Source organism: Balearica regulorum, chromosome 18 (genome assembly GCF_011004875.1).
Source record: "Balearica regulorum gibbericeps isolate bBalReg1 chromosome 18, bBalReg1.pri, whole genome shotgun sequence".
Taxonomy (NCBI): Eukaryota; Metazoa; Chordata; class Aves; order Gruiformes; family Gruidae; genus Balearica; species Balearica regulorum.
The window spans coordinates 8,182,382-8,318,779 of record NC_046201.1 but is presented as its reverse complement, the minus strand read 5'-3'; the positions used below and the strand labels follow the sequence as shown (position 1 = coordinate 8,318,779).

Here is a 136,398-nt window from a genome sequence, read left to right as displayed (position 1 = left end):
ATCCCCCATGGGGCATTTGGGGACCTTGGGGGGGGTTTACTTTTTCCAGGGGAGAGCCCGAGGGCTGCAGACGTGCTGGCGGGGAGTACAGTGGCAGCCTTGAGCCAGCTCCCACTCCCTCATGGGCTCTTGGGGCTGCAGGAAAACCCTTTTGCTGGCGTTATTAGTCATCAAGTGCCTTAAAATAGAAAGCGCGTGTGATCCCAGCCCCAAGGAGCTGTCAGGCCTCGGCAGACGCTGCTTAACATCGCCTGCACGGCCTCTGCGGCAGCTTCCTGCACTGCCCACGCGCTGCGGTGGACGGGGAAAGCACCCGTCCCCCCTCACTGGGCACAGGCACCACAGGGATCTGGAGTGAGGGGCTGAGCATCGAGGGAAGGAGCTGCTCCAGCTGGGGAGTGCAATGCCCTTCTGCTCCCGAGGGACCCGTCCTCGTGATGGGCAATGGCTGGCGCTAACAATAGCACGTCAGGAAACACCACGTTTGGCCGGTGCTTCCTTTGCAGCCACACAGCACCCCGTGCTCCCGAGCCGGTTTGCTTTGCTCCTAACGAGAAATGTCCAGGAGACTCAGCGCTGCGTTTCTGAGTGCTCTGGGTCTGCCTTTTGGTTTCTGCACCCGTCCCAGGCGGAATTTTCCCAGCCTTGGGATACACACGAAGTGCACATGGCTTAGCTGCACTCGCTGCAATCACTGCCCGATGGTTTTGGTTTCAGATTCCTCTTTTGTTTGGTTTACGCTGGGACTGGGGTGGGGACCGTGGAGCTGGGCATGGCCCTTTGCAGCCCGGCTGCTCCTTGCGTTTTCCAACCGAGTGAGAAGGATGTTTGCAGGTTGGATGTTGCTGGGGGTGGCGGGGGGAATGGGAAAACAACTTGCAATCCCCTTGTGCTCTTCAGCCAAAGCCTGGTAGCAAGGTCACGGTCAGAGTGGGGGCTGCGGGTTGAACTTAGGGAGAGGCAGGGTCCCCCATGTCTCCCTGCCGCAGGGAGTGGGGGGGTCAGAGCTCAGTGTTTGTCCCTCGCGTCCGCAGGCCCAACAAGCCAAATTCCTTAGCGATGCGGAGAACGAGCTGGAAGAGCTGGCGGTCACCATCGCGCAGGCCAAGAAGATGGTGGAGCTCATTAAGGTGACTGCGATGGCTTCGCTCCATTAGCACAGCTCTGCTGGGCTGGGGAATGGAGGCGAAGGGGCCGTGAGCTTTTGGGGCGTGGGGGGGGGGGCAGAGGTGGTGCTCACAGGGGAGCAAGCGCTCCGTAAAATGCTGGTGACCCTGGCAAGGATCCCCGAGGGTGCTTGTTTCTTATCTCTGCTAACCCTCCTGGCATCTCTGGTTGCTTTCATTTCCAACCTGGAAGGAAGAACGGGGCAAGGACGGTGGCAGGGCATCCGCTGGCTCTTGCACCTTCTCTCCCCAGGCTCACGGGGGTTTTGGTCCCCTCTGGTCCTTGTGCAAACATGTCACTTCACCATCTGGGGACACAAGACGTGGTGGAGCAGTAAGCAGCCGTGCCCAGCCAGGTCCCTTGACATCTAGGTTGTAAAGTGCTCCATGCTCTTGGGAGAAGGGGCTTACGGGGTGTCAGGGGGATCCCGCAGAGCTAGAGCTGGGCGCTGGGCAGGGGACAGGGGTGCCCTCCTGCACCCTCGCCCGTGGGAGGTGACCCTGACCCCTCTCTCCCTGTGCTCAGGGTGCTGCCACAAAGGAGAGGGAAAGAGTCGAGAAGCTCTTTGCAGAAGCCTCTGAGGTCCTGGCGACCTTCCAGAAGGAGGTAGCTGGTTTTATCGAGGACGGGGAGCGCTCCATGCTGGGGGAGGCCGAGGCTGATCTCCGCTGGAAGGAGGAGAGGCGAGCCAAGCTGGCCCAGTGCAAGCAAAACCTGGAGAACGTCCCCAGCACCGACACCATCTACTTCCTCCAGGTGCCTGGGTGGGATGGGGCGAGGAGAAGGAGCCTAGAACGTTGTCTTTTGGGGTTTTCTCCTGTTTCACGTGGAGCTGGGTGCCAGGAGCCCTGGGATGTGAGAGCTGCCGAGTCTCACTCCTGTTGGCACAGTCCTCTCCCCTCCCCGATCCTGGGGGACCAGGCGGCCAAGACTTTCTCCTCTGTCACCCCCACGTCCATCCTGGTCGTGACCTGGGAGAAGCTGATGCGCTGCCCAGGCTGGGTACCCAGGTGTGGGGGGCAGAGAGTGAGAGGTTGGGGTCTCCCACTGCCCCATCCAGCATCCCCCCCCCTGCCCTGGCAGCCCTGGGAGGAGATGCCGCTCGTCAGGTGGGCATGCTCTGGGTCCAGATTTGAAAGGGAGTGAAGAGAAGGTGCCAGGAACACGCGGCCGGGAAAGCGCTTCTCCTCCCTTATGCAAGGCTGTCCTTGGGCCAAGTCCTGCGAGCTGCCAGTTCCCAAATCCTCCGGGGAAGGGTGGGGTTGCGGAACGAGAGACAACTTCGGCTTGTTTGAAACCTCCTGAAACTCTGTCTTTTTGGCTCAGGAGTTTCAGGCCTTAAAAGTAGCCATGGAAGAAAATCTCTCCCCTGCTCCGAGTTTCCAGAATGAGCTGAACTTCACCAAATGCACCCAAGCTGTGGGCGCCGTGAAGGATGTGCTGTCTGCTGCCTGCAAAAACCAGCGGGACCACTTGCAGGGAAAAGGAATTGATGGGCTGAGTTACCAGGAGATGGAGGAAGGTTTGTGTTCACCCAGCCCCTCTGCCCGGAGGTCACCCCATCACCTTCCGTCCTCCCCGCGTAGGTGGGAGACGCCTGCAGGCTCGATGGCCCCTGCGAGCGCTGGCCCCTCTCCCTCCAGCCCTGGAAGCTGCCCGGCACGATTGCGCTGCACGTTGCACAATCCCTGTCTGGGCTTATGCCTCATCCTTGAGGTTTGATGAATTTTTCCACGGAGACTGGAGAGGCAACAAACAGCCTGGGAGCTAGGCAGGGCCCTGCGGGAGGGGGCAAGTGGCCAAAGTGGCCTCCCATGAAAGGGGACTCTTTCTTCCCAGGATAGACGATCCTCTTCATGGGGCAGGCTGTGGTCTCCCAAACCTGCCAGGGTTCAAAAGTCACTGCGGCAGCTTTCTCCCGCGCTTTCTCATTTAAGGCTGAGCTCTGTCCTCTCATTTTCTCGCATGCCTCTGGGAATTGCAGCCGGCTCCTTGCCACCCCCCCGGCCATCTCCCTGGGGTGGCAAAGTTGGCATCTGTCCTTTCCCGTGTCCGAGACGGCAGGGATGTGCAGGGGGAGCTGGGGATGCCAGCTGGGGCTCGGGGGCCGCAGCAGCTGGGTCCCATCGGGGTGTCGGGCGCGGGGGCTATGCTCCAGTAACACCCTTGTTTGTGGCACCAGTTTCTTCGTTGATGGCAAACCCTTCTGTCCCTGTCTCTGCAGCGTTGGCTGAGTCCCGATTTCCAGACAAGTCAAACAATCCCGCCTGCCTGGAAAGCCGTGATTACTTCCTGAAATGTAAGCGAGGGACTTTTGCTTTGACAGTTGTTGCTAAGGTCCATCTTCCCTTTCCTCTCTCCCGCCCGGCCGGCTCCTTCCCGCATGCCTGGCCGGCGCTGGTCCCGAGCCGACGGCTGGCAGGAGCACGTCTGCCACCGGAGGAAATATTGCTCAGCTAACAAGGAAGCTTCCTTGCTTTCCTGACAACGGTCATAATCTGTTTAAGTGATATTTTTTTTCCCTTGTCTGTGGTTCTGCCAGACCAGCTGCCAGGGGGGTTGCAGGCATCCTGCGTAATTTCTGCTGCCTTCCAGCCCTTGACGAATTGGATCCTCCATTAAATTAGATCAGAGTTTGTGCATCTGCCTTGTTTGCTGCAGAGCAGTGGACTGATGAGGGTCAGCTTCGGCGGCAGCAAGCAGAGGGACAATTCAGTGGCTGAGCAGAGACAGCGGGGCAGAAGAGGCTGAGGCTGGAGAGTGCGGGGCTGGGTTTGGGCTCCAAGAACCCACTATGGGCTTCAGACATGCCATGGCTTCAGAACTGCAAGGCAATCGGCAGCGATGCCTGTCCAGGGCTGTTCCCTCCAGCCATCCCCTCTGTCTGGGATCCAGCAGCGGTTCTCACGTGGCCCCGCTCGCCGGGGGCTGGCTCTGCTCCCGTGGGAGCCGTGGGGCGCGAGAGCTGACTGCAAGGAGCAGTTGGTTTGTAGCCCGTATTCATCCTGCTTATGGGAGCATCCCCTCTTTCTGCCCCTTATCCTCGTCGGCTGAAACTGGCCGTGGGATTTAAAAGCAAGGGGACAGATGACGGTAGAAGTCAGAAAGGATCGTGCTAATGGCCAGGGGATCAGAGCGGGGAGGGCCGGGAGGATTGCCTCCTGTTTCCCTCCTCATCCTCATGTCTCCTTCTTGCCCCACACAGTTGCCTTCATCATTGACCTGGACAGTGACACAGCTGACAAGTTCATCCAGCTGTTTGGCACCAAAGGGGCCAAGCGGGTGCTGTGCCCCATCTCCTACCCGGAAAGCCCGACCCGGTTCATCAACTGCGAGCAGGTGCTGGGTGTGAACCTCATGAACCGGGGCAACTACTACTGGGAAGTGGAGCTCATCGACGGCTGGGTCAGCATCGGCGTCATCGCTGAGGACTTCGACCCCCGGGAGTCCTACAACCGTGGGCGCCTGGGACGGAATGAGAAGTCCTGCTGCCTGCAGTGGAACGGACAGAATTACGTGGCCTGGTTTGGTGGCTTTGAGTCTGTCATCCAGCAGCCGTTTTTCCAAACAATTGGGGTCTTCCTGGAGTATTCGGAGAAGGCCCTGACCTTCTATGGAGTCAAGGACTCCAAGATGACCTGCCTGCAGCAGCTCAAGGTCTCCCATTTTGCCAAGGGTCAGTTTGACCCGTTCCAGAACAAGATCAACCACCAATTTGCCTCTCTTTTCTTGTGCAAGCTGAAACCAGCCTTCTTCTTGGAGAGCGTTGATGCCCACCTGCAGATCGGGCCACTGAAGAAAGATTGCGTTTCGGTGCTAAAGCGTAGGTAACTGCCCAGAGAGCGGGAGCCCGGGAGGACCCAGAAGAGTCTCTCCTGCAGCGTATTGCCGGCATCACGGCCTCTCTTTGGTAGCGTTGTATTTCTCTGTGGCAGTCCTCCCTCCTCGCTCTGTGCTGTTGGTGACCCAGGGGTGGATGAAATCGTCTGGCGGGCAGAGCCGTGGTGGGAGCCAGGAGGGAGCTGGATCCGAGTGCCGGCTCTGCCGCTCGGCTGCTGAGCGAACTTGGGCGAGTCTCTGTGCTGCTCCCTGCCCCTCAGTTTCCCTTTCTGGACGTCAGGGACCACGATAGAGCCTTTCTTGGTAAAGTGCATTGCTCAGGAGAAGTGTCATGTAGATCTTGGCCAGCTGCCGGGCTGCCCGGTCCCTCTCCTTAATATCTACTCGCACTGCCCTGGCAACTTGCACCAATGCTCTGCTTTGTGCCTTATCTCCATCTCTGTGTCGCTGCTGCTTTTTTGAGCCTTGGCTCATCGACACCTTCCGCACGCTCCTTACGAAGTGCCTTTGAAGTAACAAGCCCAGCATGGACCGGGTGAACCCCCAAAGCAGATGCGGTCGCTTCCCTGGTGCCCGTATCACTGTCGTGCCTTGGCGTGGGTGAGCAGGGGGCTCCGCGGTGGGTGGGATGCAGAGGAGCCCGGCTGGGTGCAGGGGCGATGCTGGGTGACACAGTACCTGTCCCTGCGGGACTGATCACCCGTCAGTGCTGCAAACTTGAAACGAAGAGCTTTGCCCTCCCTCGCACTGCGGCCAGTCGGTATTTTGAACGCTGGTCCGTGGCCAGGCTCATTTGGGAAAAGCCACAGTCCTCTGTGTGTTGGAGGCCCCTGCCCCACCGCAGCCAAAAATCCCAGCGGGGAAAGGAGAGAAACCTTCTGCCAAGCAACAGCAGCACCGTTCCTGCCTTGAGATGGCAAAGCGAGCAGCACAAGACAGTTCTGAGGATGTGCTTTTAGTAAACACGGTCCTCAGGAACTGCTTACCAAAACTTTACAGCCAATGTTTTTAATGACCCTACTATTTTAGGGATTTTAATACTCCCAACTCCTAAAGTTCCCTGGGTGCACTTATGCTCTAAATGAGCTTAAAGAGTTTTTAAGTGACAAAAGAGGTGCTGTGCATATGTCCCAGGGGCAAATGGTGTGTTTTAGGGACAGCTGTGAGCGCATGATAAAAGGTGCAGCATCAGTCAGTTACTAAATGACCTTTTAGACTATGGCATTAAGTAACAATTAACAAAAAATACTCTCAAGCAAGTGTCCCCACTGGGAAAGGTGGAAACTTGAGGCTGAGAGCCAAAAATGCCAGTTCACTTGTCCTAAGGGAGCTTTTCCAGAAGAAAAATACAGAAATGCTGCCTGTAAGGGTGGCACAGTGCAGCCCTTGTCTCCGCGCAGCGTGCCTTTCCACAAGTTTATTTTTTCTGGGATTAGTTTGCTACCTACCTCCCAAAGCTTGCTTTATATATATCTAGAGATATGTAATATATACCTAGAGAGAAAATATATTCAGTCAGGTTCTTTGCTGGCGTCAGTGAGTCAGTGATGACGCATCAACGGTCAACAGGGATGGAAAATGGCCCATTTAGCTAAATATATGAAATATATATATATATATATTCCCCAAAGGATAAGCTGGAAATCATAGTGGTATATTCAAAGGAAGCCAAGGGAAAAAAGTGAACGTGAATAAAAAGGCAGCCACAAAGCCAAGAGGTTTAAAGTTAAAGCCACGTTTACATAAACACCGAGGTTTAAAGAGCTTTTTTACTGGAACTCGTTTGCCGGCGCTGCCAATTCCTGCTGGCGCGGGAAGCGGTGCCGGTCCCCAGCAAGCGACGGCCACTGTGGGCTCTCCTTGGAGGGGCTGAAGGGTCCGAATGCAGCCGCCCCTTCCCCAGGGCAGGGCTGGTGACTCGGTCTGGGAGGGGGACCGCTGGGATGTGCCTGCAAATCCCTCCTCTTCCTCCTCCTCCGCATGCGATGACTCCTAAAATAGTGCAGGCGGTGGGAAAAGGGGAGGTAGGGCTTCCAGCGTGAGATCTTCGGGTGAAAGCTTGACCTCTCCTGGCCAGCAGGAATGCTGCCCGGACTTCTGTCTGGAGGGAATTCACTCCCCTTGGCCTGAGCTCCTACCTCAAAGGCGCTTTGTTTCACTCACGCCAGTCGCTCTCCTGCAAAACTCAGCCTTTGCACGCGATGTCAGCGGTGACATAGCGCAGACGTCGCTGCTGTTTTGATAACACCAGCAAGGACTTGGTATCAGGAATGCCTTAGCAGATAAGAAAGGTAGAGACATGCAACAGCTCGTGCACGGTCATGTCCCGAGAGGAAGAGGAAGGTAACCTTGATCTCTGCTGCATGCCTGCAGGACGAGATCTCACATGCGAGCTCCTGTCTCGGCTCTGTCTGGGCCCTAAATCTCATTTATTCAGGCAAAACTCCCACAGTTTGCAGTGAGGAGTTTTGCCAGAGTAAATACAGCAGATCTGGGCCTTTGCCCCATTTCGTTTAGCCGTAGGCGGATTGATTGCTCCGTGGGGAAACCCGTGCTCAAGCCACGCGTCCCTCCCTTCTCCGTGTTGCCCGATGCACGGATTCAAGTCCCTGAACTCCTACAGGGTTTGGGATGGTTCGGAAGGATCCGTGCGCCTTTCCCTTTCCATCCTGTAACCACACGGGAGCAGCTCAGGAGGACGCATCTGGTGTTCGGGCTTTGCTTCTGCTTGTGCCGCTGTTTTTCTTTAATTCTCCTCTGCCCCGAGAGCTGGGGTGCTGATACGCAGCTTTACGCAGGGTTTAAGGGCTCCTGTAGATGCGATGCGGTTGGGAAGCACTACCCAACCCTCTCCTTCCTCCTGCTTGCTTTACTCCTGGTTGGAAGCTCTATAAATCCTCACGGTTTAGGGTGTAAAGCAAATTCTGACCCATTTAAGATGGGAGCAATCCCCCTTGCTGGGATGTTGGACCAGAGTTTGCTCCGTGTTGCCAATAATTTGGGGTGTAAACTGGAATGATAAGGAAATGTGCACTATGCCAGCTCTGAATTCGCTGATTTTGCTGCGAACGAAGGGCTAAATGCGGCGTGTGGCGAGTTTAGATGGGTAGATAGCGCTTGGCAATTTAAACAGCCTTTCCGTGTTCCCTTGAGTTATTTCTGCTGTCACAGAGTGTTCCTCCTTTTAATTAGGATTTTTTAAATATAGTTACTGTAGAGTATTTTACAATGTGTGAAAAAACTGTAACAGAATAATATAATTATGTTAGAGACTATGATTTGCCATTAAATATTACACAGACATCGCTCTGGGTTGTCTTTCCTTTAAATACCAAACCGTTAGAGCTGTCCCATTATCTCGTGTTTATTTTTCTGTGTCCTGTACATCTGGCATAAAATAACACAGATTTTATTTTCCAAGGGTGTCTAAGGGAATTGTGCCAAATACACATTTTTATTGCTTGACTACAAAAGGAGCGGAAGAATCCTAAAATGCAATAACAATATTGTCAGTCCTGGGCAATTCAAAACAATGAATTGCCTCAGTTCTCTCTTCTACCTTGGTCCTCAGCTTAGAAATAACAAAGATGAACAGATTAGGCATGTTTTCCTTATTTTTTTCAGCTTTTAGAGTATAAATTTCCAAGGTTTTCTATGTGACAAGGAGGTCTAGAACTTCCCACACATGCTGGCATTCGCACTGGCACATTTTTTTAAACGAAGGCTGAGTTTCTTAATACCAAATATCGGCTGGAGCTAAGAGAAAAACATTATTGGGTGAGTTTTAGACCATGAGAGGTGGCAATGCTTTAGCTTCTGTGGAAGCCGAGTTGGTGTCTGCTACTGACTTTAATAGGAGAGGAATTGGGACTGTTTGTTACAAGCATTTCTTAAAAGGGAAACTTACAGCTTATTGAAAAAAAGTGGATATGAAAAGCACAAACTTGTTCTTTTCTTGCCAAGAACCGTACAGATTATGTCACTGCATTTATTTAAATCTGGTTTCCATTATCCAGTGTTTCTGCTTTTCTCCCCACATCCCATCTGGTTCTCAGGCACTCAGACAGGGCTGGGCTACAAACCCTGCAGGACAAAGCTCAAGGCCATATAAAAAAATATAATTTAGGGAAAAAAAAAAAAGATAATTGAGGGTAATATATGTTTTTTATATATATTCGTATATTATTGATATACAGTTGTCTGTTATTGATACGACGAATCTTTCAAAACACATGATTAGTTTTGCAGGGCTTCTATTTTTAATGAAACTATGCAGTCGTTAATTTTTTAAGAATTCCTCCTGCTTGCATACCTGGAGGCAGGAGATTAGACCTTTGCTGTAGCTCTGCCAACGCTGCAGATTTTACTGCCCCCAGATTCCCTCCCTCTCTCCCGACAGACAGACAGACAGACACGGTCCTGACTTGTTTACAGGGAGACCTGTTACTCCTTCCAGTTTAACACTCTCCAATATAAAGGGGTAATTTTAGGATGTGACTGATTCCAGCATGGGAAGCAACCACTACCGTGATCAAAAATCCATTTGCAAGTGTGCGAAACACAAAATGTAAAATAAAAAATTCTTGGAAATGGAGCGAGCATCTTTGCTGTTTAAGGAGCCAAACCTCATTTTATGTGCTGCACCATCACATACCTGGGATGATTTTTATTCTGCTCTACCAAACAGCTGAATTCTACCCATTCCACCTACTGAAAGTCCAATTTTGTCTCCATTTCACTTAATTCTGGGCTCTTCCCTGGGACATCCCACCAAAAAGCGTTAAAAATCACTTTGTGGTTGCATGGGATATGCAAACAGCTCCTTCGTGCATGCAAAACTGGACAGACTCCTAGGGAAAATGTTTTACCCCCTAGTGAGCCAGCCAGGAAATGTCTTCAGGATAAAAAATGAAGTGCAAACTGCAGCAAAATACACCATTTTAAAACAAAACTGTGATTTGAACGCCGATGGGGTGTTCTGCGAACTCCCACCCATGAAGCACCACTATGCCGGAGTGCCCCCGCAAGCAGAAAAGCCAGAAAAACTCCTGCCAAGATCAGGCAGGCTCTAAATAACTTCAATAATTTTATTATATATGGTCAGCAGGACACGCAATCGGATGATTAATGGGTTTATAAACACGCTAGAGAGCTCTCCCAAAAAGGAGACTGGCTCTTCGGACTTCCCCTACTCTTACGTATTAGAAAACTGATGAAGCTTAATAAAAACTGAGCTGGCTTGAGCTCAGTAAATTAATATTTATTATAAATCGCGGTGGGAGCAGGGGTTGGAAGCTGAGGGTCTCCTCAGGAGTGGCCAGGCCAGGGATAGCAGCTCCCAACAGCGGGTGGGCCCGCTGCCCTTTGGGCTTTGGAGGAGGGGGGGTGGCGATGGAGGTGGTTAGCGAGGGTTGGGGACTCAGTTTGGGGCAGAGCGGGGTTGAACCACCCCTCAGACGTGGTAGTCCCCGGGCCGTCCGCCGTCCGCCATGACACCCAAAGGGTGTCATGGCGGACGGCGGACGGCCCGGGGACTACAATTCCCTGCATGCACCGCGCGGGCAGTCCCGTCATGCCTCGCTCCCCGCCGGGACGCCAAGCGGCTGTCTCCCGCGCAGGCGCAGAGCGGGCTGGAGGCTGTGAGGAGGAGGAGGCGGTGTCGGCCATGGCGCTGAACAGGAACCATTCGGAGGGCGGCGGCGTCATCGTTAACAACAGCGAGAAGTAAGGTGCCATCCTCTTCTCCCCTCCTCCGGCCGCAGTCGCTGGGGGATAACGGGGAGCTGCGTTCCTCTCGTTCTTTACCGCTTAGGGGGAGAGGTTGTGTGGGGAGGGGAGTGGGTTACGTGGTGCTGAGGGGTTAAGGCGGGATGGATTAACCCTCTCGGTGCTGGCGTGGCTGGGCTCGTCCTCTCTTCTTCTCCCTACGGGGGTAAGGGCTGTTCGTATCCCCCTGCCCCTGGATCTCTCCCGGGGGGAGCTCTGTTGGGCCTCAGCCGCGGCCTCCCCCCTCACACAGCATCCCTCTGCAGCCTGCCTGCCCCTCTGCCTGCTGCTGGCTCTTACTGCTGTCCCCAGGCCCTTCCCCCGAGTGCTCGGTGAGGGCTGGCAGAGCTCAGCCACCAGCCAGGTGATTCTGGCCTGGACCCAAGCCTCATCCTTCTCTCGCCACCCGGTGCTGCTGGAGAGCTGGGATGCTGCCCTTGCAGTGTGTCTCTGTTCGAGCCCTGCCCGCTTGGGAAGCGCTAGGCCGCCTGCCCAGTTTGGTTTGCTGGTTTCTTTGCGCACCCGCCCCCTCCGTGTGTTCGGGAAGCAACAACAATGTTGGAAAAAGGTGCTGGGATATAACCATGGAAACGGAAAGCCTCCACAGAGCTGCCTCTGTCTGCATGGCAATGGGCTGTCCTCACCCTCTGTGTCTGCCAGCGTGCTTTGATTCTGACGTGGCAGTCACCTGCTTCTGGGACAAAGGAGTAGTTCATTCTTAAGGGCTGCTTTCCATGAGGCCAGTTAAACATTGCTATAGGAATTCTGCACCTGACTTCCATTTGGGATGTGACCCTTCTTAGAAGAATTTAGTGAGGTCAACTCTGAGGCTTAAATTTGTGTTCAGTGAAACAAACAACTGTGGCAGCTTGATGTGTTAACTGTTCCCAGTTGTCAGCCTGCCTTAGACCAGGGGTTGCCCCTCACGCTGCAGCCCAGGCTGCTTGTGGTGGTTGATTCAGCTGATGCACTGTACCCTCAACAGAGCTACTGGCCCCTCTGCCATTCCGGAGCTTTTGCTGGAGGAACAGGTGCTTGTTGGCAGAAGGGAAAGGCGAATGACTGAGGATGGTAACACGTAAGCTGACAAAGATAAAAGGCTTCTCCAGCTTTAGGGATTAGAGTCCCTAATGTGGCTGCTGTTATGTTAATACAAGATACCTGCTGTATACATGCAAGGGTATTGCACTGGTTTTAATCAGGTCAGTTTCTAATTGAGAATTAAGGATTCAGTGCATACAACATGGGTTAATGAAGTCTAGTGGCAAGAAGAGGAAGTTCCTTTTGATCACATTTTTGTGAGAGATGTTTAAGCTGCGGTTAGACCTTCAACAGCTGTGTTGCATAAGGCAGCCTGAGCAGTTCCTGCTTCAACAGTCCTTCCTCTGTTGTGTTACTTGTGGTGAACCAAATTAGGGAACTGATCCAGCAGAAATGCAACACAACATTAAAAAAATATATAAGTAGTCTCGAGATCTTGATCAGTTCAATTGACTAGATTTGCCGTCTGGCTACGGAGACAGCAGTGGCTGTGCCAGCACACTGAGGAGGGAACACAAGGCTCAGAACCAGCAGCCAGTACTACTTAAGGTGCTATTGCCAACAAAAAAACCCCAAACAAACAAAAAAACCCTAAAAAAAACCCCCAAACCCAACCAGACTGATTTTGTCTGCCAAGCACTGGCATGAGGTTAAAGACAGTTGTGGTAAATCAGTAAATTTACTTGCATATTGCGCTTCTGCCTTGAGCTGTAACACTGTGACATCGTGTCTCTTCTCTCATCTTGTTTGCAGTGTTTTGATGACCTATGATCACATAGAAATTACCTTCAGTGATATCGAACCTATGCCAGATGCCTTCAAAGGGACCAAGAAAGGGAGTGTTTTCTTGACTCCCTACCGAGTAAGTAGTAAAAGACTTTATCTTGTGTAAGGAGATAAGGGCTCTTTGCATTTCAGTATTTAAATGTCCTCAATGCATGACAGTCAGGATAATCTACTACCCCTTGAAGTATGGCTCATCCTTTCCCTCCGGGGAGCTTTATAAATTCATTGCATATCCTATCTATTTGTCAAAAGATAATAAATCTGATTACTCCTTATACAGGCAGCTGTTTATTCCATCAGGCATCTTCAATATTGGAAATTAGCAATGGTCTGGAAATGCCGAATGCAGCAGCAGAGCTACTAAATCATAGCTATGTGGAGCAGTGAGTTCTCTGGAAGCTGGGAGGAGTATTATCTGAGCAAGGGTAGTCTTCCTGGAAGGCTTTATTGCCTTGAGACTTCAGTTTACCCTTGTGGCTGTTCTGTGTAGCTTTTGGCTTGCAGAACTGACGAGGAGCTTCAGATGTGGGAGGAAGTTTCAGTTCATCAAAAAGTCTCTTCAGATAGTAGGTCGGGGCTGTGTTTCCTGTTTGTTTTAAATACCCTTTGTAATGTTGTTTCCTTTTCAGGTTATCTTTGTATCGAAGGGAAAGGATGCTATGCAGTCTTTCGTGATGCCCTTTTATTTGTTGAAAGATTGTGAGATTAAGCAGCCTGTCTTTGGAGCAAATTATATCAAGGGTACAGTTAAAGCAGAAGCAGGAGGTATGTATAGTACAGATGTATGTTCTGTATCTTAGTTCAGCCACACAATTCTTAGCAAAGTAAGTATCCAGTGTAACAGAAACTGGATACTGACTAAATGGGGGTTTACAGTACTGCTAAAATATGTTTCTTTGAAACTAGCAGCTAAAAATATTCCCCTTATCTACTCCCTGTACAGTTACAATGAACAGATCTGTTCTGCAACCAATCTCATTCCTGCCCTCTCTGCAAAATACTAAGTTCAGTCAGCCAAGTGATCTCACCAAGTAAACATCAGAGCAGAGTCAGCAGGAGCGCGGATATTTGCTTTTGGTCGGTTGGGGTTACCTCTTAATTCTGCATCCAGGCCCTCCTATGCCAAAGACTTGTGATCCTTTCTGGATCTGTTTGGGTTCACCATCATCAATTTCTTGTGCAATTCAAGGAAAGGCATGCTATTGCTACAGTGTATCTTAGTGGTAAAAATGACACTTGGAAGAGAATGGACTGTCTTGAAATTCGGGAATCTTCAAGGGGCAGTTTCAATGTTCATTGAGAAGTTTGTGGTAGACATTTTCAAGAATAATTTTTTTAATCACTGTTTTATGCTTCCCCCTTTTACCAAAGGCATATAGTTCAGTAAACCCTTTCATTCCCAGCTTGATTTAATCAATTAGTTGTGGCACTGAAATCACAGTGCAGTGCTTAGGAGACAAAACAGTCTATAATCCTGAAGTCAGCGTTGTAGCTTCTGTATGGGAGCAAAGTGGGACTATCTGGTGTACAAGGAAGCTCGAGCAGTAACGACAAACTCTGTAAGCTGTGTGAAAGGCAAATGGCTTTAGCTAAATCTTCGTGAGTTTTCCCCAGAGGCTGTCTCCTTTAATGAGGATGTTGCTTTAACAGCCATGAGAGTCTGGTTTAGCTCAAAAGGCTCTTTAATCTACATGTCCCTGTTTCAGCACTGACACAGCTTCTGCTTTGATGCATTGTTGGGTATCTGGGCTGTGCATGTTTTTCTTTTTTAGTCTGTAATATGAGATGTCACTAATTTTTTTTATTATTATTATTATCTTGACTTGAAATATCTTCCATAGACTTGAATGGATTTATGTGGACCGTGTTTTTCGTTAAGCTCTTTGCTTCATTGGGTACTCAAACTCCCAAAGTAATTTATAGCTGACAGTTAGGTGTAGTTGCAAAGGATTTTTAGCAAACAGGATTAACAAAATCCCTGTCTTCTGTGCTAATCGTATACAAAGCTAGAGCAAATCCAGCACTGCTGATAGCTTGGTCTGTCAGCAGCTAGTGTGGTAACAGGCACAACTTGAGTAAGCTTTTGAATGTCTCCCTTATTGATGTTTCTTCTTCAGGTGTCTCTTGACCTGAAAATACTGCCCAATGTGAATTTTCCTGATAATAGGGCAATTCTGCCACATTATCTGCATGGTTTTTTTTCTTGGATATTTGGGATAAGCTCTTTAAAGAATTAAATGCAGAGCATCTGTAGATAAAGCATGGAAACTAAATGGCATCAAAATGGCTTCTCCTTGCTTCTGAATTCTGTCTTTCCTCCCTGCAGGTGGCTGGGAGGGATCCGCCACATTCAAGATGACCTTTTTGGCTGGGGGTGCTATCGAGTTTGGGCAGCGCATGCTGCAGGTGGCATCACAAGGTATGGTAGTCTGGCAGTGCCTGCCAGATAGTTCTGGTGTTTCAGGAGGCCATGCCTTCATCTCGCAGCATGGGCAGCTTTAGGTTGCAACAGGTTGGATTCAAATCCATGCGAGTTTCAGGCTGTATCTGGAACTTGCTTGCTTTAAAAAATACTTTTTTCACATCCAGTGAACAGCAGATTTATTGGGATGGAGCTTGCTTGTTTTTCAGATAAGGATTCTTTAAGTTTGTTGGGGGTCTTCACCTGCATTTGATGCAGGCTTGATGTTTTTGATGAGGTCAACTCTATCTTCACTTTTCCAGTCTCCAGAGGTGAAATACCCAATGGAGCTTATGGCTATTCCTATATGCCCAATGGATCCTATGCTTTCGCACCAGCTGCAGCTAATGGGGGCTATCCATACCCACCACCTCCTCCTGGTAAGTCTGGGAATTGAATTTGGGGATTGTTCTAGTTAGCCAGAGTAAAATAAGTCAAAAGGGGAAGAAACGCACATTTTACATAGTCTTTTAGATTGGATCTGATGCCTTGTGCAACTTTTGTTTCTGAGCTTAATTATATTTGCCTTTGGCTTGTTTTGGCTGTATGCTGTGACCCACCCGAAGGACTTAAGTCTTCTGCTGTGCTATTTCCTTTCCTGACAGAGTTTTATTCTGGCCCTCCTGTGGTGGATGGAGACATGGGTTACATGCAGCTTCCACCCCCGCCGTACCCGGGGCCCATGGAACCCCCCGTCAGCGGTCCAGACTTGCCCGCCACTCCTGCAGGTAAGAAACGTGTTCAGGTGCATTAGCTCACAATGAATTTGTTACCCATAAAACAGACACAGTTTCGTGTCTGCTATCTCTTGGGGAACTTAGAGCCAGCTTAGAAGCTCCACTTAGAAGTTAAAATTGTTTAGGAGAGGGATTAGGGAGCTCCCCTAATCTCCAGCCTTGTATATCCAGCTCAGTCTGGAGGCCAGCCTGATTGTCTCCAGGGTGGATACCATTAGTGGATATTTTGCAGCTGGATTTATTGTTGTGGCAGAAAAAATACAATTTGTGATTCTCCTATTGTGGTAACCTGGCTCTGTTAGATGAAGAAAAAGAAATTGATGGTGAAATATGTTTCTCTAGTCCATTTTAGTTAGCAATTGCAGCTTTGCTGATATTCGTTCCCCCTTCCCGTTTCACTGTAACCTGGTTGCTTTTGCTCTAACAACATGGAACTGAGGAATAGGTAAGGGAAAGGAGCTGGGGAAACATCAGTCTCATTTTCACTCATTTGGGATTTATTGAAATGATTTCAAACATGGTCTTAAAAGGACCGCATGTGGGGGGAAAAAATAGCTTTTGTGATTGGACACAACCATAGAGGTCTCACAGATAAGGATATTTCTCTGGGTAAGGATTTATCTTCTCTCTTTAGTTTGAATAAACAACCAATCATCTTTGAACTATCTTTTTGAAAGTGGCACTGATCCAGATGGTTGTACAAGATTTCTGTATTCTGCAGAAATAGAGGATCTGGATTATCTTAATAAATTACCATTTTTAAAGTATGAATCCCCTGAACTGCTATAAACTTGTGCTAGGTTTTGTTTTGTTTTGTGTTTTCACTCCCAGGAAGGATGATTTGTTGCCTGCCTTTTTAAAGGGTATTGTCTGTATTCAGGCAAAATAGAACAGCTGTTAGCATTTATTTGTTGGCTAACAGGCCAGTCCCAGGTGACGTTTCCAAACTAAATCTTGGTCTGTTTCACTTCAGAGTTGACAATCCTGTGGCAACTGGAAGAGATAATGTTCAATTGTTGTGTTTGTTGTAGCTATTTTGCAACTCAAGCATTTGTCAAATAGTGCTCTGTTAGTACCACTTGATGGCCAAGAATATGTGGAGGTTTTGTTTGATTGTAAAAGTTCTCTGCGTGTCACCAAATCTGTAACTTCTCTTTCTGTGACAGCTGAAGCGAAGGCTGCTGAAGCCGCTGCCAGTGCTTACTACAGCCCAGTCAACCCACATAACGTCTATATGCCCACGGTAAGTTCCTGTATCTTTCTGGTACTGCACTGTGAGCCCAAGTGTGTATTTAGCACTTCTTTTTCTCAGTGAGACAGCAAAGCTTGTCTGAATTGGTTTTGGTGGGGGTTTTTTGTGGTTTTTTTTTTTTTCTTAGCCATGAATTTATGTCCTTTTATTGTCTTTATTTCAGGACCAGCCACCCCCTCCTCCATACTTCCCACCAGAGGACAAGAAAAACCAATAAGCTAACACAGACCTTCTCCACAACTCATTGCTTTCTTACTTCCCATTTTGGCAGAATCTTGGGGCATGGTCCATGGCACTGAGGAGTAGAACCTCCTTCCAAGGCATGTAGCTTTCATGGGCTCTAGTGGTAGATTTGTGCAGAGCAAGGGGAGATTTCAGCAGCCTGGGTTACCTGGTAGAGCTCTGAGGGTTTGCTGTCCTGCTGCAGCATTCCCTTCTCCCTGTGCGCTGCATCGCTAGAACTGGAGGTTCTCTTCATCTGTAACTGTTTCCCTTAACGTCTGTTTCTTTTGATACTTTAATTACACCTATCTAGAGTAAACCACTGCTCCAAACTGATAATTAATGTGCTTATAACATGGAAACAAGGCTCTTGCGGGGATGGGGGCGTGTCTTGAATTTACCTGAGTGTGCATCTCTGGGTACAGGGATGTCTCTGGGTATTCCTCTCAACCCAGAGTATCACGCCCAACTTTTCCCTCTGCTACTGAGAAAGGGCTTCAAAGGGAACCTGTGGGATCTCAAAGGAAGTAGATATCTATTACACTTTTCAGATATCTGTTACACTTTCTTGGGTTTTTTTAGCTAAGACATTCCTGACAATCGCAGCAAATAATCTGGTAGCCCTCCAAATTTTCCTGCTGTGCACTGCGTATGATGAGAAGCTTCCCTTAAGAAAACATACTGCTCTTTACAGGGTTGGTTAGTAGTGTCTAGCTAGTTACAGATCATATGGGAACACTAACTTTCTGTTGTCTTTTTTCCAGTTAGATATGTGGGCTTGAGATCACAAAGTCCTGAATATTCTCTTTATAGTCTATAATGCACTTTTTTTAAAATTTGCTGTAACACAAGTTACAGTCTTGGCCAGTGAAGCATCTTACTGCTGTGATTTAACTGGTGAATTAATAGCTAACGGGGAGGAAAGAGTTGCTTTACTTATGCCCTGGAAGCACTTGAGAGAGTATGCAAAACGTTGGGATAAGCTGCTAGGGATAACTGAGCTGCTCATTTGAATGTAGTTTAATGCTGTTAGTGTTCCTGGATCAGCTGTGAATTTATTTCCCAGTAACTTGAACTGGGCTTCTTGGACTGAAGGTTCAAGTGTTTTCCTTCCATAGCCTTGATTCGTTGATCTCATTAGCAGCAACTCTAGTATGCAGAACCTCTACAGGACTGATCACTAACGTGGTTGTTAAAACTTTGCATTGTACAAAGCTTTGCAAAAATCAGACTTCACTGACTTCTGACATTGTCTGTGAGAGAGAAAAATCCTTCCCAGCAAGTGTGAAGAAAGACCGTGTGCTAGGAAACTGCTGAGACTTGCTGCATGCAGCCTGCTCGGAGAGAAAAAAGGTCCATCTCTTGTTTTCTTTTTGTTCGAGTCTAGCTGATTAATCAAATTGCTACTGTCTGTGCACTGACTTTTCTAGAATTGCTACTGCAGTGATATAAAGAAATGGTTATTTAAAAAATATATTTATTTTGAAAATGTTTGATTAATATATTAATGTGAAATGACTTTTGAATGCAGATTTGTTTTGCCAAGACTGTGAAGTAAAGAGAAATCAGCTCAAAACTTACGGTGTTTGTGTATTTGTGAGTGGGCATGCCTGCTGGTGACTTAGTAGCTTTGGATGGGGAGAGGGAGAATTAAACAGCAGCAAAATCACTTGGGTTTTGTTCTTGGCTAGCCATTGGTGACATTAGTCACTTGATTTCTCTTGTGAAATGAAAACAAGATGTTAAAATCTTTTAACAAACGCCCATTTCGCAATTCCTGTTGTAAACCGGTGAGGCGACTGCTTAACACTTTACCCAGATGTGTTGCCTAGATGGTTTTTTCAGACCAGTTATCCCTGTAAAAGTTGTAACCTATTGCTAGAAGTAGTCGAGGGATGCAGCATAGTTGTTGCCTCTAAAATCTGTCTCTAATTAGAAGCAATCCATAATTTTATCCTTTTTTTTTTTTTTTTTAAGTGTACTAAGATGTAGTAGTGGTAGTTCTGCTCCAGTAGGTCTGAACTCCCTGAGGTGGTGTGGTTTGCCCTGGTAGCTCTACTCTGGCAGCATGAACAGCTCCTCTGGGCTGAGGAGCACAGCTGCGCTCCAGCAGCAGTGTGAGAGCTGTCACTCCTTGAGTGTGAGCAGGATGAGGCTCACGGCTGCCCAGAGAGGTTGTGGAGTCTCCTTCTCTGGAGATATTCAAAACCCACCTGGTTGCGATCCTGTGCAACCTGCTGGAGGTGATCCTGCCTTAGCAGGGGGTTGGACGAGATGATCTCCAGAGGTTCCTTCCAACCCCCACCAGTCTGTGAATCTGTGAGAGGAGGTGTGCCATGCAGGATCTGGTCCTGTGGTTACCGAGATGAGGTGAGTCTCTCCGGTTTGTGCTGACGTGTCAAACAGAAGGTATTCAGCAGCTGCTCTGCAGGTAACATCCAAACCTTGCTCAGCTTCATTCCTCTTCCCAGCTGCCACTAGCTGCCTTAATTTTCTTGAACTCCCTGATCAGCTGGGGTGGACATCTTCCAGATTCTGCTCTCCTTTAACATCCCTTTAGACTCTCGCCCTCTGACATGGCTGTTTTACTGCTTTTTAGGGCTGGTTCAGCCACTTGGGTCTGTTTGCTGTAGCAAAACGTGGGTGGAGAAGGAAAGCATTAAGACATAAAATGTTATCAGCCCACTAAGAACCTAATAAATCCTGTTTTGTGAATTAAATTACTTCAAATGGAGGTTTCCAGAATCACATCAGTCCAACTGTAAGATGCTGCAGAAACCACTCTGTGCTCCAGGGCTCCTGCTCTATTTTAAAGTGGCTCCTTCCCAGTTACCCTCTACTCCCAGACAGAGAATCCTAGAAAATAGAGATTGCATGAAGTTTCCGAGTCTCTTGCCGTGCAGCTCTCACACAAACAATCAGCACAAACCCACAAGTTCTTTAAATCCTTCCGCAACCAATTGTGCTTGAGAGAATAAGTATTTAGATATCTGCTCTGATGAGAACTTGGCTCTGTGGTTCAAGCTGAATCTTTCTTCCGCTAGCGCGGACAAGTAATATCTGCAGAGAGACCATGAGGTTGGCTGCCTGGAAAAGGAAAATATGTTGAGAGCATGAGTCAGGCTGGAATAAATGAAATATTCCTCTCCTCACCATGGGTGTTAGTGAGCTAAATCAGTGACTTTTGAGCTGTGAGCTTTATTCAATGGTTTGTTGGTGAATGTCCCTGTTCCTCTAGGCTAGAGCTTGGCATGGTCTATGGGGAGGTGAGAAGGAGCAAGTAACACCAAAGAGATTCATCGTGGTGGCCTCAGTGAGTTTGGAGGATGCTGGTGAGAAGTGAAGCGTATTTTGGGAACGCTGAAGCTGTGGGGCCAAAAGGCTGGGCGAGTCACGCAGTCAGCAAGGCTCGTGCAGGTATTGGGTTGAGTGGAGCAGCACGATTCAGGAGGGTGCAGGTTTTGGCCAGATAGATGCTGGTGAGAATCCCTGAAAACCCGCGTTTGGCTTACATACTCAGCGCTCGCTGCCATCTCCCTGATGGGAACCGGGAGCTGTGCTCTGCGTTGGAAAGGGCTTAGGGAGGCTGGAAGGGTCAGCTGGTCCTGCTGCCCACGTGGAAGATTTTAAATATTAAAGCAGGGAAGTGCAATTGAAAGTCCACTTCTGCTCTGGAAGTGGGGTGGGAGTAGGGCAGGAGGAAATGTTGTGCATTAATATGTCTCCAGATCTGGTTCCTGCTTGAATGATTAATCAGCTCTGCAGCAGAAAGGCTGTCATGTGAAACCTACATTGGTACCATTAAATTCCAGTATTTGGATGGTATTATACTGATGAAGAAAAAGAGGGGGCGTAGGGAACGGTTAGTGTTGGATCCAGTTAATCTTTTGGCATAGACAGGGTTTCTACCACCATGTAGAGTTCTGCCTCCTTGATGTGGCTTTGGCTCTTCACTTGAGGAGTCGCTCACTTCACCTTGTGCCTGCTGCCCCGCTCTGAATACGGGCTACTTCCCTCCTTCACGGGACTGTGGTGTAACTAGGTATTTCTAAAGTGCTTTGAGATCTTATGCAAAAAACTGTTACTGCAGGTACTGCTTACAGATTTCCTACTATCAGCCCTGAAATCTTGCTGATATCCCTGGGGGCTGGTGAAGGTCGGGACACGCGCATGCTTGCCCAGGATTGCCTCCAGCCGAAGGAAGAGACAGAGCCCTCCTCCTCCTCCAACCATTCTGCCCAGATTTTACCTTGAACACTCCTGCTTCATGCAGCCTATTAAAAAAAAAAAAAAAAATTAAACCAAATCATTATTTTGCATTAATTCCTTTATAGCTGGAGGGGATGCGCTGAGGGACTGTGGCTCAGCCAGTCTGGCCAGCGCCCGCCTGCTCCGTGAGCGGTTGATGGTCAAATTGCATCTTTGCTGCGTGATGGACAAGGTGATTTATGAGCTACAGCTTGCAGTGCCGGCTCCCTTCGCAAGCACCGCTGGAGGTGGCAGGAGGCGTGGGGTGAAGTTCAGACCCAGCTGTTCCCGGAGCAGCCGGGAGCAGGGCCAGCCCTCACCAGTGAGCAGCTCGAGTTGGCCGATGCGGTCGCATCGCAGGCACCTCCAGCTGTAAACAGCTGCCAGGTTGGTATTAGAAGATGGGTTTTGCTAAGATAGGCTCTGATCAAGAGGTGGTTTCAGGTTGAAAGCTGTACAAATAAGCCCAAGTGACAAATGTGGGGTTTTTGTGGGTTGATATGAAATGCCAGGATGTGCAGGGCAGAGATCTTAATTTTAGGCAGGGGTTTTCTTTGCAGCAGTACCGGGTATTACTCACCCATCTGCTCTCCTGAGTCAGCTCAAAGAGTTGCCATCATGAGACTGAACTGGAAACCGATATTTCAGCACCCTCCTTGCTCAAGGGCCATCACTGTGCCGCTGAGAGAGGCCACAACGGGATGTGAACAGACCCACGTAACAGCGAGCAGGACCCGGGACTCGTACCTGCCGTCAGGGGCTGCTGGATCCCACGCCTCAGGGTGCCAACGGAGCGGGACCCGCCTCTGCCGCGTCCTCCCAGCCACCCGCCTGCCGTTTCCTGCACGTTTCCTACAGTCTCCAGGTACCGGAGCAAAAGGTATCAGCTTGGACTCCATTTGCAAGCTTGGTTCAGCAAATCCTGTCTTTCTAAACCTTGCCTTTCCTTTGCTCAAGTTCAGTCCCTCCTCCTCCTCTGTGTACTTTGCTCCGTAAGGGCTGGGCTCTGGCAGGGGCACGGTCGCTCTCCCCGCGGCACGGATCGGCTGCAGTAGCATTCAGTGTTTTGGCGTGTCTGTCTGGGATCGGGGGGCAGTGGGGTGGATTCAGCCCTGCAGCCTCCTCCCGTCGTCCAAGCGTGCGGCTCCACTGGGCTTGGTGGGCTCCTCAGGGGGCTTTGACACACGTGGGGAGAGGTGGTGGAGGAAAAGCCAGAGAGGGAGCGTTTCGGTGCTGAAGCTGGTCAATAATTCGATGCGTGTGCTCCAGGATAGGCACGAAGGTGCTTAATAAGCACCACGGGGCATGCCTGGTACCCGGCTGTCAGCCCCAAGTTCTTCCACCTTTCAGGTATCCACCCTGGCCCCTCCTTGGCTCAAGCACGTGCTGTAGGTCCTGCTGCTCTGAACTCAGTGCCCCAAACCAGCAGATGAAATGACCTTGACGTTTATGTCCCCCTTTCCTGCCCCTGCAGTGAGAGCAGCCGCTGCCCTGGCCCTGCGGTGAGGGGATGATAAATCCAGTGGCTGACACTGAATTCATCTCTCCGGGAGAGGGAAGTGGATGAAATACTTCTGTATACAGATAGCACATGGCAGCGATGCAGAAAATGTTTTGAAACTGTCACGGGGTGCCCCAAGCCAAACGGATGGTGTCCAGGTCAATACATGAAGTTTGTGACCTCCCAAAGGACAAAGCAGGCTGCTGTGCTCCCCCCCCACCTCGTGCTGCCGTGCAGGGAGCCAGACACAGCGTTTGAGCCGGGATGGTGGCTGGAAGTCCCCTTTGCTCTTCCCAGAGGGACAGGGTTTGCCTTGACATCCTTCTAAGATGTCCCAAATGGGGTGGGGGGGTGCTGTGTCCATCCCACTGCTTTTTGCTAGGTGCACTCGAAGCGCTCAGGAGACCCTGTGGAAGGAAAGATGTGGGGTTAGGGCAGAAATAACTAAAACAAGACAAGGAAGGGAACCAACTGACACCCCTCCCACGTATGAAATCGCTGGTCCCAGAGCACACAGCACCCGGAGGTCCCCGGGGGGATGCCCCGGCTGGGCAGCCCCGAGGAGGGGCAGCAGGAACGTCTGTTCTCATTTTGAAACCATCTTCCTCTCCTCCGCCTTGTACTTTTACTGAACGCCTTGCCAAACTCCAGCAGGCACAGCCTGGTTTTGCAGAGTCATTGGACCCCGTGTTTAAAAGGAGAAGTGAGGGAGGGACATGTTGAAATCAATTTTTTGCCTATTTGCCAGTTTCCAGCTGAGAGATTGAGATAAGGGAGAGGGCAGGCTGCAGCTCCGGGATTATCAAGCCAAGAGGTAGGGAGATAAACCGTTATTAATGCTCGCGGAGGGTCCCTTCGTACCAGGTTTTCCTTTAAAGGGAAGATGATACCCTTTAGAGAGGGTGATAATGCTTGTTCTTTGGAGATCTGTTTTCTCAGCAGCACCTATAACCCCGTGCACGAATGAACTGTGGGCTTTACTTATACCAGGGGCAGCCTGTAACCCTGCAGGAGTATAACCCTAAAGGAAAAGGGTTTTCCTTTAGGATGAGTTGGTTTTGAGAGGAACGGAAGGGTTCATTCTATGTTGCACATACATGCGGTACATGCCCCTGGCTAGTTATTTAGGGAGGCAGACTGATGGTGTGGGGAGGGAGGGCTGTTTTGGGGAGTGCTGACCCACTCTCTTTGGAAAACAAAGTCCTTTTTCAGCTCCTGACTTGAGGTGTCTGGGATGTTTTGCTATTTGTCTGCAGGTTTGGGGCATGGAGTTTACTGGGGTTGTCTCTACTAACCAGAAATCTGTGCTAATTCTGTAGGTGCTTTTAGGGCTTTTCTTACTGTTTCCTGGATGAGGAGTAATTCAAGGTGCAAATATGATGAGATATGTGAGCTCAGTGATTTTTGTCGCTGGTATTTTGTGGAGCAGGTGGCTGCTGGTAAAACCCAGGAGGGAAAAAAGGGTATTTGCTGCTTTTGAAACTTGATCACCAAATAACTCTCCCTTGGCACACACAGAGGCTCAAAACCACGCGAGCCCTGCACAGAGACCTTCCGTAAGGACCACGCTGACCTCTGATGGGGGACGTGTGCTGCCTGCCCTGCCGGGCTGCGTCTCAATGTTTCCAGCCGGCGTTGCAAACCAGCCCTGAGCAATGCAGTGACCACCTGGGGAACTGGTGGGGAAAGTTGGGTTTTAGCAGATACTTCCACATTGAAGCTGAACTTTTCCTCTCTAAAACCTGCAAAACCCCAGCACAGCCACCAGCCCTGGCTGGAGAATGATTGCCTGATGTTTAGCAATATTTATGATTGCAGCAGATTTTATTTTTTCAGCCTTACAAGGAGAAGGGAGGTGGATTTGGGGTTTAGCTAAACTCTTACCAGTTGTTTTCTCTGTGCTGGTTGAGGTAAGAGACATTTCTTGGACCCCTGTTATTTTTGGTTGGCAAAAAGCAGCGAAAGGTGTGAGCAGCTTGGGGATGCTGTATTTGCATCCTGCCTTTATCTCTGTGGTTGCTCTTTGCTAGACCAGATTTTGCTTTTGCAATCAAAGCTAAAAGCAAAGATGACAGCAATCATTTTCAAATGCCATTGTGCACTTTACTTCTCTACTTCCCACTGACAGCATTTTGTGGAGCGCGGTGCTGATGTCCCAGATCAATACACCGCATTTGTGTGTGTCAAGGGAGAGGGATGCAGAACAGAAAGCAGCTCCTTCACCATGTCCCCCTCCGTCAGCAAGGCAGGAGATGCTTTTAAACTGTTTGCCCAAGGTGAAGCAAATGTTAGGCTGGTTAAAGTCAAAGCTGAGGCTGGCAGGGCTGGGAAAGCACCTCGGAGCATCTCTGCCAGCAAAGGCGACTGGGACCCTCTCCGGGCACGGGGCGAGGAGGCGGCTCCACCGCCAAACTGGGGAGCGCAGAGGAAGTGATGCTCAAGTCCAGCTCCTCGGTGCTACTGTGCAGGTGCCTGGGCACAGTTACAAAAGAGCCCTCTGACATGGGAGAGAGCAGAAGTGTAACGAGCAGCTTTTTTCAGACCTCAGGGGATGAGGCTGAACGATTGCTGTGAGAGCAGGGATGGATTTCAGCTTTTTGGTGTCTTGCTGTATCTCTGGATTTTTATTCCGTAGATTAGCTTGGCATCCCCCTGCGCGGGGCCACTCACGCTGCGTGTGCTGTGCAGCCCCTCCCGGCCCCGCTCCCGTGCTGGCTGACCTGAGTAAAGAAAATCTGACCCCCACATCCATCCGCTGTCGCCACCAGCAGCCCTTTCTCCATCTCCTGGTCCTGCAACTTCAGGGAGCCCTTTTTGCCAATATAACCTGCTCTTACAGGGTTTTGGGGCAAAGGGAAGTTGTGTCTCTCCTAAAGCAGCTGAACCAGTGCAACCTGCCTTAATTAAGGGAGCAGATGATTGCAAGGGTGAAAGAGACGGGCTGCCTGCCTGTCTCCTGCCCTCTTGCAGGGAGGCTGGTGCCAGCATTCTCCAGCAGCCCTGGTTCAAGCCAGCATGCTGCGGGGTACGTCCGCGCTATTGGAGTCATCTCTTCGCAATGCCTCGTACAGTGGTGAAGGCAACAGACTTTCCAGTGCAGTTTCCATGGTCATGGTTTCCTCCTTGGATTAAGCAGAAATCCCTGACAGGCTGCACAGCACCACCGAACCCAACGTGGAGCCTCTGCGCCCTGCGTGGCATCTGAAGCATCTTGCTTACAGCTCCCAGGAGTGTCTGACGGCCAGAAATAGGAAGGCTGGAAAGCCAAAAATTCCCCTCGATGGAGACTGCAGCAGCATCAGCCGTGGTCATGGCCCTGCTTTGCAGAGGGTGCTCAGCAGCCGCAGCAGTGACATGCAAGTCTTGAGCACAGGCTGATGTCCTTCCCGGGTCCATCCGCTGAGCAGCAAATGCTTGAGCAGCTCAACAGCCCCTCCGAGCCCGAGGCTGCTTTTAGCTGCCTGCGTACCTTAGACATCCAGGAGCAAACCAGCTCTGCCCTTGGCCATCTCCTGCAGCAGTTCCTGACGCCCACCCGTGCCTTCCCCCCGTTAGCCATCAGCGCAGGCGTTTCGATAGGGATCTTCGAGGGGTGGGAGCTGCTGCCGGTCTGTGATAGGCAACCGCCTTGCGAGTTGCAATCAGATAAAGTGTTTACAAGAAGGAAAGCTGACAGTAAAGCACAAGTTTTTAACTCCATTTCCTGCTGCTTTTTTTTCTCAGTAACTAGCTCTGCCTGGACAGCCTGTATGGGAAAAAGCCCACCCTCCCTTTCCCAGTCCCATCCCCGGCACGTGCACTAACCGCATCAGTTCTCAGCCCAGCCTTGTCCAACACCCCCGGGTGCCACAGGGATTTCCCACCCTGCAGCTTTTGCGCGGCGTTTCAAATCCCCTCCACCCCCCAGAGCTGAAGATTACTTCTGCTTTCTGTGGGGTTCCCGTCTCCGCTCGTGTGGCGCAAGGGATCTCAAAGACACATCGGAGACCAAATCCTCCATGTTGTCCCCAACCATCCTCTCCACCAGCCTGTCTCCTCGCTGGGCTTTGCCTTCTCAGGACTATTTCTGTCTGCTTGCTCCCAATTCCTCACTCATAAATAATAGCAGGGACTCGATGGGACACCCTTTCTTTTGCCCCCATCCCATCTGTGCCACGCTGTCCCCATCGCCAAGGGGTTACCCGTGTGGGACAGGGCGGTGGGAAGCGGGGCTGGGCTGCCTGCGTCCCTGTGCTGCTCTCGAAGGAGGCCTGCGTGCGTTTCCGCTTGTTAAAATGGCCATGGCGAGATAAGGTCTGCGGTTTCCTCCGAGCATGCGAACCAGGGGTAGAGGCGGCAGCAGCAGGCAGAGCTGCGGTCGCTCCCCTGCCCCGCGCTGAGCCTCCCCCCAAGATGGATGCTGCTGGCGAGACCCCCGCGGGGACCCTCCCCGAGGAGGAGAGCCCCGAGGTAGGCGGCCGTGACCTCGATGGGCTGGGGACCGTGTTTGGGGCTGAGGAGTGTCTTTGGGGTGCGATGGCCCCAGGGAGGGGGTCGGGGTGGCTGTGCCCGGTGCTCCCCAGGGTGCTGAGCTGGGTGCCGAGGCTGTAAAAAGGGAACGAGAGAACCATGACCGAGTCCCCGTCCCAGCCGGGATGCCTTGCAAGGGCGAGGAGTGGGGGTGGGGATGCGGGGGGACCATACCCCTGCGAACGCGCACCCGAGGGCTGCGTGCGGGGTCGGCACGGCTGCAGCTCAGCACCAGCACAGAGGGTCCCTTCGTAGCTCGGCTGGAGCTTCCCAGCGCCTCCCAGCCCCTCGGGGCCCCAGCAGATCCCCCCAAAGCCCTGCTCTCGGCCAACCCAACCCAACCCACTTCCTCTGCAGTGACCGGACAGATGGCGTCCCTCTGGCCGTCCCCATGGACATGGCACCCAGAGCTCTGCACAGCGCTGCTGGGAGCATGTGGGCACAATTCCCCGTGCTGGACTCCTGGGATGATCTGTCCTGGTGGTGTGCCCCCCCCCCCAGGGACTTTTCTTCCCTCCTAAGTGTCACCATCCGCAGCCAGGCTGGCCTCCTGCACCGGTGACGCTGTCGCAGCTATCGGGGTGGGGGGAGATGCTGGCGGCTGTATCCAGACCTGGATTTAAGCACCGCTCCTGGATCTGAGCTGGACTCTTGGCGTGGGGATTAGCAGGAGTAAACACATCCTGGTGGCTCAGCTCAGCTTTAGCTTAACCAGTCCCGTGCGCATATGGGCGAGCACAAAGCAGATCCGGGAGCAGCCATCCGTGATGGCAGAAGGGAGCAACAGAGAGCAGCCCCCCCCCCCAAAATAACAGCGATTCTTCCTCCTGCTGCGGGACTAGAAGCAGAAGTTTGTGCTTTGCTGATAAGTAACAGCATCAGAGAAATAAAGTCTTTTTTTTCTCTCCCCTCTATGCATGCAACCGTCTAAGGGGCTGCCCAGTGCGGGGGGGGGGGCAGAAGGATTTGGGATGGGGCTGTGCACGCTGTGCTCTGGTGCAGGCAGGACGGTGCCGGGAGCAAGGGCAGGTGGAGGGTCCCCCGGGCAGGGGCAGGCAGGAGCAGGCAGGGCCCCCCCCCGGGTGCAGCAGGTCCCCCTTTACAGGGGCTGCTGAGCCATCGCAGCCCCCCGGCACCGACCAGCAGTTAAAAGAAGGGACGGTAGGTGGGAGGGAAGCAGCTTGAGGGTTAAACTCGCCGGGGGTGGAAGAGTTGAATTGAGTCCAGATGGCCGGGGGATTATGCCAGCCCTAGATTTGCCATAAACAAATGTTAATGTTCCAGCTCCAGGCTGTTGTTTTTTTTTCTATTAGGAGGATCCTAAGGTCATTTCAGGGCCTGGGCTGACCCACAGGTAGGGCTGGTCTGTCCGTCCGTCTGTCCCTGCCAGCCCTGTTTGAGTGGGCTGCTGGGGCCATGCTTGGCATACGGCCCTCGGCGCGGAAAGGGCCAAACTAATTTCAAAAATTTCTATTAATTTTTTGACGTTGCCCCATTGCTCTCCCAAGAGGCTCCAGCACTGGCAGCCATAATGGGTGGCACGGGGGCACCGGTCCCCCTTCCTCTGGCTGCGTCACCCGGCTCGTGGTGGTGGCGAAGTCGCTGTCACCCGGCCGGGCTCTGCGGCACGACCGAGTTGCTCAGCTGCAGTGGTGGCCAAATCCAGCCCGTGGTTATGGGAGCAGATGCAGGATGGGCTCAGGCTCTGCAGCGGGGAGAGAACAGGGGGTGGGGATGGGCTGAGAGCTGGGTGAGCCAGGGAAAAGGGTATTTTGGGCAGAAGTGGTTTGATTTCCTGGCTGGAGCCATGCGGAGCTGGGATGAGTGGGAGGTGACATTCGAGGCAAGGGGCTGTGTGGTCAGTGGGACACACACACACACACCCCCCACCCCCCCCCCCGAGTGCCACTGGAGCTGGGCTGTGCCTCGTCATGTGGCATTGTTTTAATTTAATTGCCTTTTGGAAAGCAAGTTATTGCTGGTCATCCTTCAGCTCAACACTGAGCAATGCACCGTCACAGCAGCACTCGTGTTGCTTTCTGGCAAGGCGACTCAAGCCATGAATCCCAATGGCTTTGACGTCTCCTTGCCCATAGCTGCCTCGGCCAGCCCGCTGCTCCTTGCTGCACTTTGGCCACCTGCCCTGTCTCTTGGTTTGCTCTCCAGCCTGGTCCTGCTGGACCTGACCGGGCCAGCGAGCAGCTCTGTGGGGCGAGAGGTGGGTGGCTGGCTTTTAAAGCTTCCTGTGGGTCACCCCAAATTGCTGTTGCCATCCCTGCCACCCCCCCATCCTTGATTAATGGGGCTCGGCAGTGAAGCCCCCATGCTGCCTCGGTGGTGGGTGATGGAGGAAATGGTCCCCCAGACGTGGGGGCATCTGCGGGGTGTCATGGCATCCTTTGGGGTGTCCCATCCCGATGGGCTGTGGGTGATGCCACCCCTGTCCAGCCCTGCCCAGTTGTGGTTTCCTCCTGAAACCACCCTCTACCACGAGACCTGATGGGAAACCTCTCTGCTTCTCTTCTTTCTCTAGATGGATCTGTCCCACCGGTTCTCCAAGCGAGAGGTACGAGCGTGACCCTGCCATGGTCTCCCGTGGTGGCACCAGAGGGGTCAGCAGTGCTGCTGGGGCTTGGGGACGTGGCTCAGCTCTCAAAGATGCTCCCCAGGGACAGCTGGTGGTGGCTGGGCAGGGCTGGATACCGGGAGGCGTGTGGCAGGGACAGGCGGGGAGCTTGGGGGGGCTGCCGGGGAGGGACACCCTGCTAATCCCGAGGGATGCACGGATCGAGCGCTCGCTGGCCTGACCCCATGTGAGGTGTTGGTGCTCTCCTCGCAGCTGGTCCTGCTCTATGAGGAGGTCCTCTACACCATCCGGCACCGCCTGGGCAAGCCCGAGCAGCACCACGTTGCGGACTCCCAGGAGCTATACGCCTACGTGCAAAAGGTGGGTCCCCACCTCCCCAACGGGGTCCCCAAAACCTGTCCCCTGACACGTCCACCTAGCTAAAGGAGATGGGGAGCACTCAGAGGGAGCTTTTAGCAAGCACCTTAAAAGACATCCAGCATCCAGCTGGAGGGCTGGGACAGCTTGCGGCTGGGAAATGTTAGCCGTAGGGAGAAATATTTATCTTAGGCGCGGGATGGTGGGAAGAAGGCTCTCCCTCGAGAGCTTTCAGCTGGTCCCCAGCCCTTCTGCTGGGCTCTTTGCTCCTCTCCTCTCCCCTCGAGCTGCAGCTGGCTCCCAGGGAGCGGAGGGAAATCCCTGGCTGCACTATCCCTTACCGGCCCCGGTATCTACCACAGGCTTTCGGCATGGATGCAGAGGAGCACAGCGTCATCATGCAGCAGGTCAAGGAACTGGAGGTACGCAGCGAGACGGTGTCTCTGCAGTATGCTATGGCCCAGGGAGGGGGGGGTCCCTGCATCTGGGTGGTGCCAGGGGGCTGCAGTGCCTCCCAGCCCCCGTGTTTGGGCTCTGGGGTACGGGGTGCCCTGGGCTGTGCTGGGGACGTTGCTCAGGAGCTGTTTGCTGGCCTGAGCGGCAGCTGACGATGCAATCCTTCTGGAGCCACATCCTTCCTTGTGGGGTTGGTGACCCCACATTAAGCATGGGGTTTTTTTTCTTTCTTCCAGAGCCCAATTTTTTGCCTGAAAGCAACCGTGAAAGAAGCCAAGGGGATTTTGGGTAAAGACGTCAGCGGTAAGTGGAGACGGGTGGGTGTCCCATCGGAAAAGGGACAGCTGCTGCTCCCGATGGGGACTTGCACGCCTCCACCCTCACAGGGTTCAGTGACCCGTACTGCCTCCTGGGCATTGAGGCCAAGAGCCAGGAACCAGCCCACCCCGACCACAGGAAGAGGATGAAGGCTGTGGTCAAAGACCTCATCCCTGAAGACCAGATCCATCGCACACAAGTCATAAACCAGACCCTCAGCCCGGTGTGGGACGAGACATTTATCCTGTAATCTGCCACCCCTTGTCTTTGCGCACTGGGGGGCTGGAGTGGTGCCCAGGGCTCTTGGGGGTGGATGTGGGGGTTGGTTCACCACTCGCCTCAACCAGGAGCTGGGGCTCTGCTGGGGTGATGCCCACTGGGGCTTGCTAGGCTTCTGGTCGGACCCATGCAGCAAGTCCAGGGAGGTGAAAAACAAAAGCATGGCAAAAATTCCTCCCTCGGGGCTCTCCCACCACCTCCCCAGGCTGTGCGGGGTGTTTGGGGGTCTCCCCCAGGGTGGGGCCGCCTGCCTGTAATCCCCAGGTGCCCTGCCTGCTTGCTGCTGGTCCCTCGGATGCTGCGCGAGTAACAGCATCCCACTGGTGCCTTGCAGGGAGTTTGAAGACACGGAGACAGCCAGCTTCCACCTGGACATGTGGTGAGCAGCAGCAACCCCAGCCCCTGGCCCTGAGTGGGGTCCTGCCTCCTGGGGGGGGGGGGGGGGGGGGGGGGGGGCGTGGTGTGTGTCCCTGGTGTGATTCTTCAACCTATACTCTTTAAAAAGCCCCAGAAACCAGCTGGGGACCCCTTTTCCCATCACTTTCTGCTGGAGCAGTGCACAGTGCAGGATGCAACCAGCATGAGCAGAGAGAGCCCAGGCTGGCTTTGCCCAGGCAGGGCCGATCCTGAGCCCTGATTTTATTTATGGAAAGAAGCCACACGTTTGCAGATTTTGGCTGGACAGCTGGTTTTGAGGGCGGCCTCAGTCCCGATACATTCCCCCTGCCCAGCACCTTCCCTTGTCCACCGTCATTGCAACTCCCGATCTGTTTTGCAATCACCTGAATTTCCTCCTTTCCCTCGCGGTGGGTTTCACCTCACAGGGACTCGGACGTGGTGGAGTCGGTGCGGCACAAGCTGGGGGAGCTGACGGACCTGCACGGTCTCAAACGGTTGGTGCTGGTGTGACCCTAAGGCTGCCAAAGAAAAAGGGTTTGGAAAATGCTTGTTTGCCTGCTGGATTATAAATATTGCTTTTGGAAGGAAGGAGAGAGGGAGGGAGGTCTGCATCGCCCTTCTTCGCCCCAGTGGCGGGGGGTCATGGCTGCAGGAAACCTTCCCCCCCCCTTCATTCATGCCTTTCAGGATTTTTAAAGACGCTCGCAAAGACAAAGGGCAGGACGATTTCCTGGGGAACGTGGTCCTTCGCCTGAAGGTGAGCACCGCGGTGCATCCTCTCCTTCAAGTGACTCCCCAGGCACCAGTTAACCCTCAGGGGGTCCGGGCAGGATCCCAGCCCTGTGGCAGCACCGAGCTCACCCAGGATCCCGGCTCAGAGCCACAAATTGATGCCAGGTTCCTCAGTTCGGTGGCAGGTGCCCCGGCCACTCCAACACATTCACTCCATGATTATACACCTTTTATTTTTAATCCAATACTAGAATTATCCAACGCAGCACCTTCCTGCCCCATCAGCGCTGTGGGACCTGGTTCCTGCGTGGGATCCTTTCCCCGGGAAGGCTGCCCAGGGCTTCACCCTTGTCTCTGTGTGTGCAGGACCTGCACTGCTGGGACGACCAGTGGTACCAGCTGGAGCCACGGACGGAGACGTACCCCAACCGGGGACAGTGTCACCTGCAGTTCCTGCTGACTCACAAGAAGGTAGGAGGGGATGGGGAAGGGGGTCCCTTTCCATTGCCTTGGCAGGATGGGGCAGGTGCCTGTGCCTTGGGACCTCTCTTGCGGTCACAGATCCTTGCCCCGGGATCAGAGGTGCCAGCACCAGGGCTTGCATGTGCTGGACACCAGCTCAACTGTCTCCTGAGCTCCATGCCAGCGTGGGGACCTTGCTCCTGGTGCACCTGCACCCCTTGGCTCAGCTTCAGACGGGGCTCTCTGGCCCCATGCTGTTTGGGCTCCTGTGTCCACGCTCTCTGACTGTGTCCCTGCGTGTTCAGACAAGTTATGGTTATTGCTTCTATGCATTGTCTCTTTTCAGAGGGCCACCACGAGCAGCCGGACACAGCCAAGCTACACTGTCCATCGCCACCTCCTGCAGCAGCTCGTGTCCTATGAGATCCTTCAGCACCAGGTACCGTGGGGGAGAAGCGGGGCTGGGGTGAGGGCTTCCTTTGGAGCCCAACATGCCCGACACATTGCTGCAGTGTGATGGGGAGGAGGGTCATGATGATGCCTGGCATCCTTATGGGGCACCCATTCCTCCTGTGGTCCTGTGAACACACCCCACCCTGGTTCCTGTCCCCTCCTCGCTCAGCCCAGCTCACTCCAGGACCCGTTACCCTCCTTTTGCATCCTCGCAGGCTGGCAGCATCTCCTGGGACGGGGAGCTGAGCAGGCATGCCAGCACGGTGCTGTACCTGCACGCTACGCAGAAGGATCTCTCTGACTTCCACCAGGTCATGGCGTGAGTACCCCGTGTCCGGGGAGCCACGATGTGACATCGGGGGGGGTCGAGGGCCCCCGACACCTTGCCTGGGGCCGTCTGACCGCAGCTGGTCTCTCCCATGAGCTCAGTGGGGCTGGTGTTGCCCCCTGCCCCAAGCAGCACCAGGAGACCTGGGTCCTGCCCATGCAATCCCAGCTGTAGCCATGGGTGGGGGAGTCCCACACTGGCTCCTGGGTGCCCCTCCAGCCCCCGGGGGCTCACCCCCAGCCTCTCCCTCCTCCCCAGGCAGTGGCTGGCGTACAGCAAGCTCTACCAGAGCCTTGAGTTCAACAGCAACTGCCTGCTCCACCAGATCACCAGCATCGAGTACCAGTGGGTGCAGGAGCGCCTGAGGCCGGAGCAGGTGAGGAGGCTCCGGCACCATGCGGCGGGCAGAGATCAGGGAAACACGCCCCGTGCACCCAACACTGAGCCTCTCCTCCCGGCTCCTGGGGCTGTTTCCCTCCCTGTGTTCCAGGAAGGGCAGGACCTTGTGGGGTACAGGGGTGCTGGGGCGACTGGAGGGCATTTCTGGGGAGAACCAGCCATGGGGACCAGGGCAACCCATGGGTCAGGGAGTCCCTTTGCCCTGAGGGTTTGTTCCCCCTCTCCGCAGAAAAGCCCTTACCCTTTGCACCGACATCTCCCTCCTCCATCGCTGCCATCAAGTCAATCACAACCCCCTACAAAACTTAAATATGACCCAATTCCTACTTTTCCCTGCCCATTTTCCCAGGGCATCCCAGCACCCTCCTGAGACTCTGAATTTTTCCTGCGTAGCAATGAGGTTTAAGCACAAAGCTCAGTCCAGCTTCTCCAGGGAGAAGTAACCCGAGGCATCAGGGGGTTTTCCCGTCCCTGAAGCAGGCTAGAAAGGAACAGGAGCCACCAGCTCCCTCCACCATGGTGCCATGGTCCTGTTGGCATCTCAATCTGCTGCTGAGGAGGACAGCGCATGTTTCCTTCCTTCCTTCTCCCCAGAAAGCAGAGCTGGCCGAGTCCTTCCAGTCCTTGCTGACTTACGGGATCTCCCTCATCCGGAGGTATCGCATCATTTTCCCCCTCTCTGTCCCGAGGTCCACGGAGAGGCTCCAGTCCCTGCTCCGGTGAGTCAAGTACTGGTGCCAGCTGTGCATGGGGTCGTATGGCTTGGCCACCATGATGGACAAGCCTGTAAGCTTGGGCAAAAAACTGTGTAAGCCCTTTCTGCCCCCTTCTAGGCTGCTGTGACACTTGTCTTGTCCTGTCCCTTGTCCTGGGCTCCCCGTAGGGGATGTTGTTGGGAGGGGAAGGTCTGTTTGGGTAGGATCTCTGGTGGGAGAGGTGGTTGTTTCTGATGGGCTGGAGCTGGGTTCCACTCAAGGTTCTTGCTTCGCAGGGTCCTCGTCCAGATGTGCAAAATGAAAGCTTTCCACGAGCTGTGCACGCTCAGCCCCAACCTTCCCCAGATGGTCTCCACGGCACTGAAGGTAGTGGGACCAGGGGTCTCACCCTCCACAGACCCAGGGAGGTGGGACCCCATGGCTCTCCCTCCCCATCCATCCCCTGCCCAATGCCCACACCTCAGCAAAGCCACATGGACCACCGTGGGGGGGAATACCTGCCCCTCTTCACCCTGATGGTCCTAGGCTGTGGTTCCCACCATGTGGAGCTGGGTCCTGACCACACCCAGGGGACAGGGACAGCGAAGGCGATGACAGATCTGGCTTTGCTCCTCCTGCTTCCCTGCCATCACACCAGGACTCTTCTCTTGCAGTCAGGCACGACGGAGTGGTTTCACATGAAGAAGCAGCACCTCAAGCCCATGGTGAAGGTCAGTTCTCATCTCGGCCTCTCTGACATTATAAGAAGCAATTTTCTGGGCTTGGAATGGGAGACCCAAGGAGGGGTGGGAAGACAAGACTAGGATGAGGCTTCTGCAGTTTTCTGATACAGTCAAGGCATTTGGCTTTCCAGCTTAAAAATAGCATGAGCCATGTTACCTCCAGCTGCCAAGGTGCATTGAAGCTTAAGGCCTTGGTGCAATGCTCAGGACAACAGGAGGATGTCCCCAGCCATGTAAGCCCAGGGCGACAGTGGATGTCTCCAACAACTTGGTGCTCCTAATGTGGATCTAATGATAGATTGCTACCCCACGAGAACAAATCATAGAAATTAATTAGGTCGGAACAGAGCCCAGGTCATCTCAAAATCACTAAGCATCCAAAACAAAGCTGTTCCTTCTTTTGCAGAGCATGGAGGAGAATGGCAAAGCCTTGTCCAGACTCCTCGTGGAGGTGATAGGAGATCTCCAGCAGGGCCAGAAAATCTGGAATAAATTCTTCATCAAGTAGGTTTCAGAGCTTGATCCGGCCCCCAAACCTTCCCTAGGGTCAAGAGCAACAGGGCACTTTGATGCCTCGTTCCTTGGCTCTTGGGCTCCACAGGTAGCATCTGTGGTCCCATTTCTGCCTCTTAGAGCTGTACTGTCCTCGCCCTTATGGCAAGGGCATGGCCTGGGAGGTTTTGCTGGGCTGGGGCTGGCAGGCTCCTGACTTCCCATTTCTCTCTTGCAGCACCTTGAAGTTGAATCTCTTCTCCATTGCCTACCTGGAGCTGGAGAGCCTGGTGAGCAAGCCTGGGCTGCTCTGCATTCATGGGACTAAGGTGTAAAGCCAGGCTGATGTTTTCGGCCACCATTCAGGTGGCAACTGGTTGTTGCAAGCCTGGAAAGGGAGCAAGCGAGGGAAACTCTCCATCTTTCCCTGCATGCCCATAAAGTGACTATCATCTGCTTACTTGACCCAATGAATCGCCTGTAATGCCACTCGAAAGGAAGCGGAGTTCCCTGAGCTGACCCTCACCCCGTGGCTCCAGAGAGCCCCTAGCAGACCAAGCCTTCCTGGCCGGACCCTGACTAACAGCTGTTCCCCCTTCCCTTGCTCTCTGCCAGGTCGCAGAGCATGTCCAGGAGCAGCTGCACGAGGTCGACAGCAGCATGTCCAAGCCCACAGCCGAGAGCCTTTTCCAGCTCTACATGAACCTGCAGGAACTCTATCAGATGAAGGATTTCCTCCCAAAGAGGTATCCAACCCAGAGAGGGGGAGATGCCGAAGTGAGGGAAAGAGCAGTTAATTGAGAGGAACTCCAAATCCTTCCCATTCACCTACATCACTGACTACACACGAGGCAGCCCAGGCTGTTGGTGTCTGGTGTCGATGTGAGCATTGATGTGAACCCAGAAGGGTTTCAGGCTTACCTCTGAGTGAGGTTGACGGAGATCTCAACTTCCAGGTTAAGGGAGGTTTCTCTGTAGCGTGGTGCTACATGCTGCGTCCACCTTGGGGCAGTTTCTTGCACATGATCTTGTACAGGGGTGATGGCCCCTTGCTGTTGCTGTGCAGTTGGAGAAGCTGGTGCCTTCATCCACAGGGATGGACCTCTGGCTCTGAGCAATTTCCACCAGTGGTTCAAGGAAGCTGTGCCCCAGTGGCTGCAGAAGGCCTACACCATCGCGCTGGAGAGGGCAGAAAGAGCTGTCCAGATGGACCAGGTAACCCGGGGAGGAGAACATCTCCCTCCATTCTCTGGGGGCACTCCAGCTCCCTCCATGCCTTGCTGCTGTGCCTGGCTCACAGCATTGAGACCACTACATAGGTGCCTCTTGCAGCCCAGGAGTGAGCTGGTTCCTCTCCCAAATGCATAAGAAAGGGTGTGGTCTCCTGGACCAGTTGATCCCATCCTGGCTACATCCCGGTGCCCCTTCCTTCACTGCTCTCTGGCAGCCCAAGCGAGCTGATGAGCCTGCACTTGGGCCATGCTCTGAGCATCCCCTTTGCTTCTGGCCTTTAGAGAGAGGGGAGGGAAGACAGCCATGGGGCCACAGGCTCCTCGCCCTGCTCTTCAGCGTGGTCCAACAACGTTAGGTTGGAGTACGATGGAGGGAGCTCAGGCTGCTCCATCCATCCTCATCTCCTCCACTCTCCAAAGTGACTGGGTGATGACATTGGGATATATGGAGCTGAGGATGGGCCAGAGAGCCCCAGAATAAAGGTGCAGCTCTCCTGTCTGGGATGGCTTCTTTCCTTACAACCTAAGTTGCCTTTGTTTTATCTGCCCTCTCAGCTGACACCCTTCGGGGAGCACAACAAGCACAGCACATCCACTGTTGACCTGTCCACCTGCTACGCCCAGATTGTGAAGACCTGGCAGCAGCTCAACTGGCCAGACCCTGAGGAAGCCTTCATGATCATGGTGAAGCTCGTGGAGGTTTGTACACCGGGCCCTACCAGCAGATGCCATGTTTCGGGTATCAGCAGCCGTAGTTTTCTCTCCTGCTTTTAGAGACAGGTGCCAATGAACGCCGTGGTGGGGTCCTCTGGCACGTTGGTGGTCCCTGTGCTGCCCAGCTCAGTCATGTTGGCTTCTTCTCTATCCTGCAGGACATGTGCAAAATTGCCCTGATGTACTGCCGGCTCATCAAGGAGAGGGCTGAGGCTCTGTCACTGAGCGAGCAGAATGAGGGTGAAGCGGCCAACAGGGTTGGTATTGGGGCAGGGTCCACCGCTTAGGGATAGGCAGGATTTGGCCATGGTTTTGGGGCAGAGAGGGAGATGAGCTGCTGAGCACCCAGCTGACATTCTGGATTTGGGTTTCAGGGGGATTAGTTGGCCCCCTGGATAGCCATCATCCTGGAAAATCAGGAGAGAAATGGTGTAAGCAGGGGGAGCAGGATGGGGATCAGCATGGGCATGGAGATGAGGATGGGGATGGAGACAGAGATGGGGATGGGGATGGAGCCAGCAGGGGATGTATTAGAGGGTGTGGGACACCCTGAAGCAGACCCACCTCCCTCAGCTCTGCATCGTGGTGAACAACATCAAGCAACTGCGGCTGCTGATCCTGAAGCTGCCGTCACAGCTGGACTGGGCCCAGCTGGAGCAGCGCACAGGGGCCGTCATCAACCAGCAGCAGATCCAGCACACGCTGCACAACCAGCTTGACAGTGCCGTCTCCTGCCTGGACCATGAGATCCGGGATGTGGTGCAAGCCCTGGCCACCAAGGTGACCACCTGCCACTGACCCCCCTTGCCTCTAGCCTGGCCCGAAGTGGGGAGGTTTCACCTAAGGGGGCCTGGAGCCCACAGTGCTCCTGGGATGGAGACAAGGTGGACCTGGGCATGAAGAAGCTGGTGCAGAGGGCAAATACCAATGCCTCCTGCATTTCTCCCTGACAGCTGGAAAAGGGCATCGCCAGACACATCCAGGAGCTCTCCTCTTCCAAAGACAACCAGGAGCCCGAGGATGTAAGTACCTGGCCTGGCCCCTCCTGGCCCATCTTTTTTGGGCAGCTGTGAATAACCCTTGCCTTCTTGGTGGAGGCCCTCATCGCCCTTCCCCACCTCTCCCTGCCCCACGCCTGGGACACACCAGCGATGGGGCCCAGACCTCCACATGCTTCGTTTGATGCCTGAGTCAGCAGCAGGACCAGCAGCCTGCCCACATCCTCACTGTGGAAGGGAGGTCCTCCAGACCCCCTCCTGCCCTGCTAGCTCTGTCCCCTCTGTGCCCTGCTGGATACAGCCCCCCGTGCCCTCCCCAACCTCCTTCTCCTCTTGCTGCAGTCCATCATCCCACTCATGAAGTTCCTAGAGTCAGAGCTGCAGTATCTCAACGAGCATCTGGTCCAGGAGAACTTCAAAAGGTGACCAGGACCCTGGGGATGTCCCACGGCAGAGGCCAGCAGCATCACCGTCCCTCAGCAGGCGTGTCTCCCCCAGCCCCATGGGCCTTGGGGACATCTTGCTTTGGGGCTGGCTGCTCAGCCCAGTGGGATGAGCCAGTTCCCTCTGGGGCATTGCAAAGACCTTTGGCCGAGGACCAATACCACCCCCCCCCCCCCCCCAACCCAGCCCCCCGCTCACAGCCTTCCTCCCTCACCCCTGCAGCCTCCTCACTCTTCTCTGGCATCACACCTTGGCCGTGCTGTCAGCAGCCACGGGGCAGCAGGTCCCCTCAGCCCAGCGCTACAAGAAGCTGCACTGTGCCCTGAAGGTACCGGTGGGGGGAGCTGGGGGGGTCCCTGGCAGGGATGGGTGTTTGGTTGCCGGCTGACAGCATCCTTCCCCCCAGAGCCTGGAGCTGTGCTTCTACGCCGAGGGCTGCGGGCTGCCCCTGGAGACCCTCCACACTGCAGCCTTCCTGGTACGGGGTGCTGGGACATGGGGGTCCCCAGGGTTTCCTTTGGGTGCTCTCCAGGGAAGGTGTCCCTGGGCTGCAGACCCATCCGTGTGCTTGACATCACCTCTCATCCTCCCTGCAGTCACTGGAGACCCGCCTGGCCCTCTGCTCTGCCACCAGCCGCAAACTCATCCAGAAATACTTCATCAACAGGATCCAGCAGCAGGTAGGAGTCAGGATGGTGCCCCCAGCCCCTTCCCACACCCCACCCTTGCACACGCGAGGCTGCCCGGCACAGCCTGCCTGTGGAAACGTGGGATTGCCCCACCACCCTCCCAGTCCTGGGGCTGTTGGGGCTGGTTTTGTCCCAGCAGCGGGCAGGAGGGAGTTAGTTGCATCCCAGATAATGCACATCACCCCCCTGGTACCCCAAAATCCCCGCTCAGCCACAACCAGACCCCAAGCATCCTCTCCGCGAGCATGCCAAAAGGCAGTACCCTTATTCTTGTACCCCACCGCTCAGCTGGACACCAGCTCAGAGAAGTACGGAGCCGTGACGATCAAAGCGCTGTACCGCCCTTCGGAGCAGAAACTCCGCGTGGAAGTGCTCAACGCTGTCAACCTTATCCCGCTGGACTCCAATGGTGGGTGTGGGTGGGCTGGGAACCCCCACTGCCCCGGGACCCCCTGTCCTCGGTCCCCGATATGCCCCTGGGTAGGAGAGTTGCTGGCAGTGCTTGGAGTAATGGCACTCTGTCTTTATTTGATTTTTCATCCAAGGACATGAATCTGGGGCAGAAGGGAGTTATTGCACTGGTCTGGGGTGGTGCAGTGGGATGTGGCAGGCAGGACCAGGCAGGACACCGTGCCCACATCCCGCTGCCTTCCCTTCGCAGCACAAGCCAGCAGCCAGGGCAGGCGGCCTTTTTCTGCACCGTGCAAATCAAACAGAAAGGGGAGAGACAGGGCCAGTCTCGTGTTGGCTGTCATTTGGGGAGGTCTCCAGGAGAGGTCACTGCTATTGCAGCCACCCGTGGCCGATCCACGTGTGGGCAGGATTGGGGATGTTCCTGCACCCTCCCAGAAGCGTGGGCTGGGCTGGGGGGTGGCGGTGAGGGTGAATTGACCCCCCCCCACCCCCCCGGCCACCCTGGCTGGGCTTGGCCGGCCGTGCCGGGGCAGAAGGGGCGGCAGGAGGAGGGGGCTGATATCTGCACCCCGCCAGGCTCAAGCGACCCCTTCGTCCAGCTCACCCTGGAGCCCCGTCATGAGTTCCCCGAGGTGGTGGCCCGGACCACTCAGTGCAAGAGGAACGAGCTGCACCCCCTCTTCGATGAAGCCTTTGACTTGTACGTAGGGGCTGACACCCACCGCCCCCCACAATTCAACTGAGCCCCTGCTCCGGGGCTGCTGCTCCAGGAACTGGGTCTTGCCCTGGGATTCACCCCCTGTGTCCCGCTGGGGGCTCAGCCGTGGGGTCCCACGGTGGGAGCTGGGATAGAGGCACCCCAAGCACCTGGGTCCCACAGGCTGGTGCCGGGCTGTGCCGGGGCCCTGTTTGGTCCCTGGAGGGAATGTTGAATTTCAGGACCGAGGGGGTGGGATGTGACAGTCCCCCACATCCCGTCCCCCTGCAGCTTGATCCCCCCAGAGAAGTGCCGGCAGGAGGGGGCCTGCCTGCTGCTGACTGTGTTCGACTACGACACGCTGGGGGCCAACGACCTGGAAGGCGAAGCCTTCTTCCCCCTCCGCCACCTGCCCGGCCTTGACACTGATGAGGACCAGGCGGATGCGGGACGGGTGCCCCAGACCCGCCTGCCCCTCACCCACCCCAAACCCAGGGGTACGTGATGCCGCAGCCGGGCTGAGCCCTGCCGAGCCCTCGCGGCATGGGGAGGGGGCTGTGGTGAGCATCTCCCACCATCACTCCCCTCCTCTCTGGCAGGAGATGAGATCCTCCAGCTGCTGGAGTCCAGGAAGGGAGACAAAGAGGCTCAGGCCTTCGTTAAGCTCCGCAAGCAACGAGCCAAGCAGTCCAAGGAGAAAGAGTGAGGGAGGCGGAGGAAGAGGGTCCTGAAATGAGGAGGTCCGGCCAGTGGGAACCAGGGAGTTTTGCCGGTGCCAGATCTGGAGCCAGCCAGAGGGGGTCCCTGTGCCTCCCCCACCTCCCAGCGCCCGTCTCACCCCCGCCTTTGGGTAGCAATGCTCTGGGAGGCTGGGGAGGCTGGGCACATGGTATTTCAGGGGATTTCTTTGCCTGTCTGGACTCGCAACACTACACGGGGAGATGTGAAAGTGTGTGGCTGTCCCTCCCCGTCCCCATTAGCTTGTCACTGCCGGTGCCGCATCGCCTGGCCGTGTCCCCAACCCTCCTGTCTGCAACAGTGCGTCAGGGCAATGCACATGCATCATCATTTACTTGGGGTGGGGACAACCCATGGCCAAACCTGCCTTTTTTATTTTCTCCTCCTCTTTTTTTCTTGTGGATAAGCCTCTTATTTTAAATTAAAACCAACAAAGCTGATGCGTGGGCTGAGTCTGTGCAGAGGGTGCTTTTGGGCAACGGCCCTGTGCTGGCAGCAGTGCAGCGGGGTGGGACAAGGCATTTGGGGTACGGTGGGGGCTGCCCCTCTCGACGGGGTTAAGCCGGGAAGGGGCAGCCGGCTGCAGGATTTCAGCAGGAGGAAATGGCACAAAAGTGATTTTTGTCCAAGTTTCCCACTGGGAAGAGGATGGGGAGGTGGGATGGCGCTGAGTTTTGCACCGCTGGCGAGGAGCTGTGCCGGCACCGGGAGGCAGCGGGGGTCCCTCGCCCAGGGACTGGCAGCACGGGCTCGGCAGTGGCTGCCACCAGCAGCTGCTTTTTCCGGCCCTCCCAGCCCTGGCCGGTCCCTGCAGGCAGCAGAGGCTTTTGCTTGGCCATGCTGAATGGGCTGAGGGTTTTTTTTTTTTCCTCTGCAGGGAATCGGGTAGCGCTGTTCTGCGTTAGAGGCCAGCGCAAAAGCGTCACCTTCACCGAGGGATAAATCAAAGGGGTGGGAAAGCTGCGGCTGCACTGCTGGTGCCCGTCAACCTGCCGATGGAGCCGGCGGAGCTGGGTTTTGGGCTGTGAAAGAGCCTGACGAGACACGTAAAGCCCAGGCCTGGCTCAGGACGGCAAAAGCCTTTTAGGATGGGCAACGCGTGGTGGTTGGGTGACGAACAAAGGGCCCCAGGCAGATCCGTGCGTCCTCGGGGCTGCGCAGTGCTGGGCGAGAGGGGATGGAGCAGGAGCCCGTGGGGCTTTGTGGTTTTGGTTTGGGGTTTTTGTGTGTCTGTGTCCCTGTCTGTGTGTGTGTGTATGGGGGGGGGGGGGGGGGGGGGGGTGTTCCCTTTTTTTTAAAATGTGTATAGCTCTGTGTGTGTTTTTGTGTTTTACCACAGAGCCTATTGACCTCGGGGTGCTCGCTGGAGCTGAGGGAGCCTGGGCAGCAATACAGAGCATCGCAGCCCCATGAGCCAAACCCCGCCATGCTTTGGGCTGCCGAGAGCCCGGACGCAGCGGGCAGGTCCCCGGCGTTGCCCCCAGCCTGTGCCAGGACCTGGGTCCCCCTGGCTACAACACACAGGGTGCATCGCATCTGGGGTGACCCAGGTGTAACAGCAACAAAAATGCCCAGCAGGGCAGGCAGTTGCTAACTATTCGCTGGGGTGGGTTTTTTTCTTTTGGAACGTATTACTAAATATAAATCTGGAGCTCCCTCTGCCCCCCTTGCCCTGGAAGGGGGTGGCTGTGCTTGAACTACAGCAGGTCCCTGGGAATTAAAAGCATTCTCAGTGAGCAGAGCATCCGCTGGGTCAATTCAGGTCAAGCTCTCATGGCGGGGGGAGAGCTCCTTTGGTATTTATATGACATGGCCAGGCTCAACGGAACCCACAGCAGGAGGGATTAAGGCTCTGCTTGCTCACAAGGAAGCCATTTGCTGGCTTAAATCACTCATTTCAGTCCCCTCTTGTAGCTCTGCAGAGAACTAAGATTCAGGAGAAGAGTCCCTGCGTGCTGAGGCGACACAATCCCAGGGCGTCATTTCAGCCCAGTCGCTGCTGCTGCTCCCGCAGAGAGACACTGCACGGCTGCGCTTTGCAGCGAATTTGGTATTGGCACCTGCTCGCACCCACCCTCACGTGTTATTGCAAGGCTTAGCTATGCGGGGCTGCAGGTCTGAATGTGGTTTAGCTTATTTTTAGCTGTATGTTTAAAAATTGCTGTGCTCTAACTTACTCTGGGCTGACCGTCACCCAGGCTGTCCTTGCTGCAACTGAGAGCGTGTCCCAGGAAGCAGGTGGCATGGGCTAACCATTGTTTTGAGGTTGTTTGCACTTTATTATCCAAGGTGTTTTAGCTTAATTTTTTTTTTTTTTTTTTTTTGCTCAGCTCCAGGCAGTTGCATGCGTCTTTTCCCACCCCAAAAGAAATCATACCCTTTACAGAGAAGGATGAATAAGTCTTAAATGATCAGAGCATAACTAACCCCAGGACCAGGAGGAGAATAGCCTAAGCATTAAAAAAAATATGGCTTGAAGCACACAAAACCAGCTCCCAGCAAATGCAAGACTGAGGAGGAAGAAATCCTCCTCCTCATCATCCTGGGGAAGAACCCCAACAGGCAGACTGCTGCATCACAAAGGGGGCAGGCACTTACGTCTACCGATTTTATTGCGTTACTAATAATCTGTACTATAAATTGGGTGATTTGGATTATTGTGATTGGACTAATGGTGCTTGATGCATCTTTGAAGCATCAATTAGACCAAATATAAAAGGTAATAATATGCAAGGCATGTTCTTTTGGGCACCAATGCATGAAACTATGTACTTAACAATTTTAATGTCCATATTCCTCGCAGCGGCACAGGCAGAGCTGGCCTCCGCCCAGCCTGGCTCTTGTGGGGGACACTTGGAGATAAATTCTTGTCCAGACCAAGAATCTGGGTGATAAAACGCTCTTTGCTCTATGGTCTTGCCATTTCCAAAGGAGTCCCAGCCCCACCTAACCCCACCGCATCGACTCTCCCCCTCTTCCATTGCACCTCGATCATAAAGGTGAAGGGGAACCCTCACCTGAAAAAGGGGCTTGATCCAGAACGGAGCTCAGGAAGAAATTATTCTTGGTCATGTGAAAGAGAGCAGGCAAAATTGGCCAGGGAGATGAATTCGATCTGTTATTTTGAGGGTTTCACCGCACAGACCTCTCCACCCCTCCCCAAGCCCCAGCGCAGGGGCTGCACATACACCCGGACACGCATGCGCGCACACACACGCACACACTGCTTTATTATATTTTTTTTTCTTAGCAAAAAAATAAAAATTTATTGTCCTCTAAAAAAAAATCCATCCTGCCCTTGGAAACTGTGACACAGATTGAGTTCTTTCCAGCCCCACATGCAAATTCACTCTGCCAAGAAAAGAGTCTAAACCAGGTTTCTGACAGCCAAAACACATATTTACAGAGTACGAGAGAACGACAGCTGAAATCACAGTTCTATACATGGAATCAACAACACGTTTTACACACCACCGATCACCATTCTGCCAACTTCTACACGGACTAGGGGCGCTTCTGCCCAGTGCCCTTCCTCCTGGGGAAAGTGGGGAAGAGACTGGTCAAGAATTGCCACCAGAAATACTGCAGTGTGTAGTAGTAGTATTATTATTATTTTTTAAAATGTATACTGTATTTATTTTGTTTTAACATTGGAAGCTACGGAGTGGGGAAGCCCCAGAAATCTCTCCGATGCAGTCACTAGTTTGCAGGAATACTTCACCTTTAAAATACTAGGTTTTACATCAGTAACATCTATTTTGCTGTTGGCCATCGCTCCAAGTATTATTATAATTCTGGAGGAAAACACTGGTAATATTCTTCCTTCTCAGGTGGGGGAAAAGGAAAAAGAGAGGAGGTTCGGAGGCTGGTGGAACAGCAATAAATTACTGAGTCCGTTCAGCGTTACGGGCTTCCTCACAGGGTAAGGACTTCTCTTCATTGTCTCAGCTGCACAAGCCTTGCAAGTGGCTCAGGTTCAGCTTCAGAGATGTACAGAAAGTATAAACCCTTCGGCAGGGGATCAGCTGCAGCGACTTCCCTCCAGGGGGGGGGGGGGAAATCTGCTTAAGGAAAATGTTGTGCTCCAGCTCAGACTTTCCCCCGGTCCCTCCCGTGCCACCGTCTCTTTGCCACAGCTGGCATGCGGCTACATCATCTAAGGCCAGAGATGATCTAAAAGTGGTCCTGTTAGCCCAAAGCGACACCAAAATTCTTCAGCTCCTGGCTATCGTCTACAGCTCTAGCCTTGCCTTTTGCTATCTATCTACCCAGGATAGTGTTGTCTTAAGCCATCTGCTTCTATATTGTTTTTTCCATAATAATGTAAAAGTTTATTGACCTTTAAGATACTGTGGTTTCACAACACAATCAGGACTCCCTTCCCCCAGCTCTTAATTCAGAAGTGTCCGACCTGCACAATTAGTCACTGAGGTCAACACTTCTTAAGCTCCCAAAAACTTTGGGAGGAAAACGTCATGATCCAATAAGGAGTCTGTGTGAAGAGGCAGGACCCAGACGTGTTCAGGGCTGCTCTGCAACAGCCAGCTGGGCTGCTCATCAAGAAGCCTTGCAGACCAAAACTTCGTTTTGAAGCGTGACTCGGCAAAAAAAAAAGCCCCCTTAGTTCTGACGCATTACTGCGTGTCCTGTAAAAGGGAGTTCCTGCTTCAGAAGGAAGCGTGACAGTACATTAGAGGGGCTGTACATATTAGCACCAGATTTATTTCAACAAGACTCTTTTTACACCATACAGAAGGTGACCACAGACTCTTAAGCCTTAAATGCAGTGCTGTGATTACGGTTCATCCTTCCTGCCTGGGGCAGGCAGTAACAACTGCTGGAGTGGGTCAGAAACGCTGCCCTTTCCTCCTGCTCTCACCTTCACTCAGTTATGAAATTGTCACATAAGTGGCCCTCCAAAATATTCACAAAATACGCAAAGATGAAGTTCTCTTTTCCATCTGATGCTTAAGAAAATAATTCACATTTCAGATAGTTCTTTCTTTTTTAAAAAAAAAAAAAAAAAAGCAGCAAACAAATTCATAGAAACCTAAATTTAGGAAGTATTTCCTAAAGAACCAGAGGAAAGCGAGAAACAGTCTATGTGCTTGTGCAAAGAGAGTGCTGAGATAGATTGGGGCAGGGGCAAGGGAAGAGGCTAGTGCTAATTCCTTCAGGCTGTTCTGCCGTGAGTGCAGTGTGGCAAGGGAAAGGTAAATTTTAAGGGCCACAAATGAGGGAAGTTTTCAATTCTTTGGTCCTTCAGTATAAGTTTTAAAACAGAGAAGCTGTTTTACTCAAAAGGGAAAAACGTGCTTTCTCTGGCCTGGAATTTTCCTTGTACCCCCCTGCCTAAGCAACGTGCCCCCACAGAAATGGGAGGCAAAAAATATCTCTTCCCCCCTAGACCCGCCAGCCCTGCATCACAGCGTGACTGGAAGTCCCACTGCGACAGACAGAGCTGCCACCAGCGGGCAAGTTTCACCTGAAGAGAAGGGACAAAGCGAAGAGCCCCTGTGGGAAGCAGATGCAGTCCTGCAGCCGGGTGCCGGACAGTTCGGGGGGGGAAAAATAAAGAGGGTTGGCCAAAGGCAACGTCACCCTGAACAGTCCCACAGGGAGGCAGGAGAACAGATACACCACCACGCTAATAAAAAGTGTTACAAACCAACAGCCAAAACAGGCTGATCAGCTCTGCTTCTTATAAATATTAAAGACCTGATTCAAGAGTTTATTTCCTATGATTTAAGTTAGTTAGAAAAACTTTTTAGTAAATTTTTATCTTAATTGGGCTTTTTCCTCCTCTCCCCGCTTCTTTTTATTTTTTTCTTTCCTAAAAAAAGAAATGTTCATGTATTTCAATAAAAGGTCTTTCCTTAAAATCAGACCAAGGCAGATGTGCTGCCCCATGGCACAGACATTCAAAGGCTATAACCAAACAACATAGCCACAATAATCACTCAACAGTGTCTCTCCATAAAAAAAAATTAAAAAAACTGATGCTAGTTACAATAAAATACACATGGAAAAAAAAGCATTTTTACCAAAAAACCCAAAAAACAAGTTAATGGGAAAAACATAAAAAAGAACTACACAGAGCTGCACTTAAGAGATCATCTGGGAATGCATATTAACCCCTTCCATGTAAAGGAAAGGTGGAATTATGGAAGCAAACCTAATTATGTCTTTGCATTAAATATGAAGCTTTCTGAGAGGCTCTGGTAAAAATTCAGTTTTCCTACAACAGTGGGCTGCTGGAGGTTCCAGTGCTTTTCCAGGTCAGGGAGAGGTAGCACAGGCAGCATCCCTGTGCAAAATAAAAATATTTAGTCAACTGAGTGGCCTTTTGGTTGAGATCCCAGCAGGTTACTGCAATCCACCTGATGTAAAAATCCAATGGACACACTGGTTAAGTCACAGGAAAGCTCAGCTACTGGTAAGGTCTAAGCTGGTGGCATTTCTTTGTCACGCTGGACTTTCTCTGTCACCACAGGCATACACGATCACAAAGCCTGAGGGCTTCTGGACCCAGCAGTCCATAACCCATCCTTCAGGTGCTGACACAGGAAACATCAACTCTGTTCAAGAAAAGCGTCCTGACTACCCGGCATAGTTTCATGCGTTTCAGCGGTGACTATGAAATGGGTCCCTGTGGCTGAAAGAAAATTAATCTGGTCTGAAACAGTAAAAAGTCTCTAGACAGAGAGAGACTCCAGTGCCCGGAGACAAGTAACCTGCGCATCCATATTCCTTCATAAAGGGCTTTATCCCACACAAGGGCAATACTTCTAAGGCTGCTCAGACCTGGAACGTGTTAGCTGAATCAGCAGTGAACACTAGTCACTGAATTTTGGGGCCTGGCTTGCTCTAGGTCCAATACTTCCCCCCTCCCCCCCTTTTTTCTTCTTTTCATACAAATATACAAAGAGTGTAAAAAAAATTTAAAAAGCGAACTTCGCTGATTAAATGACAAAGTTCCTGCACATTCAGAGATCGGCAACGTGAGGCCCACCAGGCAGGCCCCCAGCGGAGCTTCCATCAGGGAGGATGGCTTTAACCAAGCTGGGTCAGTGAAAGAGCAGGGAGACCGAAGACATGAACAAGTCATTTCAATCCACCTCGATCCTCCCTGTGATCTCAACTCTTCCTCTGGAAAGCACATGGAAGCCCCTCTTGCCCACTCTAAATCCTTCTGGAAATAGTCAAAAATTTGTTATCACCTAAATAGAAAAAAGGAGAAACACAGACTCTTTGCAAATGGCCCTTTGATCTGTATTAAAAACAGCTCTCAAAGTTCCTCAAGAGTTAGAATTAGTGGGGCACGGGTGAGGGGCAGTTTAGATACGGGATGTAAAATATTAAAAAGTGCTCTGCAACTAATTTTTGTTTTATGTGTGTATGTGCGTGTGTGTGCATATATACACATACACAAACATGCACATACACACACATATATACATATATATCCACATACATATATATATGTACACATACATATATATGTACGTATGTATAAAGTTAAAAAGTCCTATACGATATGATTAGAACAAGTGTCCTTGGAAGGTCACGACTGGAGAGAATGGGGCCTGTTGGGATGGCAGATGGGGCACTCGCCCTCCTCGGCGCACGTTTCACACAGCACTGCGTGTTGGCACGGTAACACCACCCGGTTCTCCTCCTGACACTTAAGGCATTTCACTGACTGCATCTGAAATACCGCCTGCAAGAGAGGGGGACAGGGCAAAACATAAGCATCCAAGTAACAAAGCAAAAGGGCTCCCGTCCTGTGCTACGCAGTTTGGGGAACAAGGAGGCGGCAGGGGAAGGACTTGCAGCTGTCCGCCCATTCATCTTCTGAAGCGAAAGCAAAGCAGCACAGCACGATGTCTTTTAGGACCTTTAGGATGAACAGAGCATCTTTGACTTAAACTCTGTACTTTAGGCACAAAGAAGAGGTAGGTATTTTCCTGTAAGCTGGCTAAAACTCACTTTGGCTACAATCCACATGGAATTGCTTTGATAGGCTGCTGATTTCTGGCTGTATTAAAGAAAAGGGGGAAAAAAGCTGCGATCTGTAGGAGCAGAGAGAGCAAGGCCCTGCCTGCAAATGCCTGGCACTCACCTTATCGACTTTCTCCAGGTTTGCCCGCAGCTGTTTCTGAAGGGTGTAAAGTGAAGAGAGAGAGAGGGTTTCCAGGTCAGAGAAGGAGCGCAGAAACTGAGGGTCCTGGCCTGTGTGGATCCTCTCCAGCTCCTCCTGCAGTTTCTTCACTTGCAGCTCCAAGGCTTCCCTCTGCTCCCGGGCCAGTTCACATTCCATGTTAGCTGTGTTGGCACGATCATTTGCTTCCTCTGCCTCCTTTTTCCAAGCATCACAAGCCTACAGGTTCCAACAAAGAGGGTAAAAGAAGCAGTCTGAAAACTCGGTCAGCCTCCAATAATAATAGAGAATCCCAGGCAAAAGTATCCCTTTTCATACACTCCTCACTGAGAGCGTGGTCTGTCCAATCTGCCCTGTTCCCAAATTCTGAATCATCCTTGGAGCTTCACTTCAAAGCACTGCTCTTTCCAGATACCCCAACTGGTTGGGCTGTGGTTCTACCTATTTGGCTCACACTGTTAAGAAGATGAACTTTGCATACTGGCAAATTGTCATGGATTTAAGTCAATCACCAGGTCTAAAAGACTGTCAGGCACCTCAGTGCATCTGTTATGACACCTGGTCTTGTGCGTCCAGCATCTGAACACATCAACCACAGTGATTCAGTCCCACTTTCCATGGCAGAAGAAAGAATAAGAATGCTTAAGAGAATCTGTCTGTAAATCCTACAGCTCTTCCCATCACCTCAACGTCTGGAAAGCTTCTCGTTAAAGGCTGACACCCTCCTACTCCTTTGCACTCCCTAGTCCTTATTCCCAGGAGTTGCTCAAGTACCTGTTTGGCTTGTTTCCAAGACTCTTCCCACTGCTTTATTGTGCCATTGGCTTCATCCAGTTCTTGTCGTAGCCGTGCCAGCTCCGCAGCACCTGGACCTGACAGAAATGCAGGTGAGGTACTGGGCGAAAAACTCCCCGAAGCAAAGTGTTCCCATATGCTGCTGTTCATCCCATTTAAACCTGTTTCACAGGGAAATAGAGAGGGTTATGTCACAGGTGCTGGCAATTTCCCCATTTCTTCCCTACCCCTGTGAAATCCAGGATTCAAAAAATGTGTACATAGGAAAAAAGATCATCATAGGAATTACTTTCATCCCCAGGACCCAGGAATCCATCATAGAGGGATTTTACAGGGGAAGTTTCACACCATTAGGCCTCATCTTTAATGACACAGGGAGGACCCAAGAAACTAAGTGGAGGCAACTTTTGAAGCAGGCTGTTTTTAGAAGAATCTATTTTAGAGCAGAGCTGATTACCAGCTTGAATCCCCCTTCTCACATGCGAACCTCTGAACTGCTTACTACCTTCCCACTACGCTGTGCGGCACAGCCATCAGCGTTGGTGAACAGATTGGTTCACACAGCCAACCCAGGTGGTGCCTCCTCTCACACTATACCCCAAGAAAACTTCTGTCTCCTCAGCTTGGTGCTTAGAAAGGCAGTCTTGCTTCCCAAACAGTGACATTAAAATACGCCAGCGTCATTACTGTTTGCATATGCAAGAAACAGCCCTAACTGGAAAACCCTGTTTACAAACAAGTGGAGATGATAGTATAATGAGCTTCATCCCCTGCAGAGTTCTAGCATAAAGCTAGTGATTGGCACCAGAGAAGACTTAACTAACCACTTCCCTCTTTTAGCTTGTTCAAATAATTTCTCTTTTCAGGAAGAAATTCAAGGCTTAGGAGACACAGCAGTAGAAAACCAGTTGTAAACAAACTTGGCTATTTTTTCACAGACTCCAAGGTTTGTACTCTTTTAATAACAAAAATATTTTTACTTAAAATAAGCATCCATACTTTGCGCTCCAGGGAGAGCTAGTAGGAAAAGCTCCTACCGAGACAGAGCTACCGAGTGATGTGGACTCTTACACACACAGGCACGCACCTGTTTGATGTTGTAGGAGTCATTTTCATTTAGTTGTGCTCACCGCTGGGTGAGGACATTCCTAAACCTAATTGCATTTCATAATTCTGATCTTACAGCAGCCAAACTGACTGTGTCTACAAGCAAGCCCTGGGGCCAACAGCCTCGCAGTGAGGGCTAACTCAACACCACTCACTTCCCATTTAGTGCCAGCCAAGACACAAACAGTTACAAAAAAAATACAGCTGAAAAATAGTGACTTGTCTTCACTAAGGGCTTAGGTGCATTAACAAGTAATTTAGCAGAGCAACAAGGGCTCTTCGCTGGCTCAGGCCACTTACCATCGGTCCATTTCAGCTGCTCTGAGGCACGCTCAGTTGAGAGCAAGAAGTTTTAATGGAACCTCAATTCACATTTTGTTTTTAAAGCTCCAGTTTTCTTGAAGGGGAATCTAGCACTAAGCAGGATGCTGGCAAGCCACAAATTCTGCCATAACGCTGACCAAGCTTATCTCCTCGGTTCTTTTTACTTTCTCCACCTGCTGTTCTCATGTCGCATTTGAAGTATCGAGCCCCTTTGGTCAGGAACGCCTTCTCGGCACCTTTTGCATCTAGCACAGTGGGAACTAGCCCAGAACTAGGTATTTTTAACTCAATTGCAATACAAATGAGTAATAACCACACACTACACACTTGCATTCAGCAAGGCACATGGAATAGATAGATTCCAGATGCTCAACAGCTAGGTTACTATTTGAGTATCTTACCAAAACCTCAGCAAAAACGCTTGTGTTGTATTACAGGAAAATATCTAACTTTTTTCTTAAAAATCAAGTATTTAAAATGCATTTGTGAATTTCCTGCATTTCTTTGGGTTTTTATTTGTATAACTATATAGTCAAGAGAAATGTAACTGCTTAACTTGTTTCTTCCAAAATTAAAAGCAGGCCTTACTTGCAAGTTTTCCTTTTCTTACTGAAACTGGGATGAACAGCCAGCCTCAACACCAATTAACAGCAGAGATGCCCTCTGATGTCTCTTTTCTTATTACAGTAATTGTAAAAGCTGTTTAAAGCCAACAAATAGCAATTGCAAGGCATGGAAGCATGGGTTTGGCCTATGCAAACAAGGGATGCAGTTACATAGATAAGTGCATGCAGAAATAGATTATAAAAACATGTAATCATTTTATTAGGTTAAGCTGAAGATTAAAGCATATCTCAAATTTGAAGAAGCATTTATGTCTAGTATCACTTGAAAGAACTAATATTTACTAACAGAAATCAGCAGAGCCAGTGTCACTGTAGCCTTGAGCCCATCAAACAGGTTTTACTTCTCAAGGTAATCCTGCGCCTTGATAATAAAATAGATTTGGCCCCTCAGTTCCCAGTTCTGCCTGAAGCTCCAAAGCAATTTCTCTTCCTTCACAGTCCCTCATACAGGAAACAGATCCTCAAGGGGAGGGGGGAAAGGAGCAAAGGGGACAAAGCTGGAACGCTGTAACTTTTTGCAAAGTTCACACTGCAAAAACTGCATGCAGATTGCCAAATAGGAGGAAAAAAAAAGTACAATGACTCAAGCCTGCTGTAGAGCTCCCTCCCAGAAACCAGTCTGACCTACAAGCAGTCTCAAGGGCAAACTGCAATCCTCATCTTAACTAAGTAAAGCTGAGGACCCAACTCTGAGTCTTATGTAAAGTGAAGTCTCAGCAAGAGCACTGGTGGCACGAAAAGGCAGAGCTCTTTTCCCTGAAAGGCATCATCAGTCACTTAACCTATCTGTCCATTTTTCTCAGCCTAGAAACATGTGAAGTAGAGGGAATTGCTCCCTTGTTCACAAGGTATTAGCTGATTTTTGGTAAAGCAGCTTCTAGTACTGTTGCTGTTCTCATGGGGAGAAGAGATACAAATGGCAGCAGTGAAATAATACATTAAAATTAAAGCTAACTTAAAAGAAAATACTTACATGGCACAGACAGGCATGTACATGGGACACACACACTGTGCATTTACCTAATGATCCATGAGAAGCTGATGTCCCCAGGAACGTGTTTTCTGATTGGCTTAAGTGTCCCTGGGGCTGATGGAGGAAATGCGATGAGAGGCTGACCGGTGGAGAAGGAGAGGCAGAGTGAAAGGAGGCAGAGCTTCCAAGGGACCCAGGGATATTTACAGGAGCAGAACTTTGCAGCAAACTCCCACCTGGACAAAGAACACACAGAGAGGATGGCTATGTATGACCATGAAGTATGGGCCAGAGCACAGCGCAGGAGTTCAGAGCAGAAGGCGTTAGCTTCCCTCTCTCCTTTCTAAGCCCCTCGGGATTCCCTTTGCTTCTCATCACGTTTCATTCCCCTCTCAGCCTTTAAGAGGAGCACTGAAGCTGCTGTCCCATGAACCACGTAGGTTAAGACCCTCCGGAGTTCAATGGACTGCTTTTTCATCAGCCAAAGCAACAAAAGGTTTTCTGAACAAAAGAGTTCAGTCCCTGTCAGTCTAAAGACGATGAATTTGGTATCTGGTGAAATAATTGGTAATGAAAAATTCACTTCTAAAACACATGCCTCTGCCTTTAATACTTCCAAACAACCTGTAGTGAGAAGATTAATCACGCTGGCTCAGGTCATGATCTTAACCGCTAAAAATCAGTGACTAGCTTGAGTCATTTTAGACATACTTGAGTGCCTGGATCTATCAGTAATAAAAACCCCCAAATAAACAAAAGCCATCCTCCAAAGACATCACACTTCCCTTACACAAGGGGTCATTCTGTCTGCCACACACAGTTTGAGTGAGATCTCAGCCCTGCTCCCCACTGTCCCCTGGCCTCCCTTCTTAGGAGATCACCAGGTAACACCCAGACCTGATGTGAACAGAGGGAAAAGCAGCGTGGAGGATCTCTAAGCCACTGCAGATGGGTAGCGGCAGAAGCAGGGCTATCAGCAGACAGGCACAGTAAAGTCTCTGACCAAGTTCTTATCTTTGGCAGGGAAGTGGAAGCGATATTCTTTAGGGTTCCTTCCACAGGTCCCTTCCTACCTCACCACAGCTCCAGGCAGTGTAGTCCCGTGGAAAACCTTCAGACCACCAAAGTCAGCTCTCATTCAAAACCTGTCTTACGCAGCAAGGGTAGCCAGAAACTACAACCACTTCAAAAAGCTATGAGACATTTCTTTTTTCCCCTGGACACTCATTAGAGACAGGTAGAAGAGGCCTCAGCCTACCTCCATGCATTAAAATGAGACAGACATTACAGGAATCAAGTCAGCAGACCATGATGACACTCTGTGACAGATGGATAGCATTACCAGGTCAGCGAGTTTCCTGTTACTGCTAGGGAGAGTTTTCTGCTTAAGATGCAAATCATTATACTTTGGCCTCTTTTTAATGGTATCAGATGCGTTCTAGAGTCTATTGCACACTTAAAAAAAAAAAAAAATCAAGCAAGTCCCATTCAGTCTCAAGAAACATCCCCAAGACACCTGGGCCCAATGGCAAGAACTCAGCTCTGCTAGTCAATAAGGGCAAGCTTTCACTTCAAAGATGCTCAGCAGTTGCCAGAGTTTGTTCTAATTGCTGTTTAACCAATGTTACTTTGGGACTGGTTTTAGAGCTTTGCTGGGCTGGCTCCACTGAGGTGACTGGGCAACACTGCTTGGCAGAAGATAAAGAAAGCTCTGTTGCTTTCATGTACCTATCATGATGCCACTCGTGTGGGGCACTGTGCTGCTGTCAAATGTCTTCTCCAGGGCAGCCACTCCGAATTCATTCAGGTCCAGGTCATCCAAGGCAGACTCTGCCAGACACAGAGGTACCAATTATGTTATAAAGGACCAACAACTTCAAGAGATAGGATGGCCCAAAGAGCCTACATGCAGAGGAGCCTTTGCTCTCTATTTGTCAGTCTGCGCAGCCCTACTCTCCGCCCTGTGCAACGCTCTTCTTAAACGGTTTGGCAGAAGTGTCATAGGCAGCTTTTCAGTTCAGGTTCTTTTGCCTGATCTGAATTCGTTTTGTCTCAAAGTATTCCCAAATGTTATATGAAAACAAAAATTTGATGAAATAACAGCAGTTCCCATAAGTCTTCCCCAAAATGCTCTTTCAAGTCTGTCCATAATATGCAATAACACTGGCTCATGACATATCTGGGTCTGGCTTGTGCTTTGTCCCTACTTTGCTGAAGAGCCACTCGAAAAAGAAATATCAGTAGAAGGGGACACTTGAAAAACATCTCTGAGGTTCAAAGATAGGGTAAAATAAAGAAAGCTTATGAATGCCTACAAATGTATCTATTTGAATATGCCTCCTCACTAATCATGATCAATATAATTCCATCCCACGCATGCCCACTCATTTCTATTATTATTTTTTACAAATTAGTGAGATCACCTCAGAAACGTTAGATTCAAAAAAAAACCCCAAACCAAACCAACCCAAAAAAACAGGTGACCAAAAAAACCTGTACCTATCTAAGAGGAGTGATTCCACTCTCTGGACTCTGCTGTTCTCCTTTTTCTAACAGCCTCTGTCCTACACTCTATGAAGGGCAAGTCCTTACAATCTACCTGGTAGCCCTCACTATAAAATTGTCATTAAGAATGTAAGGGGTTGTAACTGTGGAAAATGCCCCTGCGACTTCCTGCCTGCTCCAAGACCTCTTTGTCACTTTGACAAACCTAAAACTAAGGCCCTTTACACCATCTGACATTCTGAATAAGTGGCTCAGAGGCCTTCTGTTGGTCCCATGGCTGAATTTCATCCGTAATGACCTGCAGAAAACATCAGATGCGTCACAGTCACAGAAAAAGCTTACAGCCTCAGGAGTCTGCCAACACTGACAGAGACGAAAAACCTGGAGTTCACTGGAACACCCATGCTATTCCAATTCTCGTACCTGGTAATCCACGTCAGAGGAAGCCCTATTAGCATACGTAAAAAAGGCAAAGTTACCTATGACAGACTCAACGGTGTCACTGGTTGGGTAGAAAGGAAGGGCATTGGCATTCATGCCTGGTATGCTGCTGGTGCCGGCAGGGCTTGGTGGCGTTGCAGCCAGACTGGAGGTGATACTAGAGGAGATGCTGGATGTCAGTGGGCTCCCCACTGGGAGAATACCCAGTATGTCCTGAAACAAGAGTTTTAAAAGGGAAAGAGGTAGGAAATAAAACATCTTTATAGAAGAATCCCCTCAGAAACATGCAGGAATGAGCCAAAGATCAGCAGCAAACCTGTTCCTGCCTGCTTCCAACCTGACAGATGGCTCGTGCTATGACTGGGCTGGGGGTGGGGGAGAGATTAACAGCTTTTCTTTAATTTCAGCCGACTGCTCTCCTTCCCTCCCCCCCCCACCCTGCAGTATTACAAACATCCTTCAGGCTGCCCCAGAATTAACTCCTGTGACCCACAGGTTGCATGCAATCATAGGCATGGGTCACACAATCGCTCACTCAGACTTAGTTCAACACATGACTTAGAACCTGATATTAAATTCTCTTTGCTGAATCCTTGAACTTAGATGACTTCAGAGATCCATTCCAGCTCAATTTTCTGTAATTTGGAGGCCTTCTCCAGCATGGTCCAGGCCTATGAATCTTTCCTGTATTCATGCAGGTCTAGCCATTCACAAATAACCCCTCCAGCAAATCATCCCATCTTCATAAAGTAATCCCTCAAGCTGAGCATCCCTAAATAGTGTCTGGACTGTCATTTACTCCCTGCAGAGCTGTCCAGATCCACAGAGATTTCTCATGTCCTTGTCTGCGGTGGTGCGAGCACTGAGCTAGGTTCAGAGCCCTGCTAGCAGCACCGTACCTGTTTGGGCTGTAACAAAGGTTGCTCCTGGCTCCTGTGTTCCAATGAGTGGGACTTCATTTTTGCTTGCTGCAGTAAAGAAACAGAACAAAAGAGAAGCAGAGGGATTAGCAGCAAAATTAAAAATGGCTGACTGCTGGCTTTGGAGAGGCCATGGGAAACACAGACCCCTCCTCTCTTACAGCCTGCTCTGGGCACTGGAGAATTCAGAGAGCGGGAAAGCACAGCAAACTGAAAACACTCCAAGCAGTTTGCTTTCTATATACCAAGACATCATCCCTAGAGTTATACAAAGACTTGTCACAATTACATCTACCATCAATGCTGCTGTAAGTCCTCTGCTAGTACAAAGGACATCTTAAGAACCAAGACCAAAAATGAATTATTTTGCCTTGCTACAAACAACTCATCAGCCTTCATACCAGTATCTAAAAAAGCGACCAGAAATGGTGGGAGGCACACTATATTTTTAAATTCTGTAAATGATTTTCAGCTTTGGGAAAATAAAGTATGTAGATTATGTTTTCCCTCAAACTTTCCCAGCTGGGATTGCAAAGTAAAATAAAGTGATAACTGATCAATTTTAAAAGCAAGATCATCAAATCTGATTTTTTAAAAAATAAAAATCTTTCCCCCATCCATTAACATAGAAAGCTCAAAGCCATAAAACATAAGAGGTCAAGGTTGTCTGGAATTGCAAAACTGCATGAATGCCAACATATATTTAGAATTCCACTATCCAGCCTAAAAATTCAGCCTAAGGACCATCCAGCAGTATATCCTTAACAGATATCAACCCTCTTGCCTCACAACATCAGTCAATTCTGAGTTACGATAACCGAGTTGGGGAAGGAAGTGGCCTCTTGAGCTTGTCAGTGTGTAACGGGTCTGTTCTGGCCAGGCCTTGCTCTGCTCCACCCACGCTGCTACATGCGTAAGTCATGGTGAGATCAATCACACCCTCCGAGCACCAAAGGGGAGCAAAAAAAGTGCTGAGAGTCAGAGCTGCTTGTTTACTTGCCCTCCAACCCCCCCCCCCCCCCCCCCCCCCCAGTCTGAATCAGAGACACATTCTAGGCATAAAGCAACACTTGATCGTATTTATCGCAATGCAGGCAGTCACCATCTCTACAGGGGAGATTCAGGCCTGATGTACAACAGCAGTGCACAGAGGCACCACAACTGACCTGAAGGTGATACGCTTGACTTTTTGGCTTAAACAATCTTATAAAAAAGATAAATGATTGCTGGGAGAACGGATGACATAACCAGACAGGCGAAAGAGCAGCAGCCAGAATTCATCCCTTAATTAAATCATTTTCTCTGCTCAGCTGTATGCCTATAGGGAGGGCAAAGCCTGGCAAACAGGCAGTTGAGATACGGACGCAAAGATCCTTCTCTGGTGGGTACGGTTCTCTCATGCTTCCCTGAACAACACACAGCACGTTTACATACAGCAAAACTACCGCTGAACCGATCACAGGCTTGTTTTCCTTTGTGTGCAATAGATGCGTTACGTTAGCGCATCTGTGTGCGCCTGATAACACGCCTGCTAGATCATCCAGCGCATCCCTACCCTGTTTGACACTCATCTGAACACAAAACGTGCTATCAACAGACGTCAGCAGCTAAAGTGAAGGCGCGTGCGCAGCCGTGCCCCCCCACCAAGAGGCTTCCTGCCAACGTAGCTAGCTGGCTCTGGTGCAGTTAAGTCTTACTGGAAGGGGTTTTTTTCTTTAAGGAGGAGACAAAAAGTGAATGCGTTTCTAAGCTAGTCCCAATTCCCACTGCCTTGAATTCATGCAACACGAGTGAAAAAATAGAGCAAACTGATTGTCGCCAGTAAGCCAGTCTCCTTTAGCTCTGAATAACATTAAAGACATCAAGACAGAAATTCAAAGGGCAGGCTGAGATTCTCCAGCTTAGTTTGTTGCAGTCAGGAAAGAAAACAAGGGACATAAGTTACGAGTAAACTGAACGTTTTCTGATGAGCATGGAACAAACCTACTGTACTGTGTGTCAGGATGCAGGAACACCTCCTGGTCGCTGCACTCAAGTCCTTCCAGTGCAGCTAGCATTTTTCCAGCTTGCTAAATCTTTTGGGACTCAGGAAAAGTATTTTTAGCTTTAACTGCTGGCTCAGCCTTGCCACAAACTATGAGGAACCTATTAACACAGGAGATGTATTTTTCATTCTAATAAGATAGAAACTATTTGTACCAATTCCATGGAGGAAAAATGACAAGCCTATTGCAGAGCTGAGCCAGAGTGTCTCTTAAGTTTTCAGATATGAGTGAGCAAATTTAAATGCCTAATTATTGGTCTAATTTATGGGGTATGTGAGAATCTCAAGTGCCCACTGCAGCCAAAGGGAATTACAGAGGATTTAAAAAGTAAGTAATTATAGATTAAAAGAAAATTAAGCCAGGAGACTTACGAGACACCTAATTTTATCTGTAGAAGACTAGCATAAGGCAACTGTGATTACTTCTGTCTATATTTTAATAGCTATTTATTCCATTCATTTAACACAGGTTTTTGCTTAATTAAAGCCACATGAGTAAGAAGCTACCTGAACAGAGTAGCTTTGTAGCACAGCCTGGACTTCAGACATAAACGCTGCTCATCATCTGGCCCTCCTTTTAAAAGTCCTATTCATGCTCCATCCCCTTTCTCTTTGGCTTAGGCTTGCTGCCCATTTTCTCCAAAGCTGGGCCTCCCTGGCACCCTGCCTCTGCTGGCAGGAAACAGGGGTTCTCTCGGTCCTTGGGCTTTGGGTTCACTCCTCCTTTCCTCCTTTGGAGCAGAGGCAATAGAGAACGAGTGCATGTTTCTTCTTTTGTTTCTAAACAACTGCTACAAGCTGCTGTGCCTGCAAGAAGTGCCAGGATCACAGCATGGTCTGCTCTTTACCCCCTAAGACATGTTGCATCAATTTGCAATTTCCTAAGCCACATCCACGTTAAGCAAGACAATGAAAGCATTTATAAGACAGCATACATGCATATAGCTTAATCTGTATTTGTCACCAAATAATTTTAATTAGACTAAACAGTGTTCAAGACTGGTCCTACTGCAAAGTTTGGTCATATTTTCCCAAAGCTGTAAAAATAAATAAAACAAAACCCGCAGAGTCTGCTTCTAAATCCAACTACTTTATGCAAGATCTTGTCTGGACGAGCTATTTCCACCATTTTCTCACAGCAGTGCAATATTAACACAGCAGTATATGCTTATTAAGATGAGCTTCTTTAATATTACAGAGAAGAGTTTAAATGTAGCCAGGCTGAAAGTAGCATTTCTTGTCATCTCTGTTCTCAAGCAACACAGACCAGTTATTTTAGTCCTTTTTATATATATATTTTTAAAGAAACTTGTAGGAAATATTTTTGCAGGCATCTCTTCATAAAAGCTATTCCTTCCCCTAAATTGAGATGTTGTTCTATTACATTTACAAACCCAGTGAGGTATAAAAACTGAGACCCAAGCTCTGGGTTGGACTCAGCTGACTTGGAAGGGATAGCACAGAGAAACTATTAATCATAACATAATTGTAACATCAAAAAAGGAAATTCACAATAACAAGTTGACTGTGGAAAAGCTCATGTATGGCAGAAGAGATGGAAGAGACTGTTCTGGGCTTAGGGAGCAGTCTGAATAAGGCGTGACACCAAGAAGGAGAAGACTGAGGAAGCAGCAAGGCAAGACTAGGATATCAAAAGGGGTAAGAGGGAATGTCATGACAGATGTGGGTTGGGTGAGATTGCAGAGGGCTCTCCAAATGTGAATAAGGAATTCAAATCTAATACAGAAGCCACAGGAGAGATTCAAGGATCAGAATGATACAGCCAGAGAAGCAAGAGACAACCAGCATGACATTTTTAACACACCCGATAAACAAATGGTGAAAACAGAAGACAAACCAAGTCACGGAGTTCAAGGTAAGAGTTCGGAGTGAGAATAGAGAAGGAAGGATGAGTTTCCATGAGATAGTACAGCAAAAGAAACAGCAACTCTTGGCAAGGACCTAAATACGGAAAAAGAAAGAGCAAGAAGTGCTATGTGGGAAGCTACCCAGGGTCAACACAGGACAGAAGTTGTGAGGGATTACAAAAACAAGCAGCAGCTTGACTTCTACAAACTGCATGTGTGATGGCAGCTAGGCAGACAAGAACAGATGTAAGATGGAAGAGCCTGGAAGGGAGGCTGAAAGCAACAGCAGAGATCTGAGAACTGATAATGAGAACAGGGCTTTCTCATTTTTGTTCCTCGGGGAAAAAACAAACAAAAAACCCCACAAATAACCAAAAACATTCAAGCTAGACTGGGCAATTTTTCATTCTTCCTCATCCCCCCAACTCTTCTGGCCAACATTCCCTACTAACCTGGCATTTGAAACTCTTCAAATATTCGGCCCCCACCTGATCTTCTCGCTCAAACCCAGGTGCTTTCTTGTAGCTGCCGGCTGCTGTTACTGAGTCTGGAGGAAAACCAATGGTCTCCAAGCTGTGTGGCTTTCCAATGGCGCCAGGAGGAGACCCACATATGTTAGATGGGCTTCCGAGACTGCTGTTCCTACAAAGAATCTAATAGAAGGAACAAGTGTCAGGAAAGTACAGCCAGCAGCAACGACTCGGAGAGGAGAGGCATCCCACAGAAGAGCTCATTCACTTCACTGTTTGTGCATCGATTATACTGACAGTCAACACAAGCATACAAGCTTCCGGTAAACAGTAATTAAAAAACAGGAAAAAGTTCCAGTAGATACTGGATATATACAGTCCCACAATTATGGTTTTGTTGTCATTACTTTGTACTGGAGTGCAATCTTATAAAAAAACAGCCTACAGCTCTAGTGACATTTATTCTTTTTGAGGCCTCAGATGCAACTGATCTAGTTTCCAAACCTGACCAAAACTCGCTTTCCTTAGGCTACAGTGGATCCTGTCTGCACTGAGTAGTGGTGTGAAACAACCAAGCATATCTGAGCTACGTGTAATACTATTATCTTTTGCTTTCCAGTTGGAAATCTGAAAGTTTTAATGCAGGCACAAGCCAAGTATCAACAGCTGCATTAAAAAACACAAGGATTTCCGTTCTTTGGACTATAATCAGGGATCACAACCACATGCAACAAGGCTAGTTTTGCACTGTAGATGAAACCATGGACAGCAGCAAAGAAGATTAAGATGAGTTTTAGAGGAAGTGCCTACTTGGATCAATGCAGATATTCCATTTCTCTAGGACAAGAAATTATTTGCCTGCACTGGCAAGCATGGCTGTGCTTCAGACAACATTTAGACAGCTACTGCTACCACAGATTCAAATGTGGCACAGTCTGGGCTGGCATTAGAAAGAAGGAGCATCCTACAATATTTTGATTTTATTTTTATAGAGACATTCTGCTGTCCACGCTTCCCTACAGTTGCAAAGATACTACTCACTGTGGTGGAGGTGGGGCTAGTTGGCAGAGTTCCTGATTTATTCCACACCTACAGTACAAATACAAAACAGAACAGGCCACGTGAGGCTGGCTGCTAGAGGGACCTTTTTCTCTGATTAATTCATCATGTAAAATGATCACCAGCAAAGCCATATTTGTTTGCAAGCTACATGCAGATGCCCTGTGGAGTGATGAAGTCACAGAAAGACATGTGTTGCCATTTGGCATATATCCAAGGATTAGGAAAGACTGTTTAAAAGACTAAGAGCTTGAGATAACAAAGACCTAAACAGTCTATAAAGCGGAAGGTATCTTCAATTTCATTGCAGTTTTCAGAGAATTTAGATGATAAACTCACAAGATGAAGGGTTTTTCTTTTTTACTGCTTTCCACAGTGTTATTTAGCGAGAGAAAATATTATGTCCAGACTTTTCAAGATCTGTTTGGAATTCTAGCTGCAATCAAATTCAGGAGTACAATGAACTGTGAGGTTGGCTTTGGCATGAATAAAATCAAACTATCAGCTTCTCTTTTCAAGAAGGGAGAATAAGATAAAACAGAGGTCCCAAATGAGTTCACCTCATTCTGATCAGTTTCAAAGGAGTTAAACTCACGTCATTTTACCTTCTCAAAACCTCAACCAACCATTTGAAAAGGTTACACACCTTATCAACAGTAGTGCAAACACGAAAGACTTACACAAACAAAAAAAATCTCTCAGCAAAAATGAAGTGGTCTAACATTCCATGGGCCTCTTATATGCCTGCGTGCATCTGATCAGCATTTAAAAGATTTCCCTTCTTGTATGTACAACTAAAAGTACTACCAACAATCTGGGGCATTACTTAAATATATTACAGAGTTTAGCTATCTCCAGAAGTAGGAGAGGGAGAGAATCAAGGATATCCTATAATGCAACACACAATATGCACAGGTTAAGCCTCTGAGATTACATATGTAAACAAACTCGATTGTAGTTATGTACTTTAGACATTATTGGCTCACAGCCTTTAATTGGAGTACTTGGAAACTAAGCCCAATATGTACCTCCAGACAGGAAGGAGTTGGACTTCATGTGCGGATGTATTCCACTTTCCTGAAAGTACATCAACAAACTCTGCACAGAAAGGAAGGCTTAGAAATTTTATAGGTGAGAGGACAATACTAAAGTCACTGAATTGTATGTTCCAAACAAACAGATCCTTCTAAAAACTGTGGAGCCGAGATCTAAAAGAAAAATGCCATACCCTTTGGGCTTTTGGATACTTAAGATTTCTCTTCTTGGGAGAAAGTAGTACAGTGACTCAGAGAAACCGAGATTTATAAAATACGGACAAGGCTTCCCCGCAGTGCTACGTACATTGCTAAGGTCTGGGGCATGTGGACTGGAAGGGCTGACTGGAACAGAATCACCAGCTGCTGACGGCATATACATCACAGGGCCCGTCTGTGTCGGGCTAGACACAGCCGAGGATTGCTGTAAATCTTCACTGAGCGCAGGCTCTGAAAGAAATAAAAGCACAAGGAACATTATTCAAAGCTGTATAATTGCAATGGAGCACAAGACGTTTAGGAACAAGAATACCTAGATATTCTTGAGAGAAGAAATATTCCACAAGCACCTACTTAGAAGTATAAAGGCAAGGAGAAATCTTATCTGGCAAATGACTACTACTTATCTAATATTCCTTACATTATTACTGTCATCACTTGTATGCTGTGCTGCTCTTTAGTCCATTAACACTGCTCCAAAATTATCTTCTCTGTGTTAATTGTGTGTTATTCATTCAGCTGTCTTGAACTAAGCAGAGCTTCCTTCATTGCTAGGCACAAAGTTGATGCATGCATTATAATTAGCTGAGGGAGATAAGTTTCCATCAGCACTCAGTACAAACCCTTACAAAAAAAAAAAGTAATGTATGTAGAAAGGCACAAAAAGAAAGTGTTGTTGGCTTGGAAGGTAAACTAGAGATGCTGTAGACTTGTAGTATTTACATCTAACACAACTCAGCATCTTTACAAAAACTATGTAACTGACACTATGCCTGCATTGCAGTATCTTTAAAGTATTGGTTTCAACACATTTCTTGCCAATACTCTGCAAAACTCATGCTAAGAATAGATACAATAAATGGACTCCTGTTATTTTAATTGAAGTAGGCCCTCAGTGTTCACCTTGCTAAGAAGGGACTAAAAGATAATATTCCATAAGACAGCACAAGAAATAACCAGGTTGGAATGACCTAAGTGCCACAGAACATTACTCTGGCTTTAAAGTAGAGTAGTATCAAGTGCAGTAATCTTGTTAGGAATAAGGCATCTCCTAAACAAAAATACTATGCTGTACACAAGGGAGTTTGCTAAACACAGTTTCTCTATCAAGACTGGATTCTCTCTTCAATCTTGCTGGATCATACTGTGTAGTTACACTACTGTGTTTTGGGCCATTATAGCCCACAGCTCTAGCTATAATTACTGCTTGTCGACAAGGTTTCCTATAAAAGGAACTGTACAACCTGTAGGGAATTTACTCTCACCATTCCTTGTCAAAAGGCAGCAATTACTAATTCCATCATTTACAAAGGATAATCAAATAACAAAGAGATTTGCTCAAGGCCATGTAGTGAGTCAGTATCAGAACTAATCTATTGGCTTCTGAGTAACCTGCTCTAATTGCTGCAAATTCAACAGCAAGACTGGAGTGCAGAAACTTGAGTAGGAGCCATAGGACCAGGAGCTAACCATTTCTTTATGAATGTTAGTACCACCTGAATATAGAACTCCCTAGACCAAAACAGCATCACTAGTTTATGGAAGATGAAAATGAGGATTTAAATAATGCCCTATAAATCAGAGAGCTAGCAAGAAAGGAGGATTTGAGGAAAAGCAGGCAAAAAAGCTGCGTATTTTCCTTCTCCAACATGACTTAAAGATTAAAACTCTAAGTAAAACTTCTTAAATAGTAAATTAGAATTTAAAATGGATCAATACATTATCTTTAACTCGCAATTTTACCATCTTTTTTTTTTTTTTAAATACAACACTTTGCAACTTAGCTAGGTAAAATTCATCCACGTGCAGAAATGAAGCAGCTCTCTCTGTTCCAGTTCTCCTAAACTGACATACAGAGAACTGAGCGAGCGAGAGAGATACTTCAAGAGACAGTGTGGTGAGAGCTAAGGGCCGAGTCCTACAGACTACCTACTGCCTTCAGCTCTGCCAACACCTCCCACACCAGCACAGTTTTAGAGGAATTATCAAAGTTTATAGTTCGTTTTTGAAAATCTTTCACAGCAGCTCTAGTTTAGCGGCCCTATATTTTAAATTATTTTGGCCAGAAGCTCTTCATAGCTTTAATATCTATGAAATATAGAGAAGCAGTCCACGTACGTTCTACATGTGCAAAGGCACAGAAGGGTCCTCGGGGACAGCTGCCAGACTGCTGCATATCATTGCACTTGGTGGATCTGTAGATCTAAGGATGGGAAAAAAACAAAACCAAAACAAAACAAAAAACCCAGACATGAACAGGAAAAACAGTGACCAGCAGCCCAGGTACAAAAGTACTATGAAGAGACCTGACGGCAAGATAGAAACACAGATAAAAACACGAAGGCAAGCAGAGTTCAGGGCAACCATTTCAGTTCTTTGCTTCAAAGAAAGGAAAACCAACTACAGTTCCAGAAACACCAAAATATGCCCATCACAGCTAGAGCTCACCCAAAGATCAACCCATCACACATCAGCTCACCCAAAGGTCACCATTTGCCATTAAGTCCCTCAGTCTCACTGGGAGCTCCACGGATATTACAAACAGTAAAAGGTAGGAAGTAGTTGACAGCACAGAACGCTACAGCCACAGGTTTGCAAGGAAAATAACAAACCATTGACAGTGACCGTGGGAAATGGATTATTCCCATTCCCCCCAGTTTGACAGGCGGTGACAATGCTTACTTTGCCGATACAGGCCCAGCAGAGCTTTTCAACACCATAACATGAAGCAGACTAGGACAAGGTCTTAATTGCACTTTCTGTAAGGGTACTGGAATGCTCTGGGCATGCTCACAACTAAAAGCTTGGTGGTTTTTAGCACCAGTTCCGGGGTATCTATGGTTTAGTGCAACCGTCATCAACCAAGAATTTTTCCCTCAAGGAAACAGATGCTGTACGCTCACCTGCAAACCCACACCATGCTTTCAAAAGGACCCCCATACACGAGACTGCTCTTACACTTTCTTCCCCCTACTCTTCTTACCTCCTGGTCTACCTAACGAAAAGGCACCCCTTTCAAGCAGCTGAATTTCAGCTTACTTCCAACCTGCAGTTTTCTCTGTATCCCAGGACCACACCACAAGCAGCCCTCATACTCTCCCAGCTGGCACACCAGCATACTTCACAAGCCTAGAATGCTTTTGCTTTTCTAGCCAGCTACCAAACAGATCAAGCAGGTTACTGTACCTCTGGATGGAACTGCTGTTCTGTGCGAGTGTGGCAGTATTGACATGAGTCTCCATTTTCACACTTACTGGGATCTCCCCACTCGTCTCCATGTTTCACGCTGGGACATGGTGAAGATCTGTGTAAATAAGGTAGCAGGAGAATGCATCAGACCCACAAATGTGCTTTGAGCTTTGCTTCCTCAATCGGGAGGCAGGTTTGGCTGCCCACCCTCAGCTGTACAATCTGTTTGGCTGGCTGCTGCTTCCCCAGCCCCCACCCTGCTGCCATTGCATCTTCTTCCCCCTTTTCCAATTTCTCAATGAAAGAAACGTTGCTTAGCTCTCCATCTGAAACCAAATACAACCTGAACCAACATAACAATATTAGCAGCTGATGTGATTAGCATCAGAGATGCTGGGTCTGGTTTCTGTTTTGGAACTGTACATTCATAGAAAGCTAATAAGTTAATTGGCTAATCCTAAAACACATAATACCCTTACAGTGGTACGTTTCCAGGGTTAGAGGATAGCCATGTGGAAAAGAGGCTGAGTCAGGCCACTGGGGAAAAGGCAAGTCCATTTTCTTTCTCCCAGCCAGGAGCAGTTCTTTTTCCCGGTTCTGAATTTTTGGTTGTGACCTACTTCCCCTGCTCTTTATGCTCTTAACCATTCCCTCAAACAACAGCAGAGGGAAGCAGATAGCAGCAGCAGACGCCTGCATGAAAGGCAGCCACATCAGCTGGGGGTGGGGAAAGCAACATAGAAGTGAGTGAGGATCAGGAGGGGAGAAGCTTTCACCTCTTCCCTTCCCCAAGGGCCCAGGCAGGGGCAGAAAGCACACAGCTGCTGCCTGAAGACTGGCTTAGCATTTCTGTTTCTCCTGAAGGCGTTGGGATTAACTCTCCTTTGATTTATATTTATTTAAATTTTGTAATACAGGATTTCAGTGCTGATTCAAAAATTTCTGTGAATGCTGGGGGTGGGGAAGGGAAGTGAGAATATCCATGGCGTTTTCTCTCCTGGCTGTCTGGTCTGCTCTTATGTTTTTCAAAAAGGAACTAAGGAAAAGCCCCACTGAGACCACAACAAAAGCTCTGTTGTGTTGGAGGAAATGAGGGCCTATAACTTGGATGAAATGCGTTCGGGGAGACGCGGTACACTGAAAAATCCAGCAACAGCTGAGTGACGAGAACACCCTGGTGCCTCAAAAGCACGATCTTTAGCAGCTGGTTAGGAATGCATGTCCAGCTACAGTACTGGTCACACTGCGCCTCATGATCCCCATCACCAGGCACACACAACAAGCAGCGTGATGATTCTGAATCTTTTACCATGAAAACACTGCTGTGTGAGCTTGTTTCTAGATGGCGATTAAAACTTTCTTTTGTTTTCTTTTTCCTGCACTGTTTTCTAAAGCAGGAGTCTGTACAGTAAGAGGAAGCCAGACACAGGTTCTGTTTGCCATAAAACCAGAGTTGTAACGTGATTTAGCAACACTAATTTATTAGAGATACTAGTTCCTATATGCAGCAAAACTCCTTTAGTTTGTTATCCTGTCTCCAAGGCAGAAGTAACAGTCCGTCACATCTGTCAGTACAGGCCTTGGAGACGCACTAAAAAAAAAAAAAACTATCTAGTGGACAAAAACCTACAACCTTCATTACAGATTTCTACTACACCTCACCACTCAGCTGGGGAATAGAATATCCCAGACCACTGTACCTGTATTTGTGTTTTCTTGGGCTTCTTCTTCTGTCTTTGCTATTGTGGTAGTAGGGACAGGCATAACCCTGGCGACAGAGACGGGGAGGTTTCTTACATTGCTCTGTCTTGTAATTTCCCAACACATACGTTGTATCTGCAAAAGAAGCAACCAGTTAGTGGGAAATCACCACGATCTGCATTTACTATGCAGAAGTTTTTGACAGGAGCGTGTACTTCACAAACACCAGACTTTCCAAGCCCCCACAGACCCTAAGAGACACTCACCTTGCCACCTTGGCTCCTCACTGAGTATTTTCTCTATCATAGCATGGCTAGCAGCGACTGCAGACTGACCCTCTATGCCACCTTCTGATGTAGTCTGACCATTCTGCAAAGCCTCCATCGCCTGAAGCTCCCTTCATGGGCAGAGTTAAATGAACATACAGACTGAGCATTTGAAGAGTCATAAATGTGTATAAAAACTGACATACAGGAACATGGTAAAAAAAAAAAAAAAAAAAGCGGGTGCATTTCATTCATGCATTTTTTTGTCAGAATGTCTTTAGTTGAACAGCAACTGCAATACATGTTCTTCATTCCCTGGGAATTCCAGATGCATTATTTTGACACCCCCCCCCCCATCAGACTCCAAACCACAACACAACTAGTTTAAAGTGTGCTCTCTCCCTCCATTTTTAGTATCCTTCCTGGAGATTTTGTAGATTTGCCTTATTAGGAAGGGATTTATCACCATCACTAAGCATTTCACACTGAAGTAGTACTGTCCTTCCATCATCTAACTTTTTATCTGGGTCCACAAATTACACTTTTTATACACAGCCCCAGCCTCTACTAACCTGATGTCATACACCGGAGAGCGTAAGTCATGGGGCCCATGTGCGAACGCACAGTGGACTCCGTTCTTCGTGCAGTTTCCCTTGGAGTCTGTCTCATGAATGCAGATTCCAGTTTTGTAGTAGCGCAAGTGATACCTTCTCTCCGTGTCTCCAGTAGTTCTATGCAAGAAGGGACACCTGAAGTACAGGAGGGGAAGAACAGCCAAAGTTTAGTCACGCAGGTGAGGGACTCAATACCACCCGAAGACATACTGCCGATACAGGATGCTGCAGCTGACAAACACCTTTGCTAAGCCTGGCCCTTCTCTTAAGTGGGGCCTTCCAAAGCTACACAGAATCCCTAAACCTGTCACTACATAGTATATAATAGTTTCCCTCCCAAAAAGACAACTGGATTATTAAGCCAGCAGCATCTTACTAGTCTAGTCTAGTGACTGCAGGGATCTGGAAAAGAGCAAGGACACTGTCAAGGCGTTCTGATATACTAGCCATGATTGAAGGGACATCACATGGCACATACCATTTCCTCGGCAGCCCATCTAGACTTCGTGCTGTTACTGTTTCCTGCTGATGTACTCCTACAGGGCTGTGACACTATCTAGAGCCAGATGCATCCTTTATGCAGAGCACGGGACAAGAAAGGAGAATCACAATACTACCATTTTAACTTTTGTTTCCCCTCTTAGGCAGAAAAAGAACAATCTACACTGAGAAATGAGAAATAAAATAAGAACAACAATATGGAATAGGTAAAGTTTAGATGTTGCAGCACCAAGCTATAAATACAAAGACTTCTGAGATGGCAACAGTTTTCATTCACTGAGTTTGAACCAGGTATGAAACAGTGATCTAGAAGCCAAAGCCCCTAAATATCTTACTTCCAGTCCCTGCCAGTTCTCTTCTAACAAGGAAGAAACTATTGAAATTGAGGCCTCAGGCTAGGGGATTACTCTATTCTGCTGTAGTCACAAGATCTTTACTTAATCGGGTAAAAAAAAAAAAAAAAAAAATACTGTTTTCCTGATAAATAGCATTTTTCTGTGTGTGTTTATACTGGCACCATGAAAGGGAACTAGAATTCCATCTTTCTGTAGCATCTCTATATAAAACTCTCCCTATATTTGAACACAGTTTGGCTAGGCTATTTATTCTTCCATATCTGTCATGTGGCTAAAGTTATATTACTGAGTTAACCCTTTAATTGCTGGGGTCTGCCACATGCACAGCAGAAACATTTACATCTCTGCACCAGCTAAACTTACCACAGTCACGGAAAGAGAAGACCCAATAAAACAAACTCTTCCTCATGTTGCCTTATTCTGGGTACCTGTCATTTCCCTGCTGGCTTCTTAAAAGTTCAGGAAGACAAAATAAACTGGCAAGTAACCGATATGATTTAAAAAGCTGGGGATAGATAATTCGGGGGGCAGACTAGAGGACAAAGCTCCTCCTCTTTCAGCAATCCATTAAAAACTAAGCTACTCTGCTAGTGAGCAAGAGCCATTATTTGACAGTCAGGGACTTAGGGGAACAGAGTCTCTCTCAGTACATTCATCAGCAAGCTGTTTTTCACACCTCAATTTTACCTAAGACGCCATGGCTCACGAGGACAGCAAACGATGCGAGAGCCGATTTCCCATCTAAGTCACCCTTAGTACATCTCTGCAGCAGGCCTGGAGCACACGGGCCGCTATTACAGTTTTTACATCTGTTCGCATGTTACGTATGTTACAAAGCAGCTTTACTGCTGACTTGCCTCATCTCTACAAGAACCGGCTGGAATCATCGCCTGGACTGATCCCAAAAGCCTAATGCCTGAAAAGCAGGGTGCAGTCTTCACTTACTCATCTCCTTCTGGGCAGATTCCTGTGGTCTCGTCATACTTGGTACAGTAAATGTCAGGGCTGTAGTTAAATGTACCATCCCGGCGGCGAATAGATCTGCGACGACGCTGGTTGACAAAGTGCCAGTGGAAGCAAGTGTAGGGCCGGTGCTGAGTGCACTTGTGCTGCACGAAAAGAGGGCACTGCTCCGTGCGGAACTCCTTCAGGTAACTGCAGGCAGAAATCCAACAGCAGGAGATTAGGACCAGGATGCTGCTCAGAGGCAGTATCTAATCACCCTGCAGAGTCCAGGGCAAACCAAGCCACATCCATCAGAGAGATGCCTGCTGTCCTTCCCGCACCCTCCCCTGCTTTCGCTCTCAATAATGGCAGCTGGAAGCTGCTGGTTGTCTGCAATGGGAAGACAGGAGTTACCAGGCCAGTTAACACAAACACGAATGCTAAGGATAGCTGAAATCACTCTCTATTGTGCCTTTGGTATCACTTTGAAGAGGCTTTTCATGAGCTTAGAAAATAGTTTGTGAGAAAAATAGATCTCTTAAGTACCTTTCTATCTCTAAATTTGAGACCTATCTGGGCAAAAAGGGGTTTCCTTCCTAAAAGATAGATGTTCAGTAAAAAAACCAAAAAAACAAAACAACAAACCCCACATTAAAAACCCCCAAACCCAAGTAAAATACACTTCTCTGTAGCCATGTTTAAAGCTTCAAGTTACTGAGAAATATTTTTAAAAGACTCTTTCATGCCTTGTCCTACTGATTTAACTCGGCTTCTTCAGTACATGGTCGACTATGAAATTAAAATTAATCAATTTCTCTCTTGCAATCTTGTGATTTCAGGATTCAGTCTTGAAAAGCGGGATAACTATCCTCAAACTCCTGCATGTTCATGTCGCTTTATTTTTAATATGTAATTCTCTGAAAGTACTTGTCGTCTTTTATCCCGAGAACTAAAGAAGTCACAAGCTTTTATTTGTGACACTAATAACAGTCTCTAAACCCAGATTGTAGAGGATTACAAAATGGTTTAGATCAACATAATGATCTGACTGTGATCTGTGTGTAGGTGCTTACAAAATCCACGCTGCCTGAAACCCGCTGGCTGCCCTGTATTTATAGGGGACATATGAACAGTTCGAGTAGCTCAGACCCAAATCCCACCAGGTTTGGTCTCAGAGACACCTCCAAGACCAGCACAGACAGCCCGGAGCAGGCAGACATGGGGGTAACCGCCTCCCACAACAAGCCACGTTCTGGTCTGTTACATTTAGAGATCACGTTAAACAGCGACTGACAAAATTTGTCGATCAAAATAAAAGTGCTAGCATTCTGCTGGAAGCAACAGGATGATATAACAGCAGATATGGACTCACTTTAAACTGCATATGTACTCTGAAGCAATAAAATAGAGTATAAGAATTTGTCAAGTATTCATTCCCATATCAGATGATCTTTCTATCGTGTTTCTAAATAAATGGAAAGATGTCTGATGCCCAAAGATGTATTTGCAGATAATATCATCATGCTAGATTCATTCTGAAGGCAACATCTGTAAATAAAGCCTCCTTTCCTCTTTACCCCTGGCTGAAGAGAAAGCCTCAGGAAAATGCACAAATTCAACCAAAGTGGTTTTATTTGTTTGCTGTGAAGAGAGAGTATCACTGGCAAGAGCTTTCCTACATTGGATTTTGCAAGCATGAAAGGATAAGAGCTCTTCCTCCTCTTCAGCCTCCAAATACGCGAGACTTGCAGATTCCACTGCTTCAGATCCGCGAACGCTCGGGGCTGCAGAGCCTCCGCAGCCGCTGTAAGCCCTTTTCAACGCAAGCCCATCTGTCCCCTGCAATCCAGCGTGGCTGAACAGTATCTGCATTGGGGCCCAAGGCTTAACGTCAGAAAAACCTGAGCCAGCGTGCAGAAACAGGTCTGTCTGGAGTAGGTGAGGGCTAACAACATCACTTTGTTCCTTTTCACTTTTAAAAAGCCGGCTCCATTCAAATGGAGATCCCCACTCCAACCACAGCAGCAATTCATCTGAAAACTGAATGCCACAATAAAATTAATCCGTTCTTGAAAAGCTTTCTAAGCTGTTGAACCAAGTACAGTTGTCAAAGGTGGAATTCCACAGATTATTTTATCTTATCAGCACGCTAATAAGACTTAGAACAAAAGTGACTGTAACAACATTTAGGTTAGAAAGTGAATTAAGTAAACTTAAGCAGCATGATACTTAGACTGCCATCCAGAGATACTATGCAGTCACCTTCCACCCATACGTCTCTATGTACACCTCAGAGACATGAGGTTTATGTTACTCCCATTTTACATATGGAGAAACTGCAAAACAGCTGGCTACGTGCCCTGGCCAGTGTCATACAGCAATCTGCGTCGGCAACAGAAACCAAGAGCATTTAAACTCCTCCATCTTCAGTAAAGTGAGTCCTGGGCTTAATTTGAAGAACAGCATCCTGAACCTCTCCAATGCTCTGGAAACTAAGGGGAGATACCAGGCCTACACAACTTGGGCATCAAGCCCAGCACTCCAGACCTGTAGTGATCGGCATGTATGAAACACTGTTAAAACCCCTAAAATTTAATAACTGCATGATCAACCCAGCTGAAAAAACACTTCCCTTCAGCAGGAGAGTTTAAAACTGTACACACTGACTAGGGAGTTTGGTCTCTGGAGTGTCAATTGTTGCTGAAGAGCATTTGAAAATTAATTGCATTTCATGATTGGCTAAACTCCCTGGAGAAACATTTATTATAGTGGAAATGAGAGATAATTACATAAGTAAATGGTTCACCTGAAAAGTGTTTAACACCTAACTTGCTTCATCAGAAACTCATTCTTTAATGCTGTCTATTAAATAAATGATCTCTCACTCTTAATTTCAAAGCAAGTCCTGCAAACAGGTACCATGAGCTCCACACAACACATTAACTGTGCATGATCACCTCTGCAATAGGCCCAACAGAGGAAAAGGAGAGTTGTCACATTAACTCAGTCATTTCAAGCCTTTCAATCACTGCTTTGGGTTTTTCTTTTTTTCAAGCCACTACAACATTTTAAATCACCCTCCTACTCAATAGCCTGAATGGTAAATTGCCTTACAGCTCTATATTTTCTTGATCCATGAAGTGAGTTTTGGCTCCTCTGGGAGAACACGGACCACTCAACCAGCCACTTTGTATTAAAATATATGAAAGGCATCTAAACCACATGTGTTTTGGGAACATAGAAAGGATACACAGACCGCACTACCGCAACGTGATGGCTCACAAAGCAGAAAGCTGTTAATATTTCAGTAACCCCTCTGCAAAGGCTCTAAACAGAAACACAGAAAACAATGTCATGACAGATGCTTCTGGTGTCAATGGTCTCTATAAATTTTTTCCCAGAACAGCTGAGAAAAGGAATTTTTGAACAGCTCTTGAAACTGAAAACATGTTGATAATTGGTACGTGTTTCACAGCATGTCAGCCAAATGCTGGGTCTGTACAGGAAGAGGAAATCGAGCAATGATAACTTGCATTTCTCAACTCTTCTCTAAAGTTCTCAGGAAACTCTACAGCCCCCACGCGATGAGCGGAATTATTACCCCCATTTTATATAGGCATTACTTCTATATTTATTTAAAAAGAACCAAACAACAGCAGCAACATGAAACTAATCATTCTGTGTTGGTCTACTTTACATGCACTTTCTTTGGCATGCGTGTATATGCTATTTTCAAATCCATATAATTTTTTAAGAAGTAGAGAGCACATAGCATGGTCGTCTTCTGATACTACACTAACATCAACACCAGAATTCCTGGAGGAAATGTTATCATTTACGAGTCCTACTAAACAAAGACAAATGCAGTTATAAACAAATGCGACAAGACCAGCCAGAACAATGCAGATCAAAGTCCCCAGGCTGAACTGAACTCGCTGCCGAACAGGATGGATGCTACTGGAAATGAAAGCTTATTTCACTAGGAAGACAAGAGGAGAGGTTCTCAGACTAGCTTTGGGAACTCCCACAGGAGCTGCAAAGTATTAAGAAAAAAACAATGCTACTTCGCTGAAATTACACTTCCTCTGGGGTGGGATGTGGGAAGGGGCAGTAATTGCTCTCTGCAAGAATTTACACTAGCAGGGGAACTGCTTACTGTCTTTAATTGCTAGTAGCAGATCAACTCTCCAGGGCAGCAAGTGTTTACATCTGCAGCTAGTAATTGCAGCTAGTTCCCCCTCTGCCCTGGAAGGACTGAGCAGCAACCTGCTTTGGGAGCTGCAGGAAGAAAAGAGGAGCAGGATGAGAGGGAAAAAAATTAAAAACAAAAAAAAACAAAAACCAAAACCAACAACAAAACAACCAAAACAAAAACAAAACCCCAAACATTGTACTTCCAAACACCACCACAAAAAAAAAATTTAAAAAAAATTGAACCTACAAAGAAGGAGGAAAAGAAAAAAAGAAACCAAGAAGAAACTCTAACCTAGAAGCTTCATTTTTACACTCAACACTTGCAAACTTGTCCTGGTCACATTTGTTGCCTGCTGCTGCAGAGATGTCTTGCTTTGCTGCAGCTTTACTGGTTTGGCTCTGTTTGCACCCGGTGCGCTCAAGCAGCTCAGAACAGGAGAATACCTGCATCCGTACCACATTCCAGGGCTGGAAACGTCCTGCCAAACTTGACATACATCACACATGCAGTGGTGAGCTCAATTCGGGAAAATGTGCTTGTAGTGCACAAAGACAGCTGAGCTCTGAATTCCTCATTAAAAGCCTTACCCAAAACTCCCTGAAGTCACTGGAAGACACACACTGACGCCAAGAGAGAAGCCTCTGCTTTGTAATAGAGGGGTCGGAAAGACTGGGGAGAGAAACAATACTGAGAAGCATGGAAACAAAAGGATTAAAACCAACTCTTCCAAACCGTTGTTGCTCCCATAATGCAACGTCGGGACCTCCTTTGCTTGACACCCCCAGTGCTATTTGAAATCTTTACATAGGCCGCAAGACGAGCTCCTCTCCTTTGCAGTCCTCCTTGCTCCTCCTAGTCAATCCCCTTTCTGCCAAAATTCCTTTCGGGCCCAAAGAGAGCGCGGAGGCTCATAAACAGGATCTGACTCTTCTGCAGCACTACGACACCAGAGAGAAAACCAATAGATAATTGTTTGGCTAATCCAGACTAAGACACTGTAAATGTAGGACAACAGCAAGATGTAACAACACTGTCGTCTGGATTTTGCACATATGTGGGTGTGCGTTTACACCCATGAAACTATGCTAGAGCACCCTTAGTAAAGGCACACGTAAGTGACTGGTGCCAGTGCTGTTTACCTGGTGTTAGACCAGCACAACCTACAGACATCTTTTACACCAGCGGGCAGGTCCCCGCTCAACGCCCTGGCCGCTGTCAGAGGGGCTCCATCCCTGCAGCTGCTCCTCGGTCACAAGAAACTAACCCAGAGAAGGTAGCCCAGGCCACGTTCAGACAGCGCAGGGTCCAATCCTTTCTGGAAAGTCCAGCCTGGTACAGACACTTCACTGCATTATCAGCATTAATATTAGGAATTACTAGTTCAGGACTGTATAAAGATTCTTAGCACTAACTACTGTCCAAAAGAGCCCACAGAGGCAAAGCTAACCAAGAGATCTGCAAATAAAGTGTTTGGTTGTGTGGGGTGTCTTTTTTTAAATCAAGGCTTAAGTTCCTGATAAGATTTTAGATATCAGGAAGAAAATGCTCGTCTGCCATTACCATTTATTTTAGCCCTGTGTCTTCTCTCAGCTAAGGATCACACCGGCAAAGATTTAATTTCATCGGCATAAAAGCACCTGGGAATGCTGGGGGGTTTTGCTGGCACTTTTTTATCAGTCAGGTCCTGCTGTTTCAGACAGGACTGCATGAGGCCACGGACCTCTTTGTGTAGTTTCAGGTGGTCCCAGTTCACCTCGCTTGCAGACAGACATCCTTCCTGAATATTGCAGTCTCAATGACAGAGGTCACTGCTCTCAGCTGCTCATCAGCTTTCCTTTGCTGGAAGCTCCTATTGGCACTGATCTGTCCAGACAGCAGGCTGGAGAAAGTTTTCTTAATCCAGTTTAGGGGAAAAAAAAAAAAAATTTAAAAAATCACTAGCTTAGCTTTGAAGTTTAAATTAGTGGTTTGAGCTAACACAGATAAAATTATCTGAAGTAAACCAGGGTATGCTTACTGCCTGCAAAGCAGACAGCATTGCAAAACCCAGGAGAAAAATATCTAATCATTGATATAGATGTTTCTATATCAAAAATGCTTATCTATTGAAAATATTTTCAAAACTGCTACTTCCTTCTTAAGCTTAAAGAGCCACCCCAACACAAGAGGAAGAGCTGTCCATATTTAATCAGCTCTCTAAATTCATTTCACCCTCATAAAATTTTATTGCAAAAGATGATATCAGACACACTTTAAGTAAGAAACCCATGACTCAATTATTTTCTTTTACTGAACTGTGGTATTCCAATAGAAATGAGTCAGTGGTGCATGACAGAATCTACTTTTTCCAACAGGATACTCAATAAAAATCCTACTAATGCACCTTTCATTTAACATATCATTACTGATAGAAAAAAACCCATGATATGCAGCTCTGACATTGCTCAGGAGCTTTTGCTCTTAGGGCAAAGAAGATATTCCAGAAAAAAGAAGATAAAAAAAAGGGGGGGGATTTAAAGACTAGCATCATTCCAAAGTAATTAGTCCAGAATGGATATTCTGGAACAGCTATTGAATTTCTCTGCATTGGCAATTCCCTGTAACACCCTTACATATCTCTCGGCACATCAACACGGCTACTAGGAGGCTTGGCTTTTTAAGGAATCCCTCGATGCAGTGAGGGGTTGGGCAGGTTACCTACCTTGGGGCTTTTACTGCTTTCACTCACCCCAGAGTCCAAACCCTTTCAGAGAACGGGTCTGATAACAGCATTCCCAGGCATCTTAGGAAATGCTGGCATTTCAATGCAAAGCCAGCTTCCTAACAGGGAATATAGCCTTCGACTCTCAACATTTCTTGGGATTTGGGAGACAGAAAAAAAAAAAAAAAAAGGTGAAAAAACAACCTAACTTCATAGGCAACCAAATCCCTCAACCAACAGCTACAGACTACCAGCAGCCTGGTTTACAGCCTGCCTAAACATCTGCAAGGAAATGTCCAGCATCCTTCTAATAAAAGCAGTAAAGACAAGTTTGTTTCAATAAACAATATTTTTTATTTACTGGTAGATGTAATCTAATATTGAAACAGAGCCTCACACAAATGACTGCTGAATATCAAACAGTAACAAACACTTTCAGCAACAATCTTGAAGGTTTTCATCAAGATTTCAAGAAAAGGATTACTGATAGAACCTGGTCAGAACTTATCAGTTACTGTGACTTACCACTATTGGATATTTCCTTATTTTCCATATTTAATGGTATTTTTCCTAAATAACCTCAGATCTGACCAAATCCTCACACTTCAGATCAAGAAGAGCTTTTGAATACACCATGCATCGCTTGACACAAAATGCAAACGTGTTTCTCTCAGTACATCTCAACAACTATCAATCTATCTGCCCTTCCATACCCTTAACAGCCAGGTGCAGTTTTGTAAGTCTTGAAAAGATTAGAAAGCATTTAAACCTCAAAGAAAAATATATGGATCGCTTTATAAAAACAAAAGGCTGACTGTGAATGGGGGGAGGAGGAGAAAAGGATGAGGAAAAAGTTTCAGTAAGCTCACATCTGTCAAGAAGATAGACTTCACATGCCTCGGTGTTTTCTTTATCACCTAAATAAATTGAACCATCAACTGGAAAAAGGTCACACAGCAGACAGCACCGTGTGATTTTAAAGCTGTTAGATTTCCTTTTCTCCATTAGAGCTTGACAATAATGTCAGTCTAAGGGCAAATAAAGAAAGTGAGAGTCCGAGAGACTTATTACAGATGCATGGAGTTGAGCTTGTTTGGTTGTGGAGGGGGTTTTTTTTGTTGTTTTCAGAGTTCATATAACTCATTGTGTACCTTAGCGATCAAAAAAAACAACTGCTCACATCCATAGCCCACAGCTCCCCTGCTTTTCACTACAGAAATAGGTAGGCAGCACGCACAAGTTTTCCTTTTTCCAGGCATCTGATCGATGTAGCAAGTAAAATTGAGCTGGAAGCTTCCAAATAAATGCTAAAGGATAGCGTGTACTGCAGAAGCTAAAGCACAAACTGCTAGATTACAGAAAATAAGGATAACACACCAACAAATACAACAGTCATAGTCAAGAGTAACCTGATCACTACTGTAACTATTTCTGGATTTCAAAGCAGATCATGGGGTAGACAACAATGCAACTAATTTGATTCCGCCGCGAGGAAAGAACTATCTACAACCCGTACTTTAGAGATAAGAACTTGAACTGAGCGACTGCAAAAGTCCATGCTAAAAATAACACGTGCTGGCAACCAACAGAAACGATCGGGACATTTTTTAATGAAAAGAAAAATGCTAGATACAAACAGTTGTGTCTTGTCTACACTGAAAAACTAAGGCAAAACAAAGAGAGACACTACAGCATGGTGCCAGCCCATCACGGGCAGACAGCCTTGTACCAGTTTCAGGCAAAACATTGTTTGGTTTCCGCAGTTATAGCAAAAATGGCTTTGTTTTGAGAGAAATACCATGTTGTAGCTAAGTAGCTCACCAACGCTCTGTCTTGATGAGGAAAGAAAATCGAGGCTTTCACCTCAGAGTTAACTCAATAAAACGAACATTTATCGCATTTGCGAACAGCCAAGACACAAGCTCCACTGACTTACAATTGTGTTACAGGCTGCGGGTGCCAGGGGAAAGAGGTGCTTGTTCAGACTTCCCTCGAGCTCTGCATCCCTTAGGCTTGGCATACATCGAGTTGTGTCATTCAAACCCGACGAATAAAACTACTTGAGTCAATTTTTTGGCAGCATGCTCCCTTTAAAAAGCATAAACTTGTTGTGTCAGTGGATCATGAAACATATATGACCATGCCATACCAATAAAAACCATTTTAAACACAAGTGTTTGTTTGCACAGAGCTTTCACCTTCTTAATTAAAACAATCCAAGCACGGGCATATGCAAACATTTAACTGCGCTACATTTCAGAGATGTTTCCTTAAAAGCCATTCAGCAAGATCCAGAACTCCACATAAAGCACTTGAGTTTACATTTACATTTCCTTCAGTTTGATCTCTTTTTTTTTTTTCCCCCCAAATTAGTTGGCCATGAATATGTATTACTTGACACGACCTCAAAACTAACTAAGCATTTAGACAGTTCATGCAATGTTTTAAAAACACAGCCAATTTCTTCCAAGTTTAAGTGACATATTTTTGATTTGACACTGCTGGTTTATGCAAACAACACAGCTGTGCCTAAAGTACACCTCGCTGTTTTCAAACACGGATTGCCCCCAATCGAGACAACCCTCCTCGCTCTGCGGCTTGGTTTCTGCTTTACAAACTATTTAGCTGCCATTAATCCTTCCCTACAGCACCTGTAAGTGCCGAGTCTATGAATCATAAACAGGATCATATTGAAATAATTATTTTTCAATAACATGTGGGTTGAGCCTAACTGTTTCAATGAAAATACTGGGACTTGCTGCATCCAGACAGCTGTACTCCGCTGAAGGTTTATACCTGATTTAATTGTCAGCACAGTATATCAACATGTGCTTAAATACGAGCAATTAAATATTTTACTACTTTGCAAAAACATCCATCCACAGACTTTCTATTATGGTCATTTATTCAGGTTATATCCAGGTAAATTTTCTGTCTTATATTAACTGGACCACGCAGACGATGCTTCTTTATCCTAGTGTTAGTGTTTGTAGCCTCAGACACGTGGAAAATGTCTGCCAAAAGGTAGAGTTCAAATGGAATGAATATGCATCAGGTTTGCTGCGCTGGACTACAATGAATTAAGATCTGAATAATACACTGATGTCCTGCGCTGTAAAAATTAAAGTTCCAGCTTCCAGTAAAGCTTTTTCCACATTGTACTTCTATCACCATCGATTCAGTCACTAACAAAGCCTACCCAGGGCTAGCAACTGTAGAAACACTAGTGAAGGCTGGGAACAGGGCTGGGCTGTTTTAAAACTTGTGTTACTCACTCTGCTAGTTTCCTAAAACAAAACATCCCACATGCAAGAATTCATAAAGGTTAATTCAGAAAAATATTATTTCCATACAAGCCATTACATAGCTCAGGGTTTCAGTTACAGATTTTTGTGAGCATTTTTAGGCAGCTGACCTTCAACATCTTGTCTCACAAGAAGTGCTTCAGAAATAGAACACAGTAACCTTCCTTCTCCTGGCCACATCAAGAACCCCCATGATTTAACAAACAGCTTGTAGATAATTGCGCCCCATACTCACAACAGTTTTAAGACAGTACATGAGCTGTTTGAAGGTCTACACTGGACCAAAACCAGAAAACCAAAACTCCACAAGAAATGACAGCTCTATAGTGCTCTCGTCCAGACCAATCCAGATTTGAAAATGAAATGGCATCTGCTTCTTCTTGGGTTAAATGCCAACCAGATTCGCAGCAGCCTCCTTGGAAAGTCTTACATTTGTGAACAGACATTTTCTGTTGTGAGTTTGAAACAGAACACAGTGATTATCTAACAAGCATGAACCTGCATCCCACAACACATGTGCCAGCAGAAAGATAAAAGCCAACTCTTACTGGTTGATTTAGAAGAATCAATGTTAACCATTCAATCGATTTTCTTTTCCGTTCAGCGCTCAAATCAGACTTCATCCGTGACTGGTACAGCCCAGTGGACTCTTTCAACGCTCCGTAAGGCAGGCAGACCTCAGAATAAAAGTCCTACACGCACAGACATACTGGTCCAAAGAAGCATCATTAGATGACCCCATGCAGACTGCGCTTCAAACAGGTACGCTGACATCCAGATGTACACCAGCACTCCAGTGAGGGGCAAGCAGTCAAATCCCAGGCTGTACCACAACTTCTCATTTGCCATTTTGACTAATCAATACACGAATAAAACTGGTGGCGCTCTCAAGATATTTTAAATGCACTGATATTTTCTGTTGTTGTTGTTGCTGTAAAGCTGCACAATTGCCCTGAGGCATCTGCTGGTTTTGTTTCTGCTATGATGGTAATATTCAAGTGCTATTAATGAAAGCTCACAGTCGATTGAAAATTAGAGGAGAAAAATCACCTCTAAGCATATTGGGTGTGGACTGACAGCTTCTTTTTGAACTGTGGTGACATGCTGAAGATGAAGGCTAACAAGTAAAACAATGTTAACTTTAATTAAATCAGATTTTTGCAGATATTCATCAGGTATAGTTTCAAGAAATTATTTCCCTTTCCATATGTGCATTACTACTTATTAATCTAAGGAAATTCTAGGCATATGATGATAAAAAAACTATCCAATCTTAATCTCATAACTATAATTAACAGTGCCATTGTTCTTAATAAGCCAGGATGCTCTACTGAAATTTGCAATTTTTGACCAACAGACAGCTAGAGACGGCCTAAGATTTTTCTTGTCTGACCACGAACTGGGTACAAGATTCTCTTTTGCCAGTGGTCTTACAACCATATTCAATTAAACATCTCTGATAAGAGACAAGAATCAGGCCAGCACCAAGCATTTCAGTGAGCTAGCACTTTTATTGCCATCATTTCACTTTAACACTTGAAATATTTCTTTCAAAGAAAACCTAGAATTTTTCTTGTTGTAACAATAACCTTCTAAACCTGAATGAACACTACAGCAGGGTGAAGGTGTGTGAGTCAGAAGATAGCCTGCAACAAAGCTAAGAGAAGAAATTGTTGGTATTCATTTTAAGGGAACATTCATTTCACCTGATATTTCAAATGTCAAACTGGTATTAACTGCATGAAGCACTGATCAAAATACACAAGACAGAGACTGCTGAGAAAATTATCACAAGTATCTAAATTGGCTGTCATCACTAGGTGGAGTTTGAGAAAGTACAAGCTGTCAGCATCTCCCTACGTACCCTTCTGGTGAGGCTTTGTATTTTTGATTGCCCTGATACAAAAGACAAACTATCTCTCAATAAAGTAGAGAAAAAAGCTAGCTAAGAAATTGCACTTGCTTTACAGCCTGCTGGCACATAATCATTCATTAATTCAGGACACTGGGGGATCTGCTGGCTGGCCCTGTGCAAAGCTTTCAGAAACAACTTTGTACCCGATTTGCAAGTGTTGTGCAGAATGTTACAAGAAGTTTATAAAGAATATAAAGTCTTTATAACATAGAAACCTCTGTGATCGTCTCCCTCTTGTAGTCCACGATTTCACCAAAATCTAGTTTAAGAGTTGTCAAGGAGGAAACTAACTGACACAATATTAAAAAAAACCAACGACATTTAGACAAAAAATTCTTAGAGACAGTTTAGATGTAGGTGAGTCTGTTGGGCAAAGGGATGGACCAGGTAACTTCTCACCATCTCTTTCAGCCCTGTCTCTTGTGCTTTCGAAAAGATTTATGAAGTTTTTAAAAAGCAAAAAGTTAACGGAAGGAACAAAACACCACCTCGGCATCCTCTGAAAACGAACATAGCTCTCAGGGTCCTGACAAGCAGGTTCTCACGAGCCTCGACGCAGCAATTTAAGACGTTATTGTTCCAGCTCTTTATTTTGCTCTTCTCTCAGAAATTACAGCTCTTCGTAACAGGGTTAACAGAAGGGAACGTGCACCTGCTTTCCGGCTGCCCCAGTTCACAGCCTGGTGTATTAATACAGTCTACCAGTGACAGTGAGCTCATGCTAATATGCTACACAATAAGCGTGATTAAGTGATGTACTGACACATTCCCTCCTGCCACGTTGGTACAGGGGCAGCAACATCCAGCAAACAGCCAGGCAGAACTGCTGTAATGCACCACAGGAAGGTTTTCCAGAGGACATTGGTCAGACCCTTTGTAACAAGAAGGCTGCACATTTCAGCTGCTCATAGAAGTTAAAAAAAACCTTATTCTAGTAGAAAGAACAGATCTAAAGAAAATTAAAAAGTGAATTCCAATGGAATTTTCCTTAAAATAAAGCCACACAATATAAAAAAATATTAGGCAGTACATAAGCCTATAAAATGAGAAAAAATGATATAATGGGAAATTCTAAGCTCTGAGGTTTTCTAAAAGAATTATTAATTTTAATTTTGTATTTTTATTCTATATGCTAATGTTTATGTATTATTTACATTAACATAGTACTTTGTTTTGAAATTAAAAAAAAAAAAAAAAAGAACGAACCATTTTCCAAGCTGGAACAATTCTGCATGACTGAATCCCTCTCCTCTTTCAGAGAGTTTTGGATTTTTGCAATACCAAGCCTTGCCATACCAAAACTAATTCTGAAAACGTCAAAGCAGTACATGAAGCTTTTCACTCTGCAAAATATTTATATGTCACCTATAGAGCAGTTATCCATTTGTGAATTCCCTGTCACTTCTGATATCCAAAAGTACTCGCTTACTAAACACAAACGTAGCGAGCAAACCACAGCTCCAGTCCCACTTCAACACACAGGAGAAGAAATATGTTATGGCCTCACCACGTGCATTGATCAGCAGGGCAGCGCGGAGCCTGTACTCATTGGGCAAATGAGCCACACCGCCCACTAGCCCATCTTGCAAGCTGCAGGCTTTCACCACTCATCCTTTGAGGAACCATAAAATCTAGAGTGTTATTTTCCAGTGTATATGTTCAGTGGTAAGCACATACTGTGAAGGCAGCTCTTCCTGTTAGCACTCCAGTACTTTATATTTCCAACTTCCTGTAACTATTCACACTTCCTAATAACAGTTTGCAGTGGACTTGTATTCAGTGAAGTTCACATAGACTTAAAGAACATAGCAATAATAACCAGCTTATACTTGCCTGATAAGGTGACACGTACAGGTAACGATGTAGTAGACAGCTGGTAAGTCCCTGGTTTAGAAGTACTGACTTATTCTGTGCTTTCCTAGCTATCTCCAAAGGTATTACAAAACCTGAAACCTAGAAATGCATGGGGAGTTTTCTGGGTTGTTTGTGGGGGGTTTTGTTTGTTCACGTTTTTGTTTGTTCAAACAACAGGGCCAGTTTCTATCTTTGTGTAAGTCCGTATCAGCTTATTGATCTAAGGGTTGTCACCAGTAAAACCAAAGCAGAATTAGGGCAACAGTTTGTTATTTTAAGAGATCCGATGGTTTAAAAAGAACACAAAAGGTTTCTAAAAACAGCTTCAAAAGCCTAAACATATTTGCTAGGTTGTGAAGACCACCCAATCCAAAGCATAATCTAACAGACTATGCAAACAATGCTACGAGTCCTAGAAGAGCAAGCCACTTATAAAAAAAAATCAACAACTCTGAAAACGTGTTAGCTACACATCTGGTTTTTGGTTTTCTTTCCACAGACAGTCAGTCTGTACATCTGAGATCAGACATGCTGTGTTCGCCCTGCCAGTGATAAGACACTGTCCACTGATAAGAAGATAAGAATTACTCTCTGCTACTACAAATGCCTTGAGGTGTGTTTTTTGTGTGCCATTGGTTTTGAGTAAGAATTTAAACATAAGATTTTGAGATAAATAAGACTGTGCGTGCAAGTGCTTCGTTGAAATCCAAGTCCACCTATGATCTTGCTATTTTTATTTCTTCTTCACCCATATTTCCATCACTGTCCTAATCGGAGTTCCTATTTAAGGCCGAGAAACTGCCAGACAAGGCGCAAAACATGCAGATACAAAAGTGTCTTTGATTTGAGCTGTAACTTAAGCTTTGCACCAACCTGGTTTTCATCCTCACTTAAAGCATCCTTCACTCAAGTGCACTAGTCCTTCTGCCTCGAAATGGCTGGCATCGAAATGGTTGTAAAATAAAGCTTGGGTGAGTGCAAGTCCCTAACGTGACAGCCCGACCAAACGCGTGGATGTAGTTCTAGCACTACTTCCAGGGTACTAATCCTTCAGGAATTTCCCACAATTCCCCCCTCCTCGTGCAAAAGGAAAGACAAGGGGTTTTGTCTTTTACGCTGCAAAGGCATAATCGCAAAGATTATCTTGCTATAGGACAAAGGAGGATGGGATGTGCTCCCAGGCATCTCGGTCCAGAACTCAAGTGAGCATACAGCCTGCGGAGACACGGAAACCTGAAGTTTATTTACAGGATGGCTGCTCATATTTAAGACAGGTACACTCAAGAGAATTATCTTGAGTAGCGACAATCTGGGTTATGCTCAACAAATCTGTGTTCCAAAGAGTTTATCAGCTAAATCAGAATATTTTCAACACTGCCTTTGAGCATGTGTATTTTGAATAGGCTAGAATGAAGGCACTCTTGGATTTTTTTATTAAATGGGTTAATTCATCTTCACCTGAATGTTTGCTTTCCTGCAGTTATTAAACAGTGTGACTTTCAGGTGAATGCACAGCGAACAAAGGACTGCTCCACTTTCACTTACCTAAATTCTGCCAGATCAATAAACACCCAAGCAGCGGATGCAATATTTACAATTCACAATTAGAGTCCAGCCTGACTGAAAACCAATGAAGACAGCAAGAGCTGAATGGATAGACCATACCAAAACCAAACTACGCCATAATACCCAGTACCTACAACTCCAAGTGACTGATTGCTTGCTTTCAGTTTCTTTGAACTCAGCCTCGATCCACATTTGTAGATAACACATTAAAGACAGAGATAGATGCACGCAGAAATAACCGTGCCAGCTAGAGCTCAGAAATGCTGCAAAGTCAATACTTGGCTGAGGTTTAACAGAGCGTACCCAAACCAAACCCATTTCCCACTACGAGCAATCAGCTAACCCCTGCACAGCACATCGCCCGAAGCGGATCAAAGCCACGCCAGACCGCAGGTACCCCGGAAACGAGCTCACCTCACCCCTTTGTGTGTGAGGAACACACTGACCTCATCCCGCTACAGGAGCCGCGGGATCGCGAGGAACAGCCAGACGCAGAAAGCTGTAATCCAGCAACCCAGAAAGAACACAACAACAATTGTTGAGATTTTCATTACTCACTTGAATCCTACAAACAGAATACCAGATCCCCAGATAAGAAACACGCCGTTCATAATTAAATAGCAAAGTTTGGCGTATACCCGAATGACACGGTCTCCAGGAGTATCCCGCTGCATGCTACAACTGCTACCAAGGACACAATCAAAGGGGTTTTTTAGGCTCTTCTTCCGCTAGCAAACAGTGCCAAAGGTGTCAGATAGCATCATTAAGTCTATTTTTTTCCAGATTTTCTTTTGCTGTACATCTAGAACAGGATCTCACAGGATCTAGAACTGCAGTTCAACGTACCTAAAAATCTCATGCAAATAATACCAAGAGTTTAGAAATCGACACTAATACAGGAATTGGAACATTTCCCAACAAATACAACCAAAACTTTCCAAGACAGAGATCCCCAGCGCCAGATTGCCTGTCCCCAGGGAACAGCAAAGTATGCAGATAATTACGCTTACTGGAGTTTACAACTTGTAACCTTCATGTCATTTTATGGAAACAAACTGTATTTAAGGGAAAAAAAAAGGAAGAAAATATTTACATTTTGACAACATACAACTCGTTCACATGAACGACCACCAAATAAGTTCCCATATGTTATCAGAAGGAGGTTTACAGTATGATGTGACCTAGTGTACAAATCCAAGACTTTCAAAGTATGGCTCACATCCCGCTGTCAGCACTCCGCAGCCCCCAAACCCATCCTTCACTTATGGTTATTCAGCTTCTCTACAACTGTTTTCACTGCAATATTTTTAGCATCCATCTGAAAATACAAGTTTTGCCCTCTGGAAAGAAGCTAATCGCACCACCACCTTTGTTCCATGCTGTCCCATTTTCCTTCTCTGTCCTTTTCAGCTATCAGGTCCCGGCCTTCCTTCTTCTCCCATTTTTTTGAACTCTTTCTTCCAGTTTCTTTCCTAATCTTTGATATCCTTGTTTCCACAGCCATGCTTAGCCCCGTTATCATCTTTGTCTTCCTCTACCTAGTGTACTCATAATCTCCCTACCTCATCTCCTTGCCACCTGGGTTCTTCCCTCTCTCACTTTTGACCCATCGCTTCTCTGTTGTTGGCATCACTCCAGCTCGAAGGATGGGCCCTGTACCCTCTTTTACCACTACAGCAACAGTCCCAGCAGGCTCCTTCACACCAATTTCTCCTATAAAGCTATCAAACTTTAACTGTAGTCACCACCAGAAATAAAGTAACCTCTGAGGCTGTGACTTGCCAGCTCCCTGAAGATCACAACAGGATCTTCACGATGGACATAGAACCTCGAAGCCCTCGTTCTGCCACAGACTTGGTGTCCAAAGGAAGAGGACATGAAACAGCCTGTGAGCCCTGCAGCAGACACACAGGTCGCACGGAACCGTGCTTCTGCGCTTCTTGTGGCTCTGTTTATTCCACGTATCATAGTGTGAATGCAGGGAAGAAGCCCATCAGCAGCTTTATGAAAATGCAAACTAAAAGAACACAGACCATGCTCTGAACCTCTCTTTTTGGGTGGGGGCATCAACACAAGCGAGAGATACGGGTAATTTGTACAACATTTTTTCTGTATGCAGACAACACCCTGAGATGATAAGGGTAGACAGCTCGGCACACGTATTTTGTTCACCAGGAACAGTCCCAAATGTTTTTTAAGGACAGGGAACACCTGAGCTATTTCCATCCTTTACACATCCATCACTAGCGCATCCTCGCAAAGACACCGCTCGCTCGATCCACCCCATTACCCCTATTGCAAAAGGACATTTGAATATCATCGCCACGACTTCCAACCCAAACAACTCATCACAGGCCACACTCGCACAGCACAAGCTCCAGGAGGTCACACATCCTTGGGACAAGGCAGTGAACTGGCGTTTTTTCTCTTAGGGAAGACACATTCCAGCAACAAGCCTGAGGCACCATCCCCAGCGACAGAGGCGACACGGTGGGTGCGCGTTTCCTTCACGGAGGAATCGCGCCCGAGCGGTGTAAGAAAAGGCGGGAACAGGACAAGCACTTCTTGTGATTTTCATGTAACGTTTCCTAAGAAGGATGTTCCTCACACGCGCGTGTAAAACATTCCCACAGGTTGCACACGGCAGCTTCTCAAAGACGCCTGCCGGACGAGGGACCCCACTGGAGCCACCCCTCGCGCACCGGCAGCACGAGGCCCACGCCGGCAGGGTTCCCGTCCTGCGGGACCCCAGCGCAACACAGCGCCCATCTCCTCACGCCGCCTCCCTCCACAGGCGCCCGAGGAGCCCCCAGGCCTCCTCAGGGGGTGGCGGACCGGGGTGACAGCCCCAGGCAGCAGGACGCGAGGGGCCCAAAACCCCAAAAGCGCCACCACCGCCACGCGTGTCACTTCCACGCCTGAGGCGAGACACGCGCGGGCCCGGGGGAAGGGGCCGCCACCACCCCGGCGTGAGGGCAGCAGGGCGCAGCGACGACGGCCGGCGCTGCCATGGCGGCCGACCCGCCCCAGGGGCCGGGGCCTCCCCGCAGACCCCCGGGGGAGGCCGAGGCCGCCGGTGCCCCCGCCGCCCCGGTGCATCACGGTCGGCGCGACCCGCGGGGGGAGGGGGAGCCGCTCATCCCCCGCCCCCTTCCCCCCCCCCCCCCCGCAGGCGGGACCCGCCGGCCCGCGCTGGCTGGGGCCGGTTCCAGCCGGTGCCGCGCGGGCGGGCGGCGGGTCTCCGTGCGCGCGTGCCGCACGCTGCCCGCTGACGTCAGGCGCGTGTTGGCGCGCGGGCGGGCGGCGGCGGGGAAGCTCTCGCTACGTACGTGTAGTGCTGCGGCTTCTCGGGCTGCGCCTGCAGCGCGCTGGCGGCGCTCGCCGGCCCGGCCGCGGCGGAGCCGCTCGCCACCGAGCCCTTGGACATGCCTCCTGCCTTCCGCTCCCGCCGCCGCCGCTACCGCCGAGGAGACCTTTATTATTCACTCTGCGCGGTCCGCACGGAGGGAACCGCGCGCAGGCGCCGCCGCCGCCATTGCCGCCCCGGTGCGCGGGGCGGGGTGGGACTTGTAGTCCCGCCGCGCGCGCGCGCTCCGCCAACCCGGGACGCGGCGGGCGGCGGCTTCCGGCCGGCGGGACTACAACTCCCAGAGGCGCCCCGCGGCGGCGCTGCTCCTCACTTCCTGTCGCGTGGGGGAAGACGGGACTTGTAGTCCGGGGAGGAGGGGGGCAACGCGCCAGGGCGCCCCCAGGCGGCGGGGCGGCATCGCGCCCGCTGCGAGGCTCCATCACCGGGGGCAGGCCCCGAGGAAAGGCCCGAGGCTGGGGGCGGCACCGGGCCCCGGGGGCGGCACCGAGCCCCTCCAGGCAGGCAAGGCAGGGCGCAGGGAAGGCTGGGCCCAGAGGCCAGTGAGAGGATGAGGAGTTATTTGTGGCAAGTGGCCTCACTTCCTTCCTTCCCCCCCTTCCCTCCGCCTCAGGGACTGAACGTGGACACGAGAGCATGGTGTCCTGGCCCAAGGGTTATTTTAGTGTTGGCATCTCTCAGCGCTCCACGGCCTTCCCCACCCACGGGACAACGCTGTCCAGGAAGTGCCTGGGAATAGCACTCAGTCCCGAGGAGGAGGAGGAGGAAGGCGGCCCAGCAGGCCGCATGGAGAACCTACCTCCGAGTAGGTGACACCAAAGGCCCCTGGATGCTGGGTCATCAGGGGATCGCACGGGCTCCCTGTCCTCCCCCAGGAGAAATTCCCCCTCTGAAGAAGCCGTGTCCAAGGACGCGGCTGAATTCCCATGCGAAGAGCTTCCTCCGTAAATTAACTTCTCTCCCAGGGGAGGAAATGATACGAGTTTCTTTTAATAGGACTTTGATCTCTTGGGCTCCACACAGAACCGCTTCCCTCGCTGGGATCCTCCAGCTGTGTGGTAAAGGGCAGCAAGGATTTATAAGGCAAACACCTTTTTTTAACTCTGCCAGCACACACGGGGTGAACAATGTTAATAATAAACTTTCGAGCCTGGTCTGCGTGCTGCCCATGCAGCAGTTTTGGGGAGGGGAATAATTTTTTAGTTCTCATTTACACTGATTCAGCACCTACTGTGGGCAGGCTTTTACTGGGGTGGTTTAATAGCCTATTCCCCTGCATTTGGAGAAATAAGTCATAGGATATCAATACCTCCTTACTCACCTAACAACCCTCCGCGAGAGGCTGGAGTACTATAATTACGCAGCTCTTGGTCAAGTAGGACACCTTTTCCTAAGTCAGTATGCGTGGAGGTATTTCAGTTAATGTCCACATATACATACCGATATACCCAACATAAAATCACCGTCACCGATGAACCTGCGGAAAAAAACCCTTCAACTATCAACGAATCGCACTGAAAACACCATCGGAAACCATGGACTCGAATCCTTGTTCGCTGATGTTTAATTGACAATCCGGTAGTGACACTGTTTCCTCTTCTGGCTCTCTTTTGTTTCACAGTCGGGACAACTCACCGCCTGCTCTGCCAAGCAATACAGAAATGCTTAGGACACGCCAGGTACGTGTGCCCAGGGCGTGTTTACTTCCATCTTTGTGCAGGTCCGTGTTAACGTGAGCTCGTTTGCTCTCCCCATCTTCGGCGTGTACGCCTTTCGCTCAGCCTGGTCCATCCAAGAGGATGCACAGCTTTTCTCCAGGTCTTAAGAGAACAACAAAAAAAAAAATAACCAAAAGTATCTGTAAAATTAGAAGCATAAGCAGCCACCGCTCCAAAACCATGGGAGAGGAAATATGGAAGGAGCCTCTCAACTCCTGGTGACAAACATTAAGCACTGGGCTCCTGGCATTAGTGATGGTGGAGTACACTCTTAAAAATAACAAATTTACAGTACATGCTGTTATCATCAGAACAGGTTTCTGGATTTCTTCTTCCTAAGTGTGAGCAACTCAGATGAAGGGGGAATTATTTACTTCAGACTTTCCAAAACATGTACAACACAAATGACTCTACCTACCCCTCCCAAATCACTCCATTGATACACAGCTTTTTGTCTCTGATAAATAATTAACATTTTCCTTTACCAGAAAGCAAATCAATGTGAAAATGAGGACCAGAGGCAGAGGAGATCAGCAGGAGACGATGTCCCTCCAGCAGCCCCAGCCCTGGCACACGTGACGGTCCTGTCGCACCATATTGGCGCGTGTTTGCTTGACTTACCCGAGCAGGCGGAGGAGCAAGAGACACGCTCCCTACGTGCCGAGCTCCTGCGCCGCGGCAATCCTTGCTCTGCCCGCCGCGCCGGGTGTTGGCCCGACAGGCTCACGCGTTCGGGGAGGATGCAGAACCTCGTGCAAAGTCTGTGGGGTTACAGCTGCGCTCCAGTTTGCGGAGCTCACGGATACCTTTAGGAGCGGCAGTTAAGCAGGCGTCTTGTTTGTGTTCACTATGTATTCTGCGTGCTACAACTGCAGGGCATTTGGGACCTGTTCTTCCTGATCGTGGTACCCTTCCCATGGGGGCAGGGACCTGACTCTGCTCCCAGCAGTCGCTACAAATACAATGAAATAATAATATATAGTGAGGTATAAGTCTTAAGGCAGCGAATTGTGCCAAAAGACAATCTTTTATTTGTTCTTTCTCTTCCTAGATGCTGCCAACATCTAGGGAACGTCGATTCTGGCTTTCCACTTGCAATGAAACTTTGCAATTTGCTTTAGCATTGGAGTTTGAAGGCGACCTACAAAGTCAGTGGGATTTGGGGCGCAGAGGGGCGCAGCCTCCCCCCCCGCCCGCGCCCAGGCCGGCTCCCAGGGCAGGCGCATGGCCCGCGGTGGCTTCAGGGCCAAGGGCCAGGCTCCCCCCGACTCTGGGGGGGTCACGGACCAGCAGGGCTGCCCAGTCCCAGTGAGTCCCGTGAGAAGCGCTCCCAGGCTGCTGCACGGATAAAACCAGGCAAGAAATGCCGGAGGCGCTGCCGGAGCCTGCCTCCCTCCGAGGGGCTTCACTCGGCCCCGCCGACACCCGCGAGTCCGGGGGGTGGGGGGATGATCGCGGGCTCCGAGCGAACGGCCGCACACCGGAGGCTCCCGCTCCTTGCCCGGGTGGGCGCCGCTCCCCGCGGCCTCGCTCGCTGCGGCTCCCGGGGGAGGTGGAGGTGGAGGCGGCGGGGGGGGAACGACGACGGGAGACACCACCGCCGCCCCCCCGCCCCGGGCGGCCCCGAGGCCTGGCCCGGCCCTCGGCGCTCGCAGCCCCCCGCCAGGCGCCTCCGCACCACACGCCAGCAAAAGGCGCTTTCTGGAGGGGGCGGGAGGGGGGGAAAGCGGGCCGGGAGGCGGCGGGGGCCGCCGGGGCCGGCCGGGGGGTGCCCGGGGGAACCCGCCGCCCCGCCGCGCCCCGCCACCGCTCGCCCCGCTCCTATTGACTTCCCATTGTGGAGCTTTGCAACAAAGGGTAGGATCCAAACCGTGCCCTGTTTCGTCCAATCAGGGCGCAGAGCGCCCGCTCGCCGTCGATTGGCTCCTTGTCGCCTCACAATACCCAATCGGATGCCTACTTTAACAACCAATCAGCGGCCGGGTATGCGCCCAATCAGCGCCGAGGAACCGGAGCACGGCCTTTGTGTGTGGTGACGCCACGGCGCCGGCGGAGGTCCCGGCCAATTGTACGGCGCGCTGCTTCCAGGCATTGTGAGGTCACCGCGCCGTGTGCCGCCCCCGCTATAAAATGCGTGTCCCCGCGGCGGGGAGGGCGCAGTGAGGGGTTGGTTGGCTGTGGAGTGGGTCGTGGCACGAGCAGCGCAGGCTTCGGTGCGCAGCACTACCGGTACCGGTGCTTCCTTCTTCTCCGAGCGGTGAGTGTCGAGCGTCGGGCGCGTTCCGTGGCGGGCGGCGGTGCTGCGTGGCCGTTGGCGGCCTTGGTTTCGCCTAGAGCCTGGCAGGCAGGCCGGGCCTTGCCTACGTGCCCTGAGTCACGGCCGGTTCCCATCCCCCCCCTCCCCCCCCCCCCCCCGTTGTCTTCGGGGCGGCCCGGGAGGAAGAAGGAGGCGGCGTGACTCAGTCCGCTTCCCCCGGGGAGGGGAGCGGTCGGGCCACGACGCGAAGCGGGGGTGGAGGGGGAACCGTGACTCCTCCTTCCCCTCCCGGGGGAGACCGCTGGCCGCCTGCCCGTCTCAGCGGCGGGGGAGGGGGGGGGCAGCTCGCCGACATCTGCCGCTCTTGGGGCTTGAGGGGATTGGGGACGGGGGGGGAGACGCCGCGTCGCCGGGCCTGGCGGGTAGTGTTGTCGCGGGGATAGAGAGAGCTGGGCCCCGTGTCACGCGTGCCTGTCCCCGTAGGTAAGTGAAGAGAAATGGCCCGTACAAAGCAGACCGCCCGCAAGTCCACTGGGGGGAAGGCTCCGCGCAAGCAGCTGGCCACCAAGGCGGCCCGGAAAAGCGCCCCCTCTACTGGCGGCGTCAAGAAGCCTCACCGCTACAGGTAAGGCCGCCGGTACGGCACGGCACGGCCCGGCGCTGCCGCAGCCCCTGCCCCGGCTCACCCGCTCCCTCCTCCAACCAGGCCGGGCACCGTCGCCCTCCGTGAGATTCGTCGCTACCAGAAGTCCACGGAGCTGCTGATCCGCAAGCTGCCCTTCCAGCGGCTGGTCAGGGAAATCGCCCAAGACTTCAAAACAGACTTGAGGTTCCAGAGTGCAGCCATCGGTGCGCTGCAGGTATTGCTTAGCGGCCTGCTGGGCCTTGGCGCTCGTGATGCTGAGCCTGCTTCGCTGAGGGTTTCTAACGACATTTCTTCTTGTGCTCTTGAAACAGGAGGCCAGCGAAGCATATCTGGTGGGTCTGTTTGAAGATACAAACCTGTGCGCCATCCATGCCAAGAGAGTCACCATCATGCCCAAAGATATCCAGTTGGCTCGCAGGATACGGGGGGAGAGGGCTTAAGTGAAGGCTGTTTTTATGGTGTTTTGTAGTAAATTCTGTAAAATACTTTGGTTTTAATTTGTGACTTTTTTGTAAGAAATTGTTTATAATATGTTGCATTTGTACTTAAGTCATTCCATCTTTCACTCAGGATGAATGCTAAAAGTGACTGTTCACATAAACCTCAGTGATGTGAGCCTTGTTGCTCAGGAGTGACAAGTTGCTAATATGCAGAAGGGATGGGTGATCTTTCTTGCTTCTCATGCATGTTTCTGTATGTTAATGACTTGTTGGGTAGCTAAACTTGTAAGGTACTAGAATTGATATAAATGTGTACAGGGTCCTTTTGCAATAAAACTGGTTATGACTTGATCCAAGTGTTTAACAATTGGGGCTGTTAGTCTGACCATACATCACTGTGATCAAATGTGGACTTTTTCAGAGGGTGAAACTACAAGTCTTAACCACAGTGTAACTTACAGTTTCCTAAAAACGTAAACCTGGCAGCTATAGAATACACTATGTGCATTTATAATAGCTATTTTATATATTGTAGTGTCAACATTTTTAAATTAAATGTTTTACATTCACATGTGAGGAGTCTTTGTCATTTGGTTTGTATGGGCTTGAAGCAGCTTCCTCCTGGCTCCAGGAGGTGAGCAGTCCCTCCTGTAATCCCAGACTGCTGCTGTGGCAACTTAATTTTTGTCTGTCAACAGACTGGGGAACTTGCCTTGGCTCTCCCTGAGGTTTTTGGAGGCTTTGTGCAAGTTGAGTCATCACTCTTGGCCAGCAAAAGCGGAGCTGAGCCCTGCAGCTGCAGGGCAGAGGAGGAATAGCTGGACTGACAGGCCTGGGCACCAGCCTTTTGGGGGGGACTTCTGGTTTGTTTTTTTTTTTTATTAAAGCTTAACTGCTTATTAGTGTCAGCTCTTAAGGCACAACTCTAGCATTAAGCTTTTTCTTCTCCTTCCCAGTAGATGTGGTGGTGTGACTGGTCTGCCTGAAGCAAACCTACCTGAGCAGTATCTGCAGCCCCACAGTTTCTGTGGGATCCCAGTTAATAGGAGCAGCCAGCTGCTGTTATTATTTCCAGCAAGTAAAAAAGCTAATTACACAGCCTGAGAGCATACAGGCTGTGAAGCAAACCGGAATGGGTGCTGGGCAGGATTCTCATTTCCCATGTAAGCTTTTCTGATGAAATAGGATTGTACTCACACCTTCAAACAGGTCTGGTTTTCTCAGCAGTACTGTGTCAGGTTGTGGTGGGGGAAAGCTGCTCAGACTACAGCTGGAAGTGGTAATTAACATCTAAATTGAAGTGCGAGGCTGGCTCTCCTCAGCTCTTCAAGAACAGGCTGCACTAGTAGGGCTGGAGTTGGCACAGAAGAGTAGCACAGGGAAGTAGTTGAGCTAGCCCAGCTTGATTTATTTCAGTGAAATTAGGAACAATACAGCAGAAGTGGCATTTCAGGAGGAAGAAGAGCAATGGTTTATACCAGGGACCAGGGGGTAAGTCACCACAGGCTGGCTGCACAATTGTTTGAAGACCGGACACATTCACAGCACAGACTTCCACAGCCCAAAGCAGTTTGAAAACCATCCTGACTCCTGCTCTGGGACCAGCATCGCTGGGGGTGCTGCTGGACAGCTGTGGGCCGGAGCCAGGGCTCTCCCTTATCAGACAAACCACTCTGTGTGCTTAAACCCTGCAGCTGGAGGAACAGGCGCTCCTTACCCTGTGCTCTTTCACAACAGCTTCAACACCCTTCCCTACACCGCTCCAAGTGTGCTTGGAACAAACACAGCCACTGGTTAATAACACTGTTATTAAATCTGCCACAGAGCTGCCAAAAACATGTTTAAAACCTCATCTTGGATCATTTTAGAACAACTATTTTCCTTACTGCTACACTTGTAGGGGAAAAGATTTCCTTGCATCTCAATTGCTTTAAAAGTCTGGCTCAATGTTAAGCACCATCTCAAACTTTAGTTGATGCTAAGGGATCTCGGGTGGATCAACCCGTGGGTACAGCCTGTTGAGGGGACACCTGGTAGGGATGTCCCCTTCAGAAACCTGAGGGGCCTTGGTGGCCCAGGAGCCACAGAATTTGGGAGCACCACACAGCTTGCAATGAGGCAGGTTACAAATAAGGATTCCAGGTGACAGGATTTGGGAATGCTTGATTTGGTGCTAAACTGCAGTAGCAGGCTGGGCTCCTGAAGGAAAAGTACGTTTTTAAAATAACATCCCTCGAAAACAATGTTTCCTCCAAGTTCTTAGTGGAAACAATGAACCATCTGGGTATGCCTAGAAGCTGGTTCTTAAAATAAAATCATTGTCTAGCAGTTCTTAAAAAAAACAACCCAAAACAAAAAAAAGTAAACCAAGAAAAACCAAAACCCACAAAACACCACCACCCCCCAGGAAAAAAAAAAAAAAACCAAACCACCACAACCCCACAAATCCCAAACCCACCAGAAAACTCTATCAAAGTATCTATTCATCTCAGTAACCTCAACAAAAAGAAATGAAGTTAGATCTTGCATGTGCTGGACCAGAATCACAATTCTTGGTATTCCACAAGCTCACTGTGATGATATCTGAAGACATAAACCATTCCCTTACCAATTCTCTTGATGATTTCCTCGCATTCTTGCTCAGAACTCGATGCGAACACCAGACAGTCGAACACGCTCCCGTCAGGGCTCTCTGGGGAAGCACTAAAAATGGAAACACGTACATCAGCCAGCAGCGAGCGGCTCCGAAAGCCCAGCCCTGGCTTGTAACCACACCAGAGACCCTGCGGCCGGTCTGGACGGAGCTTGTTTATTTTCTAAGACCCGCATCCCTCTATAATCCCCCCTCCCAGGGCCCGCAGGCAACACTTACGCCACGCAGAAGGCGAATACATTGCTGCTGTCCAGGCAGCGTCCCACACAGGAGATCGTGGGGTAGGGGTAGCGGCACAGGAGCTGCGCAGGGGACGGGGGGAGATGGCCGTGGGGGCTGCAGTCGGTCCTTGTCGTCCCCGACCCCTCCAGCCAGGCTCCTTGCACCGTGAGATCGGCAGCCTCGGGAATCACCGGTTTTTTTCTTGTATCTGCTCTCAGCCAGACCTTGGGTGTCGCTCACTCACTCACCTTGGAGGAGGTCTTCTCCTGTACGAGGACTTCTGCTTCCTTCACATCAAATAAAACCTCCTGAATGGGGGATGGAGGGGAAGAAACCCCGATCATCACAGTGTCCGAACTCTATTTTTAATAAGACACTTAGAAGAGAGAGATTATTAAAGCAGAGGTGATGAAACACAAACACAGCTTTTTCAAGGAGTTTTCTCTGTGCTGCTCTTTTTGTCACCGCCCAGTGCTCTCACACTTAAATCTTCACAAACCACCCCCTGAAGGCTCAAGTAACAGTGACCTGAGCCCTAAAGCACCCCTGGAACCAGGATCAGCCCCCCCCCCCCAGTTTTCCAAGTGCTTTCCTGCAGGTGGTTGTATTTTATTTATTTTTTTTCCTCCCCTTAACTCACTTTCCTATCCTGGCTGCAGATCTGTTTCTAACAAAAAAAACCCCAAAAACAACCCAAAACCAAACAACCCAACCGCTCACAGGGGTGGGGGGGGTCAAAGACTCAGCCAGGCCAAGCAAACCTGGAGCTGGCAGGAGGAAATATCCCCAGGCAGAGGGGATATCGCTGCAGTTTTCTCACCAAGCCCTTCCCGGGGTGCCCCCAGCCCCATCGCTCACCCGTGGTGCCACGTGCCTCTCCAGCACGGCAGGGATGGCCTGGTCCAGCACCTCTTTGCCCCCGTACTGAAACAGAGCAGGAAGGAAGGAATAACCCACGGACATGTAAAAAGAAACCCAGAAGAGATGATTTACCCCTCAGCATGTCTCTGACCCATCACCTCACCGTCCCAACGCTGGTCCGGCCCAGGTACCACAGGTTGTAGAGCAGCCTGGGGAGGAAAGGGCTTGGGGGCATCAGAGCAAGGACCCTGCACAGCATCCGCCTGCTCTTTGCAGGGGAGGGTGCTCACAGCCCCCCATCGCCCCCAGGCCACGGGGCACCTTTGGTCCCACACCCTTGAGCCGAGACTGGGGATAGTGTGGGCACGGGACTGCCCCAATGCCGGGACCCCCAGCTCAGCCCAGGGGGTCCCCACAGCCCCGACCCTACCTGCCCCCCTGCAGCCTCTGTGGCTCCCCCTCGCCCCTGCGCCGGGGGCCGCGCTGGAGCTGGAAGCGGGGCTCCTTCTCCTTCAGGATCTCCAGGTAGGGCAGCAGCGGCTCATAGATTCCCCCGTCGTGCCACCGCCACCGCAGCAGGCGGAGGCTGAGCGGTTGTCCCTTCAGCTTCTGCAGCACGGCCCCGGCCTGGAGGGAGGGTGGGGGAAGCAGAGGGGAGGATGGGGGCAGGAGAGGAGGAGACACGGCAGCTCTCCGTGCCCACCCACCTGCCCGCTGTAGGCGTTTCTCAGGGAGCAGCCATTGATCTCGTCGAGGACGTCACCGGCCAGCACCACCTCGTCCACCTCTGCCTGGCTCTCGGGGAGCACCTCGGTGACAAAGACTCGGCCGTCTACATACCTGGGGGTGCAGCCAACCCCCGGCTCAGCCCTGGGGACTCAGCCCTTTCATACCACCAGCAATGGTTCTCCAGTACACAGAGGCAGAGAAAAGCCACCCCACGGACAGCAGATACCAGCGAGACTGAGTGGGTGGGGAGAAAAGCACCCAAGACAGCCCTGATGCTCTCAATGGGGTATTTCTCTCCCCTTTTTGGGGGGTTTTTGAGTGCTATGCTGTCCAGATCCCACTGGAGAGCAGAGAGGAGGATCAATGGCTCCTACCTGAGCACCATGCCCAGCACTCGGCACGGGACTGTCTCATAAGTGATGCACACCTGCAAGAGAGTGGCCAGTGACAGTGGCCTTGGCCAGCGGTTGCCCAAGGAGCATGCCCAGGATGAGGGAGAGGACGGAAACCCCTTGCCATGGATCATTTCTGGCGCTGATGCCAGACCAGGGCTTCAGGAGCCCCAGGAGAGGCTGGTCCCAGTGCCCCAGGTTGAGCCAGGACCGTCAGTGGCTGCTTGCCCCTGTCCTCTCCTGGGATTTAGCTGTGCCCAGACCCTGGGGGGGGGGGAACAAACCTGCCAGATGGATGGGATGGCAAAGCAGCACGTGAACCCTTAACTCAGCAAGGAGCCCTCCTCCCTTGCCCCACGCAGCCGGGGGAGTGCTGCCGCCCCTCCCCAAAGCCACTGCTGTTTGCAGCAGCACTTACTGTCACATCGCATTAGCCAGGGACCTGAAACGCGGCCAGTTTGGCTGGGAGCGCTTGCTGTTAGAAATGCCCAAAAGCCAGTGGGATCCCAGCCTCCGCGGCAGTGCCGCAGCTCAGTGCGCACTGCGACCAACCCCAAAGCCACCTGGAGCCTTTTTTGGGGAGTCTTTCGGGTTAAAAAGGCAGCAGATGGATTCTCTTAATTTTTAAGAGACATCAAGGCATCCCCACCGTTCTCATTAGATGCACCGATATTTCACTGAACGAAACCAAGAGTGAAACCAACTGACACATAATCTGCGTCAGCCGAGGGAAACGGTGATTTTTTTAGCAAGAAATCAGGGAAGGAAGCATGGGAAATCTTCATTTTTGTCAACAATTTAGGCCTGGGTACTACTCTTGCTCGGTTTTACTCCCAGGAACGCTGGGATCTGCTCCTGGTGACAGCGCAGGCAGCCGGCAGGATCCAACCTCGGTGGCAGAGGCAGCTCTGCTCGTGCTGGTGAACCTGAGCCGATTCTGCCCGGCCACAGCTGGGGGTGAGTTGGGTGGCAATCCCTCCCCACCAAATCATTCCTTAGCTTCCTCATTTGACTTTTCAGCGAGGGCCAGGTGGCAGAAGGGCGGCTCTGGGGAGAGATGAGCTCTTACCGGCAGCAGCCAGCTTTCGTCCAAGAAACTGCAATTCTGCAAACAAAGGAGTGTCAGCGCCATCGGTCCCCGCAAGAAAGGGGCCAGGGCCCCACACCAGCAGCCATCCGCCGGCCACCACCCCACCGATTTGTCACCGTACCTGCAGGTCCAGGGAGAAATCCATCTCTGTCACCACCAGCAGCAGCGAGAGGAAAGGCTCTGCAGAGGGATGGGGACGGAGAGGCAGTGTCACCAAGGGGCTCCCGGCAGCCGCAGCCTCGCGGGGGACATGGCAGAGGTCTGAGTAAAGCCATTTTCGGCGTAACTAATGAGCCCTGGGGAGTGAGGTCCTGAGAGCATCCCAGCACCGCAGCACCCAGGCTGCTGCTGGAGGCTTGTCCTGAGCTCCTGCTGCTGGCACGGGGGGAGAAGCGCTGCAGCTCGATGCCCGATTTCCCCAAAATCAGACCAAGGCTCACAGCAAATGCTGCTGACCAGCAACTTTCTCTCCATTTCTCCCCCTAAATGCAGCAAAGCTGCCTGGGCTCTCCTGTAATTACACTGACGGAGATCTGCAATCTGCTCATGCACCAGCAGCACAAGTGATTTATAAGGTAGGTACAGGTTTAACATGGGGTTATTTATCATAATCAAAAGATTAAAGGCTTTCACCCTGGCCTGGCCCCCCGAGGAGCATGGCTGTGGACAGAGGAGCGCAGTGTCTCAAGGCAACAAAGCCATTACGGCACCAAACCCCCGATGTGACCCCTCACAGGGGACCGCAGCCTGGGCCCAGCCACTGAGGGCTCCCAAAGAAATAACACAAAAGACGCTTCGGAAGCTATTTTCCTATCCTATGATACTAACACCAACCTTAGATGAATTCAAACCATGTTTAAATATTTACACCTCTTTTTGCATCGCTACAGCGGGATATTTAGATTTTACCGCTAAGTTTGGCTTAGAAAAAAATCACAGTGCACTATTTTCCTTCCTCCCCACAGCAGCGCGGTGCTGTAACCCCTGTGAGAGCTGCCTTGGGGCAGGTTACATCCCACGTCGGAGGAGCTGCCGTCTTACCCAGGAGGTCTTCGTTGCTGAGGATGGAGCTCACTGGATCATAAAACTGAAACACAGAGGAACACCACCATTATGCCGCTGTTTCGCTGCCTGTTACCCACCGGTAGCGGCTCCCCGCTGTGTGCTGCACCTCCAGGAGCCGGGGGGTCCGTGCCAGCTCCCGCACGGCCGCTGCCAGCACCTTCCCCTGCAGAGCCAAGCGCAGAAAGTACCGCCCGTGGCCCTGCGCCGTCCGCACCTTCTCACAGCTGCCTGCTTTCTGGATGCTGATGGAGAGAGGGGTCGGCCTGTTTGGGGAGAAGGGAAGCAGCTTGGGAATGAAAGCTTGGCGGTGTGCGGGAACATCCTCCCCATACCCGGGGTTTTTGGGATAAGCACGTCACGATGGATGCCACCATGGCTCGGTTTTTCACCCCCAGCCCGGCTCAGAGCTGCTCACCTGCCGCCATCCCCTGCGGGAAGCTGCTCCAGCCAGTGCCAGTAATCCCGTCTCCTGAAGCCCCAGGCCGGCTCTGCAGGAGAAAGGGAGCAGGAGGCCCCTCGCCGCAGGCACTGGGACGCTGCCACCCCCCGCCCGGGCAGAAGGGCCACTCACGCCGCAGCCCCTTGCGCAGGATGCTCTCCAGCAGCTGGCAGAGGGAGGCAAGGTGCGGCGAGGTGTCCGTGCAGGGCCCCCCGCCCTCCCGCAGCCGCAGCACCCCGCCTGCAGTGAGGGGAGAATATCAGCACCCATGGGTGCCCCAGCCGGGGATGGGAGGGGCACCCACGGGAACAGCCCTGTGCACAGCTCCAGGGTGGGTCGCTGGTGCTGCAGCACACCCCAGCAGGATATGACCCCCCTCCCGCACCGGGCAGAAGTTCAGGTAAACTTCCTCAAAGCCAAGCCCGGTGCAAACACCGGGTCAGGCGACGGGGCTGGCCCTGCCACGGCGGCCCCCGGAGCCCCCCCGGCCGTCGGTCCAGCCAAACCGGTGCAGCGAGGGGCCGGGCCCCCGGGCAAGGGCTACCGGAGGAAGCGGGTACCGGTCCCCAGGGGGGCCACGCTCACCTTTAAAGGCGCTCAGCAGCGGCTCCTTCCCGGCCATGGGCTCCTCCACCCGCCCAGGGGGTCCCGCGGCGGCGGCTGCGGCCGGGCGGGAACCGGGAACCGGGAACGGGCCCCGCCCCGGGAGCGGAGCAGCCCGGCCCCACGGGGGGGGCGTGAACCCTCGTGGCTCACACCCACCCGGGGCCGGGCGCGGGCACGTACCGAGGGACATCGCTACATGGGCACAGGCAGGAATCTGTCGCCCTCCACATAGCTAGGCTCTTACAGCACACCAGCATATCTACGTGAACCTGTACAGAAATAAAAAGCATAGACAGGCGTTGGCGGGCATAGGTGTACCACAGACATTGGCATATATATATCTGTATATCCGTACATGTATATAAAACACATACATTGGCATATGTATTGGCATAAAACGCGTATATAACAGAGACACCGGTGCGCATACATACATATATGTCTGTACATATGTTAGTACAACGCGGGCAGTCGGATGTGGATACGGGTATAGATAGATGTACCAGTCCCAGGTACTGGCACCGCCACAGGTACACACAGGGGTGTGCACAGGCGTGACTCTCGCTCTGCCTATAGAAATGCCCACGCACCCGCAGCTTTCCGAGGCCGCAGCCAGGGGCGCGCACGGCCCGTGGGAAGGGGCTGCGTGGACCGGGAAGGGCTCCCCGGCTCCGCCGCGACCCCGCAGCGCCGGCACTGCGAGCCCGGCCGCCGGCGGAGCTCAGGGGCGGTGCGGGACCGGGGGCGGTGCGGAGCTCGGGGGCGGTGCGGGACCGGGGGCGGTGCGGAGCTCGGGGGCGGTGCGGAGCTCAGGGGCGGTGCAGGACCGGGGGCGGTGCGGGACCGGGGGCGGTGCGGGACCGGGGGCGGTGCGGAGCGGCCATGGCGGAGGCGGTGTCGGAGCCCCGGTCGCTCCCGCTGCTGGCGGCCGCCCGCCGGGCGCACGAAGCGGCTTTCGGGGGGGCGGCGGTGCTGGCGGCGTGGGCCCCCGCCCGGGTTAACCTCATCGGCGAGCACACCGACTACAACGGCGGCTTCGTGCTGCCCATGGTAAGGGCTGTGCTCCGCCGCCCCGGCCCCGTGATCCCTCGGTATCCGCCTTCCGGGTCCTCTCTGCAGCCTCCGGGGAGTCCCCGGCCGCCGTCCCGCCACCCGTCTGCCCCTGGATGCCCCCCCGAGATCCCCCGCCTAGGACCCTGCGGGATCCCCCGGGATTCCCCCACCGCGCCCGGGACCACCGGAGGTCGGAACGGGGCCCGGAGCACCGGGGGCAGCACCCCACGGACCGGCTCCTGACTCACTGCGGGGGGTGTGGGGTGTGATTCCCCCTCCCCGACCGCCTCTTCGAGGGGTCTTTTCTGCCACCCCGTTAAACGATTCTCCGTTCCCGGAGAGGGATGTTTTGGTGGCAGAGATGACTCAAAGCAGCTGGGGCTTCCTGCCCTCCTTCAGCTTGGTGGAGAAGCCCCCGCTCAGTCCTAAATCAAACCTACAGCTTATTATTTTGAGGCTGAGGAGCGTGGGAGCAGGTCAGCTGAATTCCTCTGCAGGAAAGAAAACTTCCCGAAGCCTCTCACGGCCTCATCATGGGTTTCCACTCCCCTGGAGTGGCTGGTGTAGCACCCTGGCACTGAGCTGGGGTGGTCAGTCACAACGGTTTGGTGCTAAGACTGACACTGTGTGGCATTAAATAGCCAGAAAGTTTAATGCTGTGCTGAGCTGGACTGTGCGGTGGGGGCTGGCGGCTCTGCCGGACAGAGTTAAGGGTAACACATGTTGGGTGCTGCCAGCGGAGGGTTGAAGTGGCCACAGCTGTCCCCTGCCCCTGGGGATGCTCCAAGGGATGCTGCAGGGTCTGTCCACCTTCCCCCCTCTCCCAGGCCCTGCAGCTGGGGACGGTGCTGGTGGGATCCCCCGCGCAGGATGGGACCATCTCCATCCTCACCACCTCGGCGGAGGCGGATGAGCCCCACAGGGTGCAGTTCCCGGCTCCCCGCCAAGGCAGCCCTCTGAGCCCAGGACAGCCGCGCTGGGCCAACTACGTCAAGGGCGTCATCCAGCACTACCGGGGTAAGGCCCAGGCTGCCGGGCAGGTCAGAGCCCCCATCGTGTGGGGCCGGTGCTCAGCACGTGGCTTTTGGTGTGCTCCAGGGGCTCTTCAGTGCTGGTGCAATCCTGCAGCTGCTGCTGGGGCCAGGCTCCAGCAGAGACACTTTCAGCTCCACAGACCCCTGTGTTTGGGGGGGGGGGGTGGGATGCCTGGGTCACACTCTGCCGTGGGTCATCCTGCATTTTAAAATGGGATATCGGACAGGGGGTCCTCTCTGTCAGCTCCCCCTGAGCTGTGGGGCAGGGCAGCCCCCAGCCCTGCAGGGGCTCCTGGCTCCCCCCCTCCCTTCTGTTCCCGCAGGTGGTCCCGTGCCGGGCTTCAGCGCCGTGATAGCCAGTGACATCCCCCTGGGCGGGGGCCTCTCCAGCTCGGCCGCTCTGGAGGTGGCTACTTACACCTTCCTCCAGCAGCTCTGCCCCGGTAAGGCAGCAGCCGGTCCTGGCCCCTGGCACCTCCATTCCCGGGTGGGAGCCGGGATGAAGGGGATCCCACAGCCTTTGGGGAAATGCCACTGTGGAGTGGGTCACAGTCCCCTGCTGCAGCTGGAGCTGGCACCACTGTGGCTATGGGGCTCCTCCGTCTCACCCAGCCTGACCTGGCCATGCCTCTAAAGCCCATGGACCACCCCTGGGGCTGGCCAGGGGGATGAGAGGATGTTCCCTTGGCAGCAGCATCTCCCCACCCTCATGTCCCCAAAAATGGAGAGATCTGAGACACTGGTGTCAAATTATTGCATCCAGCTGGATCCAGAGACCCACGTTGGCATGGATGCCGTACACTGGTGCAGGAGCAAGCACCTGCAGCTGATGCTTTAGCTAAACCCCGTTCCATGGGAAAGCAACTCTTTATCTTCGTGTTTGCTCCCCCTGCTCTGAGGCAAGGGGCAAAGGTCCCAGAGCTGCTAACCTGCACCTCTCTACTCTGGCACAGATGATGGTGATTTGGCAGCCAAGGCGCTGGCGTGCCAGAAAGCGGAGCACACATTTGCCGGCATGCCCTGCGGGATCATGGACCAGTTCATATCCGTGATGGGCAAGGAGGGCCACGCACTGCTCATTGACTGCAGGTCAGGGCCGAGCACTGAGCTCACAGCACCGTGCCCATCTCCTCAGGCAGGCAGGGACGAGCTAGTCCCATGGCCATGAAATAAATGCAGGAGTGCAGGGAGGGGTTAAACCCTGAACCCAGCCCAAAATCTCATTGCGGGGCTGGGGCTCCCTGCGTTTTAATTCCTGTGTCTTGATTCCTCCTCCTGCATCCTTTCTGCTACTTGCCTGGGCTGTCTTTCCTGCAAAGTCGCTAGGGTCCATCATGGGACTAATAATTGGGAGTGAAATGCTCGAGCGAAATCCTAAACCATGTGAACTTTGCCTCTGCGGAGGCAGGAGCTGCCTGCCACATGGCCTCTCCCCGGATGGCCGAGGGCTGGAGCAGCAGGGGGACAGGCACACGAACTGTGCTGAGCTCTCGCTGCAGGTCCCTGGAGACCGTGCTCGTTCCGCTGACTGATGCCAACTTAGCCGTCCTCATCACCAACTCCAACGTGCGGCACACGCTGACGGGCAGCGAGTACCCCACACGCCGGCGGCAGTGCGAGGAGGCAGCAGCGGCGCTCGGCAAGGCCAGCCTGCGAGATGCCACCATGGCTGAGCTGGAAGGTGGGGACGGTCCCTCCCTTGGCTCTGGCTGCTCCTCGGGGCAGCAGGAGCTCGGTGCCCCATGGCACAAGCTGAGACTGCGGGGCAGCACCTGGGTGGATGGATGGATGTTTGCGCTGGGACAGGAGCGTGTCACGAGTGGAGACGCAGGGTTTCGGGATGCGGCCGTGCTCACCCCCAGCAGCATCCCACAGACTCAAGTGGTTTCGCTGCAAGGATGTGCGTACCTCCACAGCATCCAGGAGCCGGCTGGGCGAGGAGGTGTACCAGCGGGCCAGGCATGTCATCGGTGAGATAGCACGGACAGTCCAGGCAGCACAAGCACTGCAGGACAGGGACTACAAGACATTTGGGAGGCTGATGGTGGAGAGTCACAACTCCCTCAGGTGAAGATCTACCACCTCTGGGCAGGGCAGGCTGCACTGGGGGCACGGATGTCGGGTCCTCATGGGGTTTCTTTGCCCATGGGTGCAGCACTGGGGGCAGCCAGGGCCATGTCCTGTCCAGCACCTCTCACAGCTCAGCCTGACGGGGAGTTTTAAGAAAAGCCCCACAGGCTTCTGCACCAAGGGGGGTGCTGGGATGAGACAGCCGGTCACATACGTTACAGACGTGCACTGCTTACAGCAGCGCCCAGCAGGTCCCTGATGCTCACAGCCTTGCTCCTGTATATGTGCACTTACAGGCAGAGAGCTGGACCAGGATCTGCGGCGTCCTGCATCGCTGCAGTTTGCTACAGCAACGGATACACCAAGATGCACGTTTCAGCTGTTCATGGTGCAGGGGCTATGGCCGGGGTGCAGGACAGGGCTGACCACGGGTCTCCTCTCTGCAGGGATGACTATGAAGTGAGCTGCCCGGAGCTGGATGAGCTGGTAGCAGCAGCCCTGGAGGTCGATGGGGTTTATGGCAGCAGGATGACCGGGGGAGGCTTCGGAGGCTGCACGGTGACTCTGCTAGAGGCCGGTGCTGCAGAGAGAGCCCAGCACCACATCAAGGTACATGCCAGAAAAGTGCCTGGAGATTGACTTAAAGATCCCAAGGAAACACTCAGGGGCACGGCCCGGGGATGCCATTGAAGCTGCGCTCCCGAGGCACTCGGGTTGGTGTAGCCCATCCAGTGCTGCGTGGGGATAGCCCCAAGTCTGTTGATGCTACTAAGCTCTTGCAGGCAGTTCAGCGCCGTGCTGGTCGCAGAGTGCTGCCCAGGGACCTCGCTGCATTGAGAAAGTGACTGAAAAGGTGCTGGATGAGCTTCAGGAAGGCTAAATCTATCCGGGGAAAAGTAATTCAAGTTGAGCTTAGGTAATGCCAGCAGTCATAACCCAGGAAAGATCTTGGTGCTGTCATCAATGTTCTCTAAAGCCGCAGCTCAGCGTGCACTGGTAGCTGAAAACGCCAGCAAAATGGAGGTGTTAGGAAACGGGGGCTGTGAATGAGGCAGAGCCTCATTTTGCTGCTGTGTGAGATCATGGTGCGCCCTGTAAAGAGGAGGGGGGATAAAGAAGGGGCAGAGGACGATGTCTGAAATGAGACTGAAAGGGCTGTGCCTCTGCCATCTGATGAGAAGCTGGGAGAGAGGGAACGTGACCAGGAGTTACAAAACAGTGAAGGGGGTAGATAGGGGTATTCCTCTAAAACAAGAACCAGCGACCACTGGATGAGCTTTAGGAGAAAAGCAGAGCCGAGAAAGCCCTGCACAGAGCTGGCGGTGGAGGTCGGCGGCATCAGCAGCCTCAAAAAGGGGTTGGAAAAAGTCAGGGAGAACAGCTGCTGAAGGGTGAGCCTGGGGATGTGTCGATAGCCTCCCTGCCCCATGCTGTGCATGGACCAAGGGACCCCAGGCAGCGGCCAGGACAACATGCTGTCCCCAAAAAGCCTCTCCCGTGGCTGCTGTAGGTGGCAGGGCCAGACGCAGGGCTATGCTGAGCCTTTCTCCTGGCTCTGGCATCCCCAGCCTGGCCCCTTGCTGCAGCACGGTACAGCCCCAGAGCACAGCACTTTCTGCTCCTCTTGTCTCCTAGGAGAAATACAGCGGCACAGCCACCTTCTACCTCACCAAACCCTCCGGAGGGGCAAAGGTGCTGCCCTTGTAGAGGAGCGACACCTCGCCTGGCCTGGGATCCCCTCCCTCCGAGGGGCAGCTGCTTTCCTCGCTTCGCAAAGGAATCACTTTGTCCATCTGCATCATTTCCCTAATAAATGCAAAACATTTGCACAGTCGTTCAGCGCCCACCTGAGCCGAGCTCTGACACCAAAAATCACTGGGGACCTTTCCTCGGAGGAGGCTGGTTTAACTCCAGTTCGTACTGGTGTAACGAGCCATTACGGGGGACGCAGTGTTCAGTAGTGCCACTGGAGCTGCAGTCACAGGAGGGGATGGCAGTGGAGGAGCAGCAGGCACTGATGCTTGGCAGAAACCGCTGCTTGGGTATCTGCTTCTGGCACGTGGCCTTCATCTGCTGCTGCAGATGGAGAGTATTGGAGGGGGGATGATTTTTTTTAAATTTTTTTTTTTTTTCTAAAGAAAAGGGAAGAGGCAGACTGTAGAGAAAACATTTATTGAGTGCAATAGGAAGCCATCTAATCAAAGACCCACAGTCAGAGTGGGCTGCTGGATCCACCTCGGAAAGGCTGAAACACCACCAGCCCTAATGACCCGATGAAAATTAAGAAGTGAGGCTGTTCTAGTGCGAGGCATGGGTTAGGTGGGGATGGCATGGCCCTGGAGAGCAGCAGCTGAGGGGCTGTGCTCTTCTCTTGGATAACAGAATAGTCTTTGGTTAAAATATTTGGAAGCAGGGCTCCCTTTTTAGGCAGTTTTCAACATTTTATCCTGGACCACAAAGCACAGGGAAAGAGTCAGAGTCCTTGTGCAGGAGGAGGCACATCAGCTGGAGAGGAAACCCCAACCACACAGGTGAGATGGGAACTGGGAGGCAGGCAGGCTAACACCAGTGGTACTTGCTCAGGAAAAATAAGTGCTTCTTGAAGGCACAGTAAAACCACAAGGTTGGTGAAGTCTCTCTTGACTCAAGTTCAAAAGTGACCCAGATCCAGCTGCAGTCCTGGAGACTCCTGCGGACTTTACTCACCCACGCGCATCTTTGGCTCAAACCTGTCCAACCCCTTCCACTCAAGTGAACAGCCCCGAGAGGAGAGGAAGCTCTTGATGAGGTCAGTGCTGGAAAGTCATCTTCTGAGTCCAAAAAAAAAAAAAAAAAAAAAAAAAGACCAAAAAAGCCAATGTCCAGCATCAGATCAAATCAGGCAGGCGATGCAGCCAGGGAGACCACGCAGCTGCTGTTTTGGTTGGAAGCTCTAATCCAGAACGGTGGCAGCCGCTGCTTTGGGCAGGGTCCTTGCTTTCGTCAGGCTCCTCGCCTGCTCCCGTGCAGCTGAAGCACACCAGGGAAACGCGCTGTTCAGCAAGACACGGAGCCCGATTGTTCTCACTGGCAGAGGGCAGCGAGATGCCAGGCGTCGTGCCGAGAGCCAGGAGACGAGGCCCATCGGTGCCTCGGCTCAGCCCTGCACCCAGCACCGTGCGAGGACAGCTAAAGCCAAGGGCTGAAGGAGGCTCAGAGACTTGCTCAGGACGATGAGAGTGCTTGCTGTTCCCTCGTGTTTACTGCGGGATCACGGGTCCCTTGACAGGCATTGCTGTTGGGCAAAAGGGCTTTTAAAAGATACCCAACATCTTCAGCCCAAAAAATCTAATGCTCTCCACATCAGCCTTATAAGAAATCCCAGGCACCGTTCCCATCTCCAGGCACCGCTGCCCGGGCCATTCCCATCCATCGCCTCCACGCTCCTTGCGTGCGTCTGCTGCGGCTGGAGAGCGCTCGGCTGCGGGATGCAGTGCAGGGAGTGGGTCTGGCCGCCTTCTGCTGGAGGATCTAAGGTCCAAGGCAGAGCCCACCAGCCTGTCAACAGGCTTTCCACAGGGTTTAGTGGCCTTTGGATCAAGCCCTTAACTAATTTCTTCCAGTTATTCATGTTTCTCAGCAGCCACAGTCCCAGTGTAGCCTCCACATTCAGCATAGATCTCACCCACCTCCTTTTTTTTAATAAAATAATAAAATACATTTATATATATTTATATATATACTACGTAAACTGTACATTATCGTATGCAAAAAAATGCATCAGAGGCCGTCACGAGTAATTGTATACAGACAAAAGGCTATACTTTGCTATCGTGGTACCAAATGTTAGCAGCGAAGGACAGACACAAATAGGTGCAGTAAGAAAGCATAGGTTACCCCAAAACCCCACCTTGCAGCTCTCATATAAGAAAAACCCAAACAGAACAAAATAACCATCTCCAGGGGACAGGCAAGATGCCACAGAGCCTGGATCAAAGATGGAAGTGGTGACCCTCTATAAATCAGGATGTTGCCAGCTGGGATCCTCTCAAAACTGAGGACTTGAGAATAAATCATCCTGTTCCATTTATCTGGGGATGCTGGAGCCATCAAGACACCCGACTTTCAGCAGGTGTATTTGGATGGATGGGCATTGAAGAATGGTATTGGAGTGAGTGGTGATTGTTCATGGAAGACGGCCCTGGGGACTCTGCAGAACTGAGTCTCTGCAGAGCAGGACAGGGTGAACAAGCCCTGAAGAATGAGCACACACCCGATGACCCAACTGTGCCAGAGTTTTGAGTGCGCTGGACTCCGAAGGAGAGGTCCAGAGCTTGAAGTGCCATGGAAGGCCTCTGCCCACAGGAAGAGCTGCTCAGGCACTGTGGCAGCTTCTGGATGAAGCACCCTTAGATCGTTCCACAAAGTCCTGCCATCTGAATAGAAATGTCCCGCTGGCGGGCAGCCTGCCCTGGCTCAGGCCTCGTAGAACTGCCTCTCCATCTGTTTGGTGAGGGTCCCACTGGACATCACGGTCCGGCTCACAAACTCTTTGGTGACCTGTTTGGTGAGGGTGCTGCTGGCGCTCTCCACTCGCTGGGTTGTCACGAGCATGCCATCTGCAACAAGAAGCTCAGTGGTCAGGACACAGCACTAAGTATGGGGTCACAGAAAATAGGATCTACTCTATCTGATGATTCCTAGCAGAGGTTTCTCCTTAAATACCACTTTCACTGATGGAAAACCTCTCCAGATCAAGTGATTCAGCACTTTGCTGTCAGTCAATAAGATGGATCTCCTAACAGCTCCCAAACTCTCCATGTTGCAGCATAAGCCCATCAGTCTATGAGCTCAAGTGGGACAACATGGGACAACTACACTGATGTAAGTGACGAAGATGGTCACCACACTTTTTTCCTGCTCTGAAGAGATCTAACCTTGCAAGAAGAGCTATGATTTGGTCCCTAGTGATAGTCCTGGGGGACTTTGAAAACTCAGCGTTCCCTGTATGACTGGGCAGCACTTAGGGAAATGCCTGCAACTGCCTCTGGGAGAGAGCAGGGATGTGGTGTAGGAGAGGGTCTGGTCCTCTTCATCCTGCCTGACAGACCCTCCCTCCCTGCCTTTGACAGTTGAGCACCCTCAGACCTTTGGACAAGCAGAGTTATCCTTTGCTTTGCGAGGGTTTCAAAGCAGACAGCGAGCCCCTACCTGTGAAGTGAGGATCCAGAGAGGAATGGCTGATGCTGGTTTTGGTGGTGTATTCAGTGGGGAAGTTGTACACTTCTTCTCTCATGTACTGCTGTCCTCCAAACTGGGAGAAAGTGCCTGGGGAGAAGGAAAAGGGATGAGTCAGCCAGGAAATGACAAGGAGCTTCCAACCCCTCAACCCTGCACAGTGAGGACCAGTCAGCTCAGGAAGTTTCTCTTGCTGACATCAGAGCCAGGTTTAGGAGGAACTGGGAGGACTGGGAAGGCCTTACACCCGTGCAGTGTAAGAAGCTGCCTCCAGGTATGTGTACAGCCAGGCATAAGGCAGAAGTTTCATAATAAATTAAACACTGGCAGGTTCTCTCAATCTTCCCTTATTCAGTGCATCAGGACTGGGACAGTGGTCACAAGGCACAACATGGTCTTTATGGAATGACAATGTCTCCATGTCTTTCATGGAAAATGAAGTCACCACCAGAACTGGAAAGGGACTCTAGGACTTGTGTTCCCTGCTCCAAGAGGTTTCTTATCTTTGCACCTCCACAAAGACATGGTACTGTACCTCCATCCTGAGATTCAATGGTGATGATGCCTTCTCTCTCTGGCCCAAAGCCTTGGGTGGTCTTGGCTTGCACTTTGAACTTGTATGGGACATTCTCACTCAGGTGGGGCACAGTCAGGGTAGTTTCCAGATTGTCTCCTTCGACGTAGATATTCCTGGGCTCCCCTAATCCACACAGACATACCAGTGGTGAAGATAGACAGAAGTGACAGTCCCTCCAAACATACTTCCTCCAACTCTGGCTGCTGTCTTGGCTTTCTCTAAGCTTTATGCCACCCACAGACTGTATGATCACACCCAGTTCCACTAAGGGTTAAGACAACCCTATTTTAGTACAGTGGTGATTCTCAACAACCTCCACTGGGTTTTGCGCTGTAATAAGCTACAGGTCTTTCGCCCTCCCACCACGTTTTTTACACCAGACCATGCAATGACACAAAGCGTCAGAGTCCAGCAGCTCCCAGACCTAAAATCAGCCTCACGTCCCCACTTTATCTACACCAAGGTGAGCAGACAACTTTGTTGCTGGTCTCAGCAAAAATACAGCAAGTTGCTGCCTTTGCTGAAGGTATCTTGTGGTCTACACAGGGAACTGGGCTTCCACAGCCTGATCCTGTACCTCCTCCATGCAGCATCTCACAGGTGATCATGTAGCCCAAGATGGATCCATTGGGCTTGCGGGGTCTCTCCCAGCTGAGCTGCAGGGAGTCAGGGGTGAGGGCAGTGAAAACCAACGGTCCGGGAGCACTGGGTGTGCTCAGCGTGAAGGGTGAACCTGCAGGGCCACGAGCGAGAGGTCAGTGTCACGGAAGGTGGTGAGGAGGAGCCTGGGAGGGGTCTGCACACAGCATTTATGAAATGAGCTGGAAGGTTTCAGCTATCTAGACAGCAAGTGGAAGGTGAGTGCATGGGGAAGAAGGTCCTATTTCTAAATGAAAGGAAGGAAAGGAGAATGTAGTGAGGAGAGAGAAAACAACAAGGCCAGCACTGTAGACACAGCAGAGACATCAGTGCCACCCTTCTCCTGTCCCCAATCCACCTCACCTGGTACAGGACTGAGCGGGCTCTGCGGGTCCACCTGGGACTCTATGGTGATGACTCCTTCCCTCTCGGGGCCCCAGCCTTCCTCACTCTGCGCCTTCACCTTGAAGATGTAGGAGTGGTTGGGCAGCAGGTCCTCTACCACCACCGAGTTCTGGCTGGGGTTGGGGATGGTGAGTCGGTGCACCTCTCCTGGGACACACAGGGAAGGGGGACGTCAGCACCATGTTGCAGGCACAGAGCCATGGCTTTTTGCTTTTGCCTAAACTCTATCTCAAATGAACTGCCTGGAAAAGTCACCTGGGGCCCATCCCTGGCCACTTCCATCACACCTTTGCCACCAACTACTGGTAGAGCAGGGTGAAATGTTGATCCAAAAAAGGCTTGGGACAAACAACAGCTTCTTGAAAACTCAAGGATTTTCAGCCAAAGAGAATTACATTTTCACTAACACTGACCCATGTTTCATGTAAAAATAAGAGATTTTAATTTCAATCTTTTCTTCAAGTCCAATGTGATGAAAAAACCTTCAACTAAGATGTTGGGGCTGGTGGACAATGAGTCCAAGGTGTTTTGGAGGAGGGGTGACTCCACAAGCAACCCCAGGAATTGTCCCCCCAGCAGAAATAGGCAATGAGAGCTGTGGGGTAGCCAAGACGTTTCCTCAAGGCTACACAAAAAGCAGAGCTGGGACCAGTCCCTGAACCCCAGAATGGTTGAGGTTGGAAGGCACCTCTGGAGGTCATCTGGTCCAACCTCCCCCTGCTCAAGCAGGGTCACCCAGAGCCAGTTGCCCAGGAGAAGACCCAGACCAGACTCCCCTCCACCAACTGCCTGGTGGGCATCGGCTGTTTGTTCACTGACCTCCGTTGAGGAGTTGGTACTGCACACTGTATCCCTGCACCTCCTTCTCGCAGTGTGGCTCCTGCCAGCTCACCTTCAGGGAGGTGGGTCCCAGGGCAGAGAACACCAGGCGCGTGGGGGTGTCGGGGATGCCCAGCGGCAGCCTAGAGTCTAAGGCAAAAAAGGAACATCAGGGTGGTATTTGGGAGCTGGGGGCTAAGGGGGCTGGGAGAGGGGAGGGAGCGGCACGCATAAGTGTGGGATGGTCCCAATGGTCTGGGGAGAACATGGCGAGATGTTATCTCTGCAAGCTGGCCTGTCGTGAGGGGGGACTGGCTGGCTTTACACACCTACAGTGATGTCCCATGGCCTTGGGGTGCCAATCTTGGGTGGGACAAGTCAAGGTAAGTTTTGTGCCCCTGTGGTATAGGGACCAGATCGGGGCCTGGGTGCTGTGTGTGGCCCTCCTCACTCACCCCAAAGCACCCTGTCCAGTCTGCCAGAAGCTTCACAGACATCTTCAGATGTAGCTCAGTTGAGACTGGCCATAGTCTACAGCTAAAGCAGCCCAACATTTAAGGGGACGGGGGCAGCTGGGTGCTTTGGTTCCCCCCCCAACTCAGCCCCACTGGGACACAAAGCTCATGGCAAGCACAGTAGCCTCCCAGGGACTCAGGGACTGAAGCTCCTTGTTGACATGGGCTTTGGCCAAGAAGCTTGCAGAGGAACATCTCGTATGGAGCACACATTCTCCCCAAGAGTCCTCCAAAGGCCTGTGGCGTAAGAGTAAGAACAAGTTTGTTAGGAATGAAGAGGATGGCGACAATGAGCTGATCAGCTCGTTAGAGCATGGTGGTGGTGGGGAGCATTAATCAGCCCAGGTGGGTTGAAACACAGCTGAAGTCACCTGCAAATGGAAAGGTGGTGTGATGGAGGCACAGGCCAGGTCAGGAAGATCAGTGCAGCACACAGCAAGACATGGAGAGAAGGTTTGGGGTGAGCAGTGGGTGGCAGCAGCTCATGGACAGCCAGTGGCTTGGCTGTTATGGGATGTGTGACTGGGAGGAGACACTGGACAAAGCTGTACCTATGAACTTGCAAATCCCCGCAGACCCATCAGTCATGATTATAGAGTCCCGAAAGCCAGTGCTGGGGTAGTAACCCTTCACCTTTACCCTGCTCCTGAAACCCACATCCCGGGGCCGTGGGATTGTCCTCCCAGCATCTTCACGGATGGGAGGGAGGAGTCTCCCCGGGTAATCTACAGAAGCAGTGCAAAAGAAAGAGAGAAAAACACCATTGGAGACTTCAGAGAGGGTTCAGCCCAGGTGCTGGCTCCTGCAGCGATGACTTTTTAAGGCTTGGATTTGAAGAGCCTTTTAACACCCTTCTGTTGGCACCAGCTGACATACACGTGTGGAGCTGAAAGGCAACCATGCTGCTAGATAGAGTAAGAAGAGGAGACACATGCTTTTCCCAGAGTGCTTCTTGGTGTGAGGATAAGGTGTGAGGATAACCCTGCTCCCTTTCATGAGTACTCTGCACATGAGGGATGGAAACCCTTTCCAAACTGGTCTGGGAGCAGGGTGGCCTTAGCAAAGCACCTACATGTCAGTGGTGAGGACATGACCTTCCAGATCTCTGGTTCATAGGCTCCCTTAGCTGTGAACACAGTCCTCACCCCAACAGGACTTGCAGGGCATGGGTCTGAAGACAGTCATGGGGGTGGAAGGGAAGGACAGGTCCCATCACCACAGTACTCACCGTGCCCCATCAGCATTGTGGAGCAGTCTCTTGTCAGTGAGGAGCTCCCCATCACCCTGTGCTCCTGCTGCACGTGAGAGCTCAGCTGGTGGTAGCTGGTGTTTGTTGTCCTGGTCAGCGTGCCGCTGCCACTGCTGGGGAAGGAGAAGTCCACCCGGCCGTTCAGCAAGTGCTCTGTGAAAGAGAGCACATTGTGAGGAATGTGGCTGTGGACAGGGCTGTTCCTGCAGTTTCCATGGGGAGGAAGCAGGAGGCATCATGGTGCACCCTGCCTTGGCTGCATCCTGGCTTCAGCCACTCTGGAAGGCTGTTCTGGAGCACTACATCTAGAACAAGCCACAACCACTCAACGTAATGATGTGGAAACAAACAGGTAAATGGACTTTGCCCTACACTCAGCACCAGAGACACCCATGGTGCCCAAGGTAACTCCAGACCTCGGCGTCGCTGGGGCAGTGCCTTGTGATTCTCGTGATATTCTCTCACCTCTGTCCTTAGACACAAGCACAGGTTTATAATTTCAGACTGAAAATGAAGGTGGAAGAAGGAAAACAGCCCTTTATGGAGGTGGTTTGTCCAAATCTCACTCTGGATCCCATCTCAGCTGGATCTGGAAAGGAAACTCTGCTCCGTTGTTCTGGTCCTTGACAAACCCCCATCCCTTCCCAGCAGGCCAGGAGAGATCAGCTACCCATGAGAGAGTGATTTCTCTTTAACAGTCCAGGAGATGTGCCCCAGAAGCTCAGGGCACTTAATTAAGGTGAGGAGCTGCCCTTGGAGGTGGCACTTAGCAGGTATCATCTGAGTTTGCTCCTGCCTCGAAGGTCCAGCCTTTTGTAGAAGCAACTTGCTAGCAGGCTCCCAAGTCCATGCCGAGATGGGGGTTACCTTGACACTCTTGTGAGCAGACACACCGGGACAAGGTTTTTGAAGCAGACTACAGCACGTGAACAGTGCATCACACCAACACGAGGATGGGCACACAAGGGGAGGAAGGGGACACGTACTGGGGCAGCCCCCAGCCGTCAGCCCCTTGGCTCAGAGCAGGACGAGACAGGACACTCAGTGCCATTAACGAAGCCGTCCTTCACCTGCTTGGGGCCGGGGCGTCCCACTCCTCTTCAAGCTTCCAGTAGCCATGTCGCTGTCCTCCTCGTGGAGGAGACCCTCGGTGTCCGAGGAGAAGTGGCTGCTGCCAGAGAGGCGGGGAATGGTTTCAGGTGGGAGCCTCCAGGTGATGCGGCGAAGATCCAAGTCTTCTCCCAGCAACTGCACATATTTCCATCTGGAGCCTTTTGGGACAACGCAAGCACTGGTGTTGGCATGATCTGCAGGGGACAGAGTGGGCTACCCACCACCTTCGTGCTGCTTGCTGGGGAGGGGAAGGGGCAGGTGCCAGTGGAAACGACACCCGTTCACAGCCCGTCTCGCCAAGTGTTGGCTGATGAGTTCAGGTGCTGCAACCACCATGTGACTGGTAGATGGAGGATGATGGGAATGTGACGTGCATGAAGTTCCTCAACCCCAGGGCTGTTTTCCAGCCCTGTGTCCATCACAACACAAGGCGAGAGTCAAAGTCCCACCACGTGCCTGTCCCTGTCACGAAGAGTCTGTGACAATTGTCCTCTGCTCAGGAGAGGTTTCCTCACTCCTTGATGTGCGCTCGGGATGGTCGGACTCTTGGTGTTCCCATTACCTTGCTCTCTGAAAGGACCAGGGACTCACTTCTGGATCCCAGGGCCTGGAGAACCCCCCCCAGGAAAGACCCTCCAGATCCTACTGACAAGCCTCATCATTTCACTTATGGCCCATCTTCCCTTCATTGTCCCCAGTACAAGACAAGGGAGCCAGCCTCATTCAGAGAGCGAAGTGATGGAGGAAGACAGACCAGTGCCTTCTCAGCACTTGATGAGTTCCCTCCTGTTGGCTTGGCCAAGACCCTAGAGCGTCCAAGGGAGTCAGAGGTCTGTGCCTTGCCAGTGCTTGTTTGCTGACAATAACTCTCGTGGTCCAGCCAAATGGCAACAGGAGGGGAAAATGAGCAGGGAGGGCCAGGTGGGGCTCCTCTCCGACCCCACGCTGAGATTTTTCTTTGCCTCATGACTAAGTCAAGGAACCACTGGTCTTATTTACCCTGTGACTAGTCAAGTGTTCCCATGGATGCAGCTACTGTGCTTTGGAAAGGCTGATCTCCACCATGTCCGTGACTTGGATCTCCCCATCTCCAGGAGAAGGAAATGGGCAGTGAAGCTCACTGCTGAAAGCTGTTGTTAAGGAAAATTAATGTTAAAAATAACCTTTGCAAAACTCGGAGCAACGTACCTGAATCATCAGAGACACTGGGATGCTTGCTGCCAACTGGAGAGCGAAGCACATCTGTGCTGTACATCAGGTAGCTGTCGTAGTCCTCACCTCCCTCTGCATCAATGATGGGGACATCAGGGATGATGGGGACTGGAGGAGAGGTGGAAAGTGCTATTAGACAAGCAGCTCAAAACCACACAGGCCTCCCACACTCAGGCTGGTCTTCAGCATTCACCAGGATGGCTGGTGCAGCAGAGCAAACAAGATGTGGAGCAGCAGCTGGGGTGGTTGGGAGCATTCCCCAGTGCTGCTCCTGCCCACCCTGCACCCCAGCCAGGCAGGGCAGTAACTCACTGGACATCGGGCGCTTGGGCTGTGTAGCAAGGTTGATGGTGGCTTCTCTGTCAGGTCCCCAGCCAGCACCGTTTCTGGCCTTGACCATGTAGCGATAGGGCTGGGACTCCCGCAGGTTTTCTATCAGCACCATGCGCTTCTTCGGGTCTTCAACCAGCACCTTCTTCATTGGGCCAATGGGTACTGCAAATATGGGTACGCCTATCACCCACAAGGTCATGAGACACAGAAGACCCCACAGCACCCCACCCTTGGCCAAGAGGCTCGCTGAGATTTGGTGTCAGGACACAGCCTGGCTCTGGAATAAGGTGCAGCAGCTATTTCGGTTGTTCATGACATCATCTTGAGGGAATTCCCCAACTGAATGCTGAAGTCAAGCTACAGCAGAGGTCTCCTGTTGCTGGTGTGTCACCAAATAGCATCCTCCTGGCACCCTAGCCCTTGGTCCAGACCTATGAACTAAGTTTTTAAGATGAAAACCAACATAAAACACTATGGAAGTGGATGGGAACTGAGAGCACTCCAGGCTTTGCAGGATTAAATCCTGAGCAGTGATTTCCCTGTACTCATTCCATCAAGAAGTGACCCCTCTAGATCCCAGTTTTCACAAGAAACATGCTTGGAGCCGTTCTGGTTCTGCTGCTGCTTGGAACTGCCCCAGCCTGTGGAATGTATACTCCAGTCCCTCCGCCTGGCTGGACTGCCCTGGTCAGAAAACGAGCTCTTACCATTGTCCTCGTTGACGAGTCCATAACTGACTTCGTAAGCCGTGATCTCCCCATTGGTTTCTGCAGGCTCAGCCCAGCTCAGCTGCGTTACGGTGGAAGACACGACATTGAAAGCCAAGCGGCCGGGCTCGCTGGGGACTGAAAAGGCACGAGCAAAGGGTCCAGGTTACCGCAAGTCAGAAGCCAGCACACACAGACACCCAGAGCTCCCTAGATCACAGCCAGATCACAGTGGGAGCCGCTCAGTGCTTGTGCCCCAGACCATCAGAAGCTCAGGGCTGGAGCCCTGACCCCACACTGGGTGTACAGGCACCAACTGGCTCCCACACAGTGGGAAGCAGAGTCACTCACCATCCTCAAGCGTGCGGCAGTGGATGATGTCAGAGTAAGCCCCTTCACCCATGGCGTTGTAGGCACAGACTTGCATCTCGTAGTCGCAGAAAGGGTAGAGGTTACTCAGCTCTGCTGATGGTGCTTTGACATCGATGAGATGGGCTTCTGACTCGGGGTCCCCTTGGATCCAGTATTTCACCTGGCAAAGCAAGAGCAAGCCATGATCCCTTCAGATTCTCACCATAATGGGTGAGAAATTCCCCATCTCTTATTAGAGCTGCTCTGGGAAAGCCAGGGTGTTGTGTCATTCCTCTGAAATGGGAGGCCTGAGCATTTCATGATAAGTGATGGAAAGGGAGGTGAACCCACCAGGAATCTTTCCTGCAAATCCCACATCCACCCAGCAATGGTCCCACCCAGCAAAGGATGGAGGGGGCCAGAAGGGGTGAGCTTGCTCCCTCCTTTGGGCACCTTCTCCCCATCCCTTCGGCCCAAATGACCGTCTGTTTGACACAGCTGCAGGATGGGACCCATGCCCTTCCTTGGTATCCACTCACCCCTTACCTTGTACCCCAGAGGTTTTCCCGGTGGAGGAAACCAGGTGAAGCGGATTTCCCTGGAGCTGAGAGCGTGGGCACTGGGATTGAGTGGTGCAGTCAGGCGGCCTTTGGGGGACTGGGAGACCTGGCTCATGCCAGTCATCGAGGGGACACCATCCACCACCTCTGCAGACACAAGGAAGAAAAGTCACATCAGTGCTAGTCCCCCACGTGGAAGGAAAAGAAAGAAGCGTGCCTCTCTCCAGTGCTGCCCGCCATCCTGAGTGAGCCTTTCAAAGCATTTCTGAGCGGTAGATTCCCATTGTAGGGAAGGGAAACTGAGGCACTCTTTGATGACATCCCCCAAAGCCACACAGCAAGCTGGCATGAAAGTAGGGCTCAGATGCCTCGAGTTCTGCACCTCCTGCTGCTTCTCACAGGCTGCCCAGGTGGGAAGAAATGAAGAGGCCACCTTCTTGCCTCTGAAAATCTTTAGCTCTGTCTGAATGTATTTAATAATGCTTCAACATCTTGACCAGTTGCCCTGTGCAGCCATGAGAGAAAATGGAGATGGGCAGAGCCTTCTCAAGTTGCCCTGTTGCTTCTCCTGGAAACCCACCAAGTCCAGCTGAGAGCTCCCTGGAGCCTCTCCAGCCCAGTGCCTGCCCCTCAAGTGGTTCTGCTTGGTCCAGTGCCAGGGGACTTTCTCGTACCCCCAGTATTCATGGCCAGTACTGTGATAAATACGTTATTGACCCACTTGATGAAAACCCTTACAGTTTTGCTTGTCCAGCCACAGGAACCACCAAACACAGCTCATGGCAAGTCCTGCCTCTCCCCTATTTATATAGCTTTTAATTCAAATCCCCAAGGAAAAGGAATGAAGAATCCACTCTATTTCCTTTTGCGAGGTAGATTATCCATCTTCTTCCCACCCACTATCTATACCCACTAACGCCTCTAGAGGGAGGCCCAGATCTACCAGTCGGAGCTGGAGAAACCTCATTGCCGCTTTCTGGGTGAGGAGCAGGGCTGGAGCTCCGTACACCACCTCGGGGTGGTCTGGTCCGGTGTGGGGGTCCCACACCGCCTGCTGCCATTCCCACCATTTGGCTGCCAGCCCCTACCTGGGTCAGCAATGGTCACCATGGTCTGGGGGTATCGGCCAATCTTGGCGCCGTACTTGGGATGGAGGAGCTCGATGATGAACTGCTTGAGCTGGCAGTTGTTTAGGAGGGTATCTATTTCAGTCAGCTCCAGCAAGGGGACCTGCACCTCCTTTTGGGTCTCCCCAGGCTGGAAGACCAGGTCACCCTCTGTCAAGACGTAGTCCTGGGGGAGAAGGAAGAGGTGCATGATTATAGCCCGCAGCATCCATGAGAAGGCTCCTAGAGAGCTTCCCCTCACCTCCCAGTGAATCCTCACTTGCCCCCCAGCACTTACAGCTCAGAGGGCAGCCAGTGCCCTCCGCCTCAGGCACAAGCAGCCTCTCAGGTTCCTGAGACACAGGGAGCAAGGGATGGAGGGGAATGTCTGCCCTTGTGCTAACCTGAAGCCTGGGGTCTCCCCTCTCCAGCCACATTCCCTCTGAGCCTGATCAACTGGTCTTCTACAGCCCCAGGGCTGGTTCCTTCCCAGCCCTCTGTGCCCACTCGTTCCTGCCTGCCAAGACCAGGAGCATCACCCTTACCCTGCCATTCTTGGCGGTGACATCCCGGGTCCTGTAGGTGACTTGGGATTTCCCATTTTCTATGATGTCCCGGACGACAGGGATCTTGGCCATCTTATCGAAGCGGCTGTGGGAATAGGCTGGCTGCAAGAAGGTGATGAGGCTGCTGGCTGGAAGGGGCAGGAGAGAATGAATGTGTAGAGCAAATACATGAAGGATCACATTACAAACACACAGGTGTCCTCCCTGAACAGAGTTCCTAATGCCCATGGGTGTGAACTGTGTATGAAATATTACTGCATGGGCCAGAGACTTTACCACTCCCGACTCGTGCTCCCTGCTCAAAACAACCAGAAGGGAAGCAGAGGCAAACAGCTGGGGTCATTCACCTGCCCCAAGCACAGCATAACAGCAAGGAGATTTTACTTTACTCCAGCAACCTATGAACTGGAGCAGCAGAGGCATATGGTCAACCCTGGATATGCCATGGAATTAGTAGCATCTAAACTTGTGATGGTCAAATGTTTGGGTCTCTGTCACCAAGGATGACGACCCTCCTTTTGATGCTTTAGAAGATGCTTTTTTTTTTTAGACCTTGGATGACTTCAGATAGGAGTTACCAAGCAAGTCTGTGGTCTGTGATCCGGGGGAGCTCAGATACACAGGCTGCATCTTCCTTAGAAACCACGTGAGTCCATCTGGACATGGGACACTCAAACATAACCACTCTTTAACTTGTGCAACAGTCACAGCCCTTCACCTTGTTCTTTGATGATGGTGATGTTGACAAGCCTGCGTCCAATCTCTGCGATGCCAGTGGGGACATCAATGGCCTCCACCTGCAGCTGCTTCTCATCATCATCATCCTCCCTGATGAAGAGTGGGACACGGACATCCACCAGCTCCACGGCCTCCTGGAACTCCACCATCCCATGAGCATCTGGGGGAAGGGGCAATGGTGAGAGGTGGGAAACACCTCCCTGCCCAGCCAGGAGGCAGCACTGGGCTTTGCTCCCTACCTTGGTCTGAGGTCACAGTGTAATAACCCGGTGAAACCTTCAGGTCATTGAAAGCCTCATGGGAAACATGCTTTTCCACCACTTTGATGATCTCTGTCTTGGCTGAGCGAGGGGCAGTGAGCACTGTGTCCACAATGGTGTGGTCCTGCCTGTGACCGGTGGGAAGAGAAAGCCGGGTAAGAGCTGAGGCCAGGGTAGCTCATCTCACACAGCAGCTGGAGGGGCTAGTGAATGTGTGGGGCATGTGTCACCCCACACGTGTGTGCACAAAGAGGGAGAAGCAGCACAAGAGAGGGCTGCAAGTTCCTCTTACCTTTTCCCAGAATTGGGCTGTAACCTGGGGGGAAAAAAAAAAACCCAAATCAGAGTGACTGGGGTATACAAAGTTCTGTGTGAATCACAGCCCTGTGCAGGTCTGAGCTGCGGCAGCTCCCTGCGGGTGCCAACCCATCCTGCAGAGCCCATGGCCCCATCACATGTTCCCTCCTGCCTGGCTGCTCCCTCCAGCCCTGGGTTTCCCAATGTGATGAGGAACATGCCCACGGGGGAGATCACATCTAGTCAGAGCTGTGGGAAGAGGATAACACTCCCTGCTCAGCACCGGCATCCCCAGAGTCCTTCATCCTGCACCAGGCACTCTAACTTTGCAGAGGGCTGAAACTTTGGAAGTTGGTGGGAATTTTCCCAGTGAGCACCATGTGACCAGGATTTGTCCCTGTCTGTAGCACTCTCAGGTCCAAAGCTAGATGCAGCTGAGATGACCTGCAAAGCTGGGTGGGCTCTGCTCTGCAGCCCCAAGTGGGCGAAGCGCTGCACCCGGCTTGTGCCCAGGATGGCTCGCAGACCATGCTCCCTTCCGGCATCCCAGATTTCACACCACAGCCCTCCAGTTCACTCCCTCATCAGCAGGGCCCTGGGGCAACCCTGCCCCTCAAGAGGTCTCTCCCCCAGTGACTCACCTGAACTTGGTCTGCTGGAGCTTGTGGCAGCCAGGGATGTGCTTGAAGACGTCGTTCAGCTGCAAGGAGCAAGAGGGACTTTCACAACACATCCCTTGCTGAACAGGGATGTGTTCAGTGAGCAGACGCTGCTGCCAGCAAACACGAGAGCCCTCTGGTCATCGCCAGGTCCTCCCCCCTTGCCCTGCCACACCAGGCAGAGACCACCACATGTTTTCTCCCCAGGATATGGCAAGAGACTGCAAACTGAAGCCAAACAGGAGCTTCAGACCACATGCCCCGAAGCAAACCTCAAATCTCATCAATGTGATGCTTTGATCATTCTCGCAATTGTGATCTTAAAACTTGTGCTTTCTTTTAGAAAGAGGAAGCAGCAATTGCTTCTTCCTTTCAAGAGCTGTCTAGGTTCATGGGAAGGGGCGCTCTCCCTTCCCAACATCGCAGACCCCCAGTCCCACCCCAAGTCCCCCTCGTGCCCAGGCTCGTACGTTCTCCTCCACTTCCTTGCGCAGCTGCTCGAACTCCCGGGCGTCCGGCTTCACCAGGTTCTGCGTAAAAAGCCGGGTCAGCCTCAGAGACAGCCCATAGGGAACTGGAAAGAGAAATTCCAAAGTTAAACTCCTTCCTTCTGGGCCAGAGAAATAACCCAGCCAAGAGCTGGGGCCATGGGGACACGTGTGATGCTCAGTGTCCAGATCCTGTATTGCTAAGCACCCAAACCCCACAGCACCAGCAGAGAAAAGCCTCTGAGAACTGGAGGGCTAACTGGGAAGCTCTCTGCCAGATCAAGCAAAGGAAACAGTGCCTAGCGGTGGCTCTGGACCGATGAGGAAGAAAAATCAAGGCTGGGTCACTGAGCTAATGAGATTAAGACACATGCAGGGTCCATCCAGCACACAGCTAGGCTGTCAGGGGGTCTCCAAGCCTACCACTTGTCCTGCTGCAGGGCTGGACACGGGAACGTGCTGCTCAGCTTCCCCCAAGATGGAAGCAGATAAAGGAACACCCCCTCTTGTGATTGGGCTTGGAGGCAATGCCATGGCTGTTGGAGCTGGGGGTCACCACCAAGGGTTTGTGTCCTTCACAGCACCCGCAGCATCTGCTCTACACCCTGCTCCTCAGATGTGGCACTCACTGAGATCTTTGAGGTTGGCAGCAGCGAGGGGGGTGAAGCCCTGCTTGTGAACATTGTTGTTGATCTTCCAGCGGACTGTGTCCCGACCCTTAAGGGACCCAGTGCGAACCATGGGGGTGTCCAGGTGGTCGGAGGACATGAGGCTGTGGCGAATCATGTAGTGGTCCTCCTTGAAGCCAACGGTGCGACCTGCAGAGCCAGGGGCAGGGTCAGAGTCTGGGCAGACTGGGATGCCAGCCATCAACTTCTGAACACTGGGGTCTTTGTTCTGGGGAATCTTTAGGGCCTCCACCATGCCAAGCATGTTGGGATGTCAGGAGTGGAGTGGGGTGGAGAGGACAAGGGGTGTTGGTGAGTGGAGAGAGCACATCACACCAGCTAGGCATTACAAGGGACACTGGTCAGAGGAGAGCCAGCAGCAGGATGCCCAGTAGGGCTCACCAGGGTGTGGGGCAGGGAGGAGCAGTGTGAACAGTAGCTCAAGGGCACCTTGGCTCAGGCTCTCTGCTAGGAGCTTTTCCCCTGATCCACCTCCGCAGCTCAGAAAGGAGGAGGAGGGACACTTATCCCAGCACGCTCCCCCACCCAGGAAGGGGGTGAACCCCACAGATCCCTCTTCCCCCCAGTTCAAAGGGCTGGTACCTCGTGCACAGCAGGGAAGCAGGGCCAGGCAAGCCTAGAAAACAAATGGCCAAAGGCACAATCACTTTGCAACCAAGGGCAAAAACCCCCATGCCTCCAGCCAGGAGGATTCATATCAGCAGGGATGGGTGGAGTGGATGGAGTGGGTTCTAGCCATGCTGGAGGCTGGGTGGATTTTGGAAATTTGTCATGTTTTTGGCCTTTATCTGATCTGTACCTCAGGCTGGGGCAGCTGGCTGAGGTACTCACCTTGCAGCAGGCGCAGAACTTCCAGCAGAGCAGCAGGAGCAGCCCCAGGAGCAGGATAAGGAAGATGAGCAGTGGGATGAGCCAGAGGAAGCTCCCCGGTGGGCACTCTACGAGCAACAGCAACATCAGTCCCGGGCATCAGCCCCCTGCATGGGGTGTGCAGGGAGAGGGGGGAAGGCAGGGACAGAGAGGGAAGGCTGGACCACAGCTCTTTGAGGGATGAAGCAGCCCAGTTAAGCTTGGGAACTTCTCTGTTGGTGCTCACAACAAAAAGTGCTGTTCAGGGAGAACTATCCCATCTCTCTGCTCACATCCAGCCATCCCAAGGGGGCTATTCAGCACCTCACATCAACCCCTGCCTGTGCCAGCAGTGAAAAGGCACTGATCTCTAAAGGCGCTGCACTCCTTGCAGTTCACGTGACAGCCAATGCCACCCACCCCTGTCACGCAGGAGGTGGGCAGGGAGGCACTGCCTGCAGCTGACCCTGCCCCAGGGCACAGCGAAGGGACAAAGTGGGGTTCAGAGGCACTGTGGAGCAGGTCACTGCTGACCCACACCACAGGCTGGACATCGCCTCCCACTGGGTCCCTGCTCACCTTTTTTCTTCTGCACATGGACGGTGGTGTTGGGGAGGACGGTGGGGTCTCCCTCCAGGGTGTAGTGGTACGTGCAATCATCTTCCTCATCCTGGAATGAGCAGTGCTCGCTGGCCTCTTCTGCAGAGAGAGGGGACATGGTTGCAAAGACATCAGGACCAGGACAAGCTTGGGGAGCAGCCCCACGTACACACACAGAGGACAGGACCCACAGGAGACACACCACATGTGTCTGCACCCAGCTCTGCTTCTCCCGGTACCTTTCTTCAGCTCTTCCACCATCTGGATCTGGAGGTGGCATGTGCTGCAGTTCCCCTTCTTGTTGCCCGTTCCCCAGGCCTGGCAGCGAACGCAGTCCCGGATGCTCTCGCATACAGCCTGGAAGCCCTGGGCAGAGAGGCGAGGTGGGATGGTCAGGAGACAGCCCATGGGCAGCGAGGGAGGACATCACCTCTGAGAGACAGAGCTGGAGAGGCAATGCTGCGTATTCACCCCGGCACCAGAGCAAGATCAAAACATGGAATCACAGAGAACAAGCAGCTAAAGAAGGATTTATAAAAGCCCAGGAGCCCAGCACAGCTAGCTCCAAAATCTCTTATACCAACAGCCTGCATTTGGGCAGGGAACAGATCTCCGAGGGTTTTAGGTGACCTTTCCAAAATATGACCAAACCAGCTTTCTCCACTGCCACTGTGGGATTAGCTCATGTTTCTCAATGGGAAAACTGAGGCACCAGACCATAAAATGTTTTTCTCCAGTCTTGAGGCAAATCAGCAGAAGTCAGAAGCCAAACCTCAAACTTCTGCCCTTCACCAGGGTGCAGATAAACACAGATGGGCATTCAACAGTTGCTGCTGGTGAACTGGAGGGCAAAGAAGGCCTGTGGCTGCAAAGCATCTCCCATAGCAGACCCTTCCTGGCCACCAAAGGCAGGACAGGCAAGACTAACTGAATCTCTGCTCCAGATTTTGCTCCTGACGAAACATGCCCTCATCTCTGCTTTGCTTTCTTTCCCCAGAGGTTCTGTGTAGGAAAGAGAAGCGATAAGCCCAGAGGAACCCAGGCTGAGCCTCACCAGGGAGTAGCTGATTTCACAGGTGGAGCTGGTGTACAGCGAAGCCTTGTCACAGATGCACCTGCCGCATTCGCACCTCCCATGGTTATTGCAAACGCCCTGGGAAACAAGAGGTGACAGTCGGCATCCGAGAGCAATCGTAGACACGCAGCGGCACGGGGAGTCAGCAAGGTGCCAGCTCCCAGCAGCCCTGAGCCTCGGGCATCGGGGAAATTTGCTGCAGCCCTGCCTGGTCCAGTCGTCCCTCACGCAGGCAGGGCAGGACCTACCCCTCGGCTGTCGATGCAGGTGTCGTTACTTGTGGGACATTCACAGCCCGGACCCTCCCAGCCGCTCTCGCACACGCACGCGCCTTTGGAGCAACGACCACGATCTGAGACACAAGAGGAGGAGTTACCCAGGGTCCAGTGCTGTGCTGCTCCCCTGGCCCTGTCTGCGGCTCTCCCGCTTTCTTTGGGGTGCAAAGGGGCTGCAAACAGACTCCGCAGCATCCTCCCTGCACATTTGCAGGTGCAGGGTCCCCGCAGCCCATCGCCGGCCACTCAACCCCCCGTGCCAGTGCCACCAGCCCAGGGACACCCTGCCTGTGCCACCAGGACAGAGCAGGGCACAGTGCACCCCACACAGCTGGGGGATGTGGGGGGGTGGGGGGCTGCTCTCACCGTTGCAGAGGAAGCCGGAGGTGCGCGGGCACTGCAGGACGTCGTACTCGCAAAACTCCCCATTGAAGCGCTGCATCAGGTCCTCGGAGTAGCACTGGCACTTCCCGCACAGGCACTCTCCCCGGCCCGAGCACGGCTCCACATCCCCAGGGCGGATGCAGGCTTTGTTGTTGGGGGACGATGCCGGGGAGCAGTCACACGTGTCCCCTCGCCTGGTGGGTAGGAGATGGTGCTGAGAGAGGCAGGAGCAGAGTGCAGGAAAGCAAGGTCCTAGGCAGGATACCCCAGGCACGAGCGTGTGTCACTGTGGGTCCCCAGACCCAGCAGGAACCCTGGGAGGGGTACGGAGCTGGACAAAGTCCTTACCAGCCCTGGTGGCAGTTGCATTGTCCACAAACAAAGTCCCCATGGAAGCTGCACTTGGGCGAGCTAAATTCTCGTTGCTGTAAGAGAAGAAAGAAGAGGCATTGCCAAATGGGCTCAGCTGCCCCCAAGACCATTTCAGGAATCAGAAAGGCAGATCAAGGGGCAAAGTTTTGCCCACAAGACTCAGCTCTGCCATAGGACAACATGCTCTGCTTGGTACAAGCAGTGATGAAGATCTCTTTGGCCAGGCTGAGCAATGGTGAGGGGTCGAGTGGGACCCACACATGACGACCGACGAGTTCCCACCCCCGGCTGGCCTGGAGGAGGACACGTCTCTGCAACACGCACCCCCACGTACCTGTTCACAGGGACACACGTCACAGATGACAGAGGCTGTGACTCTGAGGCTGTCACTCAGGGAGGTGGGTTTCACGTGGATAATTCCCTTACGGTCTTTCTCAGGGAGGCTGCAGACGTGCTGCCCGCCAACGTACTCAAGCGCCTTCACGTGCATGTTGAACTTGCCCTGGAAGGAAGGGACATGCCGCAGGGGTGAGCCAGCTCTGCTGGACCACAGCTCGGCCAGACCAACCCCAGGTGAAGAAGGAAGGAGGAATGCAGCAGAGGGCTCAGCCGCTCACACACACCTTCCCTCTGGGGCCATCCAAGGACTTACCACTTCCCCACGGGTGATGTGGAAGGAGCCAGATTCTGTCTTTTCATACATCAAGGAGGTGAACTCTGTCTTCATGGCTTTGGGGACAAAGTCAGCCCGGATGTCCATCTTGGAGCGGATGTGCTGGGTGGCAGAAGATAACCACAACGTCGGTTTTCAGCAGTACACCTGTGACCACCCCATGGCCTGCCTCAGAGGGGCTGCATTGTGCCTCCTGCCTGCTCTCCTGGACAGGAGGTGCCCACCCTCTGCCTTCCCTGGGAGTGAGAGCAAAGCCCCAGAGAGCACCGTTACCTCAAAGGCTGTGCGGAGCAGCTCCACGATGTTGGAAGAGTCCTCCTGGAGCACCCCGATCCCAGAGATGGGGAAATACTCCTGCAGCTTCTGCAGACACACAAGAGCCCCCTGAGCCAAGGCTTTGAGAAACCTCCTCTAGCAATGAAGTGGGCTCTGCTTTGAGCAGGGCTTGGTCCAGAAACCTCCAAAGGTCCCTTCCAACCTAAATGACTCTCCAGCAATGTGTCCCCACTGCTTTACAAGAAATAGACACCAACTCAGGGAGACCTCTAGCAGCCCAGATTCCTGCACCAAATAATACACCCTGAGACCTCCCACGACCCACAGCAGGCCCCCAACACACTGTGGCACCCTCCCAAAGTATCAAAGTGTTGGTTTAGCACTTGGGGTCAAGAGGTGGGAGAACACTTTCCCCTCACAGCCAAGCTGCAGGCAGAGGAACAACAGTCCTGGAGGAAAGGTAAGTCCACGTGGCACCACCACCATGGTCTCCTCACCTTATAGTAGCTGTAGGAGTGGTTGGTGACAGCAAAGATGGGGATGATGTTGTGTTGGCCCAACAGGCGCACCAGCGTGGGCACCGAAGGATAGTCCTGTTTGGTGTCATATACATAGGTGCCACTGGTGTCTAGGTGACACTGCTCATCATTTCTCGCCAGGATCCCTGCCAGGACGTTGGTACCATCAGCTTCATAGTGAAAGGCAGATTCAGTGGAGAACACGAGCAAGTGAGTGCTGTCCTTCCTCCAGCCGATCTTATCCTACAGTCAGGGAAGGGGAGAAGGAACTTTTATCTCTGAACCCTCCAAACCACCACACAGCACTTGCAGCCGTTGGCAGGTCAGCACTGGCAGGAGCTGGAACACCCAAGGGGCAAGGCACCACCTCCACTTGGCAGGAAGCACAACCAGCGACGTGGCCCTGGGAATCCAAGTCAGCAGGTCTCCCCTTCTCCCATCTGCACCCCCAATGCATAGGATGCCTCCCAGCAGCTTGGTACCAGGCACATATATGTACATGGGGCAAGGTCACACTTTTCTGGACATGTTTGGAGCTGGGCTCATCCCTCAGCCAAATGGCCAATCCCAAACGGGCTGTTTTCCAGGGAGCAGAGTTCCACCACCATGGGCACGAAGGGGGACAGAGCAAAGAGCACACGCAGGGTACCCAGCAAGCGACTCCTGTGCTGGGGATCAAACACCAGATACACACACAGATGGTCTAAGACCTAGGAAAAATTTGGAATGTAAACCAACTCAGCACCAGGAGCATGCAGGCAGGAGGGCGAGAATCAACTGTAGCTGACATTTAACCGGGGCTCCCTGGCTGTCTCATCAGCTGCCCAGTATGCTGCTCTTTTGCTCATTAGCCAGTATCAAGAAAATAAGCTCATTAAAACCAGACACACATGGCTCCTGCATTCCTGGCCACCATCACCTTGCAAACAGCCGTCTGCAGAATGGCATCAAAGCCACCCTCAGGGGCATCCAGGTTGCCGGAGATGCGCTCTTTCCTGAGCTCCTGGCTGAAGTAGTTGATGTTGCTGGTCAGGCGGATGACGTTCTTGAAGGAGAAGGGGGAGTCAGCATTGTTCCAGGGCTCGCGCAGCCTAGGACAGAAGAGGAGCAGGGTTTTTGCAGGATGCAGGAGCAAAGGGATGCCCGGGTGCAAGGAGAGGAAGCATGGGGAGAGCCCCTGGGGCTAGGGAGTCTCTCAAGGGAAGACATGAAGTAGAGCTGGCAAGCCATCGGCACCAACAGGTAGAAGGTATGAGGGCAGAGATGGAGGAGAAGACACACAATCTGTTGTGGCAGAGCAGGGAAGGTCTGAAAGCAGAGGAGGACACTGCTGGCATTGGCAGGGTGCTACAGCAAGCCCTGAGCACAGGGTGGGGAGGCCAGGGGAGACATCTGCAATGAAGGGAGAGGGGTGGATGGAGACTCTCGCACCACAGACAGTGAAGATCAGGAAAGCCATGGAGAAATAGAAGGCGCCTGCCCTCCCCTCTCTGCTCCCATCCCGGGGATCCACTGGCCTCACTCACTTCTCGGGTCTCATGTCTGTCTGAGGGGATGAGACTTTGTCCACAAACTTGCCGAATCCGATGGTGTAATTGGAGGTCAGGGCTTGCAGGAACTCCGCTGGGAGGAGAAGGGAGGGAGGAGGAGACACATGAATAAAGAGATGTCTTGAGGTCACTGCTCCAGGGAAAGATATCCTGGACATCTTCTCCGCTGGTCAGGTCTCAGATAAGACTCCCAAACTGTCAGCTTTTAAGTTCTTTGTGCTTGGGGCTTGTCTTTTTGGGGGTAGAAACCTATACCACCTTTGCTAGCCCCTTTCCAAGACTAGAGCTTCTGCAGTAGCATGCACCACACCTATCAGTTCAAGATGCCAAAGCCACCGCACAGGTCGACTCTGCAGGGCACCAGCCCCCACACTGGGCTGAAAGGAGAGAGCGCGTGAAATCATCCCTGCAGAGCCAGGAGGGACATCCACCCGCAAAGCTGCACAAAGCAGCAATAATAAGAAACTCTAATTAAAACAGAAACCTCTCAGCCTTTCACCAGTTCCATCCCTCACAGCCATGGGCAGGAGCGAGCTGCCTGCCTTCATCAGCACAGGAGCTGGCTCCACTCTGCTCCCAGCTCTGGTCTCACCTAGGTTTTGGCCCATGCTTTTGAGGTTGTCCAGATCATCAGACATAGAGTAGGAGAAGTCCATGAGGATGTAGAGATCCACAGGGCTCTCCAAGGGCTGGAAGACATCTATGTTGAAGCTCATCTCCTCCCCAGCTCGCAGCAGCATGAGCATGCCTTGGGGGGACACCTGGGTCCTCTGCAGGGACCTGTTGATACTGAAGTTCTGTGAAGGAAAAGTAACATGAAGGGGATGGACTCCATCTCCTGTGTAGACACAATGAGGAGGAGGCAAGAGGCAGGGAGATACATGGGAAGTGGAAAGGCAGGGATGATCATTCTCCCTTCCCTCATGCACAGCTGGGGACCGAGGCAGCCTCCCCTGTGTCCGTGTGTGCCCACCTGGGTGCCTCCTCCAGACCTTGGCATTTTGCTTACATCTGTTTTGCCTGAAAATCCATCCCAGCCCTAAGCGAGCAGGGCTGGTTGCCAACAGGTTCATCAGCTAGTGAAGGGAGAGCATTGGTTTTGGGTAGACCCTACCTAAACATCAGTCTGGACTTTGTATTTTTCCTGCTGAAGACTCTAGAGGAGGCTGCAGGACACGAAGGTCACTGGGAATGGTGGGACCCCTCAGAAGAAGCCGAGCAAGGGCTGTCTCCCAACACCCACCTGCTGGGTCCGCATCTCGCCCCTGGTGTACACGATGCTGGCCTCCCCGCAGCCGTACCGCAGCAAGTTCTCCCGCAAGTCGCAACGAGCCTCTTCAAAGCTCTGCCAAGGGGGCAAGAACAACGTTACAGCCACACAAAGCAGCAAATCCTCCATGCAAGGGGGAAAGGCACTTGTCAGGAAACAGGTCCTCTACTGAGGCCATCAGCGAGCGTTTGGGAGCAGGAATGGGGCAGAGAGATGGGGACAAGTCTTGCACAGAAGAGCCAATGTCCCACAGCAGCAGGGAAACGCGACCACCAGTGAGTTACTGGGTTGTCTGGGATAATACTCTCCCTCCATCCCTCGCACACACTGTTTCAGATCTGGCACACTGGCATTTTCCGATAAACCCCTGTATTCCTGCAAGTTTGCCCTGGACTCCCCAAAGGAAACCTGCGTTTTGGTGCTTCCCATCCAGACCAGCTCTTTGCAGAGAGGAGCTGGAGCCAGAAGCTGTTCCTGCTCTCAGCTTTTTGCTGGCGGTGGTGGGATCCTCTGTCTGCAGGGTGGGAAGGAGAGTCCTGGGTTTCCCTGCAAGGTCTCACCTCATCGGTGCAGAAGGAGCAGTCCTTGTCCACTCGGATGCACTCGGTGCAGCTCTTCGCCCGGGACAGCACACAGCGGTTATCTACCGGAAAAGAGCAAGGCATCAGGAATGGAGAAAACTGGGCGAGCTGTGGGAGGGTATGAGAAAGTCTGATCCTGTTCCCAAGGACCCGGCGGAGGTTTTGCCCGGGTGGTTAACAGAAGCTGGCTACAAAACAGCAGTGGGATAGCAAGAGAGGGGCCCCAGCTGCTGGGGAGCTAGAAAGCAGGAGGAAAGGGAAAAGGACAGATCTCAGAAGGACTTATCTACATGAGGGCCAGTGTTTCCAGAGCCCAAGAGTGGTGTGTACAGTCCCGACAGGGCAGCACCAAGGGGAGACCGCAGACAGACATACCAGGGCTGCACTCACTTTTGCTCCTTTGACAGTGGCCGGTGGCACAGAGCAGGGTCAGGAGGAGCAGCCAGGCACACACCCGTGGCAGGACATCCATCCTCTTCCTCCTGAAACACATGGATTGCTAACTTGCGGAGAGCCCAGAGTCTGGGACAAAAAGGTCCTGGAGATGATCGGGCAGGTCTGGCAGAGCCCCTGCCCAGCCCTGCCGGGGTGGGACAGCCCTGCCTGCCCAGAGAAAGCTGCCGCCTGGATATAATCTCTGATCTCAGCAGGGCAGGGCACAAAAGCAAATCCAAGAGCAGCTCGTCCTCTGCTCGGGCATGTGCGAAAGGCTCAAAGTCCCCAGCAATGCTGGGGCAGGGCAGCTGTCATGGCACAGCACCCCTGCACCCCAGAGTCAGGGTGCCTGGCTTGACAAGTCCCCCAGGCCAGCAGGATCGGTGCAGGCAGCCAGAGCCCAGTGCCATCCACACGTGTGAACACCGACCAGGTCAAGACCTTGCTTTTCCTGGCAGGTTAAGGTAAAAAAGAGAGGAGGAAAACAAAGTGACGGTCTACATCTCTCTCCAAAAGCAAAACAGACCCCTCCCTTCGGCTATTTCCTATCGCACTAAGAGTTTCCAGGATGGTCGAATCAACAATAAA

The 136,398-nt window shown here is 51.0% G+C and overlaps 8 protein-coding genes across 24 annotated transcripts in view; 5 read left to right on the top strand and 3 right to left on the bottom strand.

The window, feature by feature from the left end:
* TRIM47 (tripartite motif containing 47) overlaps positions 1–8,312 on the top strand; it is a 10,124-nt gene extending 1,812 nt beyond the window's left edge. Inside the window, exons 2-6 of the mRNA XM_075771102.1 lie at positions 1,035–1,130; positions 1,693–1,923; positions 2,494–2,689; positions 3,392–3,466; positions 4,373–8,312. Coding sequence (XP_075627217.1) covers positions 1,035–1,130; positions 1,693–1,923; positions 2,494–2,689; positions 3,392–3,466; positions 4,373–4,998 — 1,224 coding nt within the window. The 3' untranslated portion in view covers positions 4,999–8,312. The remainder of the gene's footprint in view (positions 1–1,034; positions 1,131–1,692; positions 1,924–2,493; positions 2,690–3,391; positions 3,467–4,372) is intronic.
* A 2,280-nt stretch (positions 8,313–10,592) lies between these two features.
* On the top strand, positions 10,593–18,848 carry WBP2 (WW domain binding protein 2). The gene is made up of 8 exons (XM_075770454.1): positions 10,593–10,731; positions 12,568–12,676; positions 13,230–13,365; positions 14,927–15,019; positions 15,325–15,441; positions 15,667–15,789; positions 16,965–17,041; positions 17,214–18,848. Exons 1-8 carry the CDS (start codon positions 10,673–10,675, stop codon positions 17,265–17,267), a joined length of 768 nt encoding a protein of 255 aa, XP_075626569.1. The 5' UTR covers positions 10,593–10,672; the 3' UTR covers positions 17,268–18,848.
* Positions 18,849–22,162: 3,314 nt separating this feature from the next.
* UNC13D (unc-13 homolog D) lies at positions 22,163–42,596 on the top strand. 4 transcript variants are annotated; one of them, XM_075770583.1, is made up of 32 exons: positions 22,163–22,400; positions 30,064–30,096; positions 30,370–30,477; positions 30,837–30,896; positions 31,167–31,233; positions 31,317–31,494; positions 31,862–31,906; positions 32,352–32,420; positions 32,614–32,683; positions 33,025–33,129; positions 33,467–33,559; positions 33,789–33,892; positions 34,160–34,277; positions 34,895–35,019; positions 35,292–35,382; positions 35,670–35,726; positions 36,145–36,242; positions 36,469–36,520; positions 36,846–36,976; positions 37,325–37,445; positions 38,018–38,161; positions 38,335–38,433; positions 38,750–38,956; positions 39,130–39,198; positions 39,517–39,596; positions 39,841–39,946; positions 40,025–40,096; positions 40,215–40,298; positions 40,596–40,716; positions 41,298–41,421; positions 41,710–41,915; positions 42,018–42,596. In XM_075770583.1, exons 2-32 carry the CDS (start codon positions 30,064–30,066, stop codon positions 42,122–42,124), a joined length of 3,144 nt encoding a protein of 1,047 aa, XP_075626698.1. In that variant the 5' UTR covers positions 22,163–22,400; the 3' UTR covers positions 42,125–42,596. The 4 variants fall into 4 exon arrangements, with proteins under 4 accessions (XP_075626698.1, XP_075626699.1, XP_075626697.1 ...); XM_075770584.1 differs by having other exon boundaries at positions 22,305–22,385; XM_075770582.1 differs by lacking the exon at positions 22,163–22,400 and adding an exon at positions 23,762–23,835.
* Positions 42,597–47,170: 4,574 nt separating this feature from the next.
* UNK (unk zinc finger) lies at positions 47,171–91,391 on the bottom strand. Of its 7 annotated transcripts, none has more exons than XM_075771039.1 (17): positions 91,140–91,391; positions 72,275–72,484; positions 70,431–70,607; positions 69,859–69,989; positions 69,592–69,727; positions 67,889–68,006; positions 66,821–66,905; positions 64,791–64,933; positions 63,432–63,479; positions 62,373–62,573; positions 57,988–58,056; positions 57,127–57,301; positions 55,871–55,972; positions 54,190–54,378; positions 51,092–51,189; positions 50,279–50,536; positions 47,171–49,876 (listed from the first exon to the last, which is right to left on the bottom strand). In XM_075771039.1, the coding sequence occupies exons 1-17, from the start codon at positions 91,235–91,237 to the stop codon at positions 49,721–49,723; spliced, it is 2,394 nt and encodes a 797-aa protein (XP_075627154.1). In that variant the 5' UTR covers positions 91,238–91,391; the 3' UTR covers positions 47,171–49,720. The 7 variants fall into 7 exon arrangements, with proteins under 7 accessions (XP_075627154.1, XP_075627152.1, XP_075627156.1 ...); XM_075771037.1 differs by having other exon boundaries at positions 51,092–51,273; positions 91,140–91,390; XM_075771041.1 differs by lacking the exon at positions 54,190–54,378 and having other exon boundaries at positions 51,092–51,273.
* Positions 91,392–95,027: 3,636 nt separating this feature from the next.
* On the top strand, positions 95,028–96,809 carry H3-3B (H3.3 histone B). The gene is made up of 4 exons (XM_075770478.1): positions 95,028–95,152; positions 95,636–95,777; positions 95,859–96,012; positions 96,110–96,809. The coding sequence occupies exons 2-4, from the start codon at positions 95,650–95,652 to the stop codon at positions 96,236–96,238; spliced, it is 411 nt and encodes a 136-aa protein (XP_075626593.1). The 5' UTR covers positions 95,028–95,152; positions 95,636–95,649; the 3' UTR covers positions 96,239–96,809.
* Positions 96,810–97,435: 626 nt separating this feature from the next.
* LOC142604354 (uncharacterized) lies at positions 97,436–104,372 on the bottom strand. Of its 7 annotated transcripts, XM_075770448.1 has the most exons (16): positions 104,275–104,372; positions 103,822–103,929; positions 103,666–103,738; positions 103,357–103,513; positions 103,227–103,272; positions 102,307–102,365; positions 102,165–102,200; positions 101,078–101,130; positions 100,682–100,814; positions 100,405–100,601; positions 100,138–100,183; positions 99,972–100,037; positions 99,362–99,421; positions 99,111–99,193; positions 98,847–98,941; positions 97,436–97,932 (listed from the first exon to the last, which is right to left on the bottom strand). In XM_075770448.1, exons 1-16 carry the CDS (start codon positions 104,309–104,311, stop codon positions 97,898–97,900), a joined length of 1,284 nt encoding a protein of 427 aa, XP_075626563.1. In that variant the 5' UTR covers positions 104,312–104,372; the 3' UTR covers positions 97,436–97,897. The 7 variants fall into 7 exon arrangements, 5 of the variants coding, with proteins under 5 accessions (XP_075626563.1, XP_075626565.1, XP_075626564.1 ...); XR_012838218.1 differs by lacking the exon at positions 99,111–99,193; XM_075770450.1 differs by lacking the exon at positions 100,405–100,601 and having other exon boundaries at positions 100,133–100,183.
* A 789-nt stretch (positions 104,373–105,161) lies between these two features.
* On the top strand, positions 105,162–110,285 carry GALK1 (galactokinase 1). 2 transcript variants are annotated; one of them, XM_075770612.1, is made up of 8 exons: positions 105,162–105,345; positions 106,176–106,365; positions 106,706–106,825; positions 107,336–107,471; positions 107,882–108,063; positions 108,299–108,449; positions 108,899–109,061; positions 110,088–110,285. In XM_075770612.1, the coding sequence occupies exons 1-8, from the start codon at positions 105,178–105,180 to the stop codon at positions 110,157–110,159; spliced, it is 1,182 nt and encodes a 393-aa protein (XP_075626727.1). In that variant the 5' UTR covers positions 105,162–105,177; the 3' UTR covers positions 110,160–110,285. The 2 variants fall into 2 exon arrangements, with proteins under 2 accessions (XP_075626727.1, XP_075626728.1); XM_075770613.1 differs by lacking the exon at positions 106,706–106,825.
* A 1,672-nt stretch (positions 110,286–111,957) lies between these two features.
* Positions 111,958–135,868, bottom strand: ITGB4 (integrin subunit beta 4). The gene is made up of 40 exons (XM_075770546.1): positions 135,766–135,868; positions 135,355–135,437; positions 134,768–134,869; positions 134,117–134,321; positions 133,501–133,597; positions 132,894–133,065; positions 131,954–132,217; positions 131,454–131,543; positions 131,160–131,282; positions 130,842–131,009; positions 130,484–130,560; positions 130,118–130,329; positions 129,725–129,828; positions 129,456–129,554; positions 128,641–128,767; positions 128,381–128,500; positions 127,784–127,890; positions 127,535–127,568; positions 126,893–127,081; positions 126,246–126,349; positions 125,758–125,816; positions 125,112–125,135; positions 124,799–124,947; positions 124,540–124,719; positions 123,801–123,949; positions 123,238–123,442; positions 122,136–122,296; positions 121,590–121,770; positions 121,239–121,376; positions 120,511–120,693; positions 120,175–120,306; positions 118,944–119,144; positions 117,853–118,026; positions 117,176–117,349; positions 116,110–116,259; positions 115,249–115,437; positions 114,824–114,979; positions 114,205–114,369; positions 113,643–113,759; positions 111,958–113,050 (listed from the first exon to the last, which is right to left on the bottom strand). Exons 1-40 carry the CDS (start codon positions 135,866–135,868, stop codon positions 112,908–112,910), a joined length of 5,610 nt encoding a protein of 1,869 aa, XP_075626661.1. The 3' UTR covers positions 111,958–112,907.
* Positions 135,869–136,398: the final 530 nt, after the last annotated feature.

Bases quoted from the DNA above. Each gene is read 5' to 3' on its own strand.
- H3-3B (XM_075770478.1), top strand. From the start codon at position 95,650: ATGGCCCGTACAAAGCAGACCGCCCGCAAGTCCACTGGGGGGAAGGCT. The intron at 95,778-95,858 runs GTAAGGCCGCCG...TCCTCCAACCAG, and splicing joins AAGAAGCCTCACCGCTACAG to GCCGGGCACCGTCGCCCTCC. The intron at 96,013-96,109 runs GTATTGCTTAGC...CTCTTGAAACAG, and splicing joins CAGCCATCGGTGCGCTGCAG to GAGGCCAGCGAAGCATATCT.
- WBP2 (XM_075770454.1), top strand. From the start codon at position 10,673: ATGGCGCTGAACAGGAACCATTCGGAGGGCGGCGGCGTCATCGTTAAC. The intron at 15,020-15,324 runs GTATGGTAGTCT...TCACTTTTCCAG, and splicing joins GCTGCAGGTGGCATCACAAG to TCTCCAGAGGTGAAATACCC. The intron at 17,042-17,213 runs GTAAGTTCCTGT...TCTTTATTTCAG, and splicing joins ATAACGTCTATATGCCCACG to GACCAGCCACCCCCTCCTCC.
- UNK (XM_075771037.1), bottom strand. From the start codon at position 91,237: ATGTCCAAGGGCTCGGTGGCGAGCGGCTCCGCCGCGGCCGGGCCGGCG. The intron at 58,057-62,372 runs GTTAGTAGGGAA...TCTTTACTGCAG, and splicing joins TGAAGAGTTTCAAATGCCAG to CAAGCAAAAATGAAGTCCCA. The intron at 50,537-51,091 runs GTACTTGAGCAA...TGGAACCTGTAG, and splicing joins CTTGGAAACAAGCCAAACAG to GCTTGTGATGCTTGGAAAAA.
- LOC142604354 (XM_075770448.1), bottom strand. From the start codon at position 104,311: ATGGCCGGGAAGGAGCCGCTGCTGAGCGCCTTTAAAG. The intron at 99,422-99,971 runs GTGAGCGATGGG...TCCCCCATTCAG, and splicing joins AGAGGCACGTGGCACCACGG to GAGGTTTTATTTGATGTGAA. The intron at 99,194-99,361 runs GTGAGTGAGTGA...TCCCCTGCGCAG, and splicing joins AGGAGAAGACCTCCTCCAAG to CTCCTGTGCCGCTACCCCTA.
- GALK1 (XM_075770612.1), top strand. From the start codon at position 105,178: ATGGCGGAGGCGGTGTCGGAGCCCCGGTCGCTCCCGCTGCTGGCGGCC. The intron at 107,472-107,881 runs GTCAGGGCCGAG...CTCTCGCTGCAG, and splicing joins GCACTGCTCATTGACTGCAG to GTCCCTGGAGACCGTGCTCG. The intron at 109,062-110,087 runs GTACATGCCAGA...CTTGTCTCCTAG, and splicing joins GAGCCCAGCACCACATCAAG to GAGAAATACAGCGGCACAGC.
- UNC13D (XM_075770581.1), top strand. From the start codon at position 27,414: ATGGATGCTGCTGGCGAGACCCCCGCGGGGACCCTCCCCGAGGAGGAG. The intron at 35,727-36,144 runs GTCAGTTCTCAT...CTTCTTTTGCAG, and splicing joins ACCTCAAGCCCATGGTGAAG to AGCATGGAGGAGAATGGCAA. The intron at 36,243-36,468 runs GTAGGTTTCAGA...TCTCTCTTGCAG, and splicing joins TGGAATAAATTCTTCATCAA to CACCTTGAAGTTGAATCTCT.
- ITGB4 (XM_075770546.1), bottom strand. From the start codon at position 135,868: ATGTGTTTCAGGAGGAAGAGGATGGATGTCCTGCCACGGGTGTGTGCC. The intron at 135,438-135,765 runs GTGAGTGCAGCC...CTTTTCCGGTAG, and splicing joins CCACTGTCAAAGGAGCAAAA to ATAACCGCTGTGTGCTGTCC. The intron at 131,283-131,453 runs GTAACGGTGCTC...TCTGCCACCCAG, and splicing joins TGCTCCGCACAGCCTTTGAG to CACATCCGCTCCAAGATGGA.